This window comes from Salmo salar, chromosome ssa03 (genome assembly GCF_905237065.1).
Source record: "Salmo salar chromosome ssa03, Ssal_v3.1, whole genome shotgun sequence".
NCBI lineage: Eukaryota > Metazoa > Chordata > Actinopteri > Salmoniformes > Salmonidae > Salmo > Salmo salar.
In genome coordinates this window covers 86,229,793-86,336,767 of record NC_059444.1, presented here as the reverse complement: position 1 = coordinate 86,336,767, position 106,975 = coordinate 86,229,793, and the positions used below count along the sequence as shown (strand labels likewise).

The 106,975-nt window shown below is 43.4% G+C and overlaps 1 protein-coding gene and 1 long non-coding RNA gene across 5 annotated transcripts; both read left to right on the top strand.

Moving 5' to 3' along the window:
- Positions 1 to 8,627: 8,627 nt before the first annotated feature.
- Positions 8,628 to 9,485, top strand: LOC123741905 (uncharacterized). Its single transcript, XR_006769428.1, has 3 exons — positions 8,628 to 8,980; positions 9,075 to 9,116; positions 9,365 to 9,485. It is a non-coding gene; the product is annotated as an uncharacterized lncRNA (long non-coding RNA).
- An 8,308-nt stretch (positions 9,486 to 17,793) lies between these two features.
- LOC106601932 (E3 ubiquitin-protein ligase rnf213-alpha) lies at positions 17,794 to 85,685 on the top strand. Of its 4 annotated transcripts, none has more exons than XM_045715675.1 (67): positions 17,794 to 17,987; positions 19,226 to 19,347; positions 23,966 to 24,126; positions 24,393 to 25,364; positions 26,792 to 26,973; positions 28,812 to 28,982; positions 29,184 to 29,386; positions 29,605 to 29,894; positions 30,484 to 30,743; positions 30,999 to 31,208; positions 32,548 to 32,740; positions 33,971 to 34,026; positions 34,122 to 34,299; positions 34,971 to 35,138; positions 35,256 to 35,354; positions 35,444 to 35,566; positions 37,304 to 37,487; positions 37,812 to 37,985; positions 38,230 to 38,382; positions 38,557 to 39,170; positions 39,752 to 39,911; positions 40,315 to 40,532; positions 40,654 to 40,791; positions 41,033 to 41,197; positions 41,369 to 42,653; positions 42,772 to 42,953; positions 43,090 to 43,245; positions 43,347 to 46,964; positions 47,197 to 47,321; positions 47,424 to 47,537; positions 47,630 to 47,754; positions 47,891 to 48,013; positions 48,133 to 48,197; positions 48,827 to 48,980; positions 49,314 to 49,455; positions 49,667 to 49,858; positions 50,157 to 50,287; positions 52,343 to 52,500; positions 52,691 to 52,903; positions 53,564 to 53,751; positions 54,042 to 54,162; positions 55,789 to 55,889; positions 56,218 to 56,400; positions 58,281 to 58,450; positions 58,542 to 58,644; positions 58,736 to 58,850; positions 60,206 to 60,413; positions 60,773 to 60,969; positions 61,248 to 61,370; positions 61,953 to 62,063; positions 62,776 to 63,018; positions 63,593 to 63,668; positions 63,766 to 63,800; positions 63,927 to 64,027; positions 64,309 to 64,465; positions 65,121 to 65,295; positions 65,607 to 65,701; positions 66,029 to 66,280; positions 66,715 to 66,847; positions 67,158 to 67,241; positions 67,407 to 67,587; positions 68,238 to 68,439; positions 69,581 to 69,658; positions 69,840 to 70,037; positions 72,608 to 72,697; positions 73,023 to 73,201; positions 84,140 to 85,685. In XM_045715675.1, the coding sequence occupies exons 2-67, from the start codon at positions 19,245 to 19,247 to the stop codon at positions 84,291 to 84,293; spliced, it is 16,011 nt and encodes a 5,336-aa protein (XP_045571631.1). In that variant the 5' UTR covers positions 17,794 to 17,987; positions 19,226 to 19,244; the 3' UTR covers positions 84,294 to 85,685. The 4 variants fall into 4 exon arrangements, with proteins under 4 accessions (XP_045571631.1, XP_045571633.1, XP_045571634.1 ...); XM_045715676.1 differs by lacking the exon at positions 17,794 to 17,987 and adding an exon at positions 18,507 to 18,778; XM_045715678.1 differs by lacking the exon at positions 19,226 to 19,347 and having other exon boundaries at positions 17,879 to 17,987.
- Positions 85,686 to 106,975: the final 21,290 nt, after the last annotated feature.

Here is a 106,975-nt window from a genome sequence, read left to right as displayed (position 1 = left end):
AACAACCTAAAACACAAGGCCAAAGATACACTGTTATTGCTTACCAAGACAACATTGAATGTTCCTGAGTGGCCTAGTTACAGTTTTGACTTAAATCGTCTTGAAAATCTATGACAAGACTTGAAAACTGCTGTCTAGCAATGATCAACAACCAACTTGACAGAGCTTGAAGAATTTTAAAAAGAATAATGTGCAAATATTGTGCAATACAGGTGTGCAAAACTCTTAGAGACTTACCCAGAAAGACTCACAGCTGTAAGTGATTCTAACATGTATTGACTCAGGGGTGTGAATACTTATGTAAATGGATATTTATGCATTTAATTTACAATGAATTAGCAACAATTTCTAAATACATGTTTTCACTTTGTCATTATAGGGTATTTTGTGTAGATGTGTGACAAAAAAAATCTATTTAATCGACTTTGAATTCAAGCTGTAACACAACAAAATGTGGAATAAGTCAAGGGGTATGAATACTTTCTGAAGGCACCGTAGGTGGCACGTTGTGCCTGTGGTAAAATGACCTGATTTGGTTGCGGCGAGTGTCTCTGATGTCAACAGGTGACTCTCACTCAGCTCATTAGCTAGCTGATACACCCAGACTTTTTGTCTTTTGATGACACTTGCAAAGACAGTTTGCCTTTTTTGCAGCGCAGCTCCTGATGAGTAACTCCAAGCCCGTAAATGAATTGACACAAAACGTCTGTGTTTTAAACTAGAGGACTGAGGTTCACTGCATTTGTGACTGCTGTATTAAGAACTCTGACACAAGTGAAGGACCTTAGAGAGATTGCTGTTTGGCTACAGAGATGAGTGTTGGGCTGACACAACCCATCTCTATGGAAATGGCTCTGTCTCTACTCATTTTGCCTGGTAAGAACAACAAAGGAAATCAGAAATATAACACTAGGAAGTCATTTATTATATGTATCATGTATAATTAGTGGTATACAATGTATTGTGTCATTTTGGAGTCACTTTTATTGTAAATAAGAATATAACATGTTTCTAAACACGTCTACATTAATGAGGATGCTACCAGGATTACGGATAGTCCTGAAAGAATCGTGAGTAATTAACCTTCCCGGTTATTGTAAGGGTTAGCATGTCTTGGGGGTATGATATTTGTGCACTTGTAACTTTCTCACTCATCATTATTCACAATTCATTCAGGACTATCCATATAGTGGTAGTATCCACATTTATGTAGAAGTAACATATTCTATTCTTATTTACAATAAAAGTGTAAATAAGAAGAGGTCACTCCAAAATGACACAATATTGCACTTTAAGTCAATTTGTCCAAATACTTGACACCTTAAAATGGGGGGACTAGATACATGAAGTGCATTCATTTCTAAATTGTAAAAAATATATATGAAAATACCTTCAAATAAAAGGTGACATTCTGTACTGTCACCTCACATAAAACATTTTATCTCAAACCCAAATGCTTGAGTATAGAGATTCACTGTCTAAATACAGTGCCTTGAAAAGGTATTCATACCCCTTGGATTTGTATACAATGCGGGATTAACATTTATTTAATTTACTTTTTTGTCAACAATCTAAACAAAATAACATGTAATGTCAAAGTGGAATTTTTTTATTTTATTTTTTCATATAAATTAAATAACTAAAATATAGTTGTTTCATAAATGTTAATCTTCGTGAGTCAATACATGTTATGAACACATTTGACAGCAATTACAACTATGTGTCTTCTTGGGTAAGTCTCTCAGAGCTTTAGCCACCTGGATTGTGAAATATTAGCCCATTATTATTTTCTTAATTCTTCAAGTTCTGTAACTGTCACCAATGGCCTCATGGTAACATCCCTGAAAAGTTTCCTTCCTGTCCTGCAGCTCAGTGCAGAAGGACGACTCTATCTTTGTTGTGTCTGGGTGGTTTATTACATCATCCACAGAATAATGATTAACTTGACCATGTTTAAAGATATATTCAATATCTGACTTATTGTAACCCATCTACCAATCACTGTCCTTCTTTATGAGGCTATCCAAAAGCTCCCTGGTCTTTGAATCTGCGCTTGAAATTCAATACTTTTACATTTTTTGTCATTTAGCAGACGCTCTTATCGAGAGCGACTTACAGTAGTGAATACATTTCATTAAAAAAATTTCCCCCTCATACTGGTCCCCCGTGGGAATCGAACCCACAACCCTGGAGTTGCAAACACCATGCTCGACCAACTGAGCCACACGGGACTACTTGACTGAGGGATCTGACAGATTTTGTATGTATGGGGTACAGAGGAAGGGTTAGTCGTTCAAAAATCATGTCAATCTCTATTATTTCATATAGAGTGAGTCCATGTAACCAGTGGTGTAAAGAACTTAAGTAAAAATACTTTAAAGTACTACTTAAGTCGATTTTGGGGTATCTGTACTTTACTATTTATATTTTTGCCAACTTTTAATTTTACTTCACTACATTCCTACAGAAAATAATGTACTTTTTACTTCATATATTTTCCCTGATACCCAAAAGCACTTGTTACATTTTGACAGGAAAATGGTCCCATTAACACACTTATCAAGAGAACATCTGTCACGTCCTGAGCAGTAATAGGGGTTATTTGTTATTGTAGTTTGGTCAGGACGTGGCAGAGGGTATTTGTTTTATGTGGTTCGGGGTGGTTGTGTGTTTAGTGGTGTGTTTGATTTATTATTCTGGGTTTTGGGCACTGTTCTATGTTAATGTATTTCTATGTTTAGTCTAGTTCTTTATATTTCTATGTTTAGTTTATTGGGGATTGGTCTCTCAATTGGAGGCAGGTGTTTTCTAGTTGCCTCTGATTGAGAGTCCTATATATAGGTATGTGTTTGTTTTAGTGTTTTGTGGGAGATTGTGCTAGGTATAGTTTGTTTGCCTTACTGGCCTGTTATTAGTTGTTGTGGTTTTGTTGTGTACATGTTTATTTTGGTTTACCTTCTTTGTCCGTTTAAATAAAAGAAGATGAGTGCACATTTCCCTGCTGCGTCTTGGTCCACTTTAACCTACGACAACCGTGACAGAATCTCCCACCAACCAAGGACCAAGCAGCGGGGTAAGGAGCAAAGGGATAATTGAGTTTGAGTTTATTTTATTTTTACAGGGACAGTGCACATTAATCAACGTTTCAGTAAAAGTGCCGGTTTTAGCCAGCCGGCTAATTTTCAACCGCAGTCCCTGGGCAGGTTGTTAAAAACAATTACAATATAGACAATCATTGAACAGTGAGCACATGCAGATTAACATAGGACAAGCAAGACATAGCATACAGACAGAGCAACATAGGACAAGCAAGATGTAGCATACAGACAGAGCAACATAGAACAAAAAGCAACAAGACAAAATCCATAAAAACAACAGTGTTTCCACACCTCACAAGCTACAGACATGGAAAGCGGCAATACACAGCTAGGGATTATGTTCACAAGTCTGATTGACCTTTAGCCATGTCTTCATGCATTTTTGTGAAAGTGTGATATGTGGTGCAGTTGTGTGTCTGATGGCAGTGTATTCCAGACATGGGACGCTCTCACAGAGAAAGCAGATTTACTAAAGGTGCTTTTCCTTAAGGGAACTATAGTCACCTCTCATGGCAGACCTTGTGGATCTGCTGCCATATGTTTGGGTTTTCTGTTTAACAAAAATACTGAGTGGAGGGGGAGCTAGGCCATTTAGGATATTGAATACAAGACATGCGTCGGTGTATTGCACAAGATTTTCCCAACTCAGGAGCTCATGCTTTCTGAGGATGTAACAGTGATGATGGCTATTGGGCTTCCTATCGAGCACTTTGAGAGCCTGTTTGTAGACAGACTGAATAGGTTTTAATGTTGTATAGCAAGCTTGGGTCCAACTAGTCTAGCAGTATGTTAAGTGGGGGAGTATCATCGATTTGAAATAGTTTTGCTACCTCTGTGGTCAAACAACTTCGTATAAATTGGAAATTAGCTAGGTTGAATTTGGTTATTTGAATTACCTTTTTCACATGCTTTTTAAGAGGTTGGAATCAAGTATGATTCCAAGGTACTTAAAATCAGATACCACCTGGAGCTTCTCCCCTGACACATAGACATCTGGTTCAGTAGCATCTGTTGCCCTCTTAGTGAAGTACATGCAAACTGTTTTTTTCACATTGAGATGCAAACATGAGTCACTGAGCCACTTTGTAACCTGGACCATTACAGTACTGAGTTCTTGTGCAGCTTGTTGTTTGCTCTTTGCATGCACATATCACTATCATCTGCATACATTTGAACTTCAGACCCAGTGCAGACGGAAGGCAGATCATTAATGTACAGGCTGAACTGGAGGGGCCCCAGTATTGACCCTTGGGGCACGCCCACGTCATAGTTAAGAGTGGGCGACAGCTCATTGCTCACTCTGACACACTGAGTTCTGCCTTCAAGGTATGATTTCATCCATCTCAAGGCATTGGGGGAAAAGTTGAACTTGGACAATTTTGTGATGAGAATCTCATGGTTAACAGTATCGAAAGCCTTCCTTAGGTCCAGAAACACTGCCCCAACAACGCCCCCTTTGTCCATATTGGACTTCACATTTTCCAGAAGAAAGCAGTTGGCCGTTTCTGTAGAGTGTTTCGCTCTGAAGCCAAACTGCATGGAGTGTAATGTGAAGGGGCTGTTGAGGTGGGAAATCAGTTGTTCTGCTACACACTTTTCAACAACATTCGACACTACAGGTAGTATACTAATGGGTCTGTAGTTACTCACGTCAGCAGGGTCTCCCGATTTAAAGATGGCCGTTATTATGGCTGACTTCCATACCCTTGGAAACACCCCCAGACCAATAGATGTGTTGGTGACCTTAGTAATGGGGTCATTGAGTGACTCTTTGTAGTTTTTAAGAAAGGTAGAGTCCAGCCCAAACACATCTTTGGATTTAGAGTTCTTTAGTGAGCTAATCACCTTGTTCACCTTTGACTCAGAAACCTCCCTTATGATGAAGACAGGTTGAGCGTCATTCACTAGCACTGAGCCCAATAAACCAGTGGAGGGTTTCTGTGTCAGTACCTTGACAGAGTCAATAAAGTAGGAATTATATGGACTATCGGGAGTTTTGGACGTGGGAGGAGATTTTGGCCGGAGAGGGCCCATGGAGGGAGTCTGGTGAGGACCGGGAACGCTACCGGGGAATACGGCTGGCTAGGAAGCCGGAGAGACAGCCCCAATGATTTTTTTTTTGGGGGGGGGGCACACGGGTAGGTTGGCTAGCCCAGGCAGTGGACCAAAGCCAGCTCCCCATGCTTTTTATGGGGAATGAGTGGAGAGCGCCGAAGTATGCGGAAGTGCGCACGATCTCGCCCATACGCACGCACAGTCCGGTGCGAGTGATCCCAGCCCCTCGCAAGTGCCGTGCTAGTGGGCATCCAGCCTGGAAGGAGGATGCCTGCGCAGCGCATCTGGCCACCGGTGTGCCTCCTAGGTCCAGGCTACCCTACGCCCGCTCTACGCACGGCAACCATCAGGCCCCTGCACAGCCCAGTTCGCCCTGTGCCAGCACTTCGCTTGTGCAGGGCTACTAGTTCCATCCAGCCAGGACGGGTTGTGCAGGAAGTGCGATCGAGACCGCCAGTGCTTCTCCACGGCCCGGTATATCCAGTACCAGCACCAGGCCTCCAATACGTCAGCCCAGTCCAACTCAGCCTGTTCCCGCTCCTCGCACTAGCCTTAAAGTGCGTGTCTCCAGTCTGGTAGCTCCACTACCAGCCCCACGCACTAGGCTTCCAGTGCTTCAGCCCAGTCCAGAGTGTCCGGCAACGGTGTCCAGTCCGGAGCCGAGGGAGTCTGCCTGCAGTCCGGAGCTTCCAGAGACGCTCTACAGCCCTGAGCATTCAGCAGGGGTGGACAGGTTGGGTGGGGAAAGTAGACCTGAGCCACCTCCAGTATAGGTGGGTTGGGGAGGGGGGGTGTAGCACAGGAGACGGCAACCACCCTCCCTTCCCTCCCTTTAGTTAGGGGTTTATTTTTTTATTTGAGGTGCATACAGGGTCTGCACCTTTTGGGGGGGGTTTAAATGTCACGTCCTGACCAGTAATAGGGGTTATTTGTTATTGTAGTTTGGTCAGGATGTGGCAAAGGGTATTTGTTTTGTGGTTGTGTGTTTGATTTATTATTCTGGGTTTTGGGCACTGTTCTATGTTAATGTATTTCTATGTTTAGTCTAGTTCTTTATATTTCTATGTTTAGTTTATTGGGGATTGGACTCTCAATTGGAGGCAGGTGTTTTCTAGTTGCCTCTGATTGAGAGTTCTATATATAGGTTTGTGTTTGTTTTAGTGTTTTGTGGGAGATTGTGCTAGGTATAGCTTGTTTGCCTTACCGGCCTGTTAGTCGTTGTGGTTTTGTTGTGTACGTGTTTATTTTGTTTTACCTTCTTTGTCCATTTAAATAAAAGATGAGTGCACATTTCCCCGCTGCGTCTTGGTCCACTTTAACCTACGACAACCGTGACAACATCCCTGGTCATCCCTACTGCCTCTGATCTGGCGGACTCACTAAACACAAATGCTTCGTTTGTAAATGTCTGAGTGTTGGGAGTGTTCACCTGGCTATCTGGCAATAAATAAAACAAAGAAAATGGTGCTGTCTGGTTTGCTTAATATAAGGAATTTTAAATGATTTAAAATTTTACTTTTGATACATTTTAACTATTCCATTTACTTTTGATACTTTATATTTAAAACCAAATACTTTTACTCAAGTTGTAATTTACTGGGTGACTTACTTGAGTAATTTTCTATTATGGTATCTTTACTTTTACTCAAGTATGAGACAGTAGAGAATATGCATTCAGATTTGAAACTAATAACGGCGGCAAGTGAACGGGAAGTAATGGTGCGAAAGTGAATATTTCTGGTAAGTCTGTTTTGCTTCAAATGTGAAATGGGCTTAGCTCACTATTGCGTTGTCTATAGATTAGGACATTTACAGTTTTTTTTCCCCCTTAACTTTTAGAGTTGATCATTTCGATGACAACACCCAAAGTACACGAACCAATAAAAGGGGATTGTGTGAATCTGACCTGTATGAACAACTGTTCATCTGCAGTTATGTGGTTCAGGAATGGAAAACCCCTGCAAGAGGAGTCCTCAACTCTTTACCTCTGACATTTCCTTTCAAGACTCTGGAAACTACTCATGTTCTCCAAAGCATTACAATAGACCACTTTCTGAGGTTATCAGGGTCAACGTTGAATGTGAGTAAAGGAAGGTTTTATCAACAAGTAACACTGTTTTCTAAAAAGCCACTGATGGAAGATAACAACTAGATGTGGTCTGATCTCTTTCAGATGGCCCTAGGAATCCCTCAGTCTGTCTGGCCGTCATCTGAAGTATCGGAGGGTAGTGATGTTACTTTGACCTGCAGCAGCAATGCTAACCCAACATTGAACTACACTTGGTTTAAAATGGATGGAGACAGTTGTCTGGAAATGGTAACTCAGGCTGAGCTACAGTTTAATGTTAGTCACACTGGTAATAGTGGGAAATACTTCTGTGTCGTCAGCAATAAGCATGGAAGACAGAATAGTGGAATTCTATCTCTGAAAGTCAAAGGTAAGTACAATAACATTTTGTAAAACCACAACATGGGTTATAAAGAGGAACAATTCTAGCAATCAGAAATCTGAACAACTTAAATGCAAAAACAAATGCACTTGTCTTTTCCTAATAGCACCGACTTTGCTTAACTTCTTTATTGAGGAAAAATGTATTTACTATGACTGTGATACGTGGTTGTCTCACCTAGATATCTTAAGATGAATGCACTGATTGTAAGTCACTTTGGATAAGAGCGTCTGCTACATGATTTAAATGATAATGCTTTTGTGTTAATATGCAGATCATGCAAAGGGGTGGCAGCTGTGACACTCAAAATACTTATTGCCGTTCTTGCTGTAGTGCCAATGATTGTCATTTTGCCGATGGTCGCTTGGCATCTTGTTGCTCACAGGTAGGTTTTAACCACTATTTCCTCAACTATTTTTAGCTCATTTACTTTGCATTCTAAATTAGTCATAATCATGCTGCCTATTTCCGTGTCTTCAGGAAAAAGACTACAGCACCAAAATCAGACACAGAAGAGAACACACAGGTGACAATATGTTTTAAACTATTTGTTACCAACTATTTGTTACCAGCTATTTGTTTTGGGCTATACACATGTCATATATGTGCTTTTGTGTTGCAACCACACAATAATTATTCCGTTCTTATCATCCAACTAATTGTGACGATGATAGGCATGCTGATGGCTGTAGCATAAATAGTGACTGTTTGCATGTTCTGTACATATGATAGCTGTGCCACACTGTGCTGCAAATGCATTGGGTTCGTATGAATAGTGACTGCTTGCACTTTTTATGCTACAGCCATCAGCATGCCTAGAGTCTTCACCACAAAAACACCCACAACGTTCATGGTGAGATGCAAGCAGAAAATCCTGCAACCAGCATAGATCGTAATTGTATATGTCTGTGTGGGTAGGAGCAAGTGTACTGGCTGATTCACAGAGGAAATTAATGTGAAAGTGTGATCATTTACATAAGGAACTGGAAATATTGTAGCTTAACTTTGTCTGCCCAGATTTTTTTTAAACTATTGTGCAGAAAGTTCTGCTGTTCACAAATGCATTGCCAGTATTTTCTCTGTCTCTATCTCACTGTGTCTCGACCACAGAAGCGCATGTAACCAGCCCCACGTCAGACTGTACCCTGACAGAAGAGCGGAGAGAGGAGGAACCATCTCAACAGGATGAAGTCATCTATACAACAGTGCACACCAACACCAAGCAAAAGGCAAACATGTAAGTAAAGTGATAATTGATTAAACAATACACAAATCAATGGGTGATGTTACCTTTACCAACTGCACTGTGTTTGTGTTCACGTCCTCTGTAAGACAACAGCAGAACGAGGAAGCTACGCCCATCTACAGCTCTATATCGTAAGAATGCTACTTTTAAAAAAATGCACTTAATATGACCATTTTCTTGTGATAACCAACAACAATACGTGTGTTTCTGTTTCCACATGTTCAGGGAGCAACAAGCCAAGGAGGATCTCTACAGTGTAGTATCCAGGTACCAACCTGTTCTATCCTCTCTGCAACAAGGACAATTACCATCGCAATGACAGTCTTGCGTATAACTTTAATGTTGTTTTTGCCAACAACACCTCTTCATATTCTAATGGTCTACAGCCATGTTTTTAGACCTAGTATAAACCAGTCTTTAGCAACATTGATTTGTATAATAGCAATTATAATGTAAAAGATAATGACAACAATAGAATTCCACAACCATGATAATTACTGTGTTCTTGTTTGTAGGCCCACTCCTAGGGGGAAACGGGCCCAGGATGACCCAGTCATCTACACCGGTAACACATCTCAACTAAGACTTTGGCTGCATTTTAGACAAGCAGCCCAAATTCTGTATTTTTTTTCACTAATTGGTCTTTTTACCAATCAGATCAGCTCTGAAAAAGATCTGATGTTAAAAGATCAGAATTGGGCTGCCTGTCTAAGCGTAGCCTTTATTGCCTTGATGTTTTAAAATACAACAAATATGATCATGCAGTACTATTACCGTAAACATAAGGCAGATAATTTCAGAAGTAAAATCTGTTTTACAGTGTACATTGACCCATTCATACTTTCTTTGAGCTTTCTTAAGAGTTTATTTTGGTTTCAGGCAGTAGTTGAGATGTTGCCTGGCTAAACTCCTTACTCTGACCAAACGCTATGCCACACCCACAGATGTTAGTGTCTTCTGAGTCTGGATCTGAGTACCTTCCTGACAATATCTAGAATGCAAACACATTCTAACCGCTCTGATTGGTCCCAGAAACCGATGGTTCAGGCCAGAGCCAGAACACACGTGGATAAAGCGCATAGATAGAGGACTCATCTTTTTATCTGTGACAGCATGTGCAGCACCATTGAGGCTATCTTCATTTTGAAGTAGTACATTTTCTTCTTCAGGTTGGCTGATCCCTCCTGATGAACCGGTTGGACATGACTCCAATATGGCCACCAGGAGGGATCAGCCAATAAATGTTGGAAGTCCCACCCAGTTGATTACATTAAAATGGTGGAAGCCTTCAATGGCGCTTTGAAAATTCTTCATTGGCTTTGATACTGATTGGTTAGAGATGATCCAATTGCTGGTGACCTCATTTTTTTATATTAAAAAAAAATGTTTACCCCCTTTCTCCCCAATTTCGTTGTATCCAATTGTTAGTAGTCACTGTTTTGTCGCTACAACTCCCGCACGGACTCAGAAGAGGTGAAGGTCGAGACCCGGAAGCCAGCCGCACCAATGTGTCGGAGGAAACACGTACACCTAGCGACCTGGTCAGTGCGCACTGCACCCGGCCCGCCACAGGAGTCGCTAGTGCTTGATGAGACAAGGATATCCCTGCCGGCCAAGCCCTCCCTAACCCGGACAACGCTAGGCCAATTGTGCGCCGCCCCATGGGCCTCCCGGTCGCGGCCGGGTGCGACAGAGCCTGGGCGATGCAGTGCCTTAGACCACTGCGCCACCCGGGAGGCCCATGTGGTGACGTCAAAATGAGGTCATCAAAAACAACTTCAACGCTGTCAGTCTGACTGAAGTACATAGCAAACAGAACGGCTGAAGATTTAAGTTACCTTGAGTCGTCAGGCAAGTTGACACACAATGGACCCTGAGGATCTATTAGACTCCACTAGAGGTCAGAACAGAGCCTCTGCATGATGAATGAACTCACAGCTGTGAACAGAGGAAGAGATTATGGTATCTGCACTCATTTAAATATTCCATAAGAATAAAGATTCCAATAGTTTGAGACATTGTTTCTTTTTGTTTTAATTTTTCAATGTATTTCACCTAGTCATATGCATCTGGCAATGCATTTTACTTAATTTAATTTTAAAACCCTTTCCTGCAGTCAAACGACCAAAAGCACTCTCATTGGCAGTTTGTTAATATTTTTTAATTTCATAACTAATAAACATTATATCCGGTGTTCTATTTAAAGATGGTTTTGTATATTTCAGTCTTCTATAATGTATATAAAGTGTAATATTGGGATGCAAAACTGAATAAATTTCAATTCTATATGTGACATGGTACAGGTGTCTTCTTTTTTAAACCATAACCATGTGTGTGACGTATATACTTCTGTTTCAAAGTAGATTTGTCTAAGACTACCAAGAAACACTGTGACCCTGATTTAGCCCACTGCAGAAAAAAAAGTACTTTAACTTCATTGTATGTACTTTATAGCTATCCTTAACCATTATACTTTACAGTCTTAAGTAAAAATGTAAATAAAAACATGAAGCGTATCAATCTAATTTATTTAGGATGTATTTGTTTATGCAAATTGAAACTAATCCATCACCTTTCCATGTGCACTCCTTCTGTGACCTGCAGGGGATGACATAGAAACTCTCCTCTGAAATCCTCTTAAATGACAGATTTCCTCATAGAAATAGATCTAGATCCATCACAGAACATACAGTGAGGGGAAAAAAGTATTTGATCCCCTGCTGATTTTGTACATTTGCCCACTGACAAAGAAATAATCAGCCTATCATTTTAATGGTAGGTTTATTTGAACAGTGAGAGACAGAATAACAACAAAATCCAGAAAAACGCATGTACATTTTTTTTATACATTGCTTTGCATTTTAATGAGGGAAATAAGTATTTGACCCCTCTGCAAAACATGACTTAGTACTTGGTGGCAAAACCCTTGTTGGCAATCAGAGGTTAGACGTTTCTTGTGGTTGGCCACCAGGTTTACACACATCTCAGGAGGGATTTTGTCCCACTCCTCTTTGCAGATCTTCTCCAAGTCATTAAGGTTTCGAGGCTGACGTTTGGCAACTCGAACCTTCAGCTCCCTCCAGATTTTCTATGGGATTAAGGTCTGGAGACTGGCTAGGCCACTCCAGGACCTTAATGTGCTTCTTCTTGAGCCACTCCTTTGTTGCCTTGGCCGTGTGTTTTGGGTCATTGTCATGCAGGAATACCCATCCACGACCCATTTTCAATGCCCTGGCTGAGGGAAGGAAGTTCTCACCCAAGATTTGACGGTACATGGCCCCGTCCATCGTCCCTTTGATGCGGTGAAGTTGTCCTGTCCTAGCAGAAAAACACCCCCAAAACATAATGTTTCCACCTCCATGTTTGACGGTGGCGATGGTGTTCTTGGGGTCATAGGCAGCAAGGTAATCCAATTTTTCAGGCTTTGAATGAATACGTCGCCCGGTTGGAATATTATCGCTATTTTACGAGAAAAATAGCATAAAAAAATATTTTAAACAGCGTTTGACATGCTTTGAAGTACGGTAATGGAATATTTTGAATTTTTTTGTCACGAAATGCGCTCGCGCGTCACCCTTTGGTGACTTAGTGACTTGAACGCACGAACAAAACGGAGGTATTTGAATATAACTATGGATTATTTGGAACCAAAACAACATTTGTTGTTGAAGTAGAAGTCCTGGGAGTGCATTCTGATGAAGAACAGCAAAGGTAATCAAATTTTTCTTATAGTAAATCTGAGTTTGGTGAGGGCCAAACTTGGTGGGTGTCAAATTAGCTAGCCATGATGGCCGGGCTATGTACTCAGAATATTGCAAAATGTGCTTTCGCCGAAAAGCTATTTTAAAATCTGACACCGCGATTGCATAAATAGGCTTTTTTAGGCTGGGTTTCTGTAGAGCACTTTGAGATATCAGCTGATGTACGAAGGGCTATATAAAAATAAATTTGTTTGATTTGATTTGATTGATTCCTCCTCCTCCAAACTCGGCGAGTTGAGTTGATGCCAAAGAGCTCCATTTTGGTCTCATCTGACCACAACACTTTCACCCAGTTGTCCTCTGAATCATTCAGATGTTCATTGGCAAACTTCAGACGGGCATGTATATGTGCATTCTTGAGCAGGGGGACCTTGCGGGTGCTGCAGGATTTCAGTCCTTCACGGCGTAGTGTGTTACCAATTGTTTTCTTGGTGACTATGGTCCCAGCTGCCTTGAGATCATTGACAAAATCCTCCCGTGTAGTTCTGGGCTGATTCCTCACCATTCTCATGATCATTGCAACTCCACGAGGTGAGATCTTGCATGGAGCTCCAGGCCGAGGGAGATTGACAGTTCTTTTGTGTTACTTCCATTTGCGAATAATCGCACCAACTGTTGTCACCTTCTCACCAAGCTGCTTGGTGATGGTCTTGTAGCCCATTCCAGCCTTGTGTAGGTCTACAATCTTGTCCCTGACATCCTTGGAGAGCTCTTTGGTCTTGGCCATGGTGGAGAGTTTGGAATCTGATTGTCTTTTATACAGGTAACAAGCTGAGATTAGGAGCACTCCCTTTAACCTGTTTGGGATAGGGGGCAGTATTTTCACGGCCGGATAATAAACGTACCCGATTTAATCTGGTTACTACTCCTGCCCAGAAACTAGAATATGCATATAATTAGTAGATTTGGATAGAAACCCCTCTAAAGTTTCTAAAACTGTTTGAATGGTGTCTGTGAGTATAACAGAACTCATATGGCAGGCCAAAACCTGAGAAGATTCCTTACAGGAAGTGCCCTGTCTGACAATTGTTCTCCTTCTGTGGCATCTCTATCAAAAATACAGCATCTCTGCTGTAACGTGACATTTTCTAAGGCTTCCATTGGCTCTCAGAAGGCGTCAAAGTGGAATGACGCCTCTGCAGTCTCTGGGCGAAAAACAGCAGGCGTTTTTGTGAGTGGTCAGGCAGGGAACAATGACAATGGAGATGCGCGTCCACGAGACGACTCCATTTTTTTCTTTCAGGCTTTGAATGAATACGTCGCCCGGTTGGAATATTATCGCTATTTTACGAGAAAAATAGCATAAAAAAATATTTTAAACAGCGTTTGACATGCTTCGAAGTACGGTAATGTAATATTTTGAATTTTTTTGTCACGAAATGCGCTCGCGCGTCACCCTTTGGATAGTGACTTGAACGCACGAACAAAACGGAGGTATTTGAATATAACTATGGATTATTTGGAACCAAAACAACATTTGTTGTTGAAGTAGAAGTCCTGGGAGTGCATTATGATGAAGAACAGCAAAGGTAATCCAATTTTTCTTATAGTAAATCTGAGTTTGAGGGCCAAACTTGGTGGGTGTCAAATTAGCTAGCCATGATGGCCGGGCTATGTACTCAGAATATTGCAAAATGTGCTTTCGCCGAAAAGCTATTTTAAAATCTGACACCGCGATTGCATAAATGAGTTCTGTATCTATAATTCTTAAACTAATTTATGTTTTTTGTCAATGTTTATCGTGAGTAATTTAGTAAATTCACCGGAAGTTTGCGGTGGGTATGCTAGTTCTGAACATCACATGCTAATGTAAAAAGCTGATTTTTGATATAAATATGAACTTGATTGAACAAAACATGCATGTATTGTATAACATAATGTCCTATGAGTGTCATCTGATGAAGATCATCAAAGGTTAGTGCTGCATTTAGCTGTAGTTTGGGTTTTTGTGACATATATGATTGCTTTGAAAATGGGTGTCTGATTATTTTTGGCAGGGTACTCTCCTGACATAATCTAATGTTTTGCTTTCGCTGTAAAGCCTTTTTGAAATCGGACAATGTGGTTAGATTAACGAGAGTCTTGTCTTTAAAATGGTGTAAAATAGTCATATGCTTGAGAAATTGAAGTTATAGCATTCTTGAGGTATTTGTATTTCGCGCCACGCTCTACCATTGGATATTGGTGTCCCTAACAGGTTTTAAGAGTGTGCTCCTAATCTCAGCTCGTTACCTGTATAAAAGACACCCGGGAGTCAAATCTTTCTGATTGAGAGGGGGTCAAATACTTATTTCCCTCATTAAAATGCTAATCAATTTGTAACATTTTTGACATGCATTTTTCTGGATTATTTTGTTATTCTATCTCTCACTGTTCAAATACATCTACTATTAAAATTATAGACTGATCATCTCTTTGTCAGTGGGCAAACGTACAACATCAGCAGGGGATCAAATACTTTTTCCCTCACTGTAGACTTGAATGGGAATGTTCATTCTAATAATTCCACTTCTAGGACTACTCTCCATTTTCTGAGCTGAAGCATCACCATGGCATAGCCCCTTGACCCATGACCTCATCATCTGAAGATCATTCTGCTCTCCGGCTCCCTGAGCGAGACGGCTGGGTGCAGGGGATAGGACGGCACCTTCTCGAACCTGCGGAAGAGCTTGACCCTGGTCACAGTCCGCGTACAGCCCAATCTTACCAGGGTGCTTCTGAGAGAGGTAGGGCTTTATCTTGCCATCGTGTCCTGAGTTCCCTTTCTTCAGCCTTGCAGTAGTGTTCTCCTGAGTGTCTGGCTCATCCCCTTTTTCTTGTTCTACCTCCCTCTTTACTTTTTGATACCTCTTTTCTTTCTCTGTCTCTTTTTTCTGGACCTACTCTTATCTTTTTCAACTCTCTTTTTTCTTGAACCATCTTGCTCTCTTCCTTCCTGCATCCATAGAGACCATTCCCCACTTCCTGCTGTTCCATCTCTTCCTTCTGAGGGCCTCAAATTTACCTCCTGCCTCTTACAGTCCACCTACTTCCTCTTGGCGAACGCTGCTGCAAATGCCTTTCCAATCCATTCTCCTGCCCCATCTTTCACCTGTCCCTCCTCCTTCTCCTCTTCCCCCACCGGTCCCCTGCCCAGGATCCTGTAACGGTCCTCAGAGCTGGTACAAGTGATGATGCCTACAGCCCAGTGGCTATTGTTGTCCTCTGGAGGGCTGATATCCCAGTAGTGCTGTCCCCTGATGAGACAGAGATTTTCACCTTGAAGCCCATCTCAGTGTTGAGCTGGTAGTCCTTCCAGGCCGGCACGCCTGTTTTACAGCTAATTTCCTGCAATTCCACCAATTCTACACAGGTGTAGAGAAATGTTAGCGGTTTTTATAGAGTGAGACTGACTAACAAATCAATGGGGGGCCCCTAGTAGATAATTCGACCATGATAACAAGTTTAGATAGCTGGCTGCTAAACAAACTTAGCAATGTAAAGAATGTTAGCTGACATGGGCTAATCAACTATCTGTGACTGACATAAGAGTAGAACTGCTGATGCACAAACAAATTTCGTAATTGAGCCTTGTGTAGTCTACTATTCCAACTCGCAGAAAGTTGCCAGTCTCACATTCTGAAAAAAATATATAAAATGCAAAGGTTTGGAATGGACTTGACTCAACATTGACTCATCACATCATGCTGAAGCAAGGACAGAGGATATTTTCAATTGGATACAAGGCACTTCAGTCTGTCACGTTCTGAATGTTGTGCCCTGTTGATTGTGCCCGTTTTCCCTTGCATACATGAGTAATGGAGGTGGTTTGGTGAACTACGCTCTCGTGGTGATCTTGCCTAAGACCAGGATCTGTATTCATAAAGCGCCTCAGAGGAGTGCTGATCTAGAATCAGGTCCCTCCCTGTCCATATAGTCTTACTCATTATGATCCAAGGTAAAACTGATCCTAGACCAGCACTAACACTGACGTGCTTTATAAATACCAGCCCTGAAGATGAATGCCTAGGATTTAGTTCGAACCCCAGTCAATAACACATGCTTACCTGTGTCCTCGTGACACTACAGGATGGCATCTAGCTGGACCACCAAGCCTCCGTTCAAGACGAGCAGATTGGATGTCATTTTCTCCACGGCCCGGCTGTCCAGCTGAATGTCAGAGCAAAGAACCTGGTCAACCTCTTCGTTCGATAACTCATCAAGTGGTTATGAGGGGAACACAAAGCTAGGTCAGTTCTCCCTCAGTCCCCCCTCATTCTGGTACTCGAATGACAGTAAAAGAATGACAGCACAAACAGCAATTATGTTACCAAACTTTGCATCTCCACTGTTCTTAAAGTAAATGTGTTTTTGTAAAATATTCAGTAGAAATTGTTAAAAGTAGTCCTTGTGCAATCATTGGTTTCTGCTTGACAAACATTTTAAAGTAAAAAATGAGTCTCAGCATCAGTCTGTTACCATGGAATTGCCCACAATTAAGATGCAATGTTCAGTCACCCTTCAGATTTCCATACTAGTAATAAATCAATGTCTATTCGTTGCAAAAACTCCTCTTCACTTCCCACCATTGCCAACCCTCAGTTGACGAGCAGCCAAGCTGTATTCTAGACTTACTGTAATATGATGCCAGCATTGTGCAACGTTCTCACTTTAGAGCCTGCTCTGGCCACTTGGCTGGAGGTACAGCAGTAGTAGTAGCCTACTAGGGTGGTGTAGAGACAGCTGAGTCACAGTGATTGTAGAGAAAACGTATGGGGGAGCTGTACACTGAGTACCCCCATCCACTTTGGGTGTATGGGGAAATCCCTGGGCTAGAAACCTGACCTGTGAGATCCGCTGTCGTAAGTGGATGCTGCTCAGTGTTCACCCTCACCATTACAGTAGAGGAGGACTTGTGCCTCAAAAATACGTTGTTAATATAATGTTCATGCAATTAAGTCAGATATCATATTACCTTGAATCTCATTCATGTTGACTCAATTGAACATTAGGGGGAAATGGTGTTGCTTCAGTCAAAACAATTGCAATGGTTCAATTATCCCTGCCAAATTCTATGATTAAATAATTGCAGACAACAACAAAAAATCAAGGAACGTTTTAATTCACTTGGGGAAAGAAGAATGGCAAAACATGATATGACCTTTACAGTTGGACAGTTTAAGGGCAAGAACATGCCATGTCATTCGGAAAACCCCCACCATGTAGCTGCCCTCGCTCGCAATGCATGTGATAAACTGGGAACTCACTGAATATAATAGTTGAACAGTGTACACGGGATTAGCTTGTTGACGCCCATTTCTCACAAAACGAAAGTGTAATTCTACTTCACCCATTTCGTGGAATGGTAAAACAACAGACCGTCGTGTGATTATCACAGGTAAATGTATACAGTAGCAAAGCTATTTTCAATTACCTACCGTTAGCTAACTTTAGCACTGAGGTAGCCTTTTCGCTCCGGGAGACCTGTCCACATTCCCGGAGCGAAGAGACTAGCACTTAGGTCAGATGGTGTGGACGGCTATGCCGGGCAACTCAATATAGCTAGCTAGCTAGGTCACGGTGTACTACGTAGCTAACAACTGTGTAGGCTATTTACCAAACTAGTTAGATGGCAACTGCTTGAATCGAGGCAGTGCAGGGTTGGTGTCATGTCATAATTATCTACATGTCAGATAACAATACAGAACCAACTGCTGTACGTTGTCATGTAAGTGACGGGGTTTTGGCATTAATTTGCAATCGTTTATATGGGAGATAGCTAGCTATATGTTAATATTCATCTGTGGCCGGGCTTTTTAGCTAGTTAGCCGCTATCTGGGTACAAGTCGTTTCAGCTAACATTCCACTCTTTGTCGAGTGGATTGTAGCAATAGCTGAACAGAGACGTGCCAGGTTAGCTAGAAAGCTTGCTATTGATAATGTCAGTGCATTTCATTGTCATTTCCGAGGAGCTTTTGCATTCGTCAATTGTAATAAAGTTGTCGAGTTAATTATCCAGGCACTAGGCTGTTGTGTAGTTCTCTAGAAACGAAAGAGGAAGTGGCTATCGCGAGGGTAGCAGAGGGTTCGTTTGGGATTGGATCATATATTAATCGCAGGGTGGGCAGAGTTTGCGCATTCGGGAACACCAACACTGTACTGTACTGACAACTTTCAGCTTTTCCCAAGGTAATCAGGAGCTAGCTAGGTTGTTGGGAAATATTTTGCAATTTCCTACTTGGTATGCAATGTTATATTATAATTACTTTGATACAAATATTTAGGAAGGAAAATCAATTTCTAGTTCAATCATGCAGATTGCATTAGCTAGCTAACTAATTTAGCTACATGAAAAAATATGTTTGGGGGTAGAGCCATAACGTTAACAGTAGCTATAGCCTGGACTGATGATGATAACTTACTGTATGGATTTGATTTGGGGCAGTTAATATAGTCTGCCACAAAACAGATACTAGAATATATTTGACTGGCTTTAGTTTAAGGAAGTGGCTATACCTTTAGCTGGCTAGTTGTTTCTCACATTTCATTGACATTCAAGAACGTTTAAGTGAAAGTGAGATATTTGGTCCCGAGCGCTGTCATACAGATGCAAACAGTGTTCCCTCTGAAATACAGACGCCATTGAAACTTCAAGATGAAGTGCACAGGTTGTGGCCATGTTGCGTTTGAGAAAACTGCTAGATTCTGCAGCCAGTGTGGCCATCAGCTATCTGCACAACCACTCACCAAGGAGCCTGGTCAGTACTGCCCTGTAATGTAATGTTATGTTATATAAATAAATGTTCATACTTTTTTACTTGAAGAAAGTAAATGGGTTTTTGTAAACATGTCTGGAAATTGTTAAAAGTAGTCCTTGTGCATAGAGTTGTATGGGTTGTTTTACTTTGCAATCATTGTTTTTTGTTTGACATATATTTTAAAGTGAAATATCTGTGTCATTGTCACTCAGTTACCGTGCCTGTATACAGTCATCATAAAAAAAAACTCAGACCCTCCTGTCATGTAATCAAACTTGTCTGTACGTGAGTAAAATAACTACTAACTGTGTATCTTTATGAAGGCACGTTTATTGCTAACTTCACATTGCAAGCCACATGAGAGAGGGATGCTTTCCTCATGAATCCCTACATTCCCACAGGCCCTCATTAACAGTATGCAAATAATGACACCTCCATCAAAATATGATTTATTTTACAACTGTAATGGTGAATGAAGAAAGAGGGGATATATACATACACACACACACACACACACACACACACACACACACACACACACACACACAGTTGAAGTCGGAAGTTTACAGACACCTTAGCCAAATACATTTAAACTCCTTTTTTCCCAATTCCTGCCATTTAATCCTACTAAAAATTCCCTGTTTTAGATCAGTTAGAATTACCACTTTATTTTAAGAATGTGAAATGTCAGAATAATATTAGTGATTTATTTCAGCTTTTATTTCTTTCATTACATTCCCAGTGGGTCAGAAGTTTACATACACTCAATTAGTATTTGGTAGCATTGCCTTTACATTGTTTAACTTGGGTCAAATATTTCAGGTAGCCTTCCACAAGCTTCCCACAATAAGTTGGGTGAATTTTGGCCCATTCCTCCTGACAGCTGGTGTAACTGAGTCAAGTTTGTAGGCCTCCTTGCTCGCACACACTTTTTCAGTTCTGCCTACACATTTTTTATGGGATTGAGGTCAGGGCTTTGTGATGGCCACTCCAATACCTTGACTTTGTTGTCCTTAAGCCAATTGCCACAACTTTGGAAGTATGCTTGGGGTCATTGTCCATTTGGAAGACACATTTGCGACCAAGTTTTAACTTCCTGACTGATGTCTTGAGATGTTGCTTCAATATACCCACATAATTTTCCACCCTCATGATGCCATCTATTTTGTGAAGTGCACCAGTTCCTCCTGCAGCAAAGCACCCCCACAACATGATGCTGCCACCCCCGTGCTTCATGGTTGGGATGGTGTTCTTCGGCTTTGCAAGCCTCCCCCTTTTCCTCCAAACATAACGATGGTCATTAAGGCCAAGCAGTTCTATTTTTGTTTCATCAGACCAGAGGGCATTTTTCCAAAAAGTACGAAATTTGTCCCCATGTGCAGTTGCAAACCGAAGTGTGGCTTTTTTATGGTGGTTTTGGAGCAGTGGCTTCTTCCTTGCTGATCGGCCTTTCAGGTTATGTCAATATAGGACTCGTTTTACTGTGGATATAGATACTTTTGTACCGGTTTCCTCCAGCATCTTCACAAGGTCCTTTGCTGTTGTTCTAGAATTGATTTGCACTTTTCGCACCAAAGTACGTTCATCTCTAGGAAACGCATCTCCTTCCTGAGCGGTATGATGGCTGCGTGGTCCCATGGTGTTTACACTTGCGTACTATTATTTGTACAGATGAATGTGGTACCTTCAGGCATTTGGAAATTGCTCCCGAAGATGAACCAGACTTGTGGAGGTCTACAATTTATTTTCTGAGGTCTTGGCTGATTTCTTTTGATTTTCCCATGATGTCAAGCAAAGAGGCACTGAGTTTGAAGGTTGGCTTGAAATACATCCACAGGTACACCTCCAATTGACTCAAATTATGTCAATTAGCCTATCAGAAGCTTCTAAAGCCATGACATCATTAGTTTGAATTTTCCAAGCTGTTTAAAGGCACTGTCAACTTAGTGTATGTAAACTTCTGACCCACTTTAATTGTGACACAGTGAAATAATCTGTCTGTAAACAATTGTTGGAAAAATTACTTGTGTCATGCACAAAGTAGATGTCCTAACTGACTTGCCAAAACTATAGTTTGTTAACAAGAAATATGTGGAGTGGTTGAAAAATGAGTTTTAATGACTCCAACCTAAGTGTATGTAAACTTCCGACTTCATATATTTTAAATTGAACCTTTATTTAACTAGGCAAGTTAGTTAAGGTCTCCCAAGTGGCGCAGTGGTTTAAGGCACTGCATCTCAGTGCAAGAGGTCCCCGGTACAGTCCCCGGTTCGAGTCCGGGCTGTATCACATCTGGCCGTGATTGGGAGTCCCATAGGGCAGCGCACAGTTGGCCCTGCGTCATTCGGGTTTGGCCGGGGTAGGCCGTCATTGTAAATGAGAATTTGTTCTTAACACGGAACCCAAACTGGCTGCCATTGTGCATAAATTGATTTTGTCCACCCACACCAAATGCGATCACGACACGCAGGTTAAAATATCAAAACAAACTCTGAACCAATTATATTAATTCGGGGACAGGTCGAAAAGCATTAAACATTTATGGCAATTTAGCTAGCTAGCTTGCACTGCTAGCTAATTTGTCCTGGGATATAAACATTGGGTTGTTATTTTACCTGAAATGCAATTAATCCACACATAAAACGATCAACCGAATCGTTTCTAGTCATCACTCCTCCTTCCAGGCTTTTTCTTCTCTTGACTTTATATTGCGATTGGCAACTTTCATAAATTAGGTGCATTACCGCTACTGACCACGTGGGTATAACCAATGAGGAGGTGGCATATGGGTACCTGCTTCTATAAACCAATGAGGAGATGGGAGAGGCAGGACTTGCAGCGCGATCTGCGTCAGAAATAGAACTGACTTCTATTTTAGCCCTTGGCAACGCAGATGCGCACGAGCAGTGTGGGTGCAATAATTCAATAATATAGATTTGTATATTTATTTTGCAACGCACGCAATGTAAGCGGGGTAATCAGCCTGTCAGCCCTTGGCAACGCAGATGCTTGTTGGCGCGCGCGAGCAGTGTGGGTACAATAATTTAATAATATAGATTTCTAAATGTATTTTGCAACGAGCGGTGTAGTCAGCCTGTTGTTAACTGACTTGCTTAGTTAAATAAAGTTTAAATAAATAAAATAACATTTTTATTTACAATGACGGCCTACACTGGCCAAACCCGGATGACGCTGGGCCAATTGTGCGCCGCCCTATGGGACTGACTCCTAATCACGGCCGGATGTGATACAGCCTGGATTCAAACCAGGGACTGTCACGGCCAGTTGTGATACAGCCTGGTTTCGAACCAGGGTGTCTGTAGTGACGCCTCTAGCACTGAGATGCAGTGCCTTAGACCGCTGCGCCACACGGGAGCCCAAATAGCCTACACCAATGTTCCTTCTAAACTGTGCGCAGCGTTCCTCTTACTGCCATGCAGATGAAATACCAGTGCACACAGAGAAGCATGAGATTGAACTTCACTCAACTTTCTAGAGTTTTCCTCTTTAGTTAACACTATCAACGTTTCGCTCTGCTGTGGGAATTGTGCTCAAATCAACACAATATTAGACTATGTAACTATGTAACATAGTAATAACATAATACTATGTAACATACCGAAACAAAAGGAACTATGCAAGAGTTAGTGCGAGAGATTTTCTTTTTTGAGAAGGATTGGATTGCATTGACATGCAGATCTCAGGCCCTTACTCTACACAGACCGGTGCGTCATAACCAATCAGTGCTGTAGTATGCCTAAATGCAAATAGCCATTGACATATATGGATCTGTGCAATTCACCTAGAACTGGATAACATGAGCTATCTTGAGTAGATATGCTTGTTTTGAAATCAACGCGAGAGCTGCATGTAGCCACCTGTGCACATTTGTTCATATTCTTTGCTAGTTAGTGAGTTATTATCCCTGTTATAGCTAATTTCTTGTCAATAATGGGGAGTGGTTGCTTCCTACAAGAGCACAAAATGTGTGCATTTATAGCCATCTTTGAAAATCAAGTCAGGTAAAGATATTTTTTTATGTCTTAAAGGGGCAGTGTTGTATTTTGAAATGGTCTTGAATAAGCTAAGTAGGCAGAGCGTAGCATATTTTGTCTGACTCTCTGTAATAATTGTATGGGAATAATAATGAGTTTTATTTTGTAAAGTGGTTTCTTGCATCAAACACAACAACATTTTCAGTCACCTCCTTGTCTGAAGGACAAGTGGATAAACAGGTTAATGTCAAGCCCTACATGTTTTTTTCAGTCTCATGGAATGTAGGCCTACATTGAACACCACACATTTGCTGCTACTGTAGTCTGAACGATAGAACAGCTATTTCCATGTTAAAATGTTATGGGATACATTTTTCTCAATTGTTAACTGTAACTTAAAGCAGTAAAGCCTCAGTGTTCACAGTAAACGCGCACCAGAAGTTGCACAGAATTTTCACAATGTTCAAGTTTGCGCTCACTAGACCTGAAATTTGCTCAGTGCCGAAAATGTTTTGAGTGAACATTGGCCTACACCAGACAACTGAGGGAATTCTGATCAAGTTGACAATGTAATTCACAAGCACTAATGCAACTGATGATTTTTTTTTGTTATTCAAATGCAGACAACACTTCTGGAAGTTCACCTAAACCGTTAGAGCCATCACTGGAGAGTGTGAATGAGAAGACAGAAATGGAGAGTGACGTGTCAACCCTGAATAACCGGGAAACTAACACTTCTCCGAAGCGGCCCAATGAAGAGCCCAACAGCAACCCTAAGAAAAAGGTGGATATTAAAACCAACATTTATTATACTGTATTTGAAAATATTTTTTATCTGAAGATTGTTTTATCAGTCACTAAACTGTGTCAATAATACTGTCCAGATATATAAACTGATCACCTAGCTTGTAGGCCCTCAGGAAGAGTAGCTGCTGCTCCTGCAACAGCTAATAGGCATCCTAATAAAACACAAAATGTAAGTAATGTTGATTGAGGGAAGAATGGATATACTAAGATTTGTTCTCTTTTTTCAACCTTTGGCTCAATCAGAGAAAAAAGAGGAAGAGGACCAAGAAGAAGAAGGACGGCAGCCCTGCGTCATTGGACTCTGACCAGCTGACCTCTGACCTGTCTGACATCTCCCTTATGGACAGCCATGGGAATAACAGGAAACAGGAAGTTGCGGAGTCCTCCGACAGCGATGCCAGCGCCATGGACGAGACACCCAGCTCACTTCATGACACGTCTGCCTTAGTGGAGAAACCAGCCAGTGCATCAGCATCATCAGCAGCACCCAGTACAATCAGTCCATCTGGGAACACGTCTGACAATCAAGATCCTCCAAGCACTGCCTCGTCACAGCCTGAGGCCAGCGCAGTGAGCCAGCCTGCCGCAGGGACAGATCAACAGAGCAGTGAAGAGAAAGACCTATCTCAGTCACCTACAAAACAGACCTCCATGTCGGCTCCGAATGACACTCCTGCCTGTCTCACCGACTCGGCTGGCAAATCCACCACCACCATCCCCCCTCTTCAGTCAGCCTCAGTGGTATCGGCGAAGACCGCTGACCAGAAAGCTCCAAAGGCTGCTGACGTGAAGACCGCTGACCAGAAAGCTCCAAAGGCTGCTGACGTGAAGACCGCTGACCAGAAAGCTCCAAAGGCTGCTGACGTTAAGACCACTGACCAGAAAGCTCCAAAGGCTGCTGACGTTAAGACCACTGACCAGAAAGCTCCAAAGGCTGCTGACGTTAAGACCACTGACCAGAAAGCTCCAAAGGCTGCTGACGTTAAGACCACTGACCAGAAAGCTCCAAAGGCTGCTGACGCGAAGAGCATTAAGAACAAGAAAGACGTGGCCAACTCAAAGCAGACGAACCTGGACCAGAATGCGAACCAGAATGCTAAGCAGAACCAGACCAGACAAGACAAACAGAAAGGGACAGATGATCAGCAGAACCAGGATTCGAAGCAAACCACCGCTGGTAATAAGATGGTGTTTGGCTCTCAGAAGAAATCAGAGGTAATGTAGCTGCTTGACATTACAAAATACACTGAGGGTACAAAACATGCTCTTTCCATGACATAGACTGACCAGGTGAATCCATGTGAAAGCTATGATCCCTTATTGACTTCACTTGTTAAATCCACTTCAAGCCTTGAGACATGGAGTGTATATGTGTGCCGTTCAGAGGGTGAATGGGCAAGACAAAATATTGAAGTGCCTTTGAACAGGGTATAGTAGTAGGTGCCAGGCGCATTGGTTTTGACTGTGTCAAGAACTGCAACGCTGCTGGACATTTTAACACCTTGTAGAGTCCATGCCCCAACAAATTGAGGCTGTTCTAAGGGCAAAAGGGGGTGCACAATATAAGGTATTCCTAATGCTTTGTACACTGGGCCAATCCTATGGGACTCCAGGCTGGTTGTGGCACAGCCCGGAATATGAACCCGGGTCTGCGATGCAGTGCCTTAGACCGCTGCGCCACTCAGGAGGCCCAGGTTTTCTTTTTCAATCAAATATATTTGTGTTGCTATGATACGGGCTAGTATTTATTTCCATAAGGTAACCCTAACTTAATATAGCCCCTATTATAAACCTGTATTATGGCAACATTTGCCACCATGTGTGCTAATTAACTAAATAAAATAAAAAACTGCTTAGACTAGGTTATTATGGCAGATGTAGTTTGTTTTGTCTAAGGGTGTGGGGGGAGCTTGTTACCTTCCCTGACTTGGTGTGTGTTTGAGGTCATCTACATCCGGGCCTTCCCTGTGGCTCAGTTGGTAGAGCATGGTGTTTGCAACGCCAGGGTTGTGGGTTCGATTCCCACGGGGGGCCAGTACAACGCCAGGGTTGTGGGTTCGATTTCTACGGGGGGCCAGTACAAAAAAAATGCAAGAGCGACTCACTACTGTAAGTCGCTCTGGATAAGAGCGTCTGCTAAATGACTACAGAACCACTGATCTACAAATCACCTTTAATTTTAGTCTTGAGGGATTATATTCTGTGCTTCACCCTGCTGAAACTCAAACACACTATTTACATTTTAACATCTGACTTACAATCAGCACATTCAATTAAGATTGGTATAACAAGCACATATCAAAGTCATTTCAAGTGAAACCTTCCTCATAAAAGCGAAATCCGTGCTAGTAAGAAAATATAAGTTCCGGTATTCACACGAGAAAGATGAGTAGAGTAGTAAGGTGTTCTGTTTTTCTTCCTAGGTGTAGGGCGCAAGAGAGGTCAACCAAGGTACTGAGAGACCATCTCTTCAAAGAGCACCTTGGTTGACCTCTGGCCAGGTGGAGAGCAGACTGATCCTCAAACTGTCTGTTTCTCCTCATGCCAGGTGGAGAGCAGACTGATCCTCAAACTGTCTGTTTCTCCTCTGGCCAGGTGGAGAGCAGACTGATCCTCAAACTGTCTGTTTCTCCTCATGCCAGGTGGAGAGCAGAGGCTCCAGTGTGGACCCACAGGTGGAGAACATGGAGGTCCAGCAGGAGCCTTCCCGTGGGGGAGGAGACGCCTCCTCCCCTACACCACAGAGCCCAGGCGCCAAGAAACAGAAAGACAACAAAAGCGACGACTCTGAAACCAAGGGTCAGGATGTTCCACCGCCAAAAAGGTATTTACAAATTGTGTTGTTCATAACAGAAGTCACACAATTATAACATGAAGACCCTAAAAGGCACACTTTTCTTGCATTGATAAACATCTATAGGTGCACAAAAGCACTTTCAAAAATACCCACAGACCCGCACAGCGCTACTATCCATTGTTGTCTGTGTATACAATGCTGTGCTTATTTCCAAACACATTTTTTAGAGTGGGTATCCACTCTTAACTACAGGTATAGAAGCAAAGAAAGTATTCATACTCCTTGACTTATTACACATTTTGTTGTCTTACAGCCATCTACACACAATACCCCATGACATTGAAAACATGTTTTTAGAAATTTTTGCAAATTTATTGAAAAGTAAATACAGAAATATTTCATTTACATAATTATTCACATCCCTAAGTTAATACTTTGTAGAAGCACCGTTGGTGGCGATTTCAGCTGTGAATCTTTTTGGGTAAGTCTCTAAGAGCATTTCACTCGTCAAGCTCTGTGAAGTTGATTGTTACTTGCTAGACAGCCATTTTCAAGTCTTGCCATAGATTTTAAAGATGATTTAAGCGAACTGTAACAAGGAACATTGAATGGGGTCTTGGTAAGCAACTCCCAGTGTATATTTGGCCTTGTGTTTTATGTTATTGTCTTGCTGAAAGGTGAATTTGTCTCTGAAAGATTTTCGTCTAGGATTGTACCTGCACTGTATTCTGTTTCTTTTTATCCCAAATAACTCCCTAGTACTTGCCAATGACAAGCATACCCATAACATGATGCGTCCACCACTGTGCTTAAAAATATGAAGTGGTACTCAGTGATGTGTTGTGTTGGATTTGCCAGCAACATAACACTTTGTATTCAGGACACAAATTTCAGTTCTTTGCCACATTTCTTTGCAGTATTACTTAAGTGCCTTGTTGCAAACAGGATGCATGTTTTGGAATATTTGTATTCTGTACAGGTTTCCTTCTTGTCACTCTGTCATTTAGGTTAGTATTGTGGAGTAACTATAATGTTATTGATCCATCATCAGTTTTCTCATATCACAACCATTAAACAACCTTTAACAGTGTTAAAATCACCCTTGGCTTATGGTTGAAATCCCTGAGCGGTTTCTTTCATCTCCGTCAACTGAGTTAGGAAGGACGCCTGTATCTTTGTAGTGACAGTGTATTGATACATCATCCAAAGTCTAATTAATAACTTCACCGTGCTCAGAGATATTCAGCGTCTGCTTATTTTTATTTTTGTACACTTCTACCAATTGGTGCCCTTTGTGTGAGGCATTGAAAAACCTCCCAAGTCTTTGTGGTTGAATCTGTGTTTGAAAGTCAGTACTCAATTGAGGGACCTTACAATTATTTGTATGTGTGGGGTACAAAAATCATGATCACCACTATTATTGAACATGGAATGAGTCCATGCAACTTAAGCATATTTTTACTCCTGAACTTATTTAGGCTTGCCATAACAAAAGGTTTGAATACTTACTGACTCAAGACATTTCAGCTTTACATGTTTGATTATTTTCTACAAACAAAATTCCACTTTGACATTGTGTGTAGATCAGTGACACAATCTCAATCCATGTTAAATTTGGGCTGTAACACAACCAAATGTGGAAAATGTAAAGGGGTTTGAATACTTTCTGAAGGCACTGTATGAGGAAGGGTGGAGAGGGGGATTGAACCCCAGTCTCCGGTGGGGGGAGGTGCTTGTGCCGGGACTGTTACACATTCGACCATGGTTCTGCACATTTCATATCACTTTTATCAGTACCGATCACGCACACCGCCACTTAGCTAAAACAATACTCATCTGATTAATTTTGTTTGGTCCAATTTCAGGATACCTCCAGGGAAAAAACAGGTCTCTGCAAGTGAGAGACTCACAATCTATTTCCACGCTGTCCTCTCGAAGGATTTCAAGCTGAACCCGGACGAGGACCGCATCTTCATCAGGGCTGGGGGGAACATTGGGAACTGGAAAACCGATACCGTTGAGCTCACTGTGTCTAAGTAGGTTTTTATATACATGTATCGAATGTATCAGCCATCAAGACAGTTTTGCCAAATATGTTGAATATGTATTCAATAGGAAGCTGCTTATAATGTTCAACATTGTTCCCATCTGTCTCACATAGAAAACAACAGACTCGTGGTGGGGGTTAAATGTATATGATATGTAACAGACGATAAACCAATGCATTACCTCTACAGGGATCTTGGAGAGCATGGGTTCCTAGTCGAAGGGAGCTTGATCACAAGCAAATCTAATGCAACCATGTCCATACCATACAAGTACCTCGTCTACAAGCTTAAAAAGCAAAAGTACGAGTATGAGTACATATACAAACTGGATTCTAACTACCCCACCACCAACAGATGTCTTTTTGTCAAATCCCATCTGCTTAATGAAGAAGGTGGGTGCAGTTGCTATAACAATTTCTATAGCAGTTCTTTATTGTAAGTCACTGATTTTAAAATGTTCCATTTACTTCATGTAAGTTCAAAACCTTGTTGATTTTTATCATACATTTATTTGGTACTGCTCGTCTATTTTGTTCACACTGTCTTACATTTGAGGAAATTGTCTAAAATGTATGCAAATATATTAAGCAATGATTTTGGTTGGTTTCAGGGGACTGGCATCAGTATGATGACATCATCTGTGTGGAGCCATCCAAGAATGTGCTCAAGCGGCTAAAAGACGCTTTTTGGCCGGAACAAAGGAAAAGTGTCATCGAAGGCCGAGAAATTGCAGGGAAGGTTATGCTGGAGAGTATATTTGACCTCCTCAGGAGCTGGACTGACATTAACTTCAAGAGTTTCCTCAATCAACTGAATCAGTTTTACCAGATCTATGGGAACCCGTTTGTCTATGAGGAGACACACAAGAAATGGTACTCCTTAGACTACGACGAAAAAGATGTAAGTGAAATTCTTAATGTCACACCAGCTCTGGAACTCTCTCCTTCCACCTATCCGAAACTCAGAATCCCTCTCCATCTTCCTGTCCTGCCTAAAGAACCACCTCTTCACCCTGGCCTAGACATACCCCCACCCCCACCTACCTGAATGCTAATGCATGTGTGGCTGTTACCCCCGCCCCCTAGCTGTTTGGCTTTAGCTTGTTTTGCTGTCTCCTGCCCTGCCTCCCCTCTTCTAATTTATCCCAGTTATTTTGTTGCTGTTAGAAGTGAAATGAGAGCAAGCATTTCACTGTGTCTATTTGCTTGACTTGTAGAAAAGATGACAGCCGCTCATATGATTTTAACTCCGCCCAATAAACGTGCGGACGCTGCACAATGCTGTAAATGTATAGAAGTAATATTGTGTGTCGGAGTTATCATTTCTGGAATGATTGCTGTTTTTCACATGTATTTTTCATTTGGTTGTCTTATTGTATGTTTCTTTTGTATAAGGAAGGGCAAAGCAAATGGATGAGTGTTGAGTTGCAGTGTGCAACCATCCCCAAAACAAATCTGTTAACATTCACTGTTTGTTCTGCCTTCCCAAGGTCAGGAAGCTGCTGAAGCAGTTCATGCTGGATAACGTTGTTCCTCAGCTGCAAAAGGAGGGTGAGGGGAAGAGCTGCTTCATCCAGGACCCCATGAGGGCAGCCGTGGTCATGCTGTACGTGTGGAAGCAGTACGGCCTCAAGCTGGACCACGGAGAGTCCACCCGGCTCTGCACTGCCCTGTGCTTGCCCAAGCTGCCCAAAGACTCCTTCCTGCAGTACTGGACCGACTTCGCCCAAGCCGTCTCAGGTCTCAAAAAGTGGGTTTTGGCACCAGGATTTCTGCTTATTTTTTGCCTATTGCAGACATTATGATTATTGTTTATTTTTATACAAGATGTAATCATTTGTATTAGTCAAACTGAGTAATATATTTTATATACATTTTCTCAAAACTGTTTCTAACAAAGTGTTTGTTAGTGGATGAGTTCGCATTACATTTTTTGGGGACAAAAAAATGCTGATGTATTTCTTTTTGTGTGAAAATCAACCTGTTGTATTTTTCTCCTGACCAGCTTGCCAGACATGTTGGTGGCTCTGATCAACAGTGTGAAGACTGAAGGGCCCCGGTGGATTTTGGTGCTCCCGCTGCTCCACCTCCTCAAGGGATCCTCCAAACCGTTCACACCCATATCTACCACTGTCACCCCCAAGTACGAGCAGTCCTGGGCGGGCCTCCAAGGCCTCAAAGCAGACAATATGACACTCAACAGCCAGGACAGGAGGTACAGTACTTCTATTCTCCCTGTGGTATTTGAAAATCATTATTTTTGTCTCACTAGATTACGCTAAAGGTTTGGCCTTTCGTAATTATGTCCTGTTCCTTTTTTGGTAAACAAAGAAATGAAATTCCCTCTAGAAATTCCTAAAAATGATATATATATATTATACATATTGCCGTCGGGAAAGTTTTCAGACCCCTTCACTTTTTCCACATTTTGTTACGTTACAGCCTTACTCTAAAATTGATAAAATGTTTTAAAAAATCCTCAGCAGTCTACACACAATACCCCATAATGGCAAAGCGAAAACAGGTTTTTAGAATTTTTTTCAAATGTACAAATAAAAAAACAAAACACACTACTGTTCAAAAGGTTTGGGGTCACTTAGACATTTCCTTGTTTTTGAAAGAAAAGCACTTTTTTTGTCAGGTACTATTTAATTTTCATCCGTGCTAACATAATTGCAAAAGGGTTTTCTAATGATCAATTAGCCTTTTAAAATGATAAACATGGATTAGAACAGGAGTGATGGTTGCTGATAATGGCCCTCTGTACGCCTATGTTGATATTCCATTAAACATCAACGGTTTCCAATAGTCATTCACAACATTAACAATGTCTACACTGTATTTCTGATCAATTTAATGGACAAAAAAATTGCTTTTCTTTCAAAAACAAGGACATTTAAGTGACCCCAAACTTTTGAACAGTGTACCTTTATTTACATAAGTATTCAGACCCTTTGCTAAGACACTAGAAAATTGAGCTCAGGTGCACCTGGTTTCCATTGATCATCCTTGAGATGTTTCTACAACTTGATTGGAGTCCAAATGTGGTAAATTAAATTGATTGGCCATGATTTGGAAAGGCACACACCTGTCTATACAAGGTCCCACAGTTGACAGTGCATGTCAGAGCACTGGTTCCAAAATTCTTCCGTTTAAGAATGATGGAGGCCACTGTGTTCTTGGGGACTTTCAATGCTGCAGAAATGTTTTAATACACTTTCTCCGAGACAATCCTGTCTTGGAGCTCTACGGACAATTCCTTCGACCTCATGGCTTGGTTTTTCTCTGACATGCACTTTTATTTTGAATACATTTAAAAAAAAAATATATATATATATATATATATATAAACCTGTTTTCGCTTTGTCATTATGGGTTATTGTGTGTAGACTGCTGAGTAGTTTTTTTATTTAATAAATTTTTTAATAAAGCTGTAACGTAACAAAATGTAGAAAAAGTGAAGGGGTCTGAATACTTTCTGAAGGCACTGTATATCATTTTTTATTGATATTAATTGGTGATAGCCCTTCTTTTTTCCCTCCTTTTTTTTTTAGAGCGATGTTGAATCTCATGAAAAACAATGGTCATCTGGTTGAGATGGACAGACTAGTGTCTCGGTCCTGGATGTGTCTGCTCCCCGTAGAGGACCTGATGGAATGCAGCGTCCTCATCAACGTGGAACTGCTGGACCTGCTCCATGTCTTCACTCTGAGGGCCCCTCAGGATGTCACCTATAGCAACAACCAGGTGAGCTGGACCCTAGTTTCCCCCCTGACTACAGTGCCTACAGACAGTATTCACACCCCTTGATTTACTCCACATTTTGTTGTGTTACAAAGTTGGATTAAAATGGATTTACTTGTCATTTTTTTTGTTAACGATCTACACAAAATATTCTAACATTTGTAAAAAAATAAAATAACAAAAATTAAATTAAATAAAAACATCTTCATTGATAAGCATTACCCCTGAGTCAATACATGTTAGAATCACCTTTGGCAGCAATTACAACTGTGAGTCTTTCTGGGAGCTTTTCACACCTGGATTGTGCAACATTTGCCCATTTTTATTCTTTTCAAATCTCTTCAAGCTCTGTCAAATTTGTTGTTGATCATTGCTAGACGACCATTTTCTGGTCTTGCCATTGATTTTCAAGTAGATTTAAGTCAAAACTGTAACTCGGCCACTCTGGAACATTCACTGTCTTCTTGGTAAGCAACTCCAGTGTAGACTTGGCCTTGTGTTTTAGGTCATTGTCCTGCTGAAAGGTGAATTCATCTACCAGTGTCTGGTGTAAAGCAGACTGAACCAGTTTTTCCTCTAGGATTTTTCTTGTGCTTAACTCCATTCCATTTCAGCTGATTGATTGTGACTTGTTAAGCAAATTATTACTCTAACTTATTTAGGCTTGCCATAACAAAAAGGTTGTACTTATTGACTCAAGATATTTCAGCTTTGTATTTTTGATTAATTAGTAAAACATTTTGAAGAACATAATTCCACTTTGATATTATGGGGTGTTCTGTGTATGCCAGTGACAATCTGAATGTAATCATAATTTAAATTCAGGCTGTAACACAACAAAACGTGGAAAAAATAAAGTCAGGTGTGAATGCTTTTTTAAGGCAAAGTATGTAAAGCGCATTGATCTACCGGTAAGTGTGCTATATAGCTAAATCCAATCAGTTGTTATTATAACTAGTTGAAGAAGTAATACCCTGTAGAAGTGGGCTATGTTAGTTTAGCGGTCTTAGACGCTGCCTCTAGAACACAGGAGTGTATTTATAGGAGTACATATTATATACTCCTGCAGCATGGGTTTGAATCCGGCCCACAGCTTTTTCAGCATACTCTCGCCTCTATCTTTCTTATCTCTATCCTAGCCAATAAACCCAGAATGTTTTTAAAAGTATTATAGAGCATTGAAGGTTTCAAATCAACTTGCTTTTTAACAATGTGTTTTTTTCTGCCCTGCAGTATGTGTCGGACACTCTCTCACATATTCAATGCAATCTCATCGAGGAGAAATACAGGTGATTGACTTACTGTAACTAATTTGGTTCACTCGTTTCCTTTTGATCTTTGATGATAGTTGTTGTAAAACATCCGCTGTTTTTTGTGGTTGCAGTTGTTTTAGTGAGGCGTATGGCAGAGAATGCTTGGCAACTGCAGTGAAACTTTTTGAGAAGATCTGCAAAGGAGTCCGATCCACTTCAACCTACACTCAGAACTTCACAGACATCCCTGTGGCATGCATGAACATGGTTGTCTCTGTATCTGAGTTTGCCCGGGCCTTTGAGTCACAGGTATGTGGAGTTCAAGTAGAAAATGTCTGATGACTCATTTAGACTTTGCCCAAGATAAGCGGTTGGCCAACAATATGTATGGACTGACTCTCTAGATAACAAGGTTATTTATTAAACAGAAAATACATGAAGAAGACGTCTTTGAATCTGACCACTATCTTGTATTTCTGGGAATTTTCAGGGACGTCACAATACTATATTATCATAATACATAGGTGCCGGTACGATATATATTGGGATTCTATATGTATCATGATTCTTTATTGGGATTCAATGTTCCAAACATATTGCTCACTATATGTCTGCTGCAGAGCGATAAGAGAGAGCATGAGAAAACGAGTTTTGATCAAGTCGGGGAAATAAAAGTGCTAAAACATGTTGGTTCACTATTTAAAAAGAAGATGGAGAACAAGCTCTAAAAGGAGAAATACCAGAGTTTTGGTGCAGGTACAGCCGACTACTTCAGACCATAGAAAAATATTTACTAGAAAGGACATTCCCATTTAAGTCAATTTTCTGTGATGGGTGGACCGGCAGCCATATTGAGTGTACCCTTGAGTGTTCCAGTCAAATTGCTGTGGTTTGAGGGTCTTTGTCCCTTCTAGTAGTTCTATTTCTATGGTTATGACATTTCTGAAAAAGGATGGAGATAACTTATCATTCCTTTCAAGGCAACTAAGGACGTGAAAAGAGAGCATATGCATGCCAAGGAGCTGGAGCTGCTATCCGAGGCGATGGTGATCGTCAGATCCTGGATCGGCAAAACCTTCAGAGACCGGTTGCTGGCCAGGGGTGTGACCACCTTGTACCTCAGTGTCAGTGTCACCACAGAGATAGAGGTGAGGAGAAAATGATACATTTTTGTTGTGCAAATCATGACCATGAATTTTATTTTTGTGTAGTTCTATATAGTTAAATACATTTTTTTATGACAATGCTCTTTTTTTATTTGCCAGATGTGGAACAACATAATCTCTCTCAAGTTCGCCAATGACGATTTCACAAAGGAATGGAGACAAACGTTCACTAGGGACTTGGAGGGCAAACTGAAACAGGTATGAAACTGCCACACATACAGTAGAATTGTGACCTGACTGAAATAGCCATTGGTGAAATGACTGAAATACCTTTTCTGCATTTCTAGGAGTCTCCTCTAGATCAGATAGAGATCTACTGTTCCAAGATTGAGGTCCTGAATGAATCTCACCCTCACGTAGCCAAGAGTATCGAGAAATGTGCCCTGGAAGCTGTCACCTCACTCTGCCAGGTAAGTAGACTCATGGTAACACTTTAAGTAAATACAGATTCAAAATACTGTACCAGTCAAAAGTTTGGACACACCTACTCATTCCAGGGTTTTTCTTTATTTTTACTATTTTCTACATTGTAGAATAATAGTGAAGACATCAAAACTATGAAATAACACATGGAATCATGTAGTAACCCAAAAAGTGTTAAACAATTCAAAATATATTTGAGATTCTTCAAAGTAGCCACCCTTTGCCTTGATGACAGTTTTGCACACTCTTGGCATTCTCTCAACCAGCCTCATGAGGTAGTCACCTGGAATCCATTTCAATTAAAAGGTGTCTTGATAAAAGTTCATTTGTGGAATTTCTTTCCTTAATGCCTTTGAGCCAAACAGTTGTGTTGTGGCAAGGTAGGGGTGGTATATAGAAGATTGCCCTATTTGGTCAAATACCATGTCCATATTTGACAAGAACTGCTCAAATAAGCAAAGAGAAATGAGAGTCCGTCACTACTTTATTAAGATACGAAGGTCAGTCAATCCGGAAAACCATCAAGCGCTATGATGAAACTGGCTCTCATGAGGACCACCACAGGAAAGGAAGACCCAGTGTTACATCTGCTGCAGAGGATAAGTTCATTACAGTTAACTGCACCTCAGATTGCAGCTCAAATAAATGCTTCACAGAGTTCAAGTAACAGACACATGTCAACATCAACTGTTCAGAGGAGACTGCGGGAATCAGGCCTTCATGGTGGAATTGCTGCAAAGAAACCACTACTACAGGACACCAGTAAGAAGAAGAGACTTGCTTGGGCCAGGAAACATGAGCAATGGACATTAGACCGGTGGAATTCTGTCCTTTGGTCTGATGAGTCCAAATGTGAGATTTTTGGTTCCAACCACCGTCTCTTTTTGAGAAGCGGAGTAGGTGAATGGAAGATCTCTGCATGTGTGGTTACCACCGTGAGCATGGAGGAGGAGGTGTGACGGTGTGGGGGTGCTTTGCTGGTGACACTGTCTGTGATTTATTTAGAATTCAAGGCACACTTAACCAGCATGGCTACCACAGCATTCTGCAGCGATACGCCATCCTCTCTGGTTTGCGCTTAGTGGGACTATCATTTGTTTTTCAACAGGACAATGACCCAAAACACACCCCCAGGTTGTGTAAGGGCTATTTGACCAACGAGAGTGATGGAGTGCTGCATCAGATGACCTGGCCTCAACAATCACCCAACCTCAACCCTATTGAAATGGTTTAGGATGAGTTAGACCGCAGAGTGAAGGAAAAGAAGCCAACAAGTGCTCAGCATATGTGGGAACTCCTTCAAGACTGTTGGAAAAGCATTCCAGGAGAAGCTGGTTGAGAGAATGTCAAGAGTGTGCAAAGTTGTCATCAAGGCAAAGGGTGGCTACATTGAAGAATCTCTAATTTAAAATATATTTTGATTTATTTAACACTTTTATGGTTACTACATGATTCCATATGTTATTTCATAGTTTTGATGTCTTCACTATTATTTGACAATGTAAGAAAAATGAATCAATAGGTGTGTCCAAACTTTTGACTGGTACTGTATAATTACCTTTTATAAGCAGGTATGAGCCCATATTAAACTCAACCGCTTCTGAATGAAATGGAAAATAAACCTTGATGAAGAAGTTGGCTAAGACATGAACCTAATCTCTTATTTTAGGAATTAATATCCTGTACAAATCTCAATCTCTTCAATGTTTTTTCTTCTTACACAGAGCAAGTCCGAGGGTAAACTCTTTGACCGGTTGAAGATCAACTGGAAGTTTGGTAAACTCATCTCAGCCATCATCCAGAAGTCCTGGCCGAGAGACGAGCATGGTGATTACCACAAAGACGACAACGTGGTCTTTCAACACCTGCTCTCCTGGACAGCTGCCAAAAACATTTTCCAGCTACACGGTACTTCCATCAGTCTATTTACTGTACTTCAATCAGTCTATTTACCTGTTTTAGTGTATGGTCCGATTTCATGATGATTTTGGCTGCTTTATGGTCCCGAAAGACTCTCCTCTTCTGGCCGTCTTTGGCCATCACTGTGTCCCAGCCCTGGTGATGTTTTTGGAGTTCAATTGTATGTGGTGTTTAATAGTTTTTGTGATCTCAATGAGACTTTTCTGGTTTCAAATTGAGAGTCCTGTAACTGTCTCAAGCATTTAACCCATCTTGTTTCAGTATCCATCTGCTTTTACCCCATATTGTAATGTAAGTCCTATGTGGTTTTAGGTGCAGATGAAAAGCTGATTGAGCAGCTCTCTGAAGAAGCCAGGGACAGGATGGCCGTAGCTATCTCGTCCTTCACTGCCATCTCCAACCAGCTGGTCCACGGAAACATCCGGATCAAACTGCTCAACTCTGTCTTGGAGAAGAGGGATACCTTCACAGAGCTGCTGAAAATAGGTAATGAAAGGTTGTGTTTTTTAGGGTTGAAAACGTCCATTACGTTTCCATCTTTTTCAGAAATCCTGGTTGGAAGATTCTTTCCTCTGGGAATTCCTCAACCGGGATTTCAAAAAATTATAATTAAACTTTTGGAACATTTCCATAATTATGAAAGGATTTCATAATATTGATAAAGGCTGTCTTTTTTTTATTAGTCTTAGTGCTGTTTGCTTATGAAATGTGTGTTTTGATCTAAATGCAGACTGTCTTTCGGAGAATGAGCGCTACAAGGACAGTGCCCCCATGAAAAGGCTGCTAATGTGTAGGCAGGAGGAGGTGAAAGCTGTCTACCATGAGAAGGAGCTGGTGGAAGTCCTGCTTACCATGAGCCGCAAACTGCAGGAACATGTCGTAGGTAGGTGTGTTTGTGTGTGTATTCGGTCAAAGGTCCACACAAAGCTGCTACGCAGGTCTGTGTTTGTGAGAAGTCAAATGGGTGAATGAAAGTAAAATCTTTCGAGGGAAGGTTGCGTTTGGCCAGTCTGATCAGTGGTCCTAATCGTTTTCATGCTTTATCCCTCTGTTGCAGTTCAATTTGAAGGCTTGGAAGCAAGACTACAGACCAACATTGAAGCAATGACCCTTGACCAATTCATGGAGGTCCATCCATTCGATCAACTCTCTTCTCCAACGGCCGGTGTAGTCACCTTCTTCGAACTTGAGGACGACGTGAGAGAGATGGCAGAGGTTCTGCACAGATATAAAGACAGCTACATCTTCAAGTTGTGCTGGGAGAAACAGGCCCAAGACCTTGCCAGAGGAGATACATTTGATGAAGAACCTGAGGAATCGGTTGACTACTTTGTAGGACCTGTCGAGATACACAGCGACATTTTTCTTCCTTGCTACGCGAAGTACGATAAGATCTACAAATGCCTGAAGAACGGCAGCCTTCGGCTTGAAGAGGTCGATACTCTCTTCAAGGCCTACAGGGGCAAGTACGAAGAGCTGGCGCAGGACTTTGATATCATGTGCAGAAATGACAAATTGGATAACAAACAGTGGATCCAGAGAAGGGTGCAGCAGATTGAGCAGTACCACGAGCTTCACCTGGCTGTGGAGTCTGCTCAGGTCATCATGTTGGTCAAGCAGACGCTCAACCTTCAAGGCAACTTCCAAGTCCTGCAGACACTGCTAGAAGTTGTGAGTTGGTGTGAATTGCCGTTTCATTTATTTACCACAGGTTTAAAACAAATGTCACCTTGTTTTGTGCACCTTCACTGACGTAGCTAGCTAGCTTGTTACCTTGGTAATAAACGTATTCCAGCCAGCCAACTGTCCTAAGCTACCGCTCAAACATAGAAAATGTTAGCAAGTTTGCTTTTGCCACTAGGCAACATTGTATCAGCTTTCTGGCCACCACTGTCCTGGCCACCACTGCTCGTCAAAAGTTGGTTTTACAAATTAATGCTAGCTAGCTAGCTAACAAACTGCATCGCGCCGATGTCGCGCTACACTTGAATTTATAAAGGTAATTTACGTTTGAGCTGACACCCGTGGCGTTTACCATAAATATTATCTCGTAGAATGTCAAGGACATTGTCAGGTGCGCTGTCGGCGCAGTGTGATTTGTTTGAATCCCGGACAAAGTTATCTGAAGCTAACATTGCCAGGATGTGTGTTTGGTTTTCTGTATGGAACTAAACCAATCAGAACCAAGTATTCAGCCAAGTACTGGTAGAACAAACAATACTCAAACAAATTCTGTATTTCTCTGTTGTCAGACGCATGAGGACTTTAAGAGGGAGCACCTGGATCGTATTGACAATGACCTGATGCAGACAAAGCTGGTTCTGGTGGACATCACAGAACCCCGCAGACTGTGTCTCCAGGAACTCGGCCTCAGGAAAAACTTTGTCATCTGGGTTAAAGAGGCTCTTGAAGGTAAATGGGGTGATCATCTTTACCTTCAGGAGACTAACCTGTCAGTAATCAGTCACTAACTGTATCTATTGAAAATAGACAGTCATGTTTCGTGTAATTATATTTCATGTGGTTATCATGAGGTCTCATGTTATTTGTTATACTGTATCTGAACTGCTTGTCTGCACGTGTGGCTCAGTTGGTAGAGCATGGTGTTTGCAACGCCAGGGTTGTGGGTTCGTTTCCCACGGGGGACCAGTATGGAGAAGAAACAAAATGTAGGAAATGTATGCATTCACTACTGTAAGTCGCTCTGGATAAGAGCGTCTGCTAAATGACTAAAATGTAAATGTAATGCACAATTACCCATTGTGGGATAAATGTAGTGCTATTGGATTAATCAGTCTGTTGTGCTCTATTCCAGATATCAACGAGCTTAAAGTGTTTGTTGACCTGGCTTCCATCTCTGCTGGTGAGAATGACCTCGACGTGGACCGTGTGGCCTGTTTCCATGATGCTGTCCTGGGTTACTCTCCGATGCTGTACGAACTGAAGCCAGACTCCGGTTTCCAGGCCTTCAAGGAGGTGCTGAAGAAGCTGTGGAGGGCATTGGACAATGACAAAAACCTCCCAAAGAAGCTGGTGAGGACGTTTTATGATATTTAACTTACTTTCAACCTACCTTATATAAGCCAAAACTTCAAAAAGTCAACTATCCCTTTAAAAGTGGACAACTACCTGACTGTGAATGTCCTTATTGCAGCGTGACACAGCGCGCCACCTGGAGTGGTTGAAGACTGTGAAGGACAGCCATGGATCTGTGGAACTATCCTCTCTCTCCTTAGCATCAGCCATCAACAGTAAAGGAATCTACATCATCAGTGCCCAGAACCAAAAGAAGGTAGGCCTGAACAACAATCCATAGAATATACAGTTAGTTTCAACCATCTTTAAAAGTATCAGCTCTTACTCATGTTCATTTTAGCCAGGACTTTGTTCCAACTGCTTACCGACGCTTTGAAGTTTGATTATAACGTTTACCACTCCAGTGTGTAGAATGATACTTCAGTGGATTAGAATAATTATGTCATAGTCCTACAGTGCCATGCTGCAACATAAGTTTTGTCTTTTTGTCCTTCCAGTTGAGCCTGGACACTGCCCTGAAACTGCAAATCCCAGAGGAGCACGAGGAGGGCCATGAGATGCGCCGTTACTCCCTGGAGGACCTGAGGGAACTGCAGAACAAACTCATGCTCATGTCTGGGAAAGGGGACCAGGGCCAGTGTGAGGTGGACCAGTTTGCAGAGGTACTGTAGTATTTTTCTTTCTTTAATTTAACCTTTTCTTTAACCATTCATGTCAGTTAAGGTTGAAGCCCCTTCTTCAAGGTGAGCTTGGTAGTCATATAGTTACAGAAGAGAGGAGCATTTGGTATGGGCCGTTATAAACATGGATTCACTTTGTGTTCTTTTCCTCAGGTTTTCGCCAGTGTCCAGAGGCTAGCTGTGGCATTCATTGCCCTGTTCACGGCAGGGAACCCCCTGTTCAGACACTGGGAGGCCAACATCAACTGTAGTTCCCTCAGCCAAGACGCCGGCATCATCATGGACTTCAACCTTGGCAGCGTTGTCAGTGTGATTATGGTGGAGGGCAGCATCGTGGAGCAGCTTCCTGAGCTGTGCAGGAAGATGGAGAAGTGTCTGAAGTACTGGAACGACTTCATGGACAAACAGAGATCCCACAATTACTACCTGAACTACTACACCGCCGAGCAGATCGTATACCTGTGCAGTAAGCTGACTCAGCAGAATGTGTTGAATTTGGAGGACCAAGTTCTCATGATGCTCTCCTTCGTCAAACCCAACTGCACTGCTTCCGATCTTAGGCAAACCTGGCACACACTGCAATACGAGATCCTCACTAACCCACCTGTGCAAAATGAGGACATTGACTTCCAGACTTTTGTTGAGGTGCCGAGCGGTGTACAGGGAGGTCTGGATTTCATTGGAGAGTTGAATCTCTCTTCAGACAATCTTCCAAGTCTTGTGGAGCACATTAGCGGCTCAGGAAAGTTGGACTTGATGTGGAACGCCTACATGAGAGACATGAAGTGTTTCCTACCAGACACTCTCGATGTCCGAAGCTTCGGAAGACTGCTAGAAATTCTGGCCAACATAGGTGATGAGAATGAAGGAGACATGACTGATGAGAAGAAATACAAAAGCATTGAAAGATTGATGCCCAAGGGCCTGGCTATCGGAAGTCCAAACCTCATAGTTTCCCCACACGACGAGATCCTGTCGTCTTGCATCTCCATTTACATGAGCAGCAAACACGAGCCGCTGCCCACATACGACGAGGTCCTACTGTGCAACTCCTCCACGCCTTACGAGCAGGTGGAGCTGTTCCTCAGACGCTGCCTCACTGCCGGCTACAGAGGAGAGAAGATTTACACCATGCTCTACGGCGATCAGCTGAGCTACGAAGTCAGCTCCAAGGTGGAGAGCTTTTTCCAGCGAATTAAAATGCAGAGCAGGAAAGACTACAGGCTCGTGATCATCTGCAGCTCGGACAGAGAGCATGCCTACCTTCCCTCGGCCTTCAGCCAGTACAGGTTACACATGGTGCCCCAGGAACCCCTGAGCAGCATCCAGAGATACCTCAACAAACACTACATGGTCCCGTCAGATCAGAGCAGTGCTGCTGCTGTGTTCAAGGACAGAATGTTTGTTGGAGTTGTGTCGTCCAGTAGAGCTGGAGTTGGTGAGTATATTTGGCCTTCAGTTTATGTATGTGTTGATCATTGAATTGGGGGTTTGATATATCCTACTCATCCGCTGGATTTATGTTTAAAATAATTACATGTTCTTCACACTTTCAGGTAAGTCCCTTTACATCAAGAGGCTGTATGAAAAACTGAAACACTCCACCAAGAAGCCGTCACTGCTGAAATGCATCCGCTTGATCGAGCCAAGGGTTGATGAGAATGTTATTCTTCAGTCTCTGCTGAATACCCCCAAGGCGAAAGAGCTCATCATCTTCCACTTCGATGTCACATCTTCGGTAAATATACTGTAGCCTATTGGTCATTATTATTCGTTTAGTGATAGTTTAACTATTTTTGATAGAATATTAATCCATGTGGATTCGTTTTGTGATATTTTGATGAAATACTTAAAAAAAAACGTTTTATCAACAGGTGCGGAAAGGCCTCTATGAGTTTCTCTTTAAACTGTTGGTCTTGGGATATTTGATGGATACTGAGGGAAGGATGTGGAAATGCAGCAACAAGCAGCTTTATGTCATTGAGATCCTACAGTCAACAGTAAACTTGCCCAGAAATGGCCCAAGAACGGTAAATATTTAGTCTCTTGGTGTTAAATCCCATACATTTTGATTGTGATAAGAGAAAAAGCACACTCACACCTTCGTTCCTCACACTTTATTTCTTTACAGAATGCAAGTGCCAACTCCACGTTCCTGGATGTGTTCCCAAATGTCTTCTGCCGCCCACCAAAAGAGGTTCTAGATCTGGAAATGAGGATGCGGGAGGACCCTTCCTTTGTAAAGCTTGAAGACCCATTCATGGATGACAAAGAGTTCAGGAGTGAAGCATATCAACGACCCTACCAGTATCTGACGCGTTTCCATAATCAAATCGACCTGGACACTTTCATGTACAATGGGGTGGAAGGCACCTATGTAGAATGTCTACAGATGCTCTTTATGTTCTGTGGCATAATGGACCCCTCGTGGGCCGAGTTAAGGAATTTCGCATGGTTCCTAAACCTTCAACTACGAGACTGTGAGACGTCAGTCTTTTGTAATGCCTCTTTCACCGGGGACACCCTCCAGGGATTCAAGAACTTTGTGGTGGACTTCATGATTCTGATGGCCAAGGACTTTGCCACACCGTCCCTCAGCATCTCTGACCAGAGCCCCGGGAGGCAGCAAATGGACCTGACTGGGGTCACCGACGAAGACTTGGCACCCTTCCGGATCAGGAAGAGATGGGAGTCAGAACCACATCCGTACATCTTCTTCAACGATGACCATGTGTCCATGACCTTCATTGGCTTCCATCTTCAGCCCAACGAACAGAACTCTGTTGACGCCATCGATCCATCCACAAAAAGGGTGATCAAAAGAGACATCATGTCCAGAGAGCTGTATGAGGGTCTAAAGCTACAGAGAGTCCCTTTCAATATCGACTTTGACCAACTACCCAGAGGGGAGAAGATTGAACGCCTTTGCAATGTCTTGGGAATCCAGTGGCCTCTTGATCCTGACGAAACATATGAGCTCACCACTGACAATATACTGAAGATGCTGGCCATCCACATGCGGTTCAGGTGTGGCATCCCAGTCATCATCATGGGGGAGACAGGATGTGGGAAGACAAGGCTCATTAAATTCCTATGTGAGCTTAGGAGGAGCGGAGTGGCCACGGAGAACATGAAGCTAGTCAAAGTTCATGGTGGAACCAGCTCAGACATGATCTACACCAAAATCCGGGAAGCAGAAGCCATTGCGTTCACCAACAAACAAGACTACGGCTTTGACTCTGTTCTCTTCTTTGACGAAGCCAACACCACGGAAGCCATCAGCAGTATCAAGGAAGTCCTCTGTGATAATACAGTGGAGGGAGAGTGTTTGGTGCACCATTGTGGCTTGCAGATCATCGCCGCATGCAACCCTTACAGAAAACACACTGACGAGATGATTCAGAGGTTGGAGTCTGCTGGACTGGGATATCGAGTCCGAGCTGAAGAGACTGATGAGAAGCTGGGCTCCATCCCTCTCCGCCAGTTGGTGTACAGAGTCCAGGCCTTGCCCCCCAGCATGATACCTCTGGTGTGGGACTTTGGCCAGCTCAATGATCACACTGAAAAAATGTACATCCAGCAGATTGTCCAGAGGGTGGTTGAGACCAACACGATCGATATAGTATACACCAGGGTGATTGCGGAAGTCCTGTCTGCTTCGCAGAGGTACATGCGGACGAGGAAAGACGAATGTAGCTTTGTAAGTCTGAGGGATGTAGAACGATGCATGCAAGCCTTTGTGTGGTTCTACAAAAACCATGCAATGCTGCTTGCTGAGCTAAATCAGTATCAGAGAAATCAAAACGCAGAGAGGAGTGAGAGGAACCAGAGGGAGCCAGAAGCAAGAGACCCAGTCTTGTGGTCTGTAGTGATGGCTCTGGGAGTATGCTACCACGCCTGCTTGGAAAACAAGGACAAGTACAGACAGAGAATCTGCAAATACCTCACTGAAACCTACAGCCCGTTCAAAGTGATGCAGGAGATCTCCCTCATGCAGGATCTCCTTCTGAGCGGAGTGCCCTTGGGGGAAACTATTGCACGAAACAACGCTCTGAAAGAGAATGTCTTCATGATGGTGGTCTGTATAGAGCTAAGAATCCCCCTCTTCTTGGTGGGGAAACCTGGGAGTTCAAAATCTCTGTCTAAAACCTTGGTGGCAGACGCCATGCAGGGCCAAGCCGCACACTCTGACCTCTACAAAAGGCTTAAGCAGATTCACCTGGTGTCTTTCCAATGCAGCCCTCACTCCACACCGGAGGGCATCATCAACACGTTTAAGCAATGTGGTCGCTTCCAGGAGGGGAAGAACCTGAAGGAGTATATATCTGTGGTGGTGCTGGATGAGATTGGCTTGGCTGAGGATTCGCCCAAAATGCCCCTGAAAACCCTCCATCCTCTGCTAGAAGAGGGATGCATCGATGATGAGCCGCTACCGCACAAAAAGGTTGGATTCATCGGCATCTCCAACTGGGCTTTGGATCCTGCGAAGATGAATAGAGGCATTTTCGTCTCACGTGGCGACCCTGACGAGAAAGAGCTGATTGAGAGCGCTAAAGGCATATGCTCGTCTGACACAATGATTTTGGAGAAGGTCAGGGATTTCTTCCAACCCTTTGCCAGGGCCTACCTAAACATCTGCCGTAAACAGGGGAAAGGTTTCTTTGGTTTGCGTGACTACTACAGCTTGATCAAGATGGTTTTCGCAGTGACCAAGGCTTCCGAACAGAGGCCTAGTGCAGAGAAGATTGTGGAGGCGGTCCTCAGGAACTTCAGTGGCAGGGACGACGTGGATGCAGTCACAGTCTTCACCCAAAGGCTCCAGAAGATACAGATCAACCTGAATCTGGAGAGCATCAGCACCATCGATCTTGTCAGACAAAACATTTCTGCGATTGGCCAGGAGGACGAGTGCCGCTACTTGCTTGTTCTGACCAAGAACTATGCAGCACTACAGATCCTGCAGCAGACTTTTTTCTCTGAGAGCTGCCAACCAGAGATTATCTTCGGGTCTAGCTTCCCCAAGGACCAAGAGTACACCCAGATCTGCCGCAACATCAACCGAGTCAAGATCTGCATGGAAACCGGTCGAACCGTCGTGCTCCTGAACTTGCAGAACCTCTACGAAAGCCTCTACGATGCTCTGAACCAGTACTACGTCTGCTTGGGAGGACAGAAGTACGTTGACCTGGGACTGGGGACACATCGTGTCAAATGCAGAGTACACAAAGACTTCAGGCTCATTGTCATTGAGGAGAAAGAGGTGGTCTACAAACAGTTTCCAATCCCTCTCATCAACAGGCTTGAGAAGCACTATCTGGACATCCATACAGTTCTCAAGGAGGAACAAAGAGCAGTTGTTGTGGAGTTGGAGAAATGGGTTGGGCAGTTTGTGGCCCTCAATAACCAACACTCCATGGCCCCCCAGGCATACAAGTACCTACCTCCTGACGTTTTCATTGGCTACCATTCCGACACGTGTGCTTCGGTGGTCCTCCAAATGACAGAGAAACAAAGGGGAGAGACAGACATTTCCGACCCCCAAAGAAGAGTCCTGGACGAGGCCAAACTGATCCTTCTGAACTGTGCCACTCCAGACTCGGTGGTTCGGCTGGACTGCACTGGTCTCCCCAGGGTGGAGAGTGAACATCTGGCCAGGATCTACTTTGAGGACCAGAAGCACAGCTCTTTGGCCGACTTCATCTTCTCTCACACTCAAAAGGACGAGCAGTGCCATTCCTCCTTCACAGAGGTAACAATTTGTTATACATATATATTTTTTTACCACAATCAAATGTAGGCTTTCAATATTCCAAAAATTCTTAGGTTTTTCAGAAACTTGATTGGGACATTCCCATAATCAGGAGAGAATTCTCCAACCAGGATTTCTGAAAACCCTGGGAACTTTGGGATATGACATTATATAACTCTTATTAAACATTTGTTTATATAGTCCTACTTTTTCTTTTTTTTTACTTTCCAAGGTGACTACCTTTTCCAGACTTTTAACAGCATCAGATGTTGGACCACTGGAAGAGGTCGTGAACAATGTCGAGCTTCTCTCTCTTCAGCAGTTTGACACTGAGCACTCCTTCCTCAAGAAGATCAGGTTTGACACCGTTTAGTTCATGCTCATCATGCTTTATTGGTTGTCCATTAGCTGTTGAGTTGAAACCTTTTGGTCAGGTTAAAAACATTGCTCTCTTCTTAGTCATTTCCTCACATCTGGAAATGGGAGAGAGAATACATCTGGCAACAAAATACTGATCATTCAGTCAGATTTTGATGAAGCGTCGCACAGTGCAAATCTCATTGCCTCCGCCAAGTAAGTGAAGTCTGGAATACATGTAATTCGATAAATATATATTTTTTAAACTAAATCGGATTATATCTAATAATTTATCTAATTCATTTCAGATATTCTGCCATCAATGAAATCAACAAATCAAGACAAGAGGAGATGGGAGGCAAGGTCTTTGTCTACTTCATTACTAAACTGCCAAGAATGGAAGGAGGGACATCCTATGTTGGATTTCATGGAGGTGAGGTTATCGTTGGTTAAAACATTTTACAACTTTAGAACATGTTGAAATGGGATACGTACACAAAGATCATCTGAGATTGAAAACTTTGGTAAAAAAAACATTTATGAAGTTATTTTTTTGAAATCCCATATAGACCCCTGGAGGTCGGTTCATATTGATGACCTCAAAAGATCGAAAGATATTGTGTCAGATATCAAAGCCTTGAGAAATCTTACCATCAGTCAACTGTTTGAGGAGAAAAAGGATGAGCCTGAAGGTGAATGACTTTTTACACTCGTATTGATGATAATGACAAAATGTCTTCGTACTGATACACTTCTTCATAAGAAATGACCTGTTGACGTAGTTAAAAGAGCCTTCTATGTTTATGCACAGCTATGGAGGTAGATGACATGTACACTGAGACAGAGCAACAGGAACTGGAACATGAAGACCAAACAGTGAGTTTTACACTATTACTTACCCGCCAGTGTTGTGATTGGCTGTGATATTTGCCTATTGATTTCTCTCGCCAGAGGGGCATCCGTTGTCAAAATGGGATTGCCTTTCTGACTTCGTGGCCATGTTATTTAGTGCAAATCGCAAATGTAATTTCCTGGTTGCTAAAATTCAATACTCAATTTGAGCTTGTGCGAAAACAAGCACTGAAATTGCACAAACAGCCTATATGACAGGTCTACACTATTTAGTATTATAAACTGAGATACAATCTAATGCTTTAAAAGAGGATGCACTTTTTGATGTTAGACTTTAGCATTTTAATATTTAGCTGTTATTATTTGCTACAATATTGTTTTGGCATCCTGTATGTTGGTCTTCTTCATGTAAAAGCCTTTTCCTCTTGTAGTGTTTTACAGTAATACTGTAAAACACTATCATTCCACTATTAGCGGCAGATATATTATGGACATTTTCTGAAATTTCAATGCAAAAATTCAATTAAATCCTGTTTGTAGCACCATTTAAATATCATGTGTACATAACCCATGTTGTTTTACTGTACATAAACCATGTTGTTTTGGAACACCTTCCTCATGTTTCATGTGTCATGACCATGTTCCTACTGCAGAGCTGGGGGAGTGTTGTGGACTCCACGGCGCTGGTACGTAGCTGTGTGCAGAGCGCAGTGGGCATGCTCAGAGACCAGCTGGAGGGCGGAGTCCGTAGCACCAGGAGAGTGGAGATCCTGCTCACACTCCTGACTGACAACCAACAAATAAGAGGTAGGATAACTACTACTATTGTACTAATTGTTCATTTTTTGATTTTTAAAGCGACTTGGAGATTCTTCTTGTAGTAATAAGCGCTATATAAAATCTATTATTATTGCTGTTTAGGCCGATTCTTAACTGTTTACCCATTTGCGTGCTATATCTAAGCAGTAGTGCGTGCTAGCGCCGGAGAAGTTTGAAAATTGAGAGACTCAACAAGCGATCTCCATACTTCTCTGGCATTACCATATCCAGGCTTGCATGGATACAGCACAACAATGGGTCATCATTGACATGCATTCCATTCACAATGATAATACTCAGACTATGAATGTTTATAAACAGCTGAATTTCTGAGGACCGTGAAGAGACGTCTTCACTCGTTGCTGTCGACCCATGATGACAACACGCTCAAACTGTCCTCAAATCACTGGGTCATCAAAGAGGCGTCCAACATTGACGCACTGCAGGAAGGAGGGACATTCAGGTGAGTGACCACTATGATTTCAAAACCTCTTATACCAGTACAAATCCTCATTGTTTGCTTATTTCAAAGGGACTTTAAAGGAAACTTTTTTTAACTAACTTTTTAAGGGACATAAGATATTTTTGATTGGCCAAATAACCATACATTTTGACTTGGACCATATTGTTCGTAAACGGCTCTACTAAACTGTTTTTCTACCTTTTTGAACCAGACACACCCTATGGAAAAGGGTACAGGCTGTGGTTATTCCCTTCTTGGCCCAGCTGGTCTCTGTCATCGACCGCGACCGCAACCTGGACATTCTGCTGGACTCCAACTCTGGAGAGGCGGTTAAGAAACTCTGGTTGGACATCTTTGGGAACGACAAACTACTCGAGGTTCCCTACACAGGACTGGACCGCAAGTAAGTACTGTACTGTCACAGCAATGGTTATGTTGTTGGACTAGAGAGCATAGAAATAGAATGACAAGAACAGCCATTTCTAATCAAGTTGTTGTTCTGCAATGGGTGGACCGGCGGCCGTATTGAGTATTCCAGTCAAATTACTATGGTCTGAGGGGCTTTGTCCCTTCTAGTAATTATATTTCTGTGTTCAAGACTAGAGACGCTGTCTTCTGTCAGCTCTGATTCTAGAATGTCAGTGAATCAACAACTCCCTCTCTCTTGCCACTCTATATTAACCCCTCCCTCCCTGTCCCAGTTCAGAGTCAAAGACCATCCTGGTCCAGAACTACATTGGGCTGGACAAGAACATCGGCTGCATCATGCCCTTCAGCTGGAGGATCAGGGACTACCTGGATGAACTCTGGGTCCATGCTCTGCAGCATGAAGGTAGTGGGTTATGACAATACCTCATACATCTAACTTATATGTCAGGGATCATCAACTAAATTCAGCCGAGGGCCCTTTTGTTTTTTTGAGTGGATGTTGGTGGGCCGGAACATAATTACAAATAATTTGTAGACTGCAAGAAGCCCAAACGGATATGTTTGACTAAAACATAATCATTTCAAACCTTGCTTACATTTGTATACAATCACGTCTCTCTGTTATGCGCGGGAATACTTTTGGAACAGATTTCTTAAATTAAAATCACTTGGAGCTGATTTCCTGGTGTTTTTACAGTCTTATGTCCGACAATGAAAATAAAAAAGTATTCTATTTTTTTTATATTTTTTTTTTATCAGAAAACCTTAACCTGTTGGGGCTACAGGTTAGCAATGAACCCCGAGACGGGATTGCTAACAAGGCTGGAAATTCAAAACATCAAAAATCTAATAATTTCAATTTCTCAAACAATCAAATATTTTACACAATTTAAAAGATAAACATCTCCTTAATCTAACCACATTGTTCGATTTTCAAAGAGGCTTTACGGCAAAAGCATAAAGTTAGATTATGTTAGGACAGTACATAGCCACAAAAGTACAAACATCCAGTTTCAATTCAAGGTCAGGCGTCACCAAAAGCAGAAACCAGCTAAAATTATGCACCAACCTTTGACAATCTCCATCAGATGACACTCCTAGGACATTATGTTATACAATACATGCATTTTTTGTTCCATCAAGTTCATATTTATATACAAAAACAGCATTTTACAGTAGCGTGAAATTCAGATTTTTTTCTTCTCTGAAATGCTTCCGGTGAACATAACAAAATTACTATTCGAAAACATTGGTAAATTATAATATTGTCATTCAAAGAATAATATATTATCATCTCGTAATTGCTACCGAATGGCCAGATCTCAAAATAACTTTACTGGGAAATCACATTTTGCAATAAACGGGGTGCTATACTAAGAACAATAGGCTATGCTATACAGTTAGCATCATCTAATATCGATAATAACATTGTAAATATCCCCTTACCTTTGATTATCTCCATCAGAAGGCACTGCCAGGAATTCCAGGTCCAGAACAAATGTGGTTTCTTTTGACAAAGTTCATAATTTATGTCCAAATAACACCAAGTAGTTAGCGTTCAGTATGCTCCCACAAAACATGGTGGGGGGGGGGGGTGTAAAATCACGCCGAAAAGCTAAAAAAACCTAGTAAATAATCTATTTACGTTCGTTCAAACATGTCAAACGTTGTTTAGCATTAATCTTTTGGTCCATTTTTAACGTGAAACATCAGTAAACATCAGTAATATTTTCACACAACCTATCCTATGTCTAGATAAACAATTATGACAAACTCACTCTTCTCAGATTTATGCGCAGGCGCAAAAAAACGAAGTGACGACATGACAACTTCCCTGCATTCTAATTTGCTCTCTGTTTATCATAGACGCTTCAAACAACTTTATAAAGATCGTCGACATCTAGTGGAAGCCGTAGGAGTTGCGAAATGAATCCTTTCTCACTATGGTATCTATAAAACAATGACACTAAATAGTACAGTCACAAAATTCACATTTTTTTTAAAATCTATTTTTCACAGGTTTTTGCCTGCAATATGAGTTTTGTTATACTTACAGACACCATTCAAACTGTTTTAGAAAATTCAGAGTGTTTTCTATCCGAATGTGTTAATAATATGCATATCCTAGCTTCTGAGTTGGTGTAGGAGGCAGTTAAAAATGGGCACATATTTTTTTCAAAATTTCTCAATACTGCCCCCTAGCCCCAACAGGTTTTAAGGCCTCCAGTTGGGGAACCCTGTTATATGTTGTAACCAGGGGTTGTATTGGAGGATCGTTAATTTATTTAGTCAATAGGGCATTACTTTTTGACCAACGTTCAGCATTGTTTTACTGCTACATCCCTGGTTGTAGTCTGTGTTGTGTTCCATAATTCTTCATTACTAGGTCTCTATCTAGGAATGATGTTATTTTCTGTTCATTTAACCTAGTTATGGTGTTTCCCTCTGGGATGTTCAGGTCACACTCAGGGTCAGTTTGAGGAGTTCTTTAGGAAGACCCCACTGGGCCGCTACATCTCAGAGGCAGACCCGGAGATGCAGGCTGAGTTCTTCCACAGGTACCTGCAGGATTTCATCTCCATGACCATGAATGTGACCTGTCAGGAGGATCTGCAGGTAATGAGTTTCAATATTTTACTTTCAACATTTATATAATGATGTCATTAGTCTGTTTTTATGGATCCCAGCAATCATCATTCTGACTGGACAGTCCTGGCTAGATAAAGATGAATTGTTATTTCAAGGTGTTAATTATTAGTGTGTGTGTGTGTGTGTACGCATCCATACATCCTAACCAACCATCCAGCTCCTTTGCGGTGCCTTGACCTGTTGTGTGAACGAGCTGCGGCTGCGTCACGACGACGTCATGGAGAAGGAAGTGACCTCGCTGCCCTGGGTCCACGCTGCCTACCATGAGTTTAAGAACCGCCTGCAGAACCTGTCCAGGATGATCAGCATGGAGCCCCAGTTGGCCCAGGTCCTCCGGGGGAACACACATGCCAGAGAGGGGGATGAACTGGTCAGTATTCATGGGAAGCTACACTGGGGCGTTGGGAAAACACTGTTTTATACCAGCTGCACTGGAGTCCTAACTGTTGGCCAGCGCAAGCAGAGCTCGAGGGTTCTAGGTGTGAAAATGTTGACATTAACACCAGGAGCAGCACACATTATTATGAGCCGCCCTCCCCTCAGCAGCCTCCACTGAAGTATAGTATAGCAGGCCAGTTCAGTGTTAAAGGGATTCTTCATTTTATTTCAAGCAATGATACTTTTGTTTTCTTCTAGTCTTTTGAATGCTGGTAGAGATGAAATGGAAGGTAAATATTTGCGTTTTAGCTCAAGCATAGGGGAGATGCTTGCTGGAATATCGCTCCTTTATGCTGTGTGGCTTGTGTTGTATTTGCACAAATACTTGTGTTAATATAAACCATTTTCAGGAACAAGGATATCTTAAGTATATTCCTCTGCATTGTGTCATTTTGCATTGACCATAGCCTTGTGTGGCTGGCATTTATGTTCTCCTCTGCCAGGATGCAGAGCAAATGTGATAACGCGATGTCTAGCTACATGAGACTGCGTTACCCCTCAAAGCATGCCTTAACTCCCCAGGTGCTGGATGTGTATGTAATGTCTAGCTACATGAGACTGTTACCCCTCAAAGCATGCCTTAACTCCCCAGGTGCTGGACGTGTATGCGGCCGTGGCCTGTGTAGAGTACCTGGAGCCCCAGGCTCTGGACACGGACGGCCAGCGGCTGGTCTGGCTCAGACAGGTCAAGAGGCTCCAGGTTCCCATCGAGTTGGTCTGCGCCGAGGAGAATCTGAGACACTATAAGGACAGGAGCATGGCCATGGTCCACAGAGTTCAGTGAGTTAACAGGGATTCTATTCAATCTCAATGACAGGAACATGAATGGCAGGGTTGACACAGTGACATAGACATGGCCAGTATATAAACTGACTCTATTTATCAACTGTTGTTTTTTGTTTGTTGCATTGTCCCTTCAAAAGTCCCTTTATTTAATTGTGATTTAAAAGAAGTGTAAAGCTGTCCAGTCATCTGAAGGGCAGTTTTGTATTATTTGGTAGCTGCTAAAACTTTAGAACAACAGAATGCCAGTTGTATTTTCTGACTTGTTTTTTCTGTGGTTTCTGTAGGACCGGGTGGAACCGCATCGTCACCCTGTCTCTGTTTGTGGAGCACATGTTACTGGGCATCGAGGTGGTGGAGAAGAAGCTGAAGCCTCTGGTCTTGGAGCACACCAGAGGGTTGTGCCAGGTCAGTGTGGTCTGGGGTCATATCTATAGGAATGCTGATGTCAATTGAGCATCTCCATCAAAAATTATTTAAATCCAGGATTTGGCATAATCTGTGTCTGGGAAACCACCTTTTAGTGTATGCATAGTACTGTATAGTGGCGCAGCGGTCTAAGGCACTGCATCTCAGTGCTAGAGGCTTCACTACAGACACCCTGGTTCGAATCCAGGCTGTATCACAACCGGCCGTGATTGGAAGTCCCATAGGGCGGCGCACAATTGGCCCAGGTTTGGCCAGTGTAGGCCGTCATTGTAAATTAGAATTTGTTCTTAACTGACTTGCCTAGTTAAATAAAATGGTGCCCTTCAGTGGTCTATTTTAGTCACTGTAACAGGTAACCACACCACTCCTCTGATTTGCCTTGACTAATATCAGAATAATATACTGAACAAAAATATAAATGCAATATGCAACAATTTCAAAGATTTTACTGAGTTACAGTTCACATAAGGAAATCTGTCTATTCAAATAAATTCATTTCATCTATGGATTTCACATGACTGGGAATATGAATCTCTTGATCACAGACACCTTAAAAAAATGTGGGGATCAGAAAACCAGTCAGTATCTGGTGTGACCACCATTTGCCTCATGCTGCGAGACATCTTCTTCGCATAGAGTTGATCAGGCTGTTGATTGTGGAATGTTGTCCCACTCCTCTTCAATGACTGTGCGAAGTTGCTGGATATTGGCAGGAACTTGAACACGCTGTCGTACCCGTTGATCCAGAGCATCTCAAACACTCTCAATGGTTGACATGTCTGGTGAGTATGCAGGCCATGGAAGAACTGGAACATTTTCAGCTTCCAGGAATTGTGTGCAGATCCTTGTGACATGGGGATCATGCTGAAACATGAGGTGATGGCGGCGGATGAATGGCACGACAATGGGCCTCAGGATCTCGTCACGGTATCTCTGTACATTCAAATTGCCATTGATAAAATGCAATTGTGTACATTGTCCGTAGCTTATGTCTGCCCATACCAGAACCCCACCGCCACCATGGGCACTCTGTTCACAACGATGACATCAGTAAACCGCTCAACCACACGATGCCATACACGTGGTCTGCAGTTGTGAGGCCGATTTTGAATGTACTGCCAAATTCTCTAAAACAACGTTGGAGGAGGCTTATGGTAGAGAAATGTACATTACATTTTCTGACAACAGCTCTGGTGGACATTCCTGCAATCAGCATGCCAATTGCACGCTCCCTCAAAATTGTAGACATGTGCCATTATGTTGTATGACAAAAGGCCACTCTAAAATGTGCAGGTTTATTGTCCCCAGCACAATGTGTACCTGTGTAATGATCATGCTGTTTAATCAGCTTCTTGATATGCCACACCTGTCAGGTGGATGGATTATCTTGGTAAAGGATAAATGCTCACTAACAGGGATGCAAACAAATTTGTGCCCAACATTTGAGAGACATAACGCTTTTTGTCCATATGGGAAATGTCTGCAATCTTTTATTTCAGCTCATGAGACATAGGACCAACACTTTACATGTTGAGTTTATCTTTTTGTTCAGTGTCAATTTTCCTTTCCTTTCAAAATGGCATTTGTTGTCTTCGTTCTATCAAGGTCCTGGAGAAGGACTCCGACCTGAAAATGAAGAAGCCGTTTGAGGCGGTGATCGGTATACTGAAAGCCTGCAAAGACGGAGCAATGGAGCGCATTTTCAGGTAGGGATTCCCTTTCCTTTCTCATCTGTCTGGAAGTATATTTCTATTGGAATCCTGATCCAGCAAAGCAGAGATTGGCTGGTATTTTACCACAAAGGGAGCATATGGCTGGATCATGATTGGACTCTGACCACTAAAACCTCAGGGCCTTACTTATAGTGGGTATAAACAAGGACCTGGAGTTTTTCTGGTCACATTCACATAACAAAGAAAAACTTAGGGATTTCATTATAGTGTATAACTAGTGTCTAGCTCTATAATTTTAACAAACTCAGCGCCCTGCATGCTGTATGCTTAACTTGCATACCACTATCTTGTCCGTGTCTAGGTTTGGCCTCCAGCCATGCCCTGTGTGTATGAGCGACCCCCATGACCCCCTGAGCCTACCGTGTGACCACATATACTGCCTGGCCTGCATCAGACAGTGGCTGGTCCCAGGTCAGATGTTCTGTCCTCTCTGCATGCAGGCTGTGCCAGACGACTTCGCTCTCAGGCCCTCTGAAGACATAAGGTGAGGGCGGACCCTCATGTTGATTAGTACATGACTGAGGTTATTAGACATACTGATGGGTCTGTTTGTTATCTGAAGAAGATAACCTCATGGAAATAACTCTGACTTTATTGTGATTTAATCCTATTTTAATGTTTTATTGTTGATTTAAGCTTCAATTCATTCATCAATTTCCCTGCCATTCATTAGTTTCACTGCCATTCAGTTATTCATGCATTAATTTCACTGCAATTCATTAATTACGTAATACCGTTCTTGTGTATGTATTTTAGGCTCACCAGTTTTAAATGCTTTCATACTGTTAGGTTCTAAATTAACCTTGTAAAAACTCATGGACGATTAGTAAAGCTCAAACCAAGTTTACAGCTGCATAAGACAAAGACATATTTCCACCAGTGGTAGTATATATATATATATATATGAGGTGATATACCCCAGTTTGGGTGGAGTCTCCTCCTTCTCTTTATTGCTAGGCAGGAAGTTAAGTGAGGCGGGCCATAAACTGTTCCTTCTCTGCTAGGGGGCAGTATTTTCATGTCCGGATGAAAAGCGTGCCCAAAGTAAACTGCCTGCTACTCAGGCCCAGAAGCTATGCATATTATTAGTAGATTTGGATAGAAAACACTCTGAAGTTTCTAAAACTGTTTGAATAATGTCTGTGAGTATAACAGAACTGATTTGGCATGCGAAACCCCGAGCACAATCCATCCAGGGAATTTGTTTTTTGTCAATGTGTTTTCCATTACCTTTCTATGGGAAACCCTTTTTAATAGGAATCTGGTTGTAGTTCCTATGGCTTCCACTAGATGTCAACAGTCTTTAGAATTTGGTTGATGTTTTTCTTTTGAGAAATGAAGAAGTAGTCCTGTTCTTTCCATGTGTCACTCAGATGGACTCAAGTCTTTTGTTGCGCGTGACCTGGAACGCGCTTCACGTTTTTATCCGGTATTGAACACAGTATATCCCGTCTTAAATTTTAGCGATTATTTACGTTTTAGGATACCTAAGTTTGGATTAGGAACGTTGTTTGGACCAAGTTTACAGGTTACTTATTAGATACTTTGTAGGCATGTTGGGCGAGTTGAAACCGGTGTATTTCTGAATTAAACGTGCCAAATAAATGGACATTTTTGGGACATAAAGAAGGACATTATCAAACAAAAGGACCATTTGTGATGTTTCTGGGACATTTTGGAGTGCCAACAGAAGAAGATCTTCAAAGGTAAGACATTAATTATATCGCTATTTCTGACTTTTGTCGCGCACCTGCCTGGTTGAAATCTGATTTTCATGTGTTTGTATGCGGGGTGCTGTCCTCAGATAATCGCATGGTCTGCTTTCGCCATAAAGCCTTTTTGAAATCTGACAAAGTGGCTGGATTAACAAGAAGTTAAGCTTTATTTTGATGTATAACACTTGTATGTTTTATGAATTGTTATTATGAGTATTTCTGTTTTTGAATTTGGCGCGCTGCAATTTCACTGGACGTTGTCAAATCAATCCCGTTAACGGGATTCGAGCGGGAATGGGATATAAGGGATCCCTGAGAGGTTTTAATGGGACCTGACCTCGACCCCCTATCTCACTAAACCACATCTCTCCACCCTCCTGCAAACATGTGATTGCCTTCCATTTACTCAATACATTCCAAACTGAATTGCTTCCACCATATACATTCCTCCTACAGATACCCATTAACTTCTAGTGTAGAAACCAGACTATGGCACTCAATATTTCAATAGGATACCTGATAATTAACACTATTTCACGTTTAGAGTCAGAACCCATCAATACTGTAACGGAATTGAATTATTAACATACAGTATGTGTGGGTTCATTGCATTGTTGGTCACGATTGTGTCAATCATGTTATTATACAGAGTTCTCATCAACCAGAACGCCCGCTTCAGGAAGCAGTGCAACGCCTTCTTCATAGACCTGGTCTCAACACTGTGCTTCAAGGACAACTCTCCCCCCTGCAGGGCCATCATCCTCCACCTGCTCTCCTTCCTCATGGTGGAGGTCCACTCTGTGCCCATCATCAGAGGTGGTGAGTGGGTGGAGATGTGGGTGTGGGCAGTGTGTGGACCGCTGTGTGTTTGTCTTGTGGTTGTCCTCACAATCCTCTTCCTCTTTGCCAGCTCATCGTCAGATTCTGACCAAGGCCCTCTCTCCCTTTGACGACTCTGTTGACAAAAACCCAGTAGTTCGGTCGGTTGTTCTCAAACTCCTGCTCAAATACAGGTGATTATGTGACTAGTACTGCTAGACTACTCTTTCATTCATTTTTCAAATGCCCCTCACTGTTTGATTAAATTCATGTTTGTTTTTGAAGCTTTGATGATGTGAAAGACTACCTGCAACAGCACCTGACAGCAGTTGAACAGAGCAACATCTTGGAGGAATCAGACCAGAAGGAACTGTATTCGCTGTATATCAACTGTCTGGAGGTAGGTGTATATATGGCCCATTGAATGGAGGTAGGTGTACATATGTCCCATTGAATGGAGGTAGGTGTATATATGGCCCATTGAATGGAGGTAGGTGTATATATGGCCCATTGAATGGAGGTAGGTGTATATATGGCCCATTGAATGGAGGTAGGTGTATATATGGCCCATTGAATGGAGGTAGGTGTACATATGGCCCATTGAATGGAGGTAGGTGTATATATGGCCCATTGACTCATCTGTCTGGAGGTAGGTGTATATATGGCCCATTTGAATCTACAGTAGCATTTATGTGGTTGGTGTATGTAAAGAGTTATGCACCAGTAATTGTTGGTGTGAAGAGATATCGGCTAAGTACATTGACTTGACTGGAGTTGATGCAAAATCCTAGCCTTAAAAGTAATACATAGTGTCATGCTTGAAACTCAGTCTTTACTGCTGTGGATTTAGTTATGTCAATGGCTACATGTGCTATTTCAGTGACGCATGCTATTTCAGTGATGCGTGCTATTTCAGTGAATAATGCTATTTCAAGCAGCTACATGTGGCGATTTTACATTTACATTTCAGTCATTTAGCAGACACTCTTATCCAGAGCGACTTACAGTAGTGAATGCATACATTTCATTATTATTTTTTATGTACTGGCCCCCCGTGGGAATCGAACCCACAAACCTGGCGTTGCAAACACCATGCTCTACCAACTGAGCCACAGAATATTATGGACATTTTCTATCTGCAGTAATAGTGGAATGATAGTGTTTCACACAAAGAATATTTTGGGCCAATACAAAATAGCATTCTAAAATGCAGACTTGCTATTTGACAACAAAAGCCAGATGGGAAAACTGCACCTTCCCTCTTACAGGGACGCCACTAAAAGGCATGGTCATCTCCTCATCGAGCACAACGAACAATGGCAGACTGGGGCAAGCGGGCAATGTAGAAATCGCTTTGTCATTTCCTGGTTACTGAAATTCCATGCTCAATTTCAGTATACGTGAGAAAATAAGCACTGAATAGTGTAGGGAATCATTGTACCATCTAAATCACTGTGAAATATGTTTTCAATTACCAATAATATAATTTTTACGGCTGTTTTAAAGTTGTTGGACGTAACTGAAAGTAAAATAGTCTTGCCATGAAGGATCCTTGGGAAGTCAGATGGCACTAACCTCTCCACCGTGTTGTGGGGAAATGGGATGCGGGGGAGGGGAGGGAATTGTTTATATTGAGCCTAAGTGTAGTTGCAGTTCACCAAGCTTCTACATGGGTGACACATTCTACATGTAGTGTCTTTCAGTGACATGCTTTTTCAGTGACATTATTGTCACACCCTCCTCTCTCCATCCCAGGATTCCATGTTTGAGCGGATGCAGTGCCACACGGCGGCAGAGCAGCAGGCCTGCATGCAGGATGAGAAGGTCTTCCTGGGGGACTTCCTGCATTTGGATGCCGGCCACGCAGCCACCATAGAGTACCTGCAGCAGGTGGCCAGGGTGCGCATGGGGCTGGACAGGGCTGCAGACCTGCTGGTCCACAAGATGTCTGCTGCTGCCACAGGTACGTGCATCATCCTGGATCCTGTTCAGTAGGGTACAACTAGTATTGGGTCATTTCAAGTAGTCTGCCAGTATCACTCCATTTAATAAAGTTATTTTCTTCCATTTTGTTCCTGTTGAACACTACCCTTGTGTTTCAAAATGATACTTGCTGGTGTAGGTCAACTGTCGTACAATATATATGATTGATTTGATAGACTATTCAATGATTTAATTAATACAGTAGGACAGCAGGTAGCCTAGCGGTTAGATTGTTGGGTCAGTAACTGAAAGGTTGCTGGTTTGAATACCTGAGCCGACAAGGTGGAAAATCTGTCGATGTGCTCTTGAGCACTTCCCTCTCCCATTATGGTCCAATAGGATCGCAGGAGCAGTCTCCTAACGGCGTTGCGGCCTTCCTGACCAGCGTGATAGAACTGTGTAGACGCAGCGGGAACGACTGGTACCGGGTCTACCTCATCCGTAAGATCTGCAGTCAGCGCGGCGTGGAGTTTGTTCAGACACTCCTGAAGGTGGCTGACATCCGGTGGTTGTTCCCAGCTGAAGTTCTGCAGCAGGTAATGGTGGCCATTTTTTGTCTTTCTTTATAGGGGAGTAATGTAGGGAGTAATAAGATATCAATACCAAGCTGGAAGTGGTACAGGGATAGTCAACCTTGTTCTTATTTCTTCCAAAATGTTTTTAAGTTTGTATTTGTTAAATGGGTATTTAATATCTAGAATCTCATGGCTAGCATTTTTTTAGTATTTTACTAAGTATTCCTGTATTGATGTGATGATATAAAACATGTTTCATACCATTTGAACCACTCTTGCTCTCTTCTGTGGTCCTTCAGAATGAAGTTGGCAGCCAGATAGACCAATATCTTGTGTGTGGAGAGGATTACAAGACGATCCGAGATGCTGTTGCCAAGGCAATGATGGAAGGCAAAATCGAGGCATTGGACAACGCTTGTGAGGTATTGTTGTAGTTCTACTTTAGTTCATAACTGAAACACCTGCAGAACATTTTGCATAAGCTTGTGATTTGATTTTGCTTGTTCATTTGTATGTTCTTTCTATCAGATATTCTGTTTTTAAAGTGTTAAAGGCCCAGTGCAGTCAAAACATAATTTTTCTGTGTTTTATGTGTATTTCCACACTGAGGTTGGAATAATACTGTGAAAGTGATGATAATGCCCTATTAGTGTGAGAGCTGTTTTTCAGCCTGTTTTGGTGGGATGGAGTTTTGGCCTTCATGGTGACATCACCATGCTGTAAATTAGTTAATAGACCAATAAGAAAGAGTTCCAAATCTCTGCCAATAACAGCAAGTTTTCAGTTTTCCCATCCCCACTCAGACCACTACCAGACAGTCCTAGCAAAGTTCTTGCTTGAGAAATTGCTCTTTGTTAAGAAGCTATTGTTTCTTTTTGACAATTTTAATTAAAAACAATCATAGTAAGGTACTTAATTATTACCAATAAATTATTTTGATATTGGGGGAAAAACACTGCATTGGAGGTGTGTGTGTGTGTGTGTGTGTGTGTGTGTGTGTGTAGGGCTGTAAATGTCCTCCACAGAAGAAAGCAGTCTACCTGCTACTAGCCCTGTTCAGAGAAGTCACCTCTCTCTACAGATCAGCCAATGACAGCTTCCATCCTAAACCTGTGGTAAGAGTCCTTATACAAAGACACAATACTGTGACGTTGTCCCAATTCTCTCCTTTCTACCCTTCACTGATTTGAAATAAAATTACTGATATAAGACATATGGTGGAAACTCCTACTAGCCCATGTCACCACCAATCAAATGCTTTTAGATTTGCGGGAAGTAGTGAATGAGTGCACATGTCAAGAGAAAGGAATATTATTGTCAGTGTATCAACTGTCTCCTCAGCTTCCATACGTCACTTGTCTTTACACCTAAAGCTAACACTGTATCAACTGTCTTCTCAGCTTCCATACGTCACTTGTCTTTACACCTAAAGCTAACGTTGTGTATCAACTGTCTCCTCAGCTTCCATACGTCACTTGTCTTTACACCTAAAGCTAACGTTGTGTATCAACTGTCTCCTCAGCTTCCATACTTCACTTGTCTTTACACCTAAAGCTAACGTTGTGTATCAACTGTCTCCTCAGCTTCCATACTTCACCTGTCTTTACACCTAAAGCTAACACTGTATCAACTGTCTCCTCAGCTTCCATACTTCACCTGTCTTTACACCTAAAGCTAACACTGTATCAACTGTCTCCTCAGCTTCCATACTTCACCTGTCTTTACACCTAAAGCTAACACTGTATCAACTGTCTCCTCAGCTTCCACACTTCACCTGTCTCTTTAACAGTGTCTTTACACCTAAAGCTAACACTGTATCCCCCCCAGCAATGCCAGGCCCTGTTGGTGTTCATCCAGGCCTCCAAGGTGTTGGTCAGCCCAGAGGTGAGGGCCTTCGCCCAGGCCCTGGTGGCCAACCGGCTGGGGCCCCTGGAGGTCCGTCCCGGGGCCTCTGGGGCCCAGCGTGTGGTGGTGGAGCTGAGCGTCCACCTGGCTGCAGTGCTGCTCTGTGGGAACCAGGGTCTACTGACGCCCCTCCAGCAGCTGGCCCTTCTGCCTGCCAACATGCAGGTGGGAACTCTGTAGCTGCATGCCCAATGGCACACTGTTTCCTATGTCGTGCACTCCTTTAGTTTTGACCATGGCCCATAGTGTAAGGACTAGTTAAGAACTCCCCTCACCTGGTTGCCTAGGTCTTCATTTGACATGAATAGAAAGGAAATAACAAAAAACATCTTACACATGGCCCTCCAGGAATTTAGTTTGACACCCCTGGTCTGGAAGGAATCCAGGCTAAACCCTTTTCACGCTACTGAGGCGAGCCAAGCTGTACTGGGCTGGCCTGGTATGCATTCAACATTTAATAGAATCGTGCTGAGAAGGTAACCTGTGAAAATAAATATCAATGCCAGCGCAGTATGGTTTGGCTTTGCCCTGTAGTCTGAAAATGGTTGTTTGATTAATTATTGAAATACTTTAAAAGGCATATCCACTACATCAGTGAAGTATCAGTCAATACAGTCCATGGAAAACAACAGCGTTCAACACATTAAAGCCAGTGACTTATCTCCAGGGTGGTCCTAGTATCCCCTTCTGTTCATGTATAGTCCAGCTAACGTTGATGTTTGTTCCTGTGTGTCTATAGAGAGCCTTCCTCCCCACCATGCCAGAGGACATGCTAGCAGTGGCTCACAAAGCTATGGGGCAGCTGCAGTGGTACTGTAAGTATAGTAATGGATGTGTGAATTTTGAAAGATTTAGCAGATTTAACTGTCTAAAATGTGAAGTCATCCAAGCTTTTCTTCTGCTCTTCCACAGTTTGTCCCAACAAACACCCGTGCACCATCGGCGAGGTACGTAACATTTGAGTTTTGAGTTAATTCAGAATAATCTTATCTTTGGCCCTAACTTTCAGTTTAAGTACTGTTTCTCAGAATCTCTCTCTCTCCTACCCCTCTGTCTGACCCCTCTAACCACAGTGTGGCCAGCCCATGGAGAGGAGTCGCTGCCTGGACTGTGGCCTTGAGATTGGAGGGGACAACCACATAGCTGTCCCTGGCTTCCAAGCTGTTCAGATTCAGTGAGTGGGATTTTTATGGAATTTCTAAGACAGTTGATAATGACTTGAGCAGGTGCTGCACTGTGCAGACTTCGGTTCAAACAGTATTTTATTTCAAATTGTTTAGCTGTGCTTGATTGAGCTGACCTGGCACAATGGAACCAATGGAATAGCCCCCCAAAGTACACACCCCACCCATCTGGCCATCCAAGCAGGCTCATACTATTTGAACCCAGGTCTGGTATCATGACAGCACTGGAGAATGGAGAAAATACAAATGTTGTTTTTCCCCCTCTTCACAGGGGTGACTGCACCCAGACCGGACACATCCTGGGAGAGCCCAGACGGAGAGACAACCTGGACATGCAGGACACCAAGAACATGTCCCCAGTGCCCTTTAACCTGCTGCGCCTGATCACACACATGGCCATGCTGCTAGGGGCCAACAGTCACCCCCAGGTAAGTCCACTAGAGAAGGGGTTTTCAAACGTCTCCTCGTGAACACACAGCCGTTCCATGTGTTGGAACTATTCCAGAGTCAACACACCTGATTCAACTGATCAACGAATCATCAAGCATTTAGGGCTCCCGAGTGGTGCAGCGGTCTAAGGCACTGCATCTCATTGCAAGAGGCGTTACTACAGTTCCTGGTTCGAATCCAGGCTGTATCACATCTTTGCGCACAATTGGCCCAGCGTCGGGGGTTTGGTTGGGGTAGGCCGTCATTGTAATTAAGAATTTGTTCTTAACTGACTTGCCTAGTTAAATAAAGGTAAAAAAATGTTTAACTTCTATTTTTTTTTTTTTTTTTGATAAGGTTTATTAGAGTTAGTTCAGGGCCACAACAACTAAAGTGTGAAATGTCTGAGGAGGTTGAAAACCACTGCACTAGAGGTACCTGCTGTACATGGATGGATGGGGTTATTGGTTTGACTGTTGTCCGGTGGTGACCGTTACATCTCTTGAAGGACACTTGCCTCAACGGAGTCTCTTGATCTCCCTCATTTTCTCTCTCTCTGTCTCTGGCTCTCTCTCTGCTCACTCTCGCTCTCTTTCATCCCCACTCCCTCCCTTTCTCACTCCCTCTACTTTCCCCCTCTTTCTCTCTCTGTAGGTCATCGGTGCCATCATCAAGCCCCCAGTGCCCGACCCCGGTGCGTTCCTGTGGGCCCACCTGTTGAAGGACATGGAGCAGGTGACCAGGTCGCTGGGGAAGGGGTCTGACGACACGGTCAACACCGTCCACCTGGTCATCAGCAGCCTTCTGGAGCCCCACCAGCCTGGCCAGTGTAAGGGACCAGAAACACCTCCATGTCCTCAATAGGTTTACAATCACTAAAAACAAGCATCGCCTTAGGACACTAATACTGTCTGATTAGAAGCCAACTAAGCATGCTAACGGTGCTGGTAAATTAGCCATCCCTAAGTTTTAGAATCATATGTACATTCTTTAGAGGGGTGAAAAGTCTTAGAATGTGCTTTAAGGTGAAGGTAGTTTAAAGTGAAAGCATTTATAAAAATGTACCATTATTGAATCATTGTCTGTGATTGATATCAGACGCTGAAAGTTTCCTTCACTCTATTCTGCTTCTCTCTCCAGGGCCTGTTCCCTATGACAACCTGCTCTCCACCAAGGAGGCCCGAAACGGCTGGGAGACCACCGTCAGCAATGACATCATCACACCTCAGCTGAAGGTACCAACTGATTACATCAGTCACCATTTGACTCAGTTCATCATCTCTAGATGAATAAATGACTTTAGTACCTTTCGGTGGTCCATCTATAACTGTCGTGTTCATTAGAGCACGCAATAGAAAACGTTTTAAAATGTTTGCAATGGAGAGAAAAAACATTTTGCATTTTCTTATTGGGCAAGTCTAGGTAGTCCCTCTCTCTTTTGAATTTGTTTTCTTCTGTTTAGTGTTTAATGAACACCGCCCTGAATAACAGAAACATTATCTAAATGAGACCCTTTCTTCCCCCTCTCTCTCTCCCCTCCTCCCGTCCCATCCCGTCTCCAGCACCTGGACAGAAGGCTGAAGGAAGTGAACGCCTTCGTCCGGGCCGACTTGCGGGTCTCCTCCAACCCTGTGATGAGGCTGGTGTTTGGGGACCCGCGCCTCTTCCTGGCCTCTCTGCCCCGGGAGTCTCTGATCCACAGTTCGGCTGTGTGGAGCTGCAGGGAGCGGGTGTCTCTACTCAGCCTCACCCACATCGTGGAGCAGCACAACGGCAGGGACACCCTGCCCATGCTCTGGCACTTCCTGCAGAGGGTAAGAGCTGAGGCACCGCTGAACAGAAACCTTGGTCTTATTCATTAGTGCACATCGTAGCAAAATGTTTTGCATCGGAAGCGAGTGTTTCTTATTGGACAGGTTCTTGTAGTCTCTCCTTGTTCCGGTAATCATGGTAGCATCCACATTAATGTAGAAGTGTTTAGAAACATATTTTATTCTTATTTACAATGAAAGTGACTCCAAAATGACACAATACATTATTTACCATTAATTTCTATTGGGCACAGAATAATCTGAAACACAACCAAAAAATTCATTATAATGTTAATAATAAACATGTTTACAGTCTCATTGACAGTCACAATGTCGGTCAGACCTTCGTTCTGTGCAGTGTGATTGGCAGTTTGTTTGTTTTATTGTACCCTGTGATTGGTCGCCGTAACATCACCCCCACTGTGGTCTGGTGACAGGAGGCAGAGCTGCGGTTGGTGAAGTTCCTTCCTGACATCCTGGCACTGCAGAGAGATCTGGTGAAGAGGTTCCAGAACGTGACTGACCTCACCTGCCGTACCATCGCTGACTTCCTTCACAGCCAGAAAGCAGGTACTAGTTTAAACTATACTTCTGGGTTAGTCACGGTACTGTATGTCCAACTGAAAACAATCAGTGGTATTGTTTGTGTTATTGGCATGGTACAGCGAGCACATATATCATTCGTTTCAATCTACTGAGGCCAGCTAAGCTGTACTGTACTGTAGTGTAGTGGCCTGGTTATACCTCCACCTTACAGGCTGGAAAATAAAATAGAAGAGTCAGCTCAGTACAGTTCAGGCCAGAACACTAGTGTCAAAAGGGTATTCCAGTTTGTTTACAATATAGGCTTCCATGTGGATTATTATATTTGTTGTCACAGCCTCCCTCACAGCCTTGTGCGAGAAACGGGTCAAAATCTTCCTGACAACATGGAATCAGCTCCGGGTCTCCCTGGCAACCAACGGTATGAGCACAGATAATCATAGCACAACTCTATGGCTCTATTAATAAAGGAATAATATAAATATATGCAATATTTTAAAATATGCTCTTTTGGAGGGGCATTCATGCATGATTTCTTAGTCTGCTATTTTGTGATTATAATCTGTGTGTTTTGGCTCTGCTCCAGGTGAGATTAAAATCCCTGGCGAGTTCTGTCGGGAGGACCTGGACCTGACCAGTGACTTCCTGATTCTGTTGCCACGGCGACAGGGTCCCGGCCTGTGTTCCACGGCGCTGGTCAGCTACCTCATCGCCCTGCACAACGAACTGGTCTACTGCGTGGACAAGCACACTGGAGAGGAGACCAGGTGAGGGCGCTGTTGTCCTATCTCAGAGTAGGAGTGCTGATTCAGGATCATTTTTCCTTGAGGATCACAATAAGATCACGTAGATGGGGGGGACCTGATCCGGGACCAGCGCTCCTACTCTGATACATATGGCCCCTGGTCTCATTAGGCTTGTTAGACAAAATGCTGTATGCATGGTCGGTCTGAGAGGGGATACCTAGTCAGTTGTACAACTGATGCATTCAACTGAAGCGTGTCTTCCGCATTTAACCGAGAGAGGTGTGGGGGGCTGCCTTAATCAGCGTCCACGTCATCGGTGCCCGGGGAGCCGTTGTTGTTGGGGGTTAACTGCCTTGCTCAAGGGCAGAACGGCAGATTTTTCCACCTTGCCGGCTCGGGGACTCAAACCAGCGACATTTTGGTTATTGGTCCAACATTCTTAACCGCAAGGCCAGTGGTTCCCAACCTTTTTCGGTTACTATATCACCAACTGAATTTTACTCTGCCCAGAGTACCCCCTCGTGCATTTTACCAGTAGGACTATGGTCTCTTGAGTCTTCCCAAGTACCCCTGGTTGGGAACCCCTGAACCCCTACTGAACTGATAGGAAGCAGAAGCAGACATGGTTGATATCACCACATTAGTTCACTCTTCCCCTTTCTCTCCCCCAGCTACACGGTGAGCCCGGGGGACCTGAGCGACCTGCACGTGATCCGCTACGAGCCGGAGAGGGATCTGCTGCCCTTGGTTCTGTCCAACTGCCAGTACAGTGTGGAGCGTGGCCAGGAGACCCTGCACGAGTACGACCTGCCCAAGATCCAGCAGCAGATCCTGGCCCGCTTCCTGCAGGGAAAGCCACTCATCACCCTCAACGTGAGTCTGTCTGTCAGCACTCGGTCAGTCAAATGTACAGTTCTCGGCATCGACAAAGTTACTAAATGCCTGTGCTGCAGCAAGGTCAATCAATCAATCAAATGTATTTATAAAGCCCTTTTTACATCAGCCGATGTCACAAAGTGCTATACTGAAACCCAGCATAAAATCCCAAACAGCAAGCAATGCAGATGTAGAAGCACGGTGGCTAGGAAAAATTCCCAAGAGAGGAACCAGGCTATGAGGGGTGGCCAGTCCTCTTCTGGCTGTGCCAGGTGAAGATTATAACAGAACATGGCCAAGATGTTCAAATGTTCATAAATGACCAGCAGCATCAGATAATAATAATCACCATGGTTGTAAAGGGTGCAACAGGTCAGCACCTCCGGAGTAAATGTCTGTTGGCTTTTCATAGCCGATCATTCAGTTAGAGAGAACAGGTGTGGTAGGGAGAGAGAGAGAGAGAGTCCAAAACAGCAGGTCCGGGACAAGGTAACACGTCCAGTGAACAGGTCAGGGTTCCATAGCTGCAGGCAGAACAGTTGAAACTGGAGCAGCAGCATGACCAGGTGGACTGGGGACAGCAAGGAGTCAACCAGCCAGGTAGTCCTGAGGCAGGGTCCTAGGGCTCAGGTCCTCCTCCGAGAGAGAGAATTAGGGAGCATACCTAAATTCACACAGGGTACATTGTTAATGTGACAAACTCTCTCGTAGGGTAACGCCAAGTTCATTAGCAATCGTCTAACAATAACAAATGCAATTAAATACATTTTTGAAATATGCTCGTAAATGGTGCAACTACATCCACGTATAAACATATGTTTTACTGAAGTTAGTGTGCGGTAGAGGTCGTGTGCGGTAGAGGTTAAACCAGAACTGTATAGATTTCCCTTTTTACAGAAACACTTAGCTGTCACAAGCTGCGTTTTCACATTCTGATCTTTTTTTCACTAATTGGTCTTTTGACCAGTCATATCAGCTCTGAAAAAGATCTGATGTGGTTGGTCAAAAGACCAATTAGAGTAAAAAAGATCCGAATGTGTCTGCCTGTGTAAACGCAGCCAAAGTGAGGTAAAGACAAGAGTTACTATATGACCGTGTATTAGACAGGTTTTGATGTGTTGCTTCCCACCTTATACAGGGAATCCCAACCCTGGTGAACAGACATGACCGCAATTATGAAAATATCCTCAAGGATGTGAAAAGAAAGGTTCAACAGGTAAGTCACAATAACTCTGGTGACATGTTGTCACATGGTACAGTATGATATGAACAGGGAAATCTGGTATTGGTACACAACATCCAATTTTGGATCTGCTGCCCTTGGTTCTGGCATGAGGTTGAGTTGACCCTGTTCTATGCCTGGTCCACGTCTCTGTCATTTCCCTTTGTGTCCCTAGGAGCCCCTGCCCATCCTGACCCTGTCGGCGCTGGCCGGGGAGCTGCAGTCATACAGCGAGGTGTGTGAGGCTCTCTCCACCGTGGAGGTGGCTCTAGGCTTCCTGGCCATGACGGGAGGCGAGCCCCAGCTCCAGCTGGAGCGCTACCTGGAGGAGGTTCTGCAGATGGGAGACCAGACTGGCCCACACATCCTAAAGGTCAGCCCCCTTCCTCTGTCTGGAGCCCACAGACTATCCGGGTGCAGCAGTAACATACCTCTGTGCCCTACACTCTGTTTCTTCCTCTGGTTAAGCAGCTAGTTGAGAGCCTAAAGCCTGATTGTTTCAGTGCTCTCGCCATCTAGCTGGCTCCTCATTGGCTTTCTTACAGGAACCAGTAAACAGATTGATACCCTAAAGAGAAACATAGTGACTTAATTTTCTGTCTTGTTGTCGTCAGCATTTTGTGGTATATATGGTTGAAGTCGTAAGTTTACATACACCTTTAAACTCAGTTTTTCACAATTCCTGACATTTAATTCCAGTAAGAATTCCCTGTCTTAGGTCAGTTAGGATCACCACTTTATTTTAAGAATGTGAAATGTCAGAATAATAGTACAGAATGATTTATTTCAGCTTTTATTTCTTTCATCACATCCCCAGTGGGTCAGAAGTTTACATACACTCAACTAGTATTTGGTAGCATTGCCTTTAAATAGTTTAACTTGGGTCAAACGTTTTGGGTAGCCTTCCACAAGCTTCCCACAATAAATTGGGTACATTTTGGCCCATTCCTCCTGACAGAGCTGGTGTAACTGAATCAGGTTTGTAGGCCTCCTTGCTCGCACACACTTTTTTCAGTTCTGCCCACAAATTTTCTATGGGATTGAGGTCAGGGTTTTGTGATGGCCACTCCAATACACTGACTTTGTTGTCCTTAAGCCATTTTGCCACAACTTTGGAAGTATGCTTGGGGTCATTGTCCATTTGGAAGACCCATTTGCGACCAAGCTTTAACTTCCTGACTGATGTTGCTTCAATATATCCACATAATTTTCCTCCCTCATGATGCCATCTAGTTTGTGAAGTGCACCAGTCCCTCCTGCAGCAAAGCACCCCCACAACATGATGCTGCCTCCCCTGTGCTTCACGGTTGGGGTGGTGTTCTTTGGCTTGCATGCCTCCCCCTTTTTCCTCCAAACATAATGATGGTCATTATGGCCAAACAGTTATATTTTTGTTTCATCAGACCAGAGGCCATTTCTCCAAAATGTAAGATATTTGTTTCCATGTACAGTTGCGAACCGTAGTCTGGCTTTTTTTTATGGCGGATTTGGAGCAGTGGCTTCTTCCTTGCTGAGCGGTCTTTCCGGTTATGTCGATATAGGACTTGTTTTACTGTGGATATAGATACTTTTGTACCTGTTTCCTCCAGCATCTTCACAAGGTCCTTTGCTGCTGTTCTGGGATTGATATGCACTTTTTGCACCAAAGTACGTTAATCTCTAGGAGACAGAACGCGTCTCCTTCCTGAGCGGTATGACGGCTGCTTGGTCCCATGGTGTTTACACTTGCGTATTATTGTTTGTACAGATGAACGTGGTACCTTCAGGCATTTGGAAATTGCTCTCAAGGATGAACCAGACTTGTGGAGGTCCACAATTTTTTTTCTCCAGGTCTTGGCTTATTTCTTTTAATTTTCCTATGATGTCGAGCAAAGAGGCAGAGTTTGAAGGTAGGCCTTGAAATACATCCACAGGTACACCTCCAATTGACTCAAATGATGTCAATTAGCCTATCAGGAGCTTCTAAAGCAGTGACATCGTTTTCTGTAATTTTCCAAGCTGTTTAAAGGCACAGTCAACTTGGTGTATGTAAACTTCTGACCCACTGGAATTGTGATACAGTGAATTATAAGTGAAATAATCTGTCTGTAAACAATTGTTGGTAAAATGCACTGTGTCATGCACAAAGTCCTAACCCGATTTGCCAAAACTATAGTTTGTTAACAAGACATTTGTGGAGTGGTTGAAAAACGAGTTTTAATGACTCTAACCTACGTGTATGTAAACTTCTGACTTCAACTGTAGCTAGCATGTTATCAGTCAGTATCTAGCCTAATTTGGTATTAATTGTAGCTGAAAGTTAATACAACACATCCCTCGGTAAGGTGAGCTCTTTCAAGAGAACCCATTGGCAGTGATTTCATGTTTTCTGACCATGTGATTAGAGGTTATATTAAACTAAGGGATAGTTCACCCAAATTACAAAAGGACATGTTGGTTTCCTGACCCTGTCTATTAACGCAGTCTATTGACAAGGTAAGACAGCAATGCATTATTTGGTTTTGTTTACCTGGCCACTGTTTCAAATGCTAACATTTTTAGCACACCCAGTGCAATGTTGTCATGAGCAGGTGTAGTCTGAGTCACTGTGTTGTCCTGTTGTCCTCATATAGGCCCTGAGCAGGTGTAGTCTGAGTCACTGTGTTGTCCTCATACAGGCCCTGAGAAGGTGTAGTCTGAGTCACTGTGTTGTCCTCATACAGGCCCTGAGAAGGTGTAGTCTGAGTCACTGTGTTGTCCTCATACAGGCCCTGAGAAGGTGTAGTCTGAGTCACTGTGTTGTCCTCATACAGGCCCTGAGAAGGTGTAGTCTGAGTCACTGTGTGGTCCTCATACAGGCCCTGAGCAGGTGTAGTCTGAGTCACTGTGTTGTCCTGTTGTCCTCATGCAGGCCCTGAGCAGCTGTAGTCTGAGTCACTGTGTTGTCCTGTTGTCCTCATATAGGCCCTGAGCAGGTGTAGTCTGAAGCACTGTGTGGCCCTGTGGCAGCTCCTCACCTCACTCAAGTCTGAGAACCTGCTGCGCCTGAAGAGGGTAAGACAACGAGACACCACACATTCACCCAGACAAGTCTTCACATGATTTTGTAAGGGTCATGTTTTTTTTACACTGGTTATAAAGTTGTTTGTCTGGATTACTGTTTGTGTGGGTGAGATGTGCTTGTATTACTTACAAGACAAGTTGTAACATTGTGACTTAAGTTACACTAACTTACAAAAGTCAGTTAAACTAACCTTAGTTACACTAACTTACATAATCTGATAAATAGAAAATGATCATAATGTCATGTTACACCCTAGTGTATATTAAAGTTTCACTAAACCCCCCCCCTCTCCATCCCTCCCCTTCCCATCCTCAGGACCCGTTTGTGGGGGTCTCAGAGGAATACAGGAATCCCCTGGGAGATGAAGAGCGGAGGCTACTCACTACGTTCTTCACCAAGAGCAGCGCTGACTCGTTCCTGCTGGAGATGCACGAGTTTCTGCTGCTGGTCCTGAAGAGCCCCCGTGCCCCCGACACATACAAGCCTGACTGGGGGTAAGCCAAGGGGATAACAGCTAGCTGGCATGGTGTAGTCTCTCTTGACACTCTTAGCGGTTCCATTTTTGATATTGTAGTATTGTTTACTGTTTATCACATGAACATCACGGACAGTACCAGTCAAAAGTTTGGACACACCTACTCATTCAAGGGTTTTTATTTATTATTTATTCTACATTGTACATCACAACTATGAAATAACACACATGGAATCATGTAGTAACCAAAAAAGTATTAAACTAATTCAAATATTTTTTTGATTCTTCGAAGTATCCACCCTTTGCCTTGATGACTGGTTTGCACACTCTTGGCGTTCTCTCAACCAGCTTCATCTGGAATGCTTTTCCAACTGTCTTGAAGGAGTTCCCACATATGCTGAGCACTTGTTGGCTGCTTTTCTTTCAGTCAAATCAAATTTTATTGGTCACATACACACGGTTAGCAGATGTTAATGCGAGTGTAGCGAAATGCTTGTGCTTCTAGTTCCGTCCGTGCAGTAATATCGAAGAATTTCACATCAAATACCTTTTACACACAAGTGTAAAGGAATGAATAAGAATATGTACATATAAATATATGGATGAGCGATGGCCGAACAGCATAGGCAAGATGCAGTAGATGGTATAGAGTACAGTATATACATATGAGATGAGTAATGTAGGGTATGTAAACATATAAAGTGGCATTGTTTAAAGTGACTAGTGATACATTTATTACATCCCATTTTTAATTATTAAAGTGGCTAGAGATTTGAGTCAGTATGTTGGCAGCAGCCACTCAATGTTATTGATGGCTATTTAACAGTCTGATGGCCTTGAGATTGAAGCTGTTTTTCAGTCTCTCGGTCACAGCTTTGATGCACCTGTACTGACCTCGCCTTCTGGATGATAGCGGGGTGAACAGGCAGTGGCTCGGGTGGTTGTTGTCCTTGATGATCTTTTTGGCATTCCTGTGACATCGGGTGGTGTAGGTGTCCTGGCGGGCAGGTAGTTTGCCCCCGGTGATGCATTGTGCAGACCTCACTACCCTCTGGAGAGCCTTACGTTTGTGGGCGGAGCAGTTGCCGTACCAAGCGGTGATACAGCCCGACAGGATGCTCTTGATTGTGCATCTGTAAAAGTTTGAGTTTTTGGTGACAAGCCGAATTTCTTCAGCCTCCTGAGGTTGAAGAGGCACTGTTGCGCCTTCTTCACCACGCTATCAGTGTGGGTGGACCATTTCAGTTTGTCCGTGATGTGTATGCCGAGGAACTTAAAACTTTCCACGTTCTCCACTACTATCCCAACGATGTGGATAGGGGGGTGCTCCCTCTGCTGTTTCCTGAAGTCCACGATCATCTCCTTTGTTTTGTTGACGTTGAGTGAGATGTTATTTTCCAGACAACACACTCCGAGGGCCCTCACCTCCTCCCTGTAGGCCGTCTCGTCGTTGTTGGTAATCAAGCCTACCACTATAGTGTCGTCTGCAAACTTGATGATTGAGTTGGAGGCGTGTATGGCCACGCAGTCATGGGTGAACAGGGAGTACAGGAGAGGGCTGAGAACGCACCCTTGTAGGGCGTTCTCAGTTTCAGTGGGGTGGAGATGTTGTTTCCTACCCTCACCACCTGGGGGAGGCCCGTCAGAAAGTCCAGGACCTAGTTGCACAGGGCGGGGTCGAGACCCAGGGTCTCGAGCTTAATGACGAGTTTGGAGAGTACTATGGTGTTATATGCTGAGCTGTAATCGACGAACAGCATTCTTACATAGGTATTCCTCTTGTCCAGATGGGTTAGGGCAGTGTGCAGTGTGATTGCGTCATCTGTGGACCTATTGGGGCGGTAAGCAAATTGAAGTGGGTCTAGGGTATCAGTTAGGGTGGAGGTGATATGGTCCTTGACTAGTCTCTCAAAGCACTTGATGATGACGGAAGTGAATGCTACGGGCCGATAGTCATTTAGCTCAGTTACCTTAGTGTTCTTGGTAACAGGAACAATGGTGGCCCTCTTGAAGCATGTGGGAACAGCAGACTGGGATGGGGATTGATTGAATATGTCCGTAAACATACCAGCCAGCTGGTCTGCGCATGCTCTGAGGAAGCTGCTAGGGATGCCATCTGGGCCGGCAGCCTTGCGAGGGTTAACACGTTTGAATGTTTTACTCACGTTGGCTGCGGTGAAGGAGAGCCCGCAGGTTTTGGTAGTGGGCCGTGTCAGTGGCACTGTATTGTCCTCAAAGCGAGCAAAGAAGTTGTTTAATTTGTCTGGGAGCAAGACGTCGGTGTCCCCGACGGGGCTGGTTTTCTTTTTGTAATCTGTGATTGACTGTAGACCCTGCCACATATGTCTCGTGTCTGAGCCCTCGAATTGCGACTCTACTTTGTCTCTATACTGACTCTTAGCTTGTTTGATTGCCTTGCGGAGGGAATAGCTACACTGTTTGTATTCGGTCATGTTTCCGATCGCCTTGCCATGATTAAAAGCAGTGGTTTGCGCTTTCAGTTTTGCGCGAATGCTGCGGTCAATCCACGGTTTCTGTTTGGGGAAGGTTTTAATTGTCTCCGTGGGTACAAAATCACCGATGCACTTGCTAATAAACTCGCTCACCGAATCAGCGTATACATCAATGTTGTTGTCTGAGGCTATCAGGAACCTATCCCAGTCCACGTGATCGAAGCAATCTTGAAGCGTGGAATCAGATTGTTCGGACCAGCGTTGAACAGACCTGAGCACATGCGTTTCCCATTTTTGTTTCTGTCTATAGGCTGCGAGCAACAAAATTAAGTCGTGGTCAGATTTGCCGAAAGGAGGGCGAGGGAGGGCTTTTCATGCGTTGCGGAAGTTAGAGTAGCAATAATCCAGAATTTTCCCAGCCCAGGTCGCACATTCCATATGCTGATCAATTTTAGGGAGCCTTGTTTTCAGATTAGCCTTGTTAAAATCCCCAGCTACAACAAATGCAGCCTCATAATATGTGGTTTCCAGTTTACATCGAGTCCAATGAAGTTCTTTCAGGGCCGTCGAGGTGTCTGCTTGGGGGGGATATACACGGCTGTGATTATAATCGAAGAGAATTCTCTTGGTAGATAATGCGGTTGGCATTTGATTGTGAGGAATTCTAGGTCAGGTGAACAAAGGGACTTGAGTTCCTGTATGTTCTTATGATCACACCACAATTTGTTAATCATAAGGCATACACCCCGACCTTCTTCTTACCAGAGAGATGTTTGTTTCTGTCGGCGTGAAGAAACTGGGTGGCTGTACCGACTCTGATAACGTATCCCGAGTGAGCCATGTTTCCATGAAACAGAGAAAGTTATAATCTCTGATGTCTCTCTGGAAGGCAACCCTTGCTTGGAGTTTGTCTACCTTGTTGTCAAGAGACTGGACATTGGCGAGTAGTATACTCGGGAGCGGTGAGGGATGTGCCCGTCTACGGAGCCTGACCAGAAGACTGCTCTGTCTGCACTTCTGCAGCATCGTTGTTTTGGGTCGCCTACTGGGATCCGATCCATTGTCCTGGTTGTGGTCCAAACAGAGGATCCGCTTCGGGAAAATCGTATTCCTGGCCGTAATATTGGTAAGTTGACGTTGCTCTTATATCCAATAGTTCTTCCCGGCTGTATGTAATAAGACTTAAGATTTCCTGGGGTAACAGTGTAAGAAATAATACAGAAAGAGTCTGCTGTCCAACTCATCCCAAACCATCTCAATTGGGTTGTGGTTGGGTGATTGTTGAGGCCAGATCATCTAATGCAGCACTCCGTCACTCTCCTTCTTGGTCAAATAGCCCTTACACAGCCTGGAGGTGTGTTGGGTCATTGTTCTGTTGAAAAACAAATGATTGTCCCACTAAGTGCAAACCAGATGGGATGGCGTATCGCTGCAGAATGCTGTGGTAGCCATGCTGGTTAACCTCCGCGGGAAACACTATTCAACAGCCAGTGAAATAGCAGGGCGGCAAATTCTAAACAACAAAAATCTCATAATTCAAATTTCTCAAACATACAACTATTATATGCCATTTTAAAGATACACTTCTCGTTAATCCAACCACATCGTCCGATTTCAAAAAGGCTTTACGACGAAAGCATAACATTAGATTATGTTAGGACAGCGCTGAGACAAGAAAAACCACACAGACATTTTCCAAGCAAGGAGAGGCGTCACAAAAAACAGAAATACAGCTCAAATTTATCACTAACCTTTGACGATCTTCATCAGAAGACACTCCCAGGACTCAATGTTACACAATACATGTATGTTTTGTTTGATAAAGTTCATATTTACATTTAAAAAAAAAACATTTTACATTGGCGCGTGATGTTCAGAAAATGTTTTGCCTCAAACTCCGGTGAATGAGCACATCAATTTACAAAAATACTCATCATAAACGTTGATCAAATTTAGAACAGTTATTGAAAGAATTATAGATGCACTTCTCCTTAATGCAACCGCTGTGTCAGATTTCAAAAATGTCAAACATTGTTCAATATTCTGAGTACAGAGCTCAGCCATCAAAGCAAGCTATACAGTTACCCGCCAAGTTCTGGAGTCAACAAAACTCAGAAATAGTATTATAAATCTTCACTTACCATTGCTGATCTTCGTTGGAATGCACTCCCAGGTCTCCCACTTCCACAAGAAATGTTAGTTTTGTTCGGTAAACTCCATATTTATGTCGAAATACCTCCGTTTTGTTTGTGCGTTCAAATCACTATTCCAAAGGCACAATGCGCGAGCGCAAAACCCTAGACGAAAAGTCAAAAAGTTCCATTACCGTTCGTAGAAACATGTCAAACGATGTTTACTGAATGAACACTTATTTTAACTTAATATAATACATCAATAAAATCAATTTAACCTCAAATAAATAATGGAACATCTTCAATTTGGTTTAAATAATGCAAAAAATAAGTGTTGGAGAAGAAAGTAAAAGTGCAATATGTGCCATGTAAGAAAGCTAACGTTTAAGTTCCTTGCTCAGAACATGAGAACATGTGTAAGCTGGTGGTTCCTTTTAACATGAGTCTTCAATATTCCCAGGTAAGAAGTTTTAGGTTGTAGTTATTATAGGAATTATAAGATTATTTCTCTCTATACGATTTTTATTTCATATACCTTTGACTATTGGATGTTCTTATAGGCACTTTAGTATTTCCAGTGTAACAGTATAGCTTCCGTCCCTCTCCTCGCTCCTACCTGGGCTCGAACCAGGAACACATCGACAACAGCCACCCTCGAAGCAAGAGCAAGGGGAAAAACTACTCCAAGTCTCAGAGCGAGTGACGTTTGAAACGCTATTAGCGCGCACCTGGCTAACTAGCTAGCCATTTCACATCGGTTACACCAGCCTAATCTTGGGAGTTGACAGGCTTGAAGTAAGTCATAAACAGCGCAATGCATTACGAAGGGCTCTTGGCAAATGCACACAAGTGCTGTTTGAATGAACGAGCCTGCTGCTGCCTACCACCGCTCAGTCAGACTGCTCTATCAAATCATAGACTTAATTATAACATAATAACACACAGAAATACGAGCCTTAGGTCATTAACCTCCCTGGGCGAGGTGGGACGCTTGCGTCACAAAAACTCAAAACACAGCTAAATGCAGCACTAACCTTTTATCTTCATCAGATGACACTCCTAGGACATTATGTTATACAATACATGCATGTTTTGTTCAATCAAGTTCATATTTATATAAAAAAACAGCTTTTTACATTGGCGTGTGATGTTCAGAAATTGTATTCCCACCGAAAACTTCCGGTGAATTTACTAAATTACTCATGATTAACGTTCACAAAATACATAACAATTATTTTAAGAATTATAGATACAGAACTCCTTTATGCAATCGCGGTGTCAGATTTTAAAATAGCTTTTCGGCGAAAGCACATTTAGCAATATTCTGAGTACATAGCTCAGCCATCACGGCTAGCTAATTTGACACCCGCCAAGTTCGGGGCAACCTAAACTCAGAATTACTATTAGAAAAATTGGTTTACCTTTGCTGTTCTTCGTCAGAATGCACTCCCAGGACTGCTACTTCCACAACAAATGTTGTTTTTGTTCCAAATAATCCATAGTTATGTGCAAATACCCCCGTTTTGTTCGTGCGTTCAGGTCACTATCCAAAGGGTAACGCGCGAGCGCATTTCGAGACAAAAAAATTCTAAATGTTCCTTTACCGTACTTAGAAGCATGTCAAATGCTGTTTAAAATCAATTTTTATGGTATTTTTCTCGTAAAATAGCGATAATATTCCAACCGGACAATGCTGTATTCTTTCAAAAAGGAAGAGAAAAAATGGCAAGGTCTCGTGAACCCGCATTTCCTATCTCTTAGCCACCAGGCAGTCCACTGACAAACTGTGCTCCTGTACTCTGCCCGGAGACAGGTGACGTGTCAATCTGCTTTCTGAACGCTTTAGAGAGCCAATGGAAGCCTTAGAAAGTGCTACATAACCCCACGGGCACTGTAGTTTCCATAGAGAAGCAAAGGGAGAACTACAAATTCGCAAACAGGCCACTTCCTGCATGGAATTTTCTCAGGTTTTTGCCTGCCATATGAGTTCTGTTATACTAACAGACACCATTCAAACAGTTTTAGAAACTTCAGAGTGTTTTCTATCCAAATCTACTAATAATATGCATATTCTCATTTCTGGGAAAGAGTAGTAACCAGTTTAAATCGGGTACGTTTTTTATCCGGTCGTGAAAGTACTGCCCCCTAGCCCAGACAGGTTAACTAACTTGCCTAGTTAAATAAAGTTCTTAAAAAAAAAAAAAATCGGCCAAATCGGAGTCCAAAAATACCAATTTCCGATTATTATGAAAACTTGAAATCGGCCCTAATTAATCGGCCATTCAGATTAATCAGTCGACCTCTAATCCTTAGGGTCTTTTTTATCATAAATCTTCGATAATATTCCAACCGGACAATAGCGTATTCATTACAGAGGAAAAAGAAGGAACGGCGCGCCTTCGTGACCGCGCTGTAAACAACTCATTGGCCTCAGGCAGTCCACTTGTTGAGTCAGCTCTTATTCTCTCCCCAGTCACAGTAGAAGCATGAAACAAAGTTCTAAAGACTGTTGACATCTAGTGGAAGCCTTAGGAAGTGCAAAATGAACCCGAAGTCACTGTATACTGTATAGGCAATCACTTGAAAAACTACAAACCTCAGATTTCCACACTTCCTGGTTGGATTTTTCTCCGGTTTTTAACCTGCCATATGAGTTATGTTATACTCACAGACATCATTCAAGCAGTTTTAGAAACTGCAGAGTGTTTTCTATCCAAATCTACTAATAATATGCATATCTTACCTTCTGAGCCTGAGTAGCAGGCAGTTTACTACAGGCACGCCTTTCATCCGGACGTCAAAATACTGCCCCCTACCCTAGAGAAGTTAAGTGTGCCTTGAATTCTAAGTAAATCACAGACAGTGTCACCAGCAAAGCACCCCCACACCATCACATCTCCTCCTCCATACTTCACGGTGGGAACCACACATGCGGAGATCACCTGTTTACCTACTCTGCGTCTCACAAAGACACAGCGATTGGAACCAAAACTCTCAAATTTGGACTCATCAGACCAAAGGACAGATTTCCACCGGTCTAATGTCCATTGCTGGTGTTTCTTGGCCCAAGCAAGTCTCTTCTTATTATTGGAATCCTTTAGTAGTGGTTTCTTTGCAGGCATTCGACCATGAAGGCCAGATTCACGCAGTCTTCTCTGAACAGTTGATTTTGAGCTGTGTCTGTTACTTGAACTCTGAAACATTTATTTGAGCTGCATTCTGCGGTGCAGTTAACTGTAATGAACTTATCCTCTGCAACAGAGGTAACTCTGGGTCTTCCTTGAGAGACAATTTCATAGCGCCTAATGTTTTTTTGCGACTCCACTTGAATACATTTTCCAGATTGACTGGCCTTCATGTTTTAGTAATAATTCTATACTCCTAATTCCTGTTTACAAGCAGGAAGCACTGGTGACTAGATCAATAAAAAAGTGGTCAGATGAAGCAGATGCTAAGCTACAGGACTGTTTTGCTAGCACAAACTGGAATATGTTCTGGGATTCCTCCAATGGCATTGATGAGTACACCACATCAGTCATTGGCGTCATCAACAAGTTCATCAATGAAGTCGTCCCCACAGTGACCGTACGGACATGCCTCAACCAGAAGCCATGGATTACGGGCAACATCCGCACTGAACTAAAGGCTAGAGCTGCCGCTTTCATGGAGTGGGACTCTAACCCGGAAGCTTATAGGAAAGCCCGCTATGCCCTCTGACGAACCATCAAACAGGCAAAGCGTCAATACAGGACTAAGATCGAATCGTACAACACTGGTTATGATGCTCGGCAGATGTGAGAGGGCTTGCAAACCCTTACAGACTACAAAGGGAAGCACAGCTGAGAGCTGCCCAGTGACACGAGCCTACCAGACGAGCTAAACAACTTCTATGCTCGCTTCGAGGCAATTAACACTGAAACATGCATGAGGGCACCAGCTGTTCCAGAAGACTGTGTGATCACGATCTCCGCAGCCGATGTGAGTAAAACCTTTTAAACAGGTCAACATTCACAAGGCCGGAGGGCTAGATGGATTACCAGGATATGTACTGCGAGCATGCGCTGACCAACTGGCAAGTGTCTTCACTTTCAACCTCTCTCTGTTCGATTCTGTAATACCACCATGTTTTAAGCAGACCACCATAGTCCCTGTGCCCAAGAACACTAAGGTAACCTGCCTAAATGACTACCGACCCGTAGCACTCACGTCTGTAGCCATGAAGTGCTTTGAAAGGCTGGTCATGGCTTACATCAACACCATTACCCCAGAAACCCTAGACCCACTCCAATTTGCATACCGCCCCAACAGATCCACAGATGATGCAATCTCTATTGCACTCCACACTGCCCTTTCCCACCTGGACAAAAGGAACACCTATGTGAGAATGCTATTCATTGACTACAGCTCAGCGTTCAACATCATTGTGCCCTTAAAGCTCATCAATAAGCTAATGACCCTGGGACTAAACACCTCCCTCTGCAACTGGATCCTGGACTTCCAGACGGGCCCCCCCCCCAGGTGGTAAGGGTAGGTAACAACACATCCGCCACGTTGATCCTCAACACGGGCCCCTCAGGGGTGCTTGCTCAGTCCCCTCCTGTACTCCCTGTTCACTCATGACTGCGCAACTCCAACACCATCATTACGTTTTCCGGTGACAGAACAGTGGTAGGCTTGATCACCGACAACGACGAGACAGCCTATAGGGAGGAGGTCAGAGACCTGGCTGTGTGGTGCCAAGACAACAACCTTACCCTCACCGAGCACACCCCCATTCTCATTGACGGGGCTGTTGTGGAGCAGGTTGAGAGCTTCAAGTTCCTTGGTGTCCACATCACCAGCAAACTAACATGGTCCAAGCACACCAAGACAATTGTGAAGAGGGCACGACAAAACCTATTCCCCCTCAGGTGACTGAAAAGTTTTTGCATGGGTCCTCAGATCCTCAAAAGGTTCTACAGCTGCACCATCGAGAGCATCCTGACTGGTTGCATCACTGCCTGGTATGGCAACTGCTCGGTCTCCGACCGCAAGACACTACAGAGGGTAGTGCGAACCGCCCAGTACATCACTGGGGCCAAGCTTCCTGCCATCCAGGACCTCTATTCCAGGCGGTGTCAGAGGAAGGCCCTAAAAATTGTCAAAGACGCCAGCCAACATAGTCATAGACTGTTCTCTCTGCTTCCGCACGGCAAGCGGTACCGGAGCGCCAAGTCTAGGTCCAAGAGGCTTCTAAACAGCTTCTACCCCCAAGCCATAAGACTCCCAAACATCTAATGAAATAGCTACCCAGACTATCTGCATCGCCCCACCCGTCCCCCGTCCCCTCTTTTACACCGCTGCTACTCTCCGTTGTTGTCATCTATACGTAATCACTTTAATAACTCTACCTACATGTACATATTACCTCAACTAACCAGTGCCCCCGCACATTGACTCTGTACTGGTACCCCCCTGTATATACATAGTCTCGCTATTGTTATTTTCCTGCTGCTCTTTAATTACTTTTATTTCTTATTCTTATCCGTATTTTTTTTAAACTGCATTGTTGGTTAGGGGCTCGTAAGTAAGCATTTCACTGTTGTATTCGGTGCATGTGACTAATAAAAATTTCATTCGAATGATGTTTCTCGTTGCTTATTTGCATGGGGCGGTAGGGTAGCCTAGTGGTTAGAGCGTTGGTCTAGTAACCGAAAGGTTGCAAGTTCGAATCCCCGGGCTGACAAGGTTATCTGTTGTTCTGCCCCTGAACAAGGCAGTTTATTATGGCAAGAACAGTTCACTGTTCCTAGGCCGTCATTGAAAATTAGAATTTCTTCTTAACTGACTTGCCTAGTTAAATAAAGGTAAAATAAAAATTGAACTGTTCTTGCCATAATATGGACTTGGTCTTTTACCAAAGACACAACTGATTGGCTCAAACGCATTAAGAAGGAAATAAATTCTACAAATTAACTTTTACCAAGGCACACCTGTTAATTGAAATGAATTCCAGTTGACTACCTCATGAAGCTAGCTGAGAGAATGCCAAGAGTGTGCAAAGCTGTCAAGGCAAAGGGTGGCTGCTATAAAATATATTTAACACCTTTTTTTGGTTACTATGTGATTCTATGTGTGTTATTTCATAGTTTTGACGTCTTCACTATTATTCTACAATGTAGAAAATAGTTAAAAATAAAGAAAAACCCTTGAAATGAGTAGGTGTACTAACACTTTTGACTGATATTGTATGTTTCATAAGGGCCACAAACATCTCAGTGTGAAGCATGTTTGATGAAAGTAAAAATCACAAACACTGTCTGGAAAACTTACACACACACACACAGGAAAGTCGAACATGTGTCCATTATCCTCTCCTCCATTGTCCTGCAGCCTGAAAGACACCCTGGTGTCCTACATGGAGCGGAAAGACCTTGACGTTCCCCACGACGTGGACGAGTTGTTCCCCGGAGAGATCACCCTGGCTCAGTACATAGAAGCCTGGAAGTTCACCGTGGCCTTCAAACAGGAGCGCAGCCAGAGATAGCTCAACCACCTCCTCACTGATTTTACTCTGCCTTTGTGTGCATCCCACATGGCTCCCTATTCCCTACATAGTGCACTGCTTTTTTTTCCTGAAGAGTCGAACATCATTTCATACTTTTATTGGTTTTTAGACAGGACAGTATGAAGTTGGGGGGACAGACTATGTTGGAAGAATGACAAGTCGGAAGGGAGCATAGCCAAAGCTCCAACCCCGCCATTGTAGTGCACTACTTTTGACCGACCAGGTTGGGGTGCCATTTCAGATGCAGACTTTGTACAGACTTTATAGTCCCTGTATACTGTATGTAAGGGCCACAGATATGTTTACAATCATGTTTAAGAATACACTTATATGATATAGATGCATATGTTTTACACAGGGGAACATGAAATGAGTGCCTTTTCGGAAATGCACTTTCAAAGTGCCAGCAGGCAGGTTCTACTCATGTACAATACCTATAAACTGTTTAATTCTGCTATCTAAAAAGTCAAATGTGATTTGTACTAAGAGTACAATGAGTGAAGGGGAGGAAGTTTTGAAAGTTCTAGTTAGCAAATATTTGTCCATTTGTTTTATTAGTTGATAAATATGCAAATCCAGTGGAGGCTGCTGAGGGGAGGACGGCTCATAATGTCTGGAATGGAGCGAATGGAATGGCATCAAACACATGGAAACTATGTGTTTGATGTATTTGGTACCATTCCACTCCAGCCATTACCACAAGCCCGTCGTCCCCAATTCAGGTGCCACCAACCTCCTGGGATGCACAAAATGTTTGATTGCTGATGGTCTTTTGTGCACTTTTCCAATGTGAATTTCTCTGTCACATAGTGGTGGTAGTGGAGGGAAAGACGGAATTCTATATTGCTAGACTTTTGGTCTTCGACTCAGGGATGCAACTAGGTGGGATGTTGGGCTATAACTCTGGGGTCTGACATTTTTTATCTCAACCAAACAGCAATGAAGAAAATAATCAAGATTTATCATAGGTGATGTTTTCTAATAAGGGAAAGGAGTTTGCCCATTTCTGAAGCTACCTTGTTATTAATATCTACGGTGTCCCCAATGGAAAAGTAGGTTTTAAAATTCACTTTGTCCTTTTAGGGCCGCTGTAGATATCTATTTACATGGCTTTGCCTCAAGTGATCTGTTTTGTTATTTCATAACGGACTCATCTTCAATCATTTAGTCAAAAATGGCATGACAGTTTCCACTTTCAGAATCACTGCCTTACAGAATAAACCATGCTCATTGTATTTTGCAGTTTAAGTTCCTCTTGTTGAACTTAAAGTTGGACCAAATGTTGTTTCTGTGTTCCATTTCATTGCTGAAGAGTGTGACATGCAGTGATTATTATGTTAAAACAAAATAAATTGTTTACCTCTCAGCAAATGTTTCTTTGTTGGCAATTTCTTGGTCTTTATTGCCGCCACTAAAGACCGTTAAAAATGACAGTCATTTGATCAAAGAACAGCGTTAGGTTCGGGACTGTGGGTGTAGCAAATTAACATTTAAAGTAACTGTCCCATTTTTGAGAGTCATAATCAAATGTAACTGTGATGTGTAACACATAAGTGAAAAGAAGATAATACAAGCATCATTATTTTTTTACTGACCAGGTGGTCTCCATCAGCCCAAAGTCAAAATGCAGGCAACAAACTCTGTTCTGTTTATTTAGCACACAAAGCAGTCACACATTTGGACAAATATAAATTATATTTATTAGATTATAATAGTTTTATAATTATAATAGTAAAATTGAAAATCAAAGTTTATTTATTAAATGCACAGGATACATGTTGTGTACACAGTACAATGAAATGCTTACTTGCAGGTTTACCTCAACATTGCAACAGAAATTAGAAAATAAGTAGAATATAATGGAAAAGGAAGAAACGGGAAACAAAAAAGGGGAAAGTACTAAATCCATTAGCCTCATTATGAACAGGAGATGACAGTTTACCTCTGATTATACGTACATTAGATCAGTGTTATTCAAACTTGTTTAGTAGGGACCCCACTTTAAAAAATCTGTAAACATTACATTTTTCATCAACCAATATTAAATTCATTCCATTTTAATTTCTTATAAAAATTAAGAGAACCAATAAATATTAGATCTTTTACGATTAATCCCCCCCAAAAATTGTTAAACACAAAATAAACTGTCAATTTAGTCAACTAAATAAACTGACAAACATTCCTGTCGGGTCTGGCAATGTTGGGCCTCTGGTTTAGAAACTCTGTGCTGGTACTGTACTAGAATTGGGATTGTTTGCTTAAATGTTTTGTCCTGAGAACTACAACAAAAAGTAAACGGAATGGAAGTCATTTTCCGATTAAAGTCATTGTGGGAAATTAGTGTGTTGAAACTGCATTCAGCTATGGCATGCTAACTAAACATTCTCATTTGGCTAGCTACTGATTTCAAAAGTTAACTGTAACAAAAAACATGCAAGATGTTATTTTTCAAATTATATTTATATTGTCCCATACAATAATCTATATTATTGTTTTTTATTTTATTTGTAGGTGGGGACCCCATTGTATTTCCCCCGCAACCGTGACTCCACTAGGCGTTGCAACCTTTACTTTGAATATCACTGAATTAGATCAAACATTATGAGCTGGTTTCACAAGGCCACATTAAATCAATATCCAGTTCTAAAATGGCATAACAAAAATTCACACTCCTGCCAGAGAACCTGAGATGGTTAAACTGGTCCTTTATCTCACAATTGAGTTTAGCATGACATGTTAATAAAATGACAAACATTAATTCCGTATTACTAAAGCGCTTATATTTACTTATTGTAGCATCATCTCAGGTCACAGCTTCAGTGCCTGTTGGGCTTTGAGACAAATATCAGCTGCCCTCTGTCTGAAAACAGCCTGACCGATGCCCAGGTTTAAAGTGGTGCCGAACTTGTAGAGAGAGATTACTGTGTACAATATATTGTCGTCAAAGGATGTAGAGGAAAGAACCTTGCTTGAGTAATGAATGAAAATCCACAGTGCGGTAAAGAGGAAGAGAATTCCCTGCAGGATACCAGCGATGGTGACCCTCATCTGACTGTGCAGTCGGGGAGAGGAGAAGGGGCTGCCGCTCTCTTTCATGCTCTTCATGTGTCTGTGCAGGTAGCACACCGTGGCACAGTTTGACCCCACCATCACACAGAGGTAAAAAAAGACATAGATCATTCTCAAAGACTGACTTGCTATCAGTGTGTGAAGCAGGACTGTTAGAGAGGCAGCACCAGTGGCATTAGCTAATGTGGTTGTGTTATTAAGCAGCAACTTTTTGGGAGAGACATTAGCAGTGACATTCGTTGATGTGAAACCTGTGCTATTAGTAGGCCCCTCTCCTGAGGAATAGAATTCTCCTGCAGCCCTAACAGCAAATTGAAACATAAAGAACATCCTGTCTCCAAATAGGCCCCAGTAGATGATTATTTTGATGTTCCTCTTCGCCCAGGTGAAGAGAGCTCGCTGGGCAGGGACGATCTGGGTGTAGTAGAAGAAATTCAGCCATACAGATGTTGACATGCTGGTTGCTGCCATGTACACCATTATTAGATAAGCAGCATAGAAACACTCAGCACTGGCAGAGACCATCCACAAGCATTGTGCTGCAATGAGAGAGACCAGGTAGACAGTGGTACAGAATACCATAGATCCCAGCAGTAACTTCACAGGCTGTTTGAGTCCCTGTCTGCCACGCGGTGGGCAGAGCATGCAGAATATGAAAAATATGTTTGCAAAGATGTTGAGAAAGGTGAGCGGTCCGTTGACTATTGTGAATGACAAGTTGTCCATCATGATACGTGTCATTTTTGAAGAGGTCTTTGTTTGCAGGGATAGCCTATCTTCTCTGTCAGTGTCTGGTGTTAAAATACTGGACACCGAATCCCAACCTGGTGTCTGAGACACCTGGAAAACAAACTCAAACGTAGCATAACCTATTTACATTGCAGATACATGCAAATGATTGAGGTGGAACGTCAACACAAAAAGCGACAATTGCATACGTCACCTGCATGATTAGCATAATTTATGCTACCATTAGTGGTAGAGAAGGATTCAACTTAACCCGGATCGTAACAACATTTCGTAAAGGCTTTGTCACGTACACATATTTTGTAGATGTTATTGGAAGCGCAGCAAAATGCTTATGTTTCTAGCTCCAACAGTGCAGTAATTTATTTATTTATTTATTTATTTATTTATTTATTTCACCTTTATTTAACCAGGTAGGCAAGTTGAGAACAAGTTCTCATTTACAATTGCGACCTGGCCAAGATAAAGCAAAGCAGTTCGACAACATACAAAAACACAGAGTTACACATGGAGTAAAACAACATACAATCAATGATGCAGTAGAAAAAAATAAAAATAAGACTATATACAATGTGAGCAAATGATGTGAGATAAGGGAGGTAAAGGCAAAAAAATGCCATGGTGGCAAAGTAAATAAAGTATAGCAAGAAAAACACTGCAATGGTAGATTTGTAGTTTGAAGAAAGTTCAGAGATAAAATATAAATAATATGGTGCAAAGGAGCAAAATAAATAAAATTAAATAAATACAGTAGGGGAAGAGGTAGTAGTTTGGGCTAAATTATAGATGGGCTATGTACAGGTGCAGTGATCTGTGAGCTGCTCTGACAGCTGGTGCTTAAAGCTAGTGAGGGAGATAAGTGTTTCCAGTTTCAGAGATTTTTGTAGTTCGTTCCAGTCATTGGCAGCAGAGAACTGGAAGGAGAGACGACCAAAGGAGGAGTTGGCTTTAGGGGTGACCAGAGAGATATCCTCTTGGGGCTAGGTGGGACGCTAGCGTGCCACCCGTGGTGCACTCCATCAACAGCAGGTGCATTTCAAGAGCGGCAAATTTGAATCCAAATAAATGTCAAAATTCAAATTTTTCAAAAATACAACTATGTTACACCATTTGAAAGATAAACATCTCCTTAATCTAACCACGTTTTACGATTTCAAAAAGGTTTTACGGCGAAAGCATAAATTTAGAGTATGTTAGGACAGTACATTTACAAGAGTTGTGTGTAATGTTTTGTCAAGTCAAAGACAGGGTCACCAAAACCATAAAACCAGCTAAAATGATGCACTAACCTTTTACAATCTCCATCAGATGACACTCCTAGGACATTATGTTAGACAATGCATGCATTTTTAGTTCTATCAAGTTCATATTTATATACAAAAACAGCGTTTTACTATGGCATTGATGTTGAGGAAATCGTTTCCCTCCAATAACCGGCAGTCAAGTCAGCGTCAGAAATTAAATAATTAAAATTAGAAAACATTGGTAAAATATTATATTGTCATTTAAAGAATTATAGATTTACATCTCTTGAACGCAATCAACTTGCCAGATTTAAAAATAACCTTACTGGGAAATCACACTTTGCAATAATCTGAGCACTGCGCCCAGAAAAATACGCGTTGCGATACAGACTAGACGTCATGTTGGGGAGATCTAAAATCGAAAATACTATGTAAATAATCCATTACCTTTGATTCTCTTCATCAGATGTCACTTCCAGGTATCACAGGTCCATAACGAATGTAGTTTTGTTCAAAAAAGCTCATCATTTATGTCCAAAAATCTCCGTCTCGTTAGCACATGATGTAAGCCAGCCGGACTTCTCGTCATGAACGAGGGGAAAAAATATATTTCCGTTCGTTCAAACATGTCAAACGTTGTATAGCATAAATCATTAGGGCCTTTTTTAACCAGAACATGAATAATATTCAAGGTGGACGAATGCATACTCTTTTATAAGGTATTGGAACGAGGGTACCCAACATGAAGTAGCGCGCCAGGTGTCTAATGGGACATCACCGTTCCATGGCTCTTGTTCGGTCAGATCTCCCTCCAGAAGACTCAAAACACTTTGTAAAGGCTGGTGACATCTAGTGGAAGCAATAGGAAGTGCCAAAATATTCCTAAACCCCTGTGTTTTTCAATGGGATAGGTTTAAAGTCAATACAACACATCAGGTATCCACTTCCTGTCAGAAAATGTCTCAGGGTTTTGCCTGCCAAATGAGTTCTGTTATACTCACAGACACCATTCAAACAGTTTTGGAAACTTTAGAGTGTTTTCTATCCATATATAATAAGTATATGCATATTCTAGTTACTGGGTAGGATTAGTAACCAGATTAAATCGGGTACATTTTTTTTATCCAGACGTGCAAATGCTGCCCCCTAGACCCAACAGGTTAAACCTGCTGGAGCGCGTGCTACAGGTGGGTGCTGCTATGGTGACCAGTGAGCGGAGATAAGGGGGGACTTTACCAAGCAGGGTCTTGTAGATGACCTGGAGCCAATGTGTTTGGCGACGATTATGAAGCGAAGGCCAGCCAACGAGAGCGTACAGGTCGCAGTGGTGGGTAGTATATGGGGCTTTGGTGACAAAATGGATGGCACTGTGATAGACTGCATCCAGCTTGTTGAGTAGGGTATTGGAAGCTATTTTGTAAATGACATCGCCGAAGTCGAGGATTGGTAGGATGGTCAGTTTTACGAGGGTATGTTTGGCAGCATGAGTGAAGGATGCTTTGTTGCGAAATAGGAAGCCAATTCGAGATTTCACTTTGGATTGGAGATGATTGATGTGAGTCTGGAAGGAGAGTTTACAGTCTAACCAGACACCTAGGTATTTGTAGTTGTCCACAAATTCTAAGTTAGAACCGTCCAGAGAAGTGATGCTGGACAGGCGGGCAAGTGCAGGCAGCGATCGGTTGAAGAGCATGCATTTAGTTTTACTTGTGTTTAGGAGCAGTTGGAGACCACGGAAGGAGAGTTGAATGGCATTGAAGCCCGTCTGGAGGGTTGTTAACACAGTGTCCAAAGAAGGGCCAGAAGTGTACAGAATGGTGTCGTCTGCGTAGAGGTGGATCAGAGATTCACCAGCAGCAAGAGCGACATCATTTATGTATACAGAGAAAAGAGTTGGCCCAAGAATTGAACCCTGTGGTACCCCCATAGAGACTGCCAGAGGTCCAGACAGTAGGCCCTCCGATTTGACACACTGAACTCTGTCAGAGAAGTAGTTGGTGAAACAGGCGACGCAATCGTTTGAGAAACCAAGGCTACTGAGTCTGCCGATGAGGATGTGGTGATTAACAGAGTCAAAAGCTTTGGCCAGGTCAATGAATACGGCAGCACAGTATTGTTTCTTATCGATGGCGGTTACGATGTCGTTTAGGACCTTGAGCGTGGCTGAGGTGCACCCATGACCAGCTCTGAAACCAGATTGCATAGCGGAGAGGGTGCGGTGGGATTCGAAATGGTCGGTAATCTGTTTGTTGACTTGGCTTTCGAAGACCTTAGAAAGGCAGGGTAGGATGGATATAGGTCTGTAGCAATTTGGGTCAAGAGTGTCACCTCCTTTGAAGAGGGGGATGACAGCAGCTGCTTTCCAATCTATGGGAATCTCAGACGACACGAAAGAGAGGTTGAACAGGCTAGTAATAGGGGTTGCAATAATTTCGGCAGATAATTTTAGAAAGAAAGGGTCCAGATTGTCAAGCCCAGCTGATTTGTAGGGGTCCAGATTTTGCAGCTCTTTCAGAACATCAGCTGAATGGATTTGGGAGAAGGAGAAATGGGGGAGGCTTGGGCGAGTAGCTGTGGGGGTGCAGTGCTGTTGAATGCAGTAGGGGTAGTTAGGTGGAAAGCATGGCCAGCCGTAGAAAAATGCTTATTGAAATTCTCAATTATAGTGGGCTTATCGGTGGTGACAGAGTTTCCTATCCTCAGTGCAGTGGGCAGTTGGGAGGAGGTGTTCTTATTCTCCATGGACTTTACAATGTCCCAGAACTTTTTAGAGTTGGAGTTGCACGAAGCGAATTTCTGTTTGAAAAAGCTAGCCTTGGCATTTCTAACTGCCTGTGTGTATTGGTTTCTAACTTCCCTAAAAAGTTGCATATCGCGGGGGCAGTTCGATGCTAATGCAGAACGCCACAGGATATTTTTGTGTTGGTTAAGGGCAGTCAGGTCTGGGGAGAACCAAGGGCTATATCTGTTCCTGGTTCTAAATTTCTTGAAAGGGGCATGCTTATTTAAGATGGAGAGGAAGGCATTTAAAAAAAATAACCAGGCATCCTCTACTGACGGGATGAGGTCAATATCCTTCCAGGATACCAGGGCCAGGTCGATTAGAAAGGCTTGCTCGTTGAAATATTTCAGGGAGCGTTTGACAGTGATGAGTGGAGGTCGTTTGACCGCTGACCCATTACGGGTGCAGGCAATGAGGCAGTGATCGCTGAGATCTTGGTTGAAAACAGCAGAGGTGTATTTAGAGGGCACGTTGGTTAGGATGATATCTATGAGGGTGCCAGTGTTTGCGGCTTTGGGGTTGTACCTGGTTGGTTCATTAATAATTTGTGTGAGATTGAGGGCATCAAGCTTGGATTGTAGGATGGCTGGGGTGTTAAGCATGTCCCAGTTTAGGTCACCTAGTAGCACGAGCTCTGAAGATAGATGGGGGGCAATCAGTTCACATATGGTGTCCAGAGCACAACTAGGGGCCGAGGGGGGTCTATAGCAGGCGGCAACGGTGAGAGACTTGTTTTTGGAGAGGTGGATTTTTAAAAGTAGAAGTTCAAATTGTTTGGGTACAGACCTGGATAGCAGGACAGAACTCTGCAGGCTATCTCTGCAGTAGATTGCAACACCGCCCCCTTTGGTCGTTCTATCTTGTCTGAAAACTTTGTAGTTAGGGATGAAGATTTCAGAGTTTTTGGTGGACTTCCTAAGCCAAGATTCAGACACAGCTAGGACATCCGGGTTGGCAGAGTGTGCTAAAGCAGTGAATAAAACAAACTTAGGGAGGAGGCTTCTAATGTTAACATGCATGAAACCAAGGTTATTACGGTTACAGAAGTCATCAAAAGAGAGCGCCTGGGGAGTAGGAGTGGAGCCAGGCACTGCAGGGCCTGGATTCACCTCTACATCCCCAGAGGAGCAGAGAAGAATAAGTATGAGGGTACGGCTAAAAGCTATAAGAATTGGTCGTCTGTGACGTCCAGAATAGAGAGAAAAAGGAGCAGGTTTCTGATGGCGATAAAATAGCTTCAAGGTATAATGTACAGACAAAGGTATGGTGGGATGTGAGTACAGAGGAGGTAAACCTAGGCATTTAGTGATTATGAGAGAGATATTGTCTCTAGAAACATCATTGAAACCAGAAGATGTCATAGCATGTGTGGGTGGAGGAACTGAGAGGTTGGATAAGGTATAATGAGCAGGGCTAGAGGCTCTACAGTGAAATAAGCCAATAAACACTAACCAGAACAGCAATGGAGAAGGCATATTGACATTAAGGAGAGGCATGCTTAGCCGAGTGATCAAAGGGTCCAGTGAGATTCAGACAGCTAGCCGGGCCATAGGTAGCAAGCTGGTGGAAGATGGGAGGGAGGTCTGTTTTTAGCCACCCTGTGCGTTTCCGTCTGTGGGTTAGTGGGGTTCCGTGTGGAAGGGGGGACCAGTCCAAGTTGGCAAAATAGTTAGTTATAGTGGCCCAAGAAAAGTGTCCGATAGACCTATTCAGATCGCAGCCGAAAAGACAGCTAACGATTAGCGGGCCGCAGATGGGCGATCAGGTTACGTCGCGACGGAGGGGCCAGTTGGATAACTCCCTCGGGCAGATAACGTCGGTGGTCCAGTCGTGAAGACCCGATGGGGCTCCGCATCGGCAGTAAAACGGGACAGGATAGGTGAGTTGTAGCCCAGGAGACACTTCAGCTGGCTAGCTCAGGAATAGCCCAGGAGTGGCTGACGGAACTCTTCAGCTGGCTAGCTGGCTAGCTCCGTAATAATGTGTGTTAATTCCGTGACCGACGTTGCCAATAGTCACTCAGGTAGCAGCTAGTTAGCTGCAAGATCCAGGTGTAAATGTCCAGAGCCTGCGGTAGAAATCGGGGAAAGGAGAGAGAATAGGTCCGGTATGCTCTGGTCTGAGTCGCGCTGTACAAAAACTGGCGATAGCTTTTCGAGCTAATGGATAGCTGAGGACAGCTAACCGTGGCTAGCTGAACTTCAACGTTAGCCAGTGAAAATGGCTAACCTCTTGCTAGCTTCTGTTGTGGAATTCAGATGAGGTAAATAATACTTTCTTTTTTAAATTGTAATACCTAACAATACACACAAATCCCCCAAAAATGTAAAGAAAGAATTGAATACCAGGTGAATCCAGGTGAAAGCTATGATCCCTAATTGATGTAACTTGATAAATCCACTTCAATCAGTGTAGATGAAGGGGAGAAGACAGGTTAAAGTAGGATTTTTAAATCTTGAGACAATTGAGACATAGATTGTCTATGTGTGCCATTCAGAGGGTGAATGAGCAAGACAAAATATTTAAGTGCCTTTGAACAGGGTATGGTAGTATGTGCCAGGGATGCCGTTTTTTGTCAAGAACTGCAATGCTGGTGGGTTTTTCACGCACAGTTTCCCGTGTGTATCAAGAATTATACAACGGATGGGTCTAATCCTGGATGCTGATTGGTTAAAACCTCATTACCGCCGTTGTCTATTCCACAAGTTGCCACCGGCTAAATCTATGACATTAAAACGCCTATTTACTCTGTTCCATCTGACTATGCAATCCACTGTCTCATCAGCCCACCCAAGCAATTTATCAATTTGATCTCCACTATAAAAAGCATCTAGACGTTGTCTCACATTTCTTTTAGACTAACATTTAGTTTTCAACAGTGGAGATATGTATAAACCTTGCTGTCTGTCTCCGACATTTGCAACATTGTTTCAATATTAAAAGTTGATCTCCAGTTGTCACATAGACTTCGTCTTGGGCCTAACAACACCTATCAATGCAGCTGTGGGAAGCCTTGGAGTCAACATGGGCCAGCATCCCTGTGGAACGCTTTCGACACCTTGTAGAGTCCATGCACCAAGAAATTGAGGCTGTTCTGTGGGACAATATTTCAACTCAATATTATGAAGGTGTACTAAATATGTTATATATACATTATATGTATATGATGGTGTGTATAGACAGTATGGACAGTATATGAACAGAAAAGGTGTGTACAGCAGTAATTATGTAGGATAAGCCTTGATTAGAATACAGTGTATACATATGAAGTGGGTAAAACTGTATGTTAACATCATTAAAGTGACCAGTGTTCAATGGCTATCTACATAGGGAAGCAGTCTTTAAGGTGCAGGGTAGAGTACCGAGTGGTAGCTGGCTAGTAACAGTGAGTAAGTTCAGGGCAGGGTATTGGGCGGAGGCTGGCTTGTGTTGACTATTTAACAGTCTGATGGCCTGGAGGTAGAAGATGTTTTTCAGTCTCTCGGTCCCAACTTTGATGCACCTGTACTGTTTCCGCCTTCTAGATGGTAGTGGGGTGAACAGGCCACGGCTCGGGTGGGTGAGGTCCTTGACACTGTGTGCTGTAGATGTCCTGGAGGGCAGGCAGTGTGCCCCTGGCGATGCGTTGGGCTGATCGCACAACCCTCTGGAGAGCCCTGCGGTTGCAGATGGTGCAATTGCCATACCAGGCAGGCATATACAGCCCGACAGGATGCTGTCAATGGTGCATTTGTAGAAGTTTGTATGGTGCATTTGTAGAGGTTTGTGACGGTCTTAGGGGCCAAGCCAAATTTATTCAACTTCATGAGGTTGAGGCGGCACCACACTGTCAGTGTGGATGGATCATTTCAGGTTGCACTCACGTCTGTAGCCATGAAGTGCTTTGAAAGGCTGGTAATGGCTCACATCAACACCATTATCCCAGAAACCCTAGACCCACTCCAATTTGCATACCGCCCAAACAGATCCACAGATGATTCAATCTTTATTGCACTCCACACTGCCCTTTCCCACCTGGACAAAAGGAACACCTATGTGAGAATGCTATTTATTGACTACAGCTCAGCATTCAACACCATAGTACCCTCAAAGCTCATCACTAAGCTAAGGAACCTGGGACTAAACACCTCCCTCTGCAACTGGATCCTGGACTTCCTGACGGGCCGCCCCCAGGTGGGGAGGGTAGGTAGCAACACATCTGCCACGCTGATCCTCAACACTGGAGCTCCCCAGGGGTGCTTGCTCAGTCCCCTCCTGTACTCCCTGTTCACCCACGACTGCATGGCCAACACCATCATTAGGTTTGCTGATGACACAACAGTGGTAGGCTTGATCACCAACAACGACGAGACAGCCTATAGGGAGGAGGTCAGAGACCTGGCTGGGTGGTGCCAGAATAACAACCTATCCCTCAACGTAACCAAGACTAAGGAGATGATTGTGGACTACACGAAAAGGAGCACCGAGCACATCCCCATTCTCATCGAGGGAGCTGTAGTGGAGCAGGCTGAGAGCTTCAAATTCCTTGGTGTCCACATCAACAACAAATTAGAATGGTCCAAACACACCAAGACAGTTGTGAAGAGGGCACAACAAAGCCAATTCCCCCTCAGGAAGCTAAAAAGATTTGGCATGGGTCCTGAGATCCTCAAAAGGTTCTACAGCTGCAACATCGAGAGCATCCTGACCGGTGGCATCACTGCCTGGTACGGCAATTGCTCGGCCTCCGACCGCAAGTCACTTCAGAGGGTAGTGCGTACGGCCCAGTACATTACTGGGGCAAAGCTCCCTGCCATCCAGGACCTCTACACCAGGCGGTGTCAGAGGAAGGCCCTGAAAATTGTCAAAGACCCCAGCCACCCCAGTCATAGACTGTTCTCTCTGCTACCGCATGGCAAGCGGTACCGGAGTGCCAAGTCTAGGACAAAAAGGCTTCTCAACAGTTTTTACCCCCAAGCCATAAGACTCCTGAACAGGTAACCAAATGGTTACCCGGACTATTTGCATTGTGTGCCCCCCCCCACCCCCCCACGCTGCTACTCTCTGTTTATCTTATTTGCATAGTCACTTTAACTATACATTCATGTACATACTACCTCAATTGTCCCGACCAACCAGTGCTCCCGTACATTGGCTAACCGGGCTATCTGCATTGTGTCCCACAACCCGCCAACCCCTCTTTTTATGCTACTGCTACTCTCTGTTCATCATATATGCATAGTCACTTTAACCATACCCACATGTACATATTACCTCAATAAGCCTGACTAACCGGTGTCTGTATATAGCCTTGCTACTCTTATTTTCAAATGTCTTTTTACTGTTGTTTTATTTCTTTACTTACCTACACACACACACACACACACACACATACCTTTTTTTTCGCACTATTTGTTAGAGCCTGTAAGTAAGCATTTCACTGTAAGGTCTACACCTGTTGTATTTGGCGCACATGACAAATAAACTTTGATTTGATTGATTTGATTTGATATACATGCCAAGGAACTTGTAGCTTTTCACCCTCTCCACTGCGCCCCCATTGATGTGGATGGGGGGAGTGCTCTCTCTGCTGTCTCTGCTTTTTTGTTGACATTGAGGGAGAGGTTATTTTCCTGGCACCACTCCACTAGGGCCCTCACCTACTCCATGTGGGCTCTCGTTGTTCTTGGTAATCAGGCCTACCACTAATGTGTTGTCTGCAAACTTCATGATTGAGTTGGAGATGTGCATGGCCACGAAGTTATGGGTGAACATGGAGGACAGGAGGGGGCTGAGCACACACCCTTGTGGGGCCCCCGTGTTGAGGATCAGTGTAGCGTAGGTGTTGTTGCCTACCTTCACCACCTGGGGTCAGCGGAAAGAGGTACAGGATCCAGTTGCACAGGGCAGGGCTCAGACCCAGGGCCCCAAGCTTAGTGATGAGCTTGGAGGGCACTATGGGGTTGAAGGCTGAGCTTTAGTCAATGAACAGCATTCTTACATAGGTATTCCTCTATTCCAGATGGGATAGGGCAGTGTACAGAGCGATGGCGATTGGGTCATCTGTGGATCTGTTCGGGCGGTATGCAAATTGTAGTGGGTCTAGGGTGTCGGGTAAGGTGGAGGTGATATGATCCTTAACAAGCCTCTCAAAGCACTTCATGATGACAGAAGTAATTTAGTTCTGTTACCTTTGCTTTCTTGGGTACAGAAACAATGGCGGACATCTTGAAGCAAGTGGGGACTATAACTGGGATAGGGAGAGATTGAATATGTCATTAAACACTCTAGCCAGCTGGTCTGCACATGCTCTGAGCTGTCAGCCTTGCGAGGGTTAACACGTTTGAATGTCTTACTCACGTCGGCCACGGAGAACGAGAGCTCACAGTCATCGTGAGTGGCGGTGGCCTGCATTGGCGACATTGTGTTTTCCTTGAAGCGGGCGAAGAAGGTGTTTAGCTTGTCCGGGAGCAAGGCGTCGGTGTCATGGCCAGCTTTCCCTTTATAATCCATGATTGTCGCTGCCACACATGCCTCATGTCTGAGCTGTTGAATTGCGACTCCACTTTGTCCCTGTTCTGCCGTTTTGCTTGTTTGATTGCCTTACGGCGGGCATAGCTCATCTGTTTGTACACGTCCATGTTCCCAGTCACCTTGCCATGGGTAAATGTCTTTCAGTTTTACGTGAATGCTGCACTCTACCCAAAGTTTTTTGTTTGGATAAATTCTAATTGTCACAGTGGGAACAACATCTTCTATGAATGGGATGTTGTTCCCACAAGGCTAAGTTCATCGTTAGCACCATAGGATCCTATGGTTCTAAGATGAACTTAGCCTCAAGATGCTTTTGGGAAACTGAGCCCAGGGCAGTGGTTCCCATTCACCGCCCTGGGGCATTGGGATTTTTGAATAGTGCCCCCTACTGGCCCTCCAACACCCCTTCCAGAAGCATTTTACCTGGAGTATATTCATTACGGAAAGAGTTTATCGCTTAAGATCCAAATGGAAGCAAACCGAGCAAAACAAAAGTTTCTATTGGACAAATTCAGGTAGGTCCCGCTCCGTTTCATTACGTTTGCTTCTGTTTAAGAAACCTTTTTACTACAGAATGAATACACCCCTGGATTGATCTGGCCCAACCCTGCTTAGCTTCAGAGGCACACCAGCAATTGGAAGCTGGTTGGTATTTCCATCTGTTTTTGATATGCAAACAGGTTATGGAACATTTGAACCCATTTTCATACTGGCATACAGACTATTTCCCTTTTAGAAGAGAGATGCCTCCGTAAAAGCAATCAACCTGAGATTTCAAGATCCTTTCAGAAATGTTGATGTAGTCCCTCTGCCACCAATCATAGCATATTAGCTAATTTTACACATGCAGAAATATTATGCAATGTTCGGTAACACTTTGATGCGTACACATATAATGCCTTATAAGTGTATACAGCTATAGTGCTTTATAATACTCACTATATGATATAATTGCTTGTATAGCATCCTTGAGACATTGTATAACATATAATGCATTACAGCCCTACTAATCAGAAAGTGGTCTATCACAGGTGGCATAATGCATAAAAGGCACTATTCATGGGTTGCTTGGTTGCATCGTTGACATTGTTATGAACTTTCTACAGAGGCTGCAGCCGTATTTGTGTCCAACTGATGACTGATGCCCAGTCATTCCGAACGGTTGCTAATGACTGTTTCATCTAAATTACACAGTGCTAAAGTAGGCAAACAATTTGTAGAAAACAACTTTGCCATCATTAGCCACTGTGATGCACTTTTGGTGAAATCAAAAGTTAATTTCGAAAAACGTCTAATTTGGAAAAACTCCTGGCAGACTATAGTGTTGTAAAGTAATGCTTCACTGAATCAGTTTGAAATTTTGCATACACACTGCTGCCATCTGGTTGCCAAAATCTAAATTGCATCTAAACTCCTATCTAATTCTATGGCCTTTCTCTGCGTTTTTTGTTTGTATTATCTTTTACCAGATCTAATGTCTTATATTTTCCTACATTAATTTCATATTTCCACAAATGTCAAAGTGTTTCCTTTCAAATGGTATCAAGAATATGCATATCCTTGCTTCAGGTCCTGAAGTACAGGCAGTTAGATTTGGGTATGTCATTTTAGGCCCCAATGGTACGATCCTTAAGAGGCTAGCATGCAGACCGGCTGCAGACTTTATAGAGCTGGATGCTAGTTAGCAGACCGGCTACAGACTTGAAAGAGCTGGAAGCTAGCTAGCAGACTGGCTGCAGACTTGATAGAGCTGGGAGCTAGCTAGCAGACTGGCTGCAGACTTGATAGAGCTCAGAGCTAGCTAGAAGACCGGCTACAGACTTGTGGAAGGGAATGTTATGGATGCATGTGACCACCTAGCTTGCTAAACAGGCACTTTCCATGTACTTGACACTGTGAAATAAAATGTTACCAGGGTAGCTTCGTGTGTGTTATTGTGCATTGTTATATCCATTATTGAAATTATCGCATTTTACTACAGTGCTGCCAACATTTGAAGAAAGCTTGGAGTGAGATTTGCTATGTGAATTTCATCGCCACCTGGCACAACCCCTAGACAAGGGGTCTGGGTGTCCTCCCCCATGAATCTTTTACTGTTTTAAAGTAATTTCCTGCAATTCTACGTATTTTGACATGAACCACAGCTCAGGCATATTCAGGATGCTTTGAATATTAAATTAACACTCAAAATGTGATAACATTATTACTTTGAGATTTTTGGAGGATAAATTTGAAGAATGCAAATATTTTTGTTTACATCTTTTTTTTAGGTGGTTTGACACTTTATTCAGACAGTAATGAAATGGGGAGACAAGCAAATAGGAGAAAGGTTAGAATCAGGGCTTGAACTCTGGGCTCAGGTAGAAAGCTGTATGCGACATGTGCCAGGGAGTGTTTGAACTGCATCAAGGCTCTGCATAGGAAATACTAAACTCAGCAAAAAAAGAAACCTCTCACTGTCATCTGCGTTTATTTTCAGCAAACTTAACATGTGTAAATATTTGTATGACCATAACAAGATTCAACAACTGAGACATAAACTGAACAAGTTCCACAGAAATTGAATAATGTGTCCTTGAACAAAGGGGGGGTCAAAATCAAAAATAACAGTCAGTATCTGGTGTGGCCACAGGTCCCAGACGTGCTCAATGGGATTGAGATCCGGGCTCTTCGCTGGCCATGGCAGAACACTGACATTCCTGTCTTGCAGGAAATCACGCACAGAACGAGCAGTATGGCTGGTGGCATTGTCATGCTGGAGGGTCATGTCAGGATGAGCCTGCAGGAAGGGTACTACATGAGGGAGGAGGATGTCATCCCTGTAATGCACGCCCCAGACTATCACGGACCCTCCACCTCCATATCGATCCCGCTCCAGAGTACAGGCCTCGGTGTAGCGCTCATTCCTTCGACGATAAATGTGAATCCGACCATCATCCATGGTAAGACAAAACCACAACTCGTCAGTGAAGAGCACTTTTTGCCAGTCCTGTCTGGTCCAGCGACGGTGGGTTTGTGCTGCTTTCAAGGTAAGGACAAACATGTTATATTTTGTCATTTGGGTGAACTATCTCTTTAAAATAGGGCTGGAAGAAAATCCTGCTTGTTCTCCAGGAGGGATGGCCACCCCTGATCTATGTTTCCAAGTACTGGGTATTTGATAATGTTCTTGTTTGTAGCGGGGTGCGTAGTTGGCGGCGGAGAAGTCAGGCGCAGGAGAGCAGAACTGGGTAATAACCGAAGATTTATTAAGCAAAACCAACAGCATCTAGAACAACAAGATAAATGGGCACAAAAATAACCCATCGTGCACTCACGGGGAACGTGCACAAGCACTACAATAAACAATACCACACAAAGACATGGGGGGAACAGAGGGTTAAATACACAACAAGTAATTGAGGAAAAACAAGACAAAACACATGGAAAATGAAAAGTGGATCGATGATAGCTAGAAGACGGGCGACGCCGCCCGAACAAGGAGAGGACCCGACTTTGGCGGAAGTCGTGACAGTACCCAACCCTTGACGCGCGGCTCCAGCAGTGCGCCGAAGCCGGCCTCGGGGACAACCCGGAGGGCGAGGCGCAGGGCGATCCGGATGGAGACGGTGGAACTCCCGTAGCATTGAAGGGTCCAACACGTCCTCCACCTGAACCCAGCACCTCTCCTATGGACCGTACCCCTCCCGCTCCACGAGGTACTGAAGGCCCCTCTCCCAACGCCGGGGCCCCCTCGATGTCCAGAGGGGGTGGAGGAACCTCGTGCACCTCAGACTCCTGGAGCGGGCCAACCACCACCGGCCTGAGGAGAGACACATGGAAGGAGGTGTTAATACGGTAATCAGGGGGTAGCTGTAACCTATAACAAACCTTGTTCACTCTCCTCAGGACTTTAAATGGCCCCACAAACTGTGGACCCAGCTTCCGGCAGGGCAGGCGGAGGGGCATGTTCCGGGTCGAGAGCCAGACCCGGTCCCCCGGTGTGATAAACGGGGCCTCACTGCCGTGACGGTCTGCGCTGGCTTTCTGGCGCAGCACGGCCCGCTGGAGGTGAACATGGGCGGCGTCCCATGTCTCCTCCGCGCGCCTGAACCAGTCGTCCACCGCAGGAGCCTCAGTCTGACTCTGGTGCCAAGGCGCCAGAACCGGCTGGTACCCCAGTACGCACTGGAAGTGGGAGAGGTTAGTGGAGGTGTGGCGGAGAGAGTTCTAAGCCATCTCGGCCCAGGGCATGAACGCTACCCGCTCCCCCGGCTGATCCTGGCAATACGACCACAGAAACCTGCCTACATCCTGGTTCACTCTCTCCACCTGCCCATTACTCTCGGGATGAGAACCCGAGGTAAGGCTGATCGAGACCCCCAGACGTTCCATGAACGCCTTCCAGACCCTCGAAGTGAACTGGGGACCTCGATCAGACACTATATCCTCAGGCACCCCGTAGTGCCGGAAGACATGTGTAAACAAGGCCTACGCAGTTGTGTAGGGCTGTAGGGAGACCGGGCAGAGGGAGGAGACGGCAGGACTTAGAGAACCGATCCACAACGACCAGGATTGTGGTGTTTCCATGTGAGGGGGGGAAGTCGGTAAGAAAATCCACCGACAGGTGCGACCAAGGCCGCTGTGGAATGGGTAAGGGGTGTAGCTTCCCTCTGGGCAGGTGCCTAGGAGCCTTACACTGAGTGCACACCGAGCAGGAGGAAACATAAACCCTCACGTCCTTGGCCAAGGTATGCCACCAGTACTTCCCAACCAAACAGTGTACCGTCCAACCGATCCCAGTGTCATGACATTGGCCTGTGGGTAAGGTCTATGACCCCCCATAAATACCTTTCTCCCTTCCCCTCTCTCTGACCCTACTGAAGGACTTTTGAATAGCCTTTGTTAAATATAGAGAGTCTGGGAACATCAAACAAGTTGGGGGAAAGGAACCATATTTCGGTAATAGAACCAGTTGGAAATATGCGTTGGAACTTAATGAGTATGGATGTCAGTTCGGTTGTCATCTGAGACATTATGACTGATGACAGGACGACATAAACTGTACCTGGGAAAGTCTACAGATTCTAGTTATCAGATTCACATGGAATTGTTGTGCAATTTAAATGTTTGATATTGAAACTGTTTGTTAGGAGTTTAAATGTAATTTTAGCTTCCAAATGAGAGAATTGGGTTTTCATAAGGAAAGAGCCCTGACCAATCAGTGGCCCGCCCCTGTGAAGAGACAGGGGTTATAAACGATGAAACACACCCTTCTCCCCTCGCCACTATATAAGTCAGTGACGAAAACGTAATCTGTCAGTTCCGGGTACGTGAGGTCTGCAGCCTCTGCGTTAAAAGGACACACATGTCAAGTACAGAACTAAGCCAACCTCGGCGTGAGCTTTGGTTGCGAATGGTATGAACTTTGAACCCTTATTCACTACAGAAGTAATACTTCCTAGCCGTTGAGTTAGCAGCGGCCGCTGTAGACGTGGGCTAGGAAAGGACGGACGACGGATCCAATCTAACACACAACAAAGATACTACAACGTATCCATTTTACCACCAGTGACATTCTTCCGAGGACAGGAAGATCTCTGTTGGCCAACACGGCCAGCATCTATGACCAACCTACCGAAGCGCAGCTCAGAGTAAATATTTATTGCATTTTCCTTTTCCAAATGGGTGGTAATTTAGAATGCATACGATAATGTATTTACGATGGCATAGCTGCTTTTTCTTGTTACTCAGTCTTCCCGCTCTTTCATTCAAGCCCAACCCCCTTTCTTTGTGTAACAAGCTGCCATGCCGGTTTAGCCCACTAGGGCACATTCTCCTATCATTTCCTTGTAACCATATCTGTTTGTTTATGCATTTCTGTGAATTACTTAGATTAGTAAATAAATAATTAAACCCAATTTTGTATTGCTGATTCAACTTGTTAGCCAGGGTTCGTGAAGATAACCAAGAATTTACAACGTTCATATGAGACTGAATAAGGTGACGATTAATATTGACGGCTATCGATGTAAAATATTACTAAGTCTTTAAGAGTTTATTCGGAAGATAACGGCTCTATAAACACTCTTCCGTGGTGTCCCGACTTTCTAGTTAATTACATTTACATGATTAGCTAATCAGGTGATATTAATTACAGAGAAAGGATTTTATAGGATAGCATGTCATATCACTTAATCCGAAATAGCCAAAGACACGACACCAGGATGACCAGAGGAGGGTCACGTGTGGGCCCAATATATCAACCGGTCACGGACAGCAGACAGAACGTACAGACGCCCAGCGGGACACTGGAGGGGAGCGGGTTCTGCACGTAACACCTGCTCAATGTTCGCGTCCAGCTGCTACACTACCGGCGCCACCAGGCAGGAGGCCTTGGAGTATGGGAGTGGGATCCATGGGCCGCTCCTCTGTGTCATACAGTCGGGACAGTGCGTCTGCCTTCACGTTTTGGGAACCTGGTCTGTAGGAAAGGGAAAAAACAAAACGGGTGAAAAACATGGCCCACCTTGCCTGGCGAGGGTTCAGTCTCCTCGCTGCCCAGATGTATTCCAGATTGCAGTTGTCAGTCCAGATGAGAAAAGGGTGTTTAGACCCCTCAAGCCAATGTCTCCACCCTTTCAGAGCCTTGACGACAGCCAACAGCTCCCGGTCCCCCACGTCATAGTTTCGCACCGCCGGGCTGAACTTCTTCGAGAAGAAGGCACAGGGGCGGAGCTTCGGTGGCGTACCCGAGCGTTGAGAGAGCACGGCTCCTATCCCAGCCTCGGACGCGTCCACCTCCACTGTGAACGCCAAAGAGGGATCCGGATGGGCCAACACGAGAGTCGAGGTAAACAAAGCCCTGTCCGCCTCAGCCGACCACTGCAAACGTACCTGGCCCCCCTTCAGCAGTGAGGTAATGGGAGCCGCTACCTGACCAAAACCCCGGATAAACCTCCGGTAGTAATTGGCAAACCCTAGGAACCACTGCACTTCCTTTACCGTGGTGGGAGTCGGCCAATTACGCACGGCTGAAATGCGGTCACTCTCCATCTCCACCCCCGAGGTGGAAATGCGGTACCCTAGGAAGGAGATGGACTGCTGGAAGAACAGGCATTTCTCAGCCTTGACGTACAGGTCATGCTCCAACAGTCGACCAAGCACCCTGCGCACCAGGGACACATGCTCAGCGCGTGTAGCGGAGTATATCAGAATGTCATCAATATACACCACTACACCCTGCCCGTGCAGGTCCCTGAAAATCTCATCTACAAAGGCTTGGAAGACTGTTGGAGCATTCATCAACCGGTACAGCATGACAAGGTACTCATATTGCCCTGAGGTCATACTGAATGCCGTCTTCCGCTCGTCTCCCTCCCGGATACTTGCCAGGTTGTAAGCACCGTGGCGATAAGAGGTAGCGGGTAACTGTACCTCACCGTGATCTGATTTAGGCCTCGGTAGTCAATACACGGGCGCAGACCTCCCTCCTTCTTCTTCACAGAAAAGAAACTTGAAGAGGCGGGTGAAGTGGAGGACCGAATGTACCCCTGACGCAGGGTTTTGGAGACATATGTTTCCATAGCCGCCATCTCTGCCTGTGAGAGGGGATACACGTGACTCCTGGGAAGTGCAGCGTCTAACAGGAGATTTATCGCACAATTGCCCCGTCGATGGGGTGGTAATTGAGTCGCCTTCTTTTTGGAGAAGGCAAGAGCCAAATCGGCATATTCAGGGGGAATGCGCATGGTGGAGACCTGGTCTGGACTTTCCACCATAGTAGCACCAACGGAAACCCCTAAACACCTCTCCGAGCACACTCGCGACCACCCCGTGAGACTCCTCCGTTGCCAATAAACAGTGGGGTCATGACAAGCTAACCAGGGTAGGCCTAGCACCACGGGAAACGCAGGAGAGTCAATGAGGAAGAGACTGATTTTCTTCTTGTGACCCCTCTGCGTCACCATACCCAGAGGAGCGGTGGCCTCCCTAATCAACCCTGACCCCAATGGTCGACTGTCTAAGGCGTGAATGGGGAAGGGCACAGCCACGGGAACAATGGGGATCCCTAAACTAAGGGCGAACGATCTGTCTATAAAATTCCCAGCCGTGCCTGATAAAATTCCCAGCTGCGCCGGAATCGACGAGCACCTTATGCTGGGAATGCGGGGAAAACTCAGGAAAAGAAACATACAAAAACATGTGTGCAACAGAGGGCTCTGGGTGAGAAGGGTGCCGGCTCACCTGGGATGACGCCAGAGTGCGCTGCCTGCTGCTTCGATCCCCAGAGAAACCAACCTGGCACCAACCGGCAGTGTGACCTC

Bases quoted from the DNA above. Each gene is read 5' to 3' on its own strand.
- LOC106601932 (XM_045715675.1), top strand. From the start codon at position 19,245: ATGAAGTGCACAGGTTGTGGCCATGTTGCGTTTGAGAAAACTGCTAGA. The intron at 35,355-35,443 runs GTATGAAACTGC...CTGCATTTCTAG, and splicing joins TGGAGGGCAAACTGAAACAG to GAGTCTCCTCTAGATCAGAT. The intron at 46,965-47,196 runs GTAACAATTTGT...TTACTTTCCAAG, and splicing joins GCCATTCCTCCTTCACAGAG to GTGACTACCTTTTCCAGACT.